The 134,783-nt window shown below is 48.2% G+C and overlaps 9 protein-coding genes across 26 annotated transcripts in view; 6 read left to right on the forward strand and 3 right to left on the reverse strand.

Annotated features, from left to right (window-relative positions):
- CYTH4 (cytohesin 4) overlaps positions 1 to 5,025 on the reverse strand; it is a 17,506-nt gene extending 12,481 nt beyond the window's left edge. Inside the window, exon 1 of the mRNA XM_009086472.4 lies at positions 4,889 to 5,025. Within this exon, the coding sequence (XP_009084720.1) occupies positions 4,889 to 4,907 (19 nt within the window). The 5' untranslated portion in view covers positions 4,908 to 5,025. The remainder of the gene's footprint in view (positions 1 to 4,888) is intronic.
- A 9,198-nt stretch (positions 5,026 to 14,223) lies between these two features.
- RAC2 (Rac family small GTPase 2) lies at positions 14,224 to 23,100 on the forward strand. 2 transcript variants are annotated; one of them, XM_009086471.4, is made up of 7 exons: positions 14,226 to 14,425; positions 17,390 to 17,461; positions 18,635 to 18,752; positions 20,202 to 20,264; positions 20,931 to 21,090; positions 21,976 to 22,110; positions 22,847 to 23,100. In XM_009086471.4, exons 1-6 carry the CDS (start codon positions 14,391 to 14,393, stop codon positions 22,104 to 22,106), a joined length of 579 nt encoding a protein of 192 aa, XP_009084719.1. In that variant the 5' UTR covers positions 14,226 to 14,390; the 3' UTR covers positions 22,107 to 22,110; positions 22,847 to 23,100. The 2 variants fall into 2 exon arrangements, with proteins under 2 accessions (XP_030093814.1, XP_009084719.1); XM_030237954.2 differs by lacking the exon at positions 22,847 to 23,100 and having other exon boundaries at positions 14,224 to 14,425; positions 20,931 to 21,092; positions 21,974 to 22,036.
- Positions 23,101 to 23,242: 142 nt separating this feature from the next.
- On the forward strand, positions 23,243 to 31,008 carry SSTR3 (somatostatin receptor 3). Of its 2 annotated transcripts, none has more exons than XM_018909870.3 (2): positions 23,243 to 26,100; positions 29,136 to 31,008. In XM_018909870.3, the coding sequence occupies exons 1-2, from the start codon at positions 25,490 to 25,492 to the stop codon at positions 30,400 to 30,402; spliced, it is 1,878 nt and encodes a 625-aa protein (XP_018765415.3). In that variant the 5' UTR covers positions 23,243 to 25,489; the 3' UTR covers positions 30,403 to 31,008. The 2 variants fall into 2 exon arrangements, with proteins under 2 accessions (XP_018765415.3, XP_018765414.1); XM_018909869.3 differs by having other exon boundaries at positions 25,962 to 28,430.
- A 7,778-nt stretch (positions 31,009 to 38,786) lies between these two features.
- Positions 38,787 to 47,164, forward strand: C1QTNF6 (C1q and TNF related 6). Of its 4 annotated transcripts, none has more exons than XM_018909868.3 (3): positions 38,787 to 38,970; positions 42,787 to 43,024; positions 44,625 to 47,164. In XM_018909868.3, exons 2-3 carry the CDS (start codon positions 42,793 to 42,795, stop codon positions 45,170 to 45,172), a joined length of 780 nt encoding a protein of 259 aa, XP_018765413.1. In that variant the 5' UTR covers positions 38,787 to 38,970; positions 42,787 to 42,792; the 3' UTR covers positions 45,173 to 47,164. The 4 variants fall into 4 exon arrangements, with proteins under 4 accessions (XP_018765413.1, XP_009084716.1, XP_050839212.1 ...); XM_009086468.4 differs by lacking the exon at positions 38,787 to 38,970 and adding an exon at positions 41,771 to 41,926; XM_050983255.1 differs by lacking the exon at positions 38,787 to 38,970 and adding an exon at positions 41,935 to 42,023.
- A 12,532-nt stretch (positions 47,165 to 59,696) lies between these two features.
- IL2RB (interleukin 2 receptor subunit beta) lies at positions 59,697 to 75,631 on the forward strand. 2 transcript variants are annotated; one of them, XM_009086467.4, is made up of 10 exons: positions 59,697 to 60,030; positions 61,298 to 61,395; positions 61,720 to 61,846; positions 63,309 to 63,423; positions 64,601 to 64,712; positions 65,249 to 65,397; positions 65,828 to 66,005; positions 67,795 to 67,891; positions 69,696 to 69,780; positions 71,124 to 75,631. In XM_009086467.4, exons 2-10 carry the CDS (start codon positions 61,314 to 61,316, stop codon positions 71,949 to 71,951), a joined length of 1,773 nt encoding a protein of 590 aa, XP_009084715.1. In that variant the 5' UTR covers positions 59,697 to 60,030; positions 61,298 to 61,313; the 3' UTR covers positions 71,952 to 75,631. The 2 variants fall into 2 exon arrangements, with proteins under 2 accessions (XP_009084715.1, XP_030093805.1); XM_030237945.2 differs by lacking the exons at positions 59,697 to 60,030; positions 61,298 to 61,395; positions 61,720 to 61,846 and adding an exon at positions 61,853 to 63,012.
- KCTD17 (potassium channel tetramerization domain containing 17) lies at positions 69,092 to 109,249 on the reverse strand. 7 transcript variants are annotated; one of them, XM_050983118.1, is made up of 8 exons: positions 103,290 to 109,249; positions 103,071 to 103,143; positions 102,341 to 102,449; positions 100,551 to 100,642; positions 99,537 to 99,632; positions 99,030 to 99,155; positions 98,234 to 98,312; positions 96,076 to 97,996 (listed from the first exon to the last, which is right to left on the reverse strand). In XM_050983118.1, the coding sequence occupies exons 1-8, from the start codon at positions 103,748 to 103,750 to the stop codon at positions 97,740 to 97,742; spliced, it is 1,293 nt and encodes a 430-aa protein (XP_050839075.1). In that variant the 5' UTR covers positions 103,751 to 109,249; the 3' UTR covers positions 96,076 to 97,739. The 7 variants fall into 7 exon arrangements, with proteins under 7 accessions (XP_050839092.1, XP_050839105.1, XP_050839075.1 ...); XM_050983128.1 differs by having other exon boundaries at positions 97,850 to 97,996; positions 98,168 to 98,312; positions 103,290 to 104,491; XM_050983135.1 differs by lacking the exons at positions 96,076 to 97,996; positions 98,234 to 98,312 and adding an exon at positions 69,092 to 69,323.
- On the forward strand, positions 77,174 to 95,684 carry TMPRSS6 (transmembrane serine protease 6). 5 transcript variants are annotated; one of them, XM_018909861.3, is made up of 19 exons: positions 77,174 to 77,687; positions 77,774 to 77,893; positions 79,396 to 79,668; positions 79,840 to 79,982; positions 80,162 to 80,229; positions 81,455 to 81,639; positions 84,342 to 84,383; positions 85,224 to 85,428; positions 85,754 to 85,890; positions 86,101 to 86,213; positions 86,697 to 86,806; positions 87,868 to 88,013; positions 88,933 to 89,031; positions 90,972 to 91,085; positions 91,371 to 91,487; positions 92,218 to 92,386; positions 92,787 to 93,058; positions 93,741 to 93,877; positions 94,584 to 95,684. In XM_018909861.3, exons 3-19 carry the CDS (start codon positions 79,497 to 79,499, stop codon positions 94,740 to 94,742), a joined length of 2,388 nt encoding a protein of 795 aa, XP_018765406.1. In that variant the 5' UTR covers positions 77,174 to 77,687; positions 77,774 to 77,893; positions 79,396 to 79,496; the 3' UTR covers positions 94,743 to 95,684. The 5 variants fall into 5 exon arrangements, with proteins under 5 accessions (XP_018765406.1, XP_030093802.1, XP_009084714.1 ...); XM_030237942.2 differs by having other exon boundaries at positions 77,174 to 77,417; positions 77,509 to 77,893; XM_009086466.4 differs by having other exon boundaries at positions 77,174 to 77,893; positions 79,512 to 79,668.
- A 137-nt stretch (positions 109,250 to 109,386) lies between the features above and the next one.
- MPST (mercaptopyruvate sulfurtransferase) lies at positions 109,387 to 113,929 on the reverse strand. 2 transcript variants are annotated; one of them, XM_009086461.4, is made up of 5 exons: positions 113,812 to 113,929; positions 113,463 to 113,541; positions 112,984 to 113,057; positions 110,980 to 111,632; positions 109,387 to 110,376 (listed from the first exon to the last, which is right to left on the reverse strand). In XM_009086461.4, exons 3-5 carry the CDS (start codon positions 113,022 to 113,024, stop codon positions 110,078 to 110,080), a joined length of 993 nt encoding a protein of 330 aa, XP_009084709.1. In that variant the 5' UTR covers positions 113,025 to 113,057; positions 113,463 to 113,541; positions 113,812 to 113,929; the 3' UTR covers positions 109,387 to 110,077. The 2 variants fall into 2 exon arrangements, with proteins under 2 accessions (XP_009084709.1, XP_009084711.1); XM_009086463.4 differs by lacking the exons at positions 112,984 to 113,057; positions 113,463 to 113,541; positions 113,812 to 113,929 and adding an exon at positions 112,061 to 112,203.
- On the forward strand, positions 112,209 to 120,977 carry LOC103813227 (thiosulfate sulfurtransferase). Its single transcript, XM_009086464.4, has 2 exons — positions 112,209 to 112,850; positions 120,491 to 120,977. The coding sequence occupies exons 1-2, from the start codon at positions 112,265 to 112,267 to the stop codon at positions 120,787 to 120,789; spliced, it is 885 nt and encodes a 294-aa protein (XP_009084712.3). The 5' UTR covers positions 112,209 to 112,264; the 3' UTR covers positions 120,790 to 120,977.
- The last annotated feature ends 13,806 nt before the right edge of the window (positions 120,978 to 134,783 follow it).

Raw genomic sequence — 134,783 nt, forward strand, 5'->3', positions numbered from 1 at the left:
TGAACAGCAGAAAATGCAGAAATATGAGTAGGGTTCCTTGTAATGTACAGGAACTTAAACAAATAGCAGCAGAACCAAGGCAACCACAATATTATTCATAAAAGACCTAAAAAATGGGGTGACAGTGATGCTGCTAAATATAATCCAGGTGAACCACTGGTGAACCACTGCAGAGCCTCTTCTGCAAGGAGAATGAGAAGGCTGCAGCTCTAGAGAGGAGACAAAGCAGAAGATGAGGCCCCAGGAAAAAAGCAGAGCTTGCAGAAAGCTGAGAGCACTGGAGATCACTGGTGAACTTGCAGACAGGGTCCTTGCTGCACATAAACACAGCAAGAAAAAGCTTCCCCAGAAGGCCAGGTCAAGTCCCGGGATGCCCTGCTCCACTGTTTCATAAAACAAAATCCCCTGAGCCTCCTGTCTTCCCAGAAAAAAGGGGAAGTAGCACCAGTTGCATTGGAAATTCTCTTAGTGTGGATCTCACATGCAAAACAACTGCTATAAATGTGAGTGGAAGAAAAAAAGGGAAGGAAGCAGCCACAACAGACAGAAGGAAAAGCGACAAGGGCAATCATCTTAGTATGCTTCTTTCCTGTCATGGCCTCAACAGCTCAGAAAGACTTATCTTCCCCAATCCAAATCTCTCCCCCATCCTCCTGGCTAGTTGGGTTTCCATGTGCTAAGTATGTTCCTGCTACTTTTCTCAGGCATCAGCCTCTTTCCTGCCACTCTTCCTGATGGTTTCAAGCATCGCATTCCCTGGGGAGGGGTTGCTGAGTCTGCAGGGGTAAAGCACTGGACAAGGAGCCAGCATGAAGCCAGGCTGGGAAGGATCCATGTGCCCTGCAAGCAGCCCTTGTGAAGAACAACAAGAAGCTGTCTGATTGATGAAGCCAGACAAGAGGGAAGGAAAAAGGCATCCAAAAGCTTGCAACTGCCAAATCTGTAGGTGAGGGGAAAACCGAAGCAGGAAGGAAGGTTAGCAAACAAAAAACAAACAAATGAAAAGAAACCACAAAGAAAACCAACCAAAAACAAGCAGTGGCTCTGGTACTTTTCTGGTGGGTTGCTGACTTCCCTTTAAATGTCAGCCCTGGGCCTCTGAGCAGTGCCCAGGCCCTTCAGCTTAATTTCTGTATCCTGCAGTTGTGGTGTCTGCAGGAGATCAGGCTGGCGTCTCCATCTCTCCAGCTGTATCTCTTTCACTCCTGTCAGGGCTTGTAATTGTGGAATCACTGGGGTGACTCCTTGACAAATTACAACAAAGACCTTTTGCCCTGTATTTCTTTCCACAAAAGCACCATAGGAGCACAGCCCTGAGGAACCCTGCCTTCCCTGCCCCGTCAGCAAATTCTGGTGTGGCTGGTTGCTTTGCTTTAGTTGTTCTATGTCTACTAAAGCATCTCAAAGAGTCATGAGGCTCCCAAGGGACGCCATCTCACCCACAGGACCCCCAACAAGGCTATAATTAACACAGGTCCCCTTCCTCCTGAACATTTGAAAACCCCAACTCCCACCTACTGAGTCTGTCAGAATGAGAAAAGTGTGGGAAGGACTCTGTGTCTGGGGAGGGCAGGGGAGAAAAAGAAGGAGTCATAGACAAGGGGAAGGAATCAAGGGCTAAAAAGGTAGGAAAGGGTGACAGAGTTTGGAAAAAATGGGTGGATCAAACTTTTAGGGCAATTTAGACTGAGCTACAGAGAGGGTCTTCGTCAGGTTTCCTACACAGCTTAAGTTCTTGGTTGCTTTAGAAAATGGTCCATGCCTTGTCAAAGTCCTCAGAACCACCTCAGTTCTACTTCCCTCTAGGACTAGGTCAGCACACAGATGAAGCATAGCCCTGGTCAAGGTTCTCTGCACAGGGGGAAATTTCACCCTGATGAAGAACACAGCACAAAAACACCCGCAGGTTTCAGAAGGATGCTGTCAGCCCAACCAACCCTGAAGTTTTCCAGTTCAGACGCACAAAAATTGGCTACTATCCTCTCCAGAGAGAGCATTAGGTTGCTGTTTGGAATTTATTTTCAGAGAGCAAATGCTCAAAGGAAAGTGCATCAGCATCACATTTGTTGGTCTTACACCTGCTCCTGAAGTTGTTTCTCCACTCCCAGGGCAGACCCACATAGAAAGACTTCCAGTTCTTCACGAACTCACCAAGATTGTATTTTCAGTGCTGTCACTCAGGACACAGACTTCAATTCCAATTGTATGGCTTACACCTTCAGCCTCCCTGCCCAGAGGGCAGGTCAGAGTTGCCCAAACATCTGGGTACTTGTGTGGCCAGCAGAGAGTTCTGTGTTTGCTGGTTTAATTTCCCATTGCAAAGGGCTGTGCTGAACCACCCAGGTGTAAGGCTTTCAGTCCCATGGAAAATTATAGGAATAGGGAGATGGCTTTTGAAGCACAGAGGTAAGTGGGAAATTATCACCCAGGAGGGCTGGAAGAATGAACTGCAGAAGCAGTAGGGAAAGGTTAAGAAGAATGATTCTATCTGTGCCACTGCTGCAGACCTGTGTGTTACACACTGGTGGTATGACAGCAAAGCTTCATCAGGCTCATTTGCAAGGTAGTGGAGGGCTTTGAGTATCACTGCAAAAGGGTTTGGGCACCTCTGCCCATGGCTGCACAAAAGCAGAACAGCCTGACAGGCAGCTTCTCCCTGAAGGAATATCCCTGGTAGAAAAATTTCACCTGAAATTCCTTGTCTTTTTTGATATGGCTGCTGGGTCATCTCCAGTACAGACCACCACCTCCACAGACAGGTACCAGTCTAGTAGCAGAGAGATGACAAAGCCTTCCACTCCTCAATTCCTTCCAGCCGTGTGCATCTCCCTCCTGCAGCACTCCACAGTTCTCTGCCAGCTCGTGTGAGAAGAAATTCAACATAAATCCCAGCAGGTTTAATTTGCACATTTCAGCTATGGGGGGAAAGCTGGGAAGAAGAATTTATGTTGTCTACTGGTCCCCTTAGCTCACTTGACAACTTACACCCATCCTTCAGGATAGCTTTCCATGACTTTTGCCCACACATCCCAGCACAGGACACCACAGAACCAGTCTGCTCTACCGTGTGTCACACATCCAGCTCAAGGGCTTGGCACAGCAGCTCTGTGGCCTCACTCAGACAGTCCTGAGAGGGTTCTGAAGGAAGCTGGAAGAGGACACACACTGCAGGGAGAGCAGCCTCCCCAAGGCATCAAGCCTTTCTTGCAAACAGATGGGCACCTAACAGGACCATCACGTCTCCAGGCAGGAGGGGCCCCAGAGAAAGGTGTACACGCACCTCTGACCTTCAGGACAATCATGCCACAACTGAGTGATTCCAAATGCATTCAGTACTCTAAAGCTCACTGGAAAACTGTTTCTGGTGGCAGCCTTGGCTACCAAGGGAGTTCAGCATCAAACAAACCCACTTTCTCACCCAGCTTTGGAATGACAGGATGGGATTGAGCAAAAACATCAGTCAGAGCCAGCACATCTCTCCAGGCATTGCCTGTCTCCAGGCTCTGCCTCTACCCAGAGCTGAGCAAACCCCCACAGTGCCTGAATAGGATGTCATTGTGTTATTGCAGTGTCTATACTTTCTTGAAAGTACACTTGCTTGAATGTGTAACTTTCAAGACATAATTAATGCAATAACACAACTTAAGTGAATGACTGTGTCAGACCTTCACTTAGGAGACCCCCAGTTTCTGTCAAAGGCACACCCCAAAATAAATAGCAAAATATCAGCTATCCCTTCTCCTGCCCAGTTTGTCCTGCAGACCCTTCGTCCACAGCTGCTTTCAGGTAGCGAGGACTGGGTGATCAGAAGAGACCCATTTTCACCAACATTCAATACCAGTCAGATGCTGGCAAGAACTCAGCTCCTACAGGTACCACCAATTTCCCTGGCAAGCAAGGCTGGTATGTGGCTTGAGCATGCTCTTTCCTTGGCTACACACATCAGAGCTAAAAAGTGCACAACAGTTGTTGAAACTGGGCACTGCTTTTTGCTTTCACTCTCCATATCCTATACACAAAAGCCTGAGGGGACAGAGTCAGACCGAGAAGAAATATTACAAGGTGATGCTTGTTCTTCCTTTGTTCAGCCTGTTCCCACTCAGCTCTCCCTCTCTGACACACTCAGAGCTTCCTCAGCCAGAAGCTGGAAATGTTCAGCCTGGTGCAATGCCTTTCCTTACTGAATCCCAACCACTTTATCCACCACCTGCCAAAGCAGGAAATAAAACCCAAGATCTCTCTCAGTTCCTCAGATGCGGTTCATTTCCCCTCACCCACATCTGCCCACTGAGATTATTTCAGGGCCAGGCAGGCCCACCTGTAGATCCCTTGGAGCTTCTAGAACCCCAATACAGTTGTCTACCTCTAACATGGCCAAAAGCAAGGGAGGCCCCAGTACCAAAAGACTTGCACGGGCATTACACTGGGTTACCCAACTGCATGAGAGGCTCTACAAAGGCAAGCCAGCTCCTGGCATCTGTAGGGAGGAGCACACCACAGAGGAGCTTGCCAGAGTTGAATGAGAGCAGCCAAAGCCAGCAATGCTCACCCCAGGTGTCACATACGCCATTGACACCGAGGAGTCAGTTCCCAGCTTGCCCAGCATTGCTGGCCCAAGGAATCAGAGCAGTAACACTCTGAGGACAAAGGTCATTCAAACCAGTGGGGAAATTTCTCCCGATGGGAAAGGAGAGCAAGTAAAAAGAAACCCATGTCTGATGCTGAAGACTGACAAGCAATTAACTGTACCACCAGGGATATTCCAACATGTCATTCACTACAGCATCAGCATCCACTCTGGCTGTTGGGATTTCATGGTGTGCTCTTCTCCATCAAACCGACTACAGAGCCCTCACCCCAAAAAAGACACCCAATGATTGAGGCTTACCAGCAGGACAAAGGTCCATCCTGAAGAGCACGATATACTTTCAGCACAGCTGGTGTTCCTCCTTGTATTTGGTTTGTTCAGATGCTTCACAGAACTGAAACAACTTGGAGCCAGCGACCAAGACCGCAGCAGCATTGGGGGGGGCGGGTTTCCCTGTGACTCCTCCTTCCCCTCCTTGTCTCCCCACTGTCATATGTCACAAGCTTGTGGCAGTGCAGGAAACTCCGTGCATGTTTCGATGAGCCCACAGGGACTCATTGCCTACTTTTAAATGCAATTGCACAAATGCATTTCCATCCCAGCAGCTTTTTGGGAATCTTTGTTTGAGGAGATTAAAATGAGCAGTGAGAGGCTTTGGCCTGAGATACTCAGAGGAGAGAGGGGAAAAGGAAGTTCTTGATTCAGAAAACCCATCTGGTTGGGGAAGTGGTTTCATTTTAAAGGGAAGATTCTTTCTATGTTAATTCAGCAGCAGAGTGGGGTGGGGGCAGGGATGGGAATGAAGGTTCCAGAACTGGAGGATGGTTGATGGAGGGCAGGATAAAGTTGTCAGACTCTTCTGCCTCGCCCAATGCTCAGTGTAACTTAGAGTCTTGCTCCTTTCCCCCCACAACAAAGTGTTTTTCATGTGAAACCTTGTAAGTGAACTAAGAAGAAATGCAGTCGTCTCTCAGGTTTAGCAATATTCCTGATGGCGAGAGAGCTGGAATTAGCAGCCATTCACGAACGAAAGGAAATCATGAAATTGGAGGACAGAGCTGAACAAACAGGTCTGAAAGGAGATACTGTCAATCAAAAATGAAATTGAAAATTCCAAAAAAATTTGAAATGCAGTGACTACAACCAAAGGTACTGAGATGAAATTGGGTGTAGGGAAATAGACTAAATGTGCCAAATTATGGCACATTTGAAATCCCTAAAATCAGACAAGAAAGGTAAACAGACAGGGGAGAAAAAGGGACAGAAGAAAAACAGAAGACTTGAAATAGAAAAAAAACCAAAACCAAACCAAACCAAAAAAACCACCCCCTAATAGGATGTGAAAACCAGAAAAGCTAATGGGATGACCTGAAGTGTAGGACTACAGACCGAAGCCTACCCAGTTGATCCTCATTTAAATTGCAAGATTTCATTCCCTTTCCTGAATGAAAATTCTTCCTTTCAGGAAAGGGAAGGAAATCTTGAAATCAGAGGTCAGACTTGAACAAACACTCCCAAAAAGAGATATGGTCAATCAAAAATGAAATTGAAAATACCAGAAAATTCGCCCAAATGAAATTGAAAAACCCAGAAAATTTGAAATGGAATGACTAGAACCAATGGTGCTGAGACGAAACTGGGTGTAAGAAAATAGTCCAAAACATGCCAAAATTATTCCATATGAAATCCCCAAACTGAGGAAAGAAAGGTAAACAGAGAGACAGAATTGAATCAAACAAATTGAAATTTCAAAAACTAAGGAAAAAACAACAACAAAAAACCCCTGATAGGATGTGAAAACAAGAAGAGCCAATGGGATCACCAGAAGTGCAGGAACATGGACCAAAGCTTGCCCAATTGATCCTCTTTGAACTTGCAAGATTTCATTCCTGGTCCTGAAAGGAAATCCCATTCAGGAAAGGGAATGAAATCAGAGGACAGACTTGAACAAACACACCCTAAAGGAAATATGGTCAATCAAAAATGAAATTGAAAAATCCAGAAAATTTGAAATGGAGCAACTACAACCAATGGTACTGAGATGAAATTTGTTGTAGGGAAATGGACCAAAACATGCCAAAATTATTCCACATGAAATCCCTAAATTGAGGAAAGAAAGGTAAACAAAGAGACAGAATTGAACCAGAAAAATTGAAATAAAAAAAAAAATAACCCAAAAAACCCCCCCAACAGGATGTGAAAACAAGAAAATCCAATGGGATGACATGAAGTACAGGAATACAGACCAAAACTTGCCCAATTGATCCTCATTGAAATTGCAAGATTTCATTCCCTTTCCTGAAGGGGAAAGGAATGAAATGAGAAATTTTGAAAAATTTAAAACAAAGAGACAGAAGAGAAACATAAAAATTTAGAATTAAAAAACCCCCACAACAACCAAAAGAACCCCTCCCAAAAAAAACCCAAACAAACCTGATAGCATGTGAAAATAAGAAAAGCCAGTGGGATGACCTGAAGCATAGGAATACAGATCAAAGCTTGCCCAGCTTATCCTCTTTGAAATTGCAAGATTTCATTCCCTTTCCTGAAATGAAGGATTTCAACTTTGTCCTTTGATTTCCAGATTTGATTCCCTTTCCTGAAAGGAAGAATTTTCTTTCAGGAAAGAGAATGAACAGAGTTGAACAAACACTCCCAAAAAGAGATATTGTCAATCAAAAATTAAATTGAAAAATCCAGAAAATTTGAAATTGAATGGTTACTACAGATCATACTGAGATGAAATTGGGTGTAGAGAAATAGACCAAAGCTTTTCAAAATTATTCCCTGATTTGGCCCCTTGCTCTGGGGCCGTTCACCCTCAGAAAGAAAGACACAGATTGCCCTCCCTTCCTCCCAGTGTCTTGTAGTTGCTCTAAGCTGTGGTTATGCTGAAAGTTCAGTGCTGTTTTTGGATGAATCTCCAGTGAAGAATGGGAGATATCCCCAGCTTATACATGTCAAGCAGTGGCAGAAATCCAGAATTAATTTCCACAGGCAGCTGTAGGTAGGGTCATAACCTGTGATCCTTGGGAAGAGCTGGTGGTGTGCATTTAGGACTCACTTCCTATAGCCAGTTTAAATATTTACTAAGAAGCAGTTAGAAACTTGGGAGTGAAAAAAGAGGAAGGGAGTGAGCGACATGAATGCAAATTCATTTTCAGCTGTTACACCCATGTCGTCACCCAGATCTTCATTACACAAAATGTCCACACCTAAAAGCTATTAGAGGCTTTGTGACCTGGGTCACAAATTGTCAATACCCTACTCTTGGCAAACTAAATTTCTGTCTTGAGATTCTGGGTGCCTAAGAGGAGAATTCACTGCTCCACAATGTGGCCCAGAGCCCCCAGTTTCTTCACTGAAGCTGGTTCTGGTGTTTAACCTCCAGTCCTTCCTTCCATCACCCTTTTCTACAAAAAAAGTAGTTTCAGCAGTAATGCAGCTGACATCAAGCAGACATGTCAGCCTGAAGTACTCACTAGAATGATGTAATATTGTCACAGCCTACATCACAGTCTACATGGACATGATATACAGAGCAACACCCTACAATTTCAGACTGCTTCAGCCCGCACAGAGTAACACCAGCTCACTCCACAAGGCTGCAAGCATCTACCCTTCTTGTTCTTCAGCCCAACCTTTTATACCCTCATGTCCATGCATTGCACTGTGCACCCTGTGTTCCCTTTGGTGGTTGGTCAGTGCACCTGGGCACTCCATGGCTCATTGCTGTCAATGTTCCTCATGCGCTTTTCACAGCTGGAACCCACTGGGGATGAGGCTCAGCCACAGCCCCACTCCCAATCACCACAAGCTGTGTGCCTACATCATCTTGCCTGCCACAAAGGCAGGAGCCATATACAGCACCTTGATCAGGCTCTTACACACATCTGTGAGCAGGACAAACCACAAAGACCTTCAAACACCAGAATGGATCCCTCTGTGCACTGCAGAAGTACTTTCAGCCACTCCAGCAGAATACAAAACCTGGCCCTGTGTCACTCCTCCATACTTCCTTCACCTTTTAGCTCCTTGATGTATCTTTCTCAAAGCTTTTCCCACCTGTCTGCTGGAATGTCTGAATGCCCTGTTTGGAGACCTTGCTCCTATTTCAGTTCAGTGATCACCTCCACTACTTGCATTCCTCTGGGTCTGGTAGCCTTGCTTGTAACATTTGATGGACCTTAAATGCTTTCAGTTATTTCAGCCAGAGGTCTCTGAATGGGGAATGCACTGATAAAAAACTGCATGAGTCTATGTCATGTGAAAACAAAGCACCTGTGAGATGCTTTCTCATGAGGGTACACAACAGACAAGATCATGTAAATAAACTAACCCTAGAGCATCTCCCATTCTTTCCAAAGTTTGGGGAAAGTACATCTCCCTGTTGTGGTCCCTAGTCCTCCACTAATTCTCATGGTGAACAAACTACTTCAGTTCTAGGCTTACCCTGGAGCAATACAACCAGTTCCTCTCTTGAGGAAACCTAGAACCAGTTGAGAAGTCAGTCTACTTGAGCGTCCCAGACAGGCAATGCAGATCTGTAGTCAACTTAGATAGATACCAACACTACCCCAGCCAGCAATATGCCAGAAAATGCCCTTAAGGTGTCACATGTTTTGTGGTCGTGGCACAAAAAGACCTTGAATGGACTACAAAACAGAACTTTCATTATTTCAAGTAAAAAAGGTAGGGGGACAACACAGGAAGGAAGGAAGGAAGGAAGGAAGGAAGGAAGGAAGGAAGGAAGGAAGGAAGGAAGGAAGGAAGGAAGGAAGGAAGGAAGGAAGGAAGGAAGGAAGGAAGGAAGGAAGGAAGGAGGAAGGACAGGAAGGAAGGAAGGAAGGAAGGAAGGAAGGAAGGAAGGAAGGAAGGAAGGAAGGAAGGAAGGAAAAGAACAAATGAAAACTAACTATGCCCTTGGGATACAGGGTCAAATGTATCCTAGGGAACATGAGGTTTAAATGCTGTATGGTGTGGTCAGAGTTGCCCACAGCCAGTGGCTCAGAGCATGTGGGGTGTTGTCAGCAAGACCAGTGTGTGCAAAGGGGCCATCCAGGCTGGTCCACTGCTCTCACCTCATCAAGCATGGGCAGATCAGGCAGACTGCTGCAGATCAGTACTCCAGGCATTACTCCCTGTGCCTCCTGTGCCAGGGACCAGTTTTTCTCTCCAGATGCTCACTGACTGCACACAAAAACTTAAATTTGAGCTGGAAATATCTGTTGTTCTGGTGGTCATGATGGAAAATATCAAGTTAACAATATGTGTGCACTTTTCTGCTGCTTGGTACAGGCTTAAAATAATTGTGTAAATAAAAAGGACATATAAGTACTTCCTACTGCTTTCAAGGGCATAAAGGCAGGGACAAAGTGCCGTGTATTTCTCTGTGCCAAACATATCAGCTGCATTCCCACAAGTCTCCACAGAGCAACAATGTACAGGTCTGTTCAAATTCAATAGCCCCTTCAGGAGGCTTAGGCCTCCATTCAGTTTGGGCTTAGGGACTGGAGTCTATTTTAAAGGTAGAAAGATGGTGATTATAAAAGTCAATAGGCAAGAAGTAACCCTCTTATAAAGATTACAGAAGGGTCACTTAGAATCTGATAAACTTAAATGAAGAGCCAGAGGGATTTTAATTTTTTTTGTTAGACTTGAAAGTGCAGCAAGATTGAAGCTTTCTGCCTTTGAAATAAAGTGGTGGAAGGGAAGCACAAGATTTTACTTTGGTGGTTCAGGAAATATGAGTCTTGTAAAACAGAGTAGCTATAGATTTTCTTAGTACTCTAAACAGGTCTTTTCACTTCCCTGGTGCAGTCTTCCTAGAAGACACCATCTCTTACAAGTAAAGATATGTATGAGATCTGTATTTATGAAACACAGTGTGTCTAATATCTGATAACATACAGAGAGTGCTAGCAGGGAGGGGAATCAAGTCATGCAGCTGACACTCAAGTTTGAATTTACACGTAAAATCTTTAGTCCCTGTTACCTTCCTTCTACAACAGGAAAGTGAAAAATGTCATTCAACTGTCTAAGCACCTTGTGGGAAAGAATACACAGTCAGATATTGATCTGTATTTATTGATATTAAAGTGGCACACTGGTATCATCAGTAAGATGGGGGTTGTCACTGGCTGATAGTAAAATGTCCCTGGGAATGAAAACCCACATCAGCATCACTGGGGACCTGCAGAAGTACAGAGAACCAGATAAGGTCAAGCCACAAAACCATGGTATGATTAAGTGTCTGTGAAAAATTTCTTGACTGAGGGGAGTACAAGTATGAAACAGCCATCACAAAGAACATGAAGCCCAAAGTTTTGTGCCATGCTCTTCTGCTTACCCAGATCTATAAGGGAAAAGATGAGGAGGAGGTGGAGGAGGTGTAGGAGGTGGAGGAGGTGAACCTCTTTCAGTGCTCCAGGTAGGAAGATGGCAGCAGAACTGCTGTTTTGGCCCAAAGTGGAAAGGCTGAGAGCAGTCACACTTAGAAAACAGAGAAACCTCCCCAACACAAGGTCAGGAATGCACCACCTGCCCCTGATTGCAGTAGGGCTGGGCTCCAGAACAGCCCATGAGTAAGACAGGCACAAGATTAAGTAAGCACCTTTTGCAAGTTGAGTTGCTTATGATGCATGTAAATGTTGGTAGCTTGTCTTCAGTGAGGCTAGATTGTAAACTTCAATCTTTTTCTAGGCTTTTGTTTTATCGAACAAATTTAGGCTGGAGAGGAGGGCCCTATCAGAAAAGGGACCCTGTATGAAACAACTCCACCTCTCCAAGAGGGACGGCAGAACATCATTGCCCACTTCAGTTATGATCTGAGCTCTTAAGTCAGGCCAGGCTTTTCAAGCAACTGTGGCAGTCTGAGAAACCACAGCAGTGACAGGGGGAGGGGAAGTAGCAATGGGGAGGAGTGGGAATTTTGGAAAAGAGAAGCAGCAAAGCAAGAACTAAAAGCAGGAGACAGATGATATGGAGCTGTGTCAAAGGGGAAGTGGGAAGGTGCAAAAGGGGAATATAGGAAGTGGGGACAGTTTGCAGCCCCTTCAGACTGAAGCAAATGAATGTTTACCCTGGTGAGCACCCAATGCACAGAGAAAAATTCTCATGGCCACTCAGGACTGCCTGAGAGAGAGGTCACATCAAAAAATATCCAGGGTGGTGAGAAGACATGCTGTGACCATGTCCTGTATATGCAAAGAAATGAGCATTGTGCTGCCTCCATGAAAGAATCCTCCCTGCTATTCTGTTTGTGCTGAAGGACAAGCCTCCTGCTCAGCCCCTGCCCTCCTGTACAGGGCTGTGATGTGCAAGCATCATTTCTGAAAGAGCCCCCTTACTTTTATTCCATCATCCTTGAGGGGGCAGAACACCGCAGAAAGGGAGACATAGGTGGTCCTCACTGCTTTGGATCCTTGTTGGGGAAAAGCAGTATCATGCATTTCATCCCTGCCCTGCAGTCTCACATGGGTGCCATGCAAACCCAGCACATCTGGGTCGCTCTGAGGTGACTCAGCTCAGGACCCTGAAAGCCTCCCAGAACCAAAGTGTCTCACTGAGCAATTAATTCCCATTAGCATCTCCCTCAAGCTCAGCAGAGGGAACAAGAAACCCCAGATGTGTGCCCTGCTGCATATGCAGAAGGAAACTCATGTCAAGAGCACCTCTTGGTGGTGAGAGAAGACCTCGGAGCAGCTGCAACACATCTGTATATGCTCAGTCCAGGGTTATCAGCCTGTCTCCTGCAGGTTCCTTCCTTTTCCTGCAGCATGTACAATTGAAAGGTATTAATGCAGCAGGTGCCAGTTGTTCTTAGAGTGTTACTGTATGTGTTATTTGAGTGTAATATCCTGTTATTAAATAATCTCGTTTTTAAATGTGATGGAAAGAACCATCCTGAAAGCTTTTCTGTAGATCCCTGCTGTCCCTCTGCAGAATCACTGGTGGAGGAAGAATGTTTATAGATTCACAGCACAGACTTCTGACTTGACAAGAACTGACTGTCCATTGCAGTTGCAGGGAATTATCTTGCAGAAGAAATTTGCCCAGAAATGGGCTCTTGACAGGACTTCATAGCTCATTGCTGGACATGCAGATTTACAGTGTCTTTGACATGGGGCCCACCTGTATGTGGGTTCTCCACAACAATCCCTCTTCCCTGACCAGTTAAACTGGTCTTCACCAGTCCCTTCCACACTGCCAGTCCCACAAGCCCATATGCCAGACTACCAGGACAAAAGCAAACAGAGGTGTTCAGGTGTTCAGCAGGTCAGTGGTCCTTGTTCATCCCTGCCACCAGGTGCTAGAATGGTTTTTGTCTTTCCACCAGTAGCATTCTGTAGAGCCTGATATAGCTGCCTTCTAACTGAGTTAATATATTCTGTGCTGCCTGTCTTTTCCAGCTCCCCTCTGTAAAAGCCTTTGTCCCTCTCTCTTATGTCCTTCTCTGACCTGGATGCTTGTGTCCCATTCCTGCTCTCACTTGCAGAGGTGTCAGTGGGTTTCCTTCCTCCCCTTTCCCTACCACCCACAGAGGGAGCACCTCATACAGCTGGTCACTTCGTGCTTCTGAAAGAGCAGCAAGGCTTGGAACCATTCCATGGCTGAAGATTTCTGGGCTTCAGCCAGCGCTGAGGGACAAATGGGAGGACTCTCCTCCAGAGCAGGTCAGTCACAACGGCCTCCTGTGGCTGCAGCAGCACAAAGGTCATCGGCCTTTGGAGAAACACTTTACTCAGAGTTCCTTCCTTCAGGAACATCCCAGCTGCAAAACCACTGTTCTTGCTCTAATTGGCCTCCAAATTCTTGATTAATTCTGTGCCACCATATCCCATCTCTATAAAACCCATCCACTTGTGAGGTCAGGCTGGAGCACACAGATGTGCACACATACACTCTTTTCAAGGCTTAATGTTGCATGGGAGGAGAAGGAAGGAAGAGGAGGCAAACCCTCATTTCAATAAAGAAAGGAGTAGAGCTTCCTGGGATCATTCTGCTCTTGTCACTTCTTTCTTAGGGTGATTGCTGTCTTCTTCTTGATGCTTAGCTCTAAAAATCTTTTATTTTCTGAGGATGATGAGGACTGCCTGAGAGAGCTGGGGTTCAGCTTGAGGAAGAGAAGGATGTACTAGCAGTCTGGGCAGGTAAGTAAGTGCAGCAATAATACCTTATCCCCACAGCAGAGGAGGAACAGAGCAGCCATTGGGTCACAGCTACCCTCTAGAGGCTGCATGACTTCCTTGTTCAGCCTGCACACAGTATTATTCCCTGTGATGTTTCACCCTTGACACTTAGGGGCATTGGGAAGACCTGAAAAACCTTCATTACCCCTTATCACCCTAGTACTCCTCCTTCAGATTCCCTTCCCCGCTAACACCTCCTCCAAAGCTTGGATGATAACGGAGGCCGGAGAAATCCCACCCTTCCACATTCTCACCCTGCTTCTAACCCTTGTGCAGCTCCCCTGGAAAAGCAGTTTGGTGCCCCGCGCTGTTCACTGGGATGAGGTGGGCAGGGAGTGGATGAGACAGGCAGGGAGAAAGAGAAATAGTACAGAAGCCGTCATCCCGACCAAGGAGCCACAGCGGCTCCGCCTTCAGCCGGCGGCCTCTGCCACAGCGCTGCGCTGCGGTGGAGGGGCGGAGGGACCCGAGGGTGATCGCCCGGAGAAGTTCCCTCTTCCACTTCCTCCCTCCTTGCAACCTGCTGTTGATACCCACATTTGTCCATCCCTCCCTGCCTTGGCCTGACTTCCCTTTGCCTCGGGCACCGTCCTCGCCACGGGTCCGGAGCCATGCAAGCCATCAAGTGTGTGGTGGTGGGAGACGGGTACGTACCCTGCGGGTCTGCCGGGGTGCGGGGCGGGACAGCCTCTGGCCGGGGCACGGACAGTGGGGGATGCTTGGGAAAACTGCCCCGCTTGGCTTCTGACCTCCTTCAGGCTTGCTGCTACTGCCCACATGCTCTTCCTCCCTCCCCGGGACAAGGGATACTCCTCTGGGACAGCGTGGAATAGGGCATTTCACAGGGCATCTGCACGGAAATGCTGATCGTGCACCTGCATTTCCATCTCCATCCATAGGAAATACAGCAGATCTGTCCCACACACAGGAGGTGACGGTGTTCCTGCCAGATTCAACTTGTAGGCAGGAGTTAGATTTAAAACCCACTAGGTGCAAGTGCTCTCCTGCAGATGAATGGCTCCTTGAAAGCCATGTGCTCACTGGGAATGACTGGGAGAGGCCATGGCACTCTGGTCCTGGCAAGATGTCTCTCAGGATCTCCATATTCAGCCTTTCTCAGCAGGTTAGCCCTGTACTGGGGTCTGCTGGAGACTGCTGGCAAGGGCCCTTTGTGGGCACAAGGAGAAGAAGCTCTTTCCACTGAAATAGGCACAAGTATAGGCGACTTTGGGAGTGGGAGCTAACAAAACCTTGCTTTCACAACATGGTGGCTTCTCTGCCCATGTCCCCTGATGCCTGGAAATGGCCTGATCCATGCCGTCAATGAGTTAAGCAGTCATCACTGCCTGAGGCAGGAAGGATACAGAGGACAGAGCAGTCTTCTTGCCCTGTGGGATGAGTAAACGCAAGGGAGGGAAGGAGGAGAGTCTGTGCTTGGAATGGAATAGCTTAATTCCTTTCCACCTAGAAGCTGGCCAGACTTCTCTGGGGCAGCTCTAAGGTAGCAGATGAAGAGACATTTACAGCAGTGCTGCTCCCCACAGTCACTTCCTCCTTTAGACCTTGCCTGGGAAAGAAGATGTCTGCACACATACATGTCAGACATGTTCTCAGGGGCTGGGGCAAGGGGGTGGGGAGAAGAGATGAGGAAAGACAGAGCCCCAAATAAAAAACATAACCTCTAAGAAAGGTGCCCTGAAGGCTTTAAATTGGAGCTGGATAAACTACTCCACTGGGCATTTATCTGTTACCCAGCTCCCCAGCCCCCAGTTTGCCCCTCACGCACAGCACCAACTCTGTAGCCTTCCCTCGAGGCAGCATCTCCTCACATCATGGTTAACCCCAGCATATGTCCTGTGTTACCAATGGTAGACTGTTATTATCAGTAACAGTCCTGCTCTCAACCCCTAGGACCTCAATTCCTCTTAAATGTCTTCTGTCTCGTCATTTTGCTTCTCTGTACACTGCACCTCTATACACCTCTCACCATCTTGCAGCTCAGCCCCCACTGCTCTGAGCTCTTGGTTCACTACCCCTTAGCTCCCTCCCAGCATGCCAGCAATGTCACCCTCTTGGCTCAACCCTAACAGCCTCAGGACCTTCTCCTATCACTCAACTCCCATGTTGTCCCATAGCTGCTCTCCCCCCCTATCCCCTCCATCCACATCACTGACCTCTCAACACGCCCTGGCTTCAATCACAGGAGCCTGCAGATGCCACTACCCTCCCCCTGTGTTGTAACCTTCACCCCTTCCCTGACCCTTTGCACAGCTCTCTGTTCAACCACACCAATTCAGAACCTCCCCCTCGTCCATCACCGATCCTCTAGCAGAGGATCGTCATGGCCGAAATGCCCTGTAGGAAATGCCACAGATCTCCTGAGGCATTTCCTACAGAGCTTCACCTCCCTGGATAACTCCATGATAAGAAGGAAGCAAGGCACCTGGGGAAAGAGCAGGGACTGAGAGAGGAGGATCTAAGAAAGGGGGGTGGCAGGAGGAAGAAACAAATGTCAGAGCATGCTGAAAACTCAGCTTCTTCCTCAGCTGCCCCACAGTCCAGCGACAGAGGCAGGTGCCTTGTGACCAGGGTGCCTGTCAAGGACACACAAAAAGGCAGAACTGCAGCCCTGTGGCTTGGGACTTTGCAGGTACAGTGAGATGGTCTGAGAGTCCCCAGCAGCAGAATGCCAACCTTTGCCCAGGAAAGACGTCTCCCTCCCCCTGGGCTGTGCTAGTTGAGGCAGGCTGCTGTCACCACCTCCATTTCCTGTGTTCGTAACTGAAACAAGGCCGAGCTTTCCTAGGCCACACAAACCTGAGAAACAGCATCCCAGCAAGAGGATTTTCTTTCCAACACCTGTATTGGCTGCTTTATTTTCTTACAGTTCTTTCCCTGACCGCAGGCCTCAGCTTGCCCACAACACCTTCCCCCACAGGATGGCCTTATTGCTCCTTATCCCACCAGTGCTCTCACCCAGTCTGGACTGTGCTGTACCTTGCACTCCACCCTGCTGCAGCAGGCTGTGGGGGAGGCTGAGGGGAGAGGAAGCTTCTAGAGACACCCCCAGCAGCCTCCATCAGCCATGAGGGCAGGCACCTTTCTGGCTCCTCACAGCTCTCTGTGCAGGTGTTGCTGCAGCTTACTGCACGTGGGGAAGACTGGGTAAGTCAGTAAAAGTTGCTGCCAGTCCCTGGCCACAGCAGCGGCAAAGCAGGAGTGCCTGTAGTCGAGTGCTGAAGCTGGCATGGCAGCTTTGTCATGGCACACCAAGCCAGCGCACCTGTCCTGGCTGTGAGCATGCACTGCAAAATGGGCTCCCACCTCCATCTCAGAGTGGATGTTTCTTACCTGAGCCATCTCTGTACTAGACTGTAAAAACAAGCCTTCATGCTCAAAGACAACAAACATTTCTGGGCGACACCCTGTCTTTCTTCCTGCCAGGTTTCTAACCTGTGGTTGTGCACTGTCTGGCCCTGTGAATGTGTTTCTGCTTCCAGGGGTCTCTGGACAGGGCTAGGTAAGAGGTGTGGAAGGATTGCCCCATCTTACCCTAGCAAGACTGCCTGCACTGCCATGAATTCCTGCCATAGTTTTCTTTCTCTTCCAGGGCTGTGGGAAAAACCTGTCTCCTTATCAGCTATACCACCAATGCCTTCCCAGGAGAATACATCCCCACTGTGTGAGTAATTCATAAACAGGAGTGGGTGGGAAGCATGAAAAGCAGAATGTGAAGGGGCTCAGTGACCCCTTGTTGTGCACTCCATGGGCCACAATCTCCATGCCAAAGAGAGGAAATCTGGTGAAGGTCTCTTTAACGTTGGATCTGTTACCTTTCACAAGAAGCAACCTTATAAAACCCTGGTATAAATGGGATGTTTGGGAGACTCCAGCCAACTCAAGGTCTATCTGCTTGCTAAGTTTACAAGTTCCTGCTGGCCAAAACAAACAGGCACTAGGCTACAACTGGGCCAGACCCAAGAGAAGGCAGGTGGATGGACATGGGGCCCCACTTCCTTCCCTGTCCAAAGCATTTGCTGTCATTGGAGCAGTCATAGATTCCACATGGAGCAGAATCACAGAATTGGTTGGAAAAGACCTCTGAGATCATTAGGTCCAACCACTAGCCAAGCCCTGCCAAGCCCTCTACTAAATCATGTCCCTTCTAACATGCAGATGCCATGAACACATTCAAAAGACCTTTGTGTTGGTTCCTCCCTATCACTGGTTTCCCTTAATCTGGGGAAAAAAACAGTACCAAAAGGACCAGGAAGTAAAATTTTCTAGGATGAGGGCAGGAACTTCTCTATTGCTTTATTATCCTTTTTTTTCCCTACCACAACTTTACTCCTAAGCATGCAGTCCTGACAGTTGTTCTAAAATATTTCAAGCTCGGTTGTCAAAGAGTGATGGGATGCATTGTTCTCAGTTCCAGCAAGGCTGTTGAGGTGTTCAGCAAACTACAGAGACATGGATTCTTCTTCACTTCTAAGAATAAAACTAGGTTTTAGAACACAGAAGAAAGACAGGGGCTTGGCTCTAGAGCAGGCATGGTTGTGGGAAGGATACTGGGGAAAAAAGTGGGAAAAGAAAATTATTTGTGAACTTGCATGCAAGGTGTCAAAAGTGCAGCTGCAACCAGGCACTTGTCCAGGACAGCTGAATGATGGGGAGGAGGTTGATGAGTGGGAATTCCATAAAGTGGAGGTTAACAGGAAATCAGCGTCACCCAGGTGAGCTGAGAAGAGGAATCACCAGCCTTTGCTCCTGGGTGCACACAGCGAACCCCACCTACACTACTTGAAAGGCTCCCTCTTCCCTTGTTTGAGCCATGGCCTATGTCTCTGAATTTCAGATTTGATAACTATTCCGCCAATGTGATGGTTGACAGCAAGCCTGTAAATCTGGGACTGTGGGATACTGCTGGACAAGAGGATTATGACAGGCTGAGGCCGCTCTCTTACCCGCAGACGGTGGGTCACACTCCATTCCCCTCCTCCCTTCCTCCCTCAGCTACATCTCCATCCCTCACTGCAAAACTCAACATGCACCACAGAACAGTGACAGGGTTGTTACTGCCTCTCTCTGGCCTTGTATGAGAATATCCCTGTTGATATACAACTGCCTTGAAACCAAAAGTTGAGAGATACCTTAAGGACATTTTGGAGCCTTTATCTAAACTCCCATAACTGAGCAAGAAAAGGAAACATTCAAAGACACTCTTGAGCCCAGCTGACACTGACTTTGTGTGAGGCAGATGCCTTACACAGCTCTGGAAAAAACCTTCCCTTTGTAAAGTTAAGGTGGTTCATGGAATTTAAGAGCTGAGGCAGGAGCTTGTCACATTTCTGTGAACCCCACTCTCATGACTTCTGCCTTTTAAAAGAGATATCATTTGTGGGCATGTGTTTGATCTGCTGGTGCCTCTAGCAGAACAAATGGGTGCCTCAGATACTGTGTTCACCAGTCTTTCACCACACTGACAGAGTGAGTTCAGGGTTTGAGGATCACCTTCCCTGGAGGATGTTGTTTCAAGCAGTGTTTTGGCAAGCTCAGAAAGACCTTGCTGCATCAGACATTAGTCTGAAGGTTGCCACTGCAGTCAAAAAGGTTAGGAATTGATTAGAAATTTTTTGTTTGAGCTAGGTTCAGCCACCTAAAAATCAGACACCTGGTATAAGATGGTTTTGCCCGCAGTCAATGCAAGCAGGTCTATTTCTCAACAGCATGCTTGTATTCACCCTGGGACATATCTCAAGGATAGGTGGAGGAATGTTTCTCCAAGGTTTTTTGTCTCTGATGGCTGTAGAAATATGGAAGTGGATAGGCTGGGTCTGGCACCACTGCTCCAACTTGGTGAAGCTGGATGAAATAGATATAACCTTGATGAGCTGGTATGGTTTTGGTTCTGTTTGGCTTGTTCTGGTTTTAAAGGAAGTCTGAATTCTACCATGCCCAAGAGAATCGCTTACCTGGAGAGGTAAAACTGCCTCCTCTGAGTCCTGTGTGTATACTTTTTAGGCTGAAACTAGGTCTGTCTCAACTGTAGGTAAAATTACTTTGGCCTGAAAGCCCTCTGGTGTTCTGTGAGAAATGAGCAGGAAGCTGTCAGGCTGTTTCCCATGAGGATGAGTGTGCCAGCCGCAAAAACCCCGTCCTCAGAGTTGACCATTTGGCTCTTCTGATAATGGTGGCTATGGTTACCATGACTCAGGGGGGGCAGAGATCTTTCTCTCTACTGGAGGCAAGAAGCCGCAGTCAGGACTTTTATATTATAGAAAGAGCTTTCCCAAGCACAACCCTCTGCTGCAGAGGGAGGGTGCTGCCCACACAGACCTTCCCTCCCCTCCCCCCTCCTTCCTGCTTCATCATGCCATCCCATGCTCCCATCCTAACTCTGCACCATGGTTGTATGCCTGCAGGATGTCTTCCTGATCTGCTTCTCCCTTGTCAGCCCGGCATCTTATGAAAACGTCCGTGCTAAGGTGAGACCTCTCCTGGTCCACCGGGGGCTGAGGGAGGTGATGTTGGTGGTGGTCTTGCAAGAACGGTGATTATGGGGGGAGACTGCCAGTAAGACATCTAGGTTCAAGAGGTCATACCTCTTTTCTGTTAGTCAGAAACCTCCTTCAGATGCATTTTCTGGTTCATTTAAAGAAGTCAGCCAACGCTACTAATGGGCTAGTATTCATCCTGCTGGGCTATTGTGCTGTCAGATCACAGACTTATATTCTGGTGGCATCTTTCAGCCAGGACTGTCAAAGCACAGACACCCAGGACTGGTCCATAGGGTATAGAACAGGTACCTACAGGTTTTAGATGGGAAGTGAGGAAAGAAGGGAGAGATTGGTGAATAGGGAACAAGAGTATGTTCCTACCATGTTAATGTTCTTCCCTGGGTGGGAGGGTCAAGGGCTGAGAACAGCAGGTGCTTTTGCATAACAAAATTTGAGCTCCCTGTCAGGGATTTTGCCTGAGGACCCAAAAACAGGAGTTGGCCTGGGCCACACTACTGTGCCCAACAATGGATGTGAGAAAGGACAGGCTGTTAGCTACCTTGCTGACATTTTTTTCAGGAGTGCCTCTTTGTTTTCCCATGTGCATGCCCATGTGTGTGACCTCACACCTTTGGCATTTTGCTCCCTTGCCAGTGGTTCCCTGAGGTGCGGCACCACTGCCCAAGCACTCCAATCATCCTCGTGGGCACAAAGCTGGATCTCCGTGATGACAAGGACACCATTGAGAAGCTGAAGGAGAAGAAGCTATCCCCTATAACGTATCCTCAGGGTCTTGCTCTGGCCAAGGAAATAGGTATATGTTTGGGAATCATCTTGGAACTCGTGAAAGGAGAGAGGCAGAAGAAAATGGCTCCACCTCAATTTAACGAGGCTTTTGTAGTGGTATCACTCACTGGTATCTCTGAGAGACACAAGGAGACACATCCAGGGTCATGGGACAAAATGCACTTCAGGAGACTCAGGAAGGAGATCTGCTTCTTGAGGAAGGCTCAACCCCTCAGCCCTCTGTTTTCTGCCTCTCTCTAGCCACCATCCTCCACATAAACACATAACCACACTTTCACATTCTCCCCCCCTTTTACTCTGCTTAATTCTATCTGGGACAGTATTTTTTCTGTGCAAGCCTCTGCTGCACAGTGGGCAGAGGCCACTCCTCCATATCCGGAGAGGCAGAAGAGAGGCTTTTAACCTCTCTCAGGAAGAGCTGCAACTGCAGTTTCCTGTCTCTGCTTCTGTCTGCTGGGGCTTATATGTGCAATCCCAGGTATGGGTGTCTCACCCCACCATCCAGCTCTTCTCAGATGTGGCACACAGAAATGGGAGAGAGGGTGAGAAACACAGCTTGAGGGAGTTTTCAAGAAGGAGCTCAGCAGAGGGAATGTCTGGTCAGGATGACACAGTCAGACACACACAATAGCTCTGCTCTGGCTACATGGGTAGCCAGTAGGCACACCTAGGTCTAGTGCTGCCAAGCTTTGCCCAGAAGTCAAGACTGTCTGAGTGAGTGAAATGTGTCCTTACAATGTGTAATGTCTTTGATCACCTGAGATGTGTTTATTCAGCTTGGGCAGGAGCCAGGTGCCATGCTTTCTAGCATAAGAAGCAGAAACCTGGGTATCCCTCCTGCCTACCCCAGCTGCCTTCCTCCCCAGTGCAACACCTGCTTTCCTCCCGACAGACTCTGTGAAATACCTCGAGTGCTCAGCCTTGACGCAGCGAGGCCTCAAGACGGTGTTTGACGAGGCCATCCGAGCAGTCTTGTGCCCGCAGCCCACCCGGACAAAGAAACGGGCATGCAGCCTCCTCTGAGCAAGTAAGTGTGACAGGGATCCCTGTGAGTGACACCAGTGGTGCTTTCATGCTCCTCAGCCCAGAGTCAGAGAGATGCCACCAGAATATAACTGGTGAGGATGTTGGGATGGGTCACCTTCAAGGAGAGAGAGGGAGAAGCTGAGCCTGCTTGGGGAAAGGACAGGATGTTGTATGATGCACCCAGGACCAGCTTCCCTCTCCTTTCTGCTAGACTGTGGGCAAGTTTGTTCCCATCTCTTGAAGTGGGGCAGCCTAGGATTTTCCACATGTGCTCTTACAGAGAAGAGCTATTTGTCAGCTTCTGCTGCAGAGGGAGCTACTCCAGGCTGCACTGGGGATGACCTGCCCTGAGACCTATGAGGCCATAGCCTTTGCCTGTAGAAAAAAAAAAAAAAAGAAAAAGAAAAAGTTGTTCATTATTCAGGGCAGTTGCCAGTGGCCCTTCCTCTTACCAAGCCCTGCTCACCTCAAGGGGCTTTTTGTGCTGTTCATTGGCAAGTGGCAGCTTCTTCTACAGGAGTCCCTACCTGCCTCCACTTCAGTACAGGGCAGCAGAGGGAGGAGAGAGGCTTCAGGACAAGAGTCAAAGCTGGTCAGAGCCTGATGAGAGAGAAGAGTGAGAGCCTGCTAGTTTGGACCCTGTCCCTTCATACTCCCACCATCATCAGAACAGTGGGGAGGAGAGCAGGAAAATAGTTGAGCTGGTATTATGAGGTCTGTCGTGTTTTTGGCTATAGATCCCGGTCTCATCCTGATGCCAGGCGCTGCCCAGCACGCAGGAGAGTGATGTCTCCAGCAGCCCAGAGCTCAGCACCTTGGGGTTTTTCCTTCTTTTTCCTTCTGCCGCCTTGACAGACTGCTGTGGGTCTGTAGCACTGGTCACACAAGGTCCCCGCTCTCGCCTCACCTGCCCAGCTGCCCCTTCCCTTCCCTCTGGGCCCCTGAGGTTACAATGTAGTGAATAAGACGTAATAAACAGACTGTACATTGCTGTCATGTCCGTGATGTGTTGCACCTCGGGGGACACAGCCCCGGGGCCGTGAGCAGTGGGGCGGCTGGGCTGGAGGCACCACTGTGCCCCTCCTTCGGCAGCAACAGGCAGCCTACAGGGAGCCTGGGGGCTGCAGGATGATTGCCAAGTTGCTGAGTTCTCAGCTGAGCACCCCGCATTCCTTTTGCCTTTCCTCTTCCCAGTCTCCATATGTTGAAAGGAAAAGTTGTGTCCCCACTGTGCCCCACAGAGGATGGGAGGCAGGCTTTGGGAGGGGACACCTGGAGGCAGACTCCTCTCCGTGGGGACGGCCCCCCGCAGGTTGCTGGGGACATCTTTTCACCAAGACATTGCTGCATTAATCCTTCTAAGCTCTGACACTCTCTCACACTGCCAGACACAGGCAGAGTGAGAATAGGAAGGGGGAGGGCAGGGAAAAAATTAAAGAGGGAGGAATGAGTCACCAGTCCAGACAAATTGCCTCCAAGACACTAAAATTAAGCTGAAGAGAGGGATCCCAGCGGTACCATGGATCTGGCAGCTGTGAGCACCTGCTTTTCTGATGCATTGCAGGGACTTCAGAGGAAGTGTTACAGGGTGGCTGCTACTGCCACTTCTTGCAGGAGAGGGGACAGCTCAGGGTGTGATGATTGGCATTGCAAAATCCTGCAGTCCTAGGAGGGCACAGAGAAGCTATGGAGTTGAGCCAGATTACTGCTCCTGTATGTAGTAACACTTCTGAGCTTCAAAGGCTGCTTCCTGCACTGAGGTGGTGCATTGGTAATGCCAGGTGCAACCAGACACAGTGAAGCTCCTGAGGTACCCTGCTGCCAGAGAGACTCCTGCAGTTCCAAGTCACGGTTAGATCTGATTGAGGCAGTTAATTCAATGATGTGACACATTTCCTACTGATAAAGTTCAGAGCAACCCCTGGCAGGCACCCCGTGGCAGGGAGTTCCACAAATATCTGCACTGCCCATGGGCTGCTGGATGAATTGCCCAGGCCCCACCCAAAGGTAACACAAATTATGTCAGTGTAAGTCCAGAAGAGTAAACATGAAGCCTCTGGTATGGGCATATACCTGTGAAAGGGCAAGGGACACAAAGTACTTGAAAATGGTATCTAACCTCCTTTAAGCATCCTAAGCATGACTTAAGGCAATACATTCCAGTGGTTTATTACTTCTCTCCAGTTTTCAAGCCTTGGCTCTTGCATTTTCAGTCTGCCCCATCCCCTATAACATACAGCAATGCATGTGATGTGTGTGAAACAAAATTCATGGCTCTGCCTACCTGTGGAGGGGCACAGGCTGAGCTCTCTTCCCAACACAATTTAAGCAGTTTGCACAGCCCCCCACTGCAGCTGAGGCAGAGAATGGGACACGACTCAGAGGATTGAGGGAGTGATCTGAAGACCTGGAATTTGTGATGCTATGACTGTGCTTATGCAAGGTTAGCAGGACTGTAGAACTCTGCTGTTTCATGGATATTTCTTCTAACAAAGGAGCTTGGGGGCTTCTGCATGGTGCTACAGACACCTTCCGAGCCATGGTAAAGAAAACCTCTGGGTGTTACCCATGCCATTCCTTTCCCAGAAGTGAGGATTCCTCTCTCTTCTGTGTCTCCAGACAGCATTGTGACCAAGTTCTGGCCTAAAGAGGCCTGGCAGCTTTGAAGTCCTGTACTGCCTTCATCAGCTCACCTTTGAGCTGCATATAAAATTGCCGAAGTAGGTTTGGATGCCAGACCCTGGCTATGTTGTGCTTGGAGAGATACTGCTTTCTTTTGTTAAAGCTGGAATTTACCCTAGGGGCTCAAATGCTCAGAGCAGCAGTGCCAAATATCAAGAACTGGGTGATGCACAGCACAAGGAGTCACTGATGTTGGCTGCAGGGCAGGAAAGGGGGTGAGAATGACAGGGAAGCCCTTTGTGGAAGGGAATGGGATGGGAAATCCTTCATGGAACAGCTGCTCTCACAAAGATTATTTTCTTTCTTAGATCCATTTCTTCTGGGTCTATGCCTTCCAGCAGAGATTAAATTTGGTAGGAAAGTTTGGGGCTGTTAAACTGGAACATTTTCCAATGAAGGTGGAAAAGACAAGAGGTCATGTATGGAGCCAGGAAAAGGGAAAGAGTTGAAAGAAACAGTCCCCTATCTGCCCATCTGCCCTCATCTCCATCCATCTGGAGGTGCTGACAGGGCAGAAGAGAAGGGAGAAGGGTTTGTGTGCTCATCATCCTCCCCGATTTCTGAGCACCCTGCCAGACAGAAGGTTTTGCTGTGTGCCTGCAGCTCCGAACAGCGCCAGTCCTGCCTGCGAGACCTTGGGAGCAGGGGCCCGTCTCCTGGGTGCCCCTAGGAGAGCCGAGCCGAGTCGCCCCTCCTGCATGCCACTCTCCCACCACATAGCTGCCCTCTGCATCCCTCTTTCCTTCCTCTCCCTCTTCCCCCCACTGTCCTCAGCTTCTTTTACCGCACTCCTCATTCCTTCATCCTCCCCTCTTCTGCGCTCCCCTCATCCCTCTGCCTATCTCCTTACGTCTCCCTCTCCCGCTTTTATTCTCCATCCCGGTATCTCCCCCGCTCATCTTTGTTCTCCTGCCCTGCCGTCCATCCCCTGCTTCTCCTCCTTCTCCTGCCGGTGTTTCCGTGCGTGGCGCCCATTGGCTACCGGCTCCCGTCCCCCGGTACCGGCGCTGCGCTCCCCCTGCCCGAGCCCCGCGGATGGAGGGCGCTGCGCGGGGCACAGACGCGGGTACGTGGGGCTGAGAGGCCGCGCTTCCCGCATCCACCGCCCGCCCCCGCGCCCCTTCCCGCGCCAGGCACGGCGGGGACGATGGGCAAGTCCGGCCAGAAGGATTCGCGCCTCCGGCTGCGCCCGGCGGGGCTCACCCCCTCAGGGAGTTCTTTGCTCTGTCTCGTTTAAGAAAGGGGAAGGGAAAAAGCATGACACGGATTCTCCCGGTGAAGCGGAGGAAAATGTACATCCCGACGACATGTAAGTACCCGGCGGCTCTGGCCGTTCTTCCCAGATGTCTCCCGCGGGCATGAGTCCATGCAGAAGTTAAGTCTGCAGTTCCAGAGAAGAAAACCTGCCGACCACCCCCCCCTCCCGCCCCTCCAACTCTGCCAGTCCAGCCTGGTCCTTACGAGAGAGCTCAACCCCGAGGTGAGACGGGAGAGTCCTGAGCTGGAGCAGGGCCGTGGGAAACTGGGTGGACAGGAGGGGAGGGGGTCAAGAGAGGGTGGTGCGGGTTATTTGGCAGTGCTGTGCCTCCCAGCTGCTATTCATGGTTTGTTACCAGGACTAGGCTCAGCTTTCAGTATCCACCTCCTTCTCTCATTCAATGCAGAAATATATATATATATATATATATATATATATATACACACACACACTTATGTTTTTCAACCTAAGGAAAGAAGTAGTGCCAATTTCCCCTCTCCTCCTACCTCTCTGCCTTCTTCCTGCTCTCCAGCTGCATGAACCAGGCATATTCCAGTAGAACCTGTTAGAGGATCCCAAGCCTCTTGCAACAGGTGCTGTCCACATCAGGAAGAGATCCAAGTGGATGCCAGCACACTGTCAGTCTGAGGCCAGTGTTCCTCACCAACTCCTACCTATGCATGTGCTGCCAAAGCAACCAGCAGAGTGGACCCAAACTAGACAGAGCACTGGTGCCCAGTGTTTTTTCTGCCAAACTAGCCAAAATGTGGGACATGGGATTTGAGCTGGTCCATGGTACTTGACAAAGTTTGAATGGCAGCAACAGAATGCGCCTCTTAAAGATCAGGTTTCTCCCCTGCAGCTGCCTCAGCAGGAAAATGAGTTTATAGGAAATCCATGCTTCTTGTTGCATGCCTTAGCATTTTTGATAGGGCTTCTGAAGCTACCCTGAAGCTGGATTTACTGTGTTGTTAAACACAGTAAATCTGAACAGCTGGCTTTGAGGTCTGGATCCCAGACACTTCTCCAAATGCTTTACAGCTCCCCAGGAGTATTTCCACCCATATTTGGTGATTGTGAGACTCTAAATGTTTGGTCTTTTTCTTCTTTAAATTCCTTTGCATGCAGGAGGAACATGCAAAGGGATTCCTGTCTATGTGATCATCTTTTAGAGGATCATCCTTTTATGAATATACTGTTCTGGCTTCTGCCACCTTTTGTGGGGATCTTTGTCCCTAGAGCAGCCATTGACCTCCTCTTTTCTCCAACAAGTGATTGGTGTCACTAGAACAGAATTGGAAAATATATCAGAGGAAACATCCTTGAACTTAAGAGTTTCAAATCTCTTCCTATTTGGCTTATTCATTGCAGCCACTCATGATGTGTGCGACTGCAAGACCCCATGAGAGGGGCTTCTGTCAGGACAGTGTGTCACAGCCCAAGGCACCTGAAAATTAAAAAAAATGTAAACAATCCCAGTCCTTCAAAGCTCAAATATTCTAAAGCAGGAAACATTTATACAGTCTGTAGAAATGGCCTTAAGACATAGTTGCTCAACTGTGCTTTTATGGGGCCTCTCAGATGAGGTTCCTTCATTGTAAAATTTAATACATCTGTGGGGTCTATTGGGTTTGCCTGTCTGGTGTCCAAAGAATCCATCTAAAGCTCAGGTCTCCCTTAGGGTTTCCAGAATTAGAATGGCACCCACAAAACAAACAAACAAACAAACATATACCAAAACCCCAATCAAACAAAAAACCCTAAACACTGTAATATTAGACATTTGTGAAGAAAGTTGTGATGCTACAGAAAATCACATCTGCAAGAAAAGTCTCTGGAACATCTCTGGCCTCCTGAAAGTAGTTAAGGTTGGGAGTCCTTTCCTTTGACATCCCCAGTTTTAATTTCAATAGATAAAGAACCTTCAGAGCCCTAAGAGATGTGTTGAGATGTGAAAAGGTGAGCCTCAAGGTCCCCATTCACTTCCACCAAGCATCTTCCCTTCCAAGGACCTAATACAGGGGGATGACACTGTCAGTCCATACTTCCAGAAAATTTTTCCAGAGCTGAAGAGATCCTGAAAGAAACACAAATCTCCCTCACATTAGGTTTCCAAGGTGTCTCTGGTCCACAGTATGTTCTGGGCTCAGTATTTCACATATGAAGCCCTGACAAAAGGCACGTCCATCCCTTAACTGTCCCTTCTCTCCCTGCAGCTCCTCTCCAGTGTCATCAGCGAGCTGGTGGTGGATGGAGAGCTTGTTTGCTCAAGGCTGTCTCTGAGTGAGCTGAGTGCTGTTTCCATGCCAAACACTTGCGTGACAAGCAACAGGGCTCCTCAGCTTAGGAAGGCTGGGACACTGCTTTGGTGTTGCAAACAGGTGGGGCAGGCAAAGCCTGCAGGAGAGGGAGAAAATGGCAGGGAGAACAGGAGAAAAAGAGACAAGAGGGATCTGGACTGATCCCTCTTGGTGTACCCAAAATTATCTTTCCTTTACTTTTAAACTGGCATAACACAAACCAGCTGCCCTTTAGCTCAGGTGCTGAGCTAAGCCTCTCTGCTTGGATTGAAAGTGCTTTTCCTTCTCCTGTGGGGCTAACAATAACCTGGCCAGTCCAAAAAGAGCTTCAGCAAGCAGGAGAATAAATACTCAGAGAATAGGAAAGTCAGAGTTGGAAAGGCACTTTGTCAATGGATGCTTTTCCCTTTTTTTCTTGTAAAGCACCTGCCACTCATAAATGAGAACCAGGCCCCTGGTGACTGTGTCCTCAGTATTGGATCCATTAGCAGAAAACGAAAACTTTCCCTGTCCTTATGCTAGTCTGTTGTTCTTTCCCCAGAGGATCTTTTGCTAGAGGAGAGGCCACATTGAACCATGTCCCTGTTTTTCCCTCCATGTGCACTGTGCCTTGCAGGACTAGATGGGTTTGATTTTGTCCTAGATTTTCCAGCATCTGCTAGCATCCACAAAGTCCCCTTGATTTCCCATGCCTATACCTAACACACAGTTATTGTGATGATTTTACCTGTGGCTTGTTCAGCTGTCATATCCCCAGTATCAATGGTTTTTTTCTCTTCCCTTCAGCTCCAGATTGCTAACTGATCCTGCAAGGACACTTCCCCCTGCCCTCTTCCCTGCCTCTGCTATGGACACTTCTGCTTTTAGCCTCCCCACACCGGCAGTGTTGGAGGAGGGGAATGCCTCCAGTAGCTGGGCAGTCTTCACTATCCCCAACAGCTCCTCCACTGTCAGCCCTGGTGTTGTTGTCAGCGGTGTCCTCATCCCCGTGGTCTACCTCATTGTCTGTGTGGTGGGGTTGGCTGGGAATTCTCTGGTCATTTATGTGGTCCTACGGCACTCAGTGAGCGAGTCGGTGACCAACGTGTACATCTTGAACCTGGCCCTGGCTGATGAGCTCTTCATGCTGGGCCTGCCCTTCCTGGCTGCACAAAATGCCTTGTCCTACTGGCCATTTGGGTCTTTCATGTGCCGCCTGGTGATGGCCGTGGATGCCATCAACCAGTTCACCAGCATCTTCTGCCTGACGGTGATGAGCGTTGACCGCTACCTGGCTGTGGTCCACCCCGGCAAGTCCTCCAAATGGAGGACAGCACGGGTGGCCAAGGCTGTGAGTGTAACCGTGTGGGTGCTGTCTTCCATAGTGGTGCTGCCTGTGGTTGTCTTCTCAGATGTCCCTCTAGGGATGAGTACATGCCACATCCAGTGGCCAGAGCCTGCCTCGGTGTGGAGAGCTGGCTTCATCGTCTACACTGCCACCCTGGGCTTCTTTGGACCGCTGCTGGTGATTTGTCTCTGTTATCTCCTGATTGTTGTGAAGGTTCGCTCCTCTGGCAGGCGGGTGAGGGCTCTGTCCTCCAAGCACAAGCTTTCAGAGCGCAGAGTGACCCGCATGGTGGTGACTGTGGTGGCTGTCTTCATCCTTTGCTGGCTTCCCTTCTACGTCCTCAACATAATCAATGTTGTCTGCCCGCTGCCAGAGGAGCCATCCCTCTTTGGAGTCTATTTCCTTGTGGTGGTGCTGCCGTATGCCAACAGCTGCGCCAATCCCATCATCTATGGCTTCCTCTCCTACCGCTTCAAGCAGGGTTTCCGCAGGGCCATCTTCAGGCCATCCCGCCGAGTCCAGAGCCAGGAGGTGCCAGCATGCTCCCCAGAGAAGATTGATGACGAAAGGGAAGAGGGTGAGATCAGCAAGATCACCAGGAATGGAAACGACAGGCAGGAGCACCCTTTAAGCAGTGGAGAAGGAAAAAGCAATGAGCAAAAACCGCTCCCTGAGGAGCCTGCGGGATGTGAAAAGAGCAGCAAGTTGCGTGTCAGTTATTTATGATGAAAGGGGTGGTGCAGGGGAAAGAGACATCGGGACAGGGGACCCCCTTCACCTTCTCTGCTTTCAAAGGCAATGGGAGATGACACGAGGGAATAATGAAGTCAAAGAGTAGGCTTAAAGACGAATAGGGCTCCATGATCTCGTGGAAGAAGCAAGGCATTGTTCTTGGCCTTGGAAGAGGCGCCTGAGGTTTGTGCGGTACCAGTGTTACCAGAAATTGGTAAAAAGTAAAACCTCCTTAACACTAATGTAGCCTTAAGAAGCAGGCATTCTTTATTTGGCTGGATGCATGAGGGGATATCTCCTTCAAAATATCATGCATGCTGAGTACAGAAAAAGCTTCCATTTAAGTACTATATTTTACATACATGCTCATTGATTTTCCCAGTATAAACATACATATGATATTAATTTCCCCAAAACCATTAATGTATTTTCCCTCTCCTTTACACATGTGTTCTTCTGTCCTGGGAGTCTCTTGGTGGTCCCTTGTGGTTGGTGACCCCAAAGTCATACCTGACTGCCTGGTGACATGGTAAAAGTTGGCACAAGTGGGCTGGTTGCTTTTAAGTTCTTCCTACAGAATAAAAATTGTGCAGTTCCATAGGCCAGTGGCTTTTGAAGAATAAACATCGTATTCACCACCGGGAGCAAACAATTTTTCATCTGACAACACCAGGTAAAGAGCGGACTGCATTCAGGGAGAGCTGAAGAGGTGCTGGGCACTGAGAGTACAGAGAGGCAAGGTCAGCCCTAGAGCAATGATCTGCTCTTAGATGATCCAGCTTTGGAGGGCAGAGGCTGCCATCTCATGGTGGCACCTTGAGGAAGTCCCCAGATGGCATATACCACATGTAGGCAACCCAGTGCCTTGACTTATAAACATGAGAAGCGGTCTAGCTTAAAAGATGAACAGGAAGGAGAAATGTCTGCAGCAAAGACATGCCAGCCAGTTGCATGCATGGCTGGCCCTCTCTGGTTCTTCAAAAAGTTTTGGGGACAGATTTCCTGTCTGTGGTGCTGTGGCTCGAGACCAGTGACTGCTCAAAACCTCCTCTTTCTTTTCAGAGCTCTTATGGACTCTGGGCAGGATGACAAGACTTACCTGGGAGAAAAAGTTTGAACATTTCTTTCCTGGACCTTGCATTCCTCAGGGTTCTCCTGGTGCCTCTGCACTCTGGTGGGAGGTGTAACAAGGGTAGAGAAGAAGACAATGAGACATGAGCTGGAGGCAGCATTTCTTTTCTTCTCCTTAAGCTTTACATAAATAAAGAAAAAGCCTTTGGACTTAAAAGGCCAGGTGGGCAAAACCATTCTATGTGTTTAGGGGAGGGGGTGCTATAGATTTGGCTCTCCTGAGAATGCACAATGTCTTTGAGTTGAGTCAATCTCTGTACAGAGTCATGTTTGGCTGATACAGGAGGTGAAGGCAGCTCTCAGTACAGGATGGGGGCAGGAAGCAGACAGAGGTCAGGGGATCTCCAGAGTGTGAGAGCTGTGGTTGTAAAGAGTCTGGGCAATACTAGGAACCAATTTATCCTGTAGGAAGTGGTAGAGTGTTTGGCCCAGAAAGATGAACAAATGATGTGTCTGCATGTGCACAAAGGTAGTTGTAGGCAAAACTTTGTTCCCTGGACTGTACATGTATGGGCATGGCTGAAGAGGATCAGAGACCAAGGAGTCAGGGCTGGTGGGAGGCTGGTGCCAGTCTTGGGCACTGATGCTCATCTGCTGGGGGTGTGCCCATGTGTGCAGGGGTACCTAAGGGGGAATGCATGTGTGTAAGTGTACACAAACACAGATGAGGGAGTGTGTTCATGTAATTGCAGGATGTTTAGTGCAGATGTGAGTGCTTGGATAAGAGCTGGAGAGCAAGTGTGATGCTGTGGAGTTGGATGAATGCTTGTTCCTGCACACGGCTTGTTGGAGGGAAGTTGTGGGTGGCCCCATCTGAATGTGCAGGCTAGAGGAGCAGCACTGTATAAGGGTGGGTGGGATGAAGGTCTGCCTCTCCACTTTGTCTTCATTCCTGCAGGTCGGCTTAAGTGTCTATTAAATGTAAAAAGCCTGTAAAAATGACTTTTAACTTCTCCGTGAATGCTGTTGCTAAGTTACAGCCACTGAAATGACCCTCATACCACAGCCCTTTGGGCAGTTTTCTCTAAAAACAATTTTGAGAAATGGGAAGGAGGGACCCACCAGAAGGACACAGGCTTCTCTCAGGAGATGTTGCAGGAGGTGACTTGTGGAGGGTCAGTTATGGGAGCTGGCTGGGTAAGGGAAAGATGTCTCACGGGTCACTTGAGAAAAGGTAAGAGAAGGGAAGGGATGGCATGGGGTTGGGTGTGCTGGGACAGAAGCCAAAAGTCCTGGACTGGGAAGTAGAACAAGCTGCAGCAGCTGAGGATTGTGGGAACAGAACCACTTTATGAGGCAATGTGAGAAGACCTGAAGGCCTGGCAGTGCAGGACACCCGACTTTGGAAAAGGACTGTCACAGGGTGTTGGGTGAACAGACATCTCCTAGCCAGGTGAGAGAGCAGAGGAAGGGTTGGCAGGGACTGCAGACACAACCAACCAAAACACATTCAGCTGTGCTCTCAGCCACTGGTACTGCCACCACCTCCATGACAATGATTGTCCCCCTGAAATCCTACATCCTCATGTTTCCTCTCTAAGCCTGGGATGCTGGTGCCAAGCTGTCCATGCCTGCAGGCTCAGCCTTGGGAGCTGAGCTGCCTGGAACTGAACACAGGAACTGCTCAGCTGCCCTTACAGCGCTCCCCTAAGCATGGGCAGTCATAAACCCAGGCGTGCAGGCTCAGATCATAGGGAAAAGCAAGAGCTTGGTACCAGTTTCTATCTTCTGCTAAGTCTTTACATCTTTTTCTCCTTCAATCCATGCATCAGCTTCCCACACCATGGGCCCCAGTCAGAAAAGCAGCCAAACTATTCATGGGCGTGGGATAAAGTTTGTTGGACTGAAAAAAGCCTCTGTTTTAGCTTCTTGGGGACCTCCCACAACATCCACTGGATGAAACACAACCAAGAAATCCTGGCAGAACAAGGATGGACTGCCAAAGCTTCTGCCTCTATAAGGGGCAGCAAGTGGTGGAAAGATTAAAAGGGCTGACTACCAAATGGTCAGATAGATGGACAACACAGCACTTCAAACTCCGGTGTGTATTGCTCCTCCTGCAGAGAAGAGCAGAGCCAGGTGAATGCTGGACTCCCCTGGCAGAGCAATCCCTGTAGGACAGAGCAGAGATTGTAATGTCTGAGGAGCTTGTAACAGTGCTCATGGTTGATGACCAGGCACTGAACAGGGCATGTGACTGTGATCAAGGACCTTGCAGGAGGCAGTTCAGAAGGATGGCGGGCACATATAGGATGGGCAGATATAGGATGGATTTCCTTATCCATGGAGTGGCAGCCCAGCTGCCATGGGGAGATGGGGGGAGTTCCCCAGCTGCCAACACACTTAACAGAGATAGTCTCCTTCACCACCAAGCTGAGCTGAGGCTTCATTTCACACGCCTTTGCAGCTCCATCTGCTGCAAATCACCATTCAAGAAACTCTGTCGACTGGTTGGCTTCTTAAAATACCAACATCCTTTAAGAGCCCAAGCACTGCGATGCCAGCACCAAGCAAGTGTGCCAAGGAGACATCATTTTGACACACAGAATCTGAGCTCCCACCAAGGCAGCTCTGCAGGGCAGCCTGGTGGGGCAAACAAAATGTGTTCCAGAGATCTGCAAAAAAAAAAAAAAAAAATCAACTGGAGATATTTAGATTAAATAGTGATTTAAAAGAAAAGAGACACAAGCATCACATTTTTCTGTTTTGTGTTTTGTTCACCTCCCTAGGCTGTATCCTGTTTTGCAGTGACAAATTAGGGAAATAAAAAATGAAGATAAACAGAAAATAAGACTGGGGGAGGGGAAGGAAAAGGTTTCTTGTTCAAAATTCAAGAGGAGAAAATGAATGCCACGAAATTTTTCAAACTATCACCACTGATTTAAAGGCTCATTTTCATAGAAACAGACATTTGGAACGATGATCAGGAGGTCACTGCCTCCTGACCCCTGCTCTTTCCTCAGCACTGTCTCCCTGCTGGTGAATCCCCAGAGCTGTCTGTGGTAAAGGCATTAATCTGACTGCCCTTGTGATCCCTCTCCTTAACGATGCTGTGGTTGACTCTGGGCAACCCAGAGGCCATGGGGACCATGTGCAGTGGCTAAATGAAAGTCTGGATGTGTTCAGTGGGGATTTGCTCCAGTCAGCTACGGAAGAGAGCTTTTCTATTCTGAGTGCAGAGACACAGAGATAAGGGCTCCATCAAGCCCTGTGCTGCACAAAAGGTTTCATTCTTGTCACGTAGTGATCAGAGCTGCAAGACTAGAAAGGGCTGCAATGATTTCGGCAGCATTGTGCAATCCTCTTCCCAGCAAACGTGTGATTACAGATGGGGTGATAGAGACACGGGGAACCCAGTCTGTCAGAGAGTTTGTGCACACACGTCAGAGCCCACAAGAGCAGATAGAGAGAGGCATTTGTGTGTGCTGTGCATGCATACTTGCAGGCAAATGAGTGTTTATTGCACGATTACATGCATGCATGTGTGTGTGTTTACATGGATGTGTATATACACACAGACATATTCATGCCATGCATGGATTCAAGCACATATATGTGTTCACGAGACCATATGGGGCCACCCACACAGGTGCCCACGTACCCAGACCTGTGTGTACTGCTCAGCCTAAGCACCAACGCCAAGAATGTGGCACATTCACCTTGATGCACACAGGCTCAGGCTGGGAGGGGGCAGCTGCACCTTGCCAGGGGCCCTCCACACACCCACACACACACACACACCCCAAACCCAACCACACAACAGCGGTCTGGAGCAGCTGCTGACCCATTCAGTGTGACCTTTCTGCCCTGCAGTGGATCTTCAGGAGGAAAACTGGAAGGGTGGTGAATTGTGATGGCAGAGGGGCTCCAGCATGGAGAACCGAGGGAGTGTTTCCAGGCTGTTACCAACACAGCCCACACATAATGCCGTTTGAAGCTGTTGTTAGGGAGCTGCTGTATTTGCCATCAGCAGGGAATCACAGCTGCTCAGATCAGGCAACAGCAAAACTGTCCAGGCCATGTTCTGCTTTCTGCTCTTGTTCAGGGCTGTGGAACAAGGAGGTGTGTGGTGGAGGCAGGAAGCATTGTTGTAATGGAGTAGCCTCTAGAGAAAAGAGACGGGAATACAAAAAGGGGAAACACCTTTAAAAAGAAGATGCTCCTAGCTCTCCTGAGGATCCAACAGAGAATTGAAATGCTTTCTCTGCTCGAACGAGTGGAAAATATGCAAATATTTGCTCATGAAAAATTGCTGTTCTTTGCCTTCCCAAGCATAAACTGTGCAAACGCCACACACCACGCAGCCGGCTCACGCAGATCTCGCACTCGGCACGTCATGCACAAACAGACACACGCGCATCGCCAGTGCGTCAATGCAGTCGGGCAAGGACACGTGCCTGGGCTGCAGCACAGCAGCCTTCCCTCCCTCCGTGACAAACAGCTCCGCGGGGCACGGCAGTACGGATGGCAAACAGCGCCTGGGGGAGCGGTGCCCCGCCGCGGCTCCCCACCGTGCTCTGGAGCCGGAGCGGCTGCGGAGCTGCGGGCGGAAGGGATGCGAGAGACCATCCCGGTGCTGCCTTGCTCTCGGGCACCAGGGACACCGCCGGGGGACACGCAGCGGGGCGGGAGGGCCGGGCGGGGGTGGCGCCGAGCGCCGCGGGGGACGCGGGGCGGGGGACGCGGGGATGCGGGGCGGAGACGCCGGGATGCGGAGCTGCGCGGCGCGTCCTGCAGAGGGGGATCGGACACCGGCCGGCAGCGGCGAGCCGGCATCTCGGCCGGGCTCCTGCCCTTCTCACCGGGGCTAGGACTGTGCTGCCAAGCGGCAATGGAGCCGCTAACCCCCCCCGCGTGTCAGACATCCAGAGGGACCTGTGCACTCGCAGCGCTGAGAGACACTTGTGTCCTGGGCTGCATCAGAAGAAACGTGGCCAGCAGGTCGAGGGAGGTGATCCTGCCCCTCTACTCCTCTCTGGTGATTCTCCATCTGGGTGCTGCATCTAGGTCTGGGACCCCCAATATCTGAAGGACATGGACCTGTTGGAGCAGGTCCAAGATGACAGTAGTGAAGATAATCAGAGGGCTGGAGCATCTGTCCTATGAAGACAAGTTGAGAGAATTGGGGGTTTTAGCCCGGGGAAGAGAAGGGTCCATGGAGATCTTATAGTCCCTTCCAGCACCTAACAGGAGACTACAGGAAAGCTGGAGAGGGACTTTTCACTATGGCATGTAGTGATAGGACAAAGGGCAATGGCTTTAAAATGAAGAGATCAGGGTTAGATTAGATATGAGGAAGAAATTGTTCACTGTGAGGGTGGTGAGGCACTGGCACACTTTGCCCAAAGACACTGTGGGTGCCCCATCCCTGGCAGCATTCAAGGCCAGGCTTTGAGCAACCTGATCTACTGGAACGTGTCCCTGCCCATGTCAGGGGGCTTGGAATTAGGTGATCTTGAAGGTCTTTTCCAACCCAAACCACCCTGTGATTCTGTTATGTCACTGTGGTTCCCTTAGCAGATCCAACAGTTTGTGAGCTCTTAAACACCAGCTTCATTGCCCATCCACCTGTGCACTCATGCCCCACCACCACCTCCTCCCTGCACAAAGATTTTGTTTCTTTGGTGAGAAAGCTCATGGCTACCTCTGAAGAAAGTTTTCTCACCCAAACCGCTGTGCAACTTTCTCAGCACTCCTTGTGAGAGCTGATATGCCCTGAGTAGTGATCAACTGTTGATAAGTGATGCGGGCAGGTCTAGGAGGAGAGGATGACAAAAGGGTAACATTTTCTGGGTCTGCACAGGTGTGGATGGGAGGAAGGGGCCTTCAGGTGCATGCAGATTCAGAGAAGCAGAAGCAGGCTTGCCTGAAGGTTATTCTCAAGAACTGGTTCAAACAGGCTACAATGTCACCTGGTATCTCCCACCCAGCCAAGCTGCTGGATCTAGATGTTCAAAAGGCAGCAAACTCTTCCTGGTTGCAGCAGGGATAGTCCTTGTAGTCATAAGCCAGAATTTGAGGTGGATACCAGCACAGTTCCTTGGTCTCACAGGCAGGGTCACAAGGCCAGGGTAAGAGATGGAACACTCAAGTTGGAAAAGCTGCTGATGGGGAGAGGGGCAGCCTGGGTGATGCTGTGAGGTATCTCCAGCGGATGCAGATTGTGAGCCAGTGTCTGATTCCCTCCCTGCTCAGCTGTCACACAAGAACTGGCTGTGGGAAGTAGAAGACAAGCTCACACTTTCATGCTCAGTATTGGAGACTGCCAGGTCTAGCAATGAGGGCAGGTGAACAGCTCTTCCATCTGCTCCTCAGCCACGTGGCATTTCAGCAATGCAAAACAAAAAAAAAAAAAAAAAAAAAAACCAGAGTTTCTGCCAGGCCTTGATCTCTGTGTGAGACAGACCAGGCCGCCAAGCAGCACACAGCAGAAATCCCTGCTGGCAGAAGTGCCTTCAAACTCAGCAGCAGCCTGCATAAAGCCAGGGAACGTGTCATTTCTGCTTGGTCCAGGCCCCACATGGGCAGAAGTCTAAAGAGAAATGGAGCCATGCAGCTGACATCTAATAGGTCTGCCCATCCTTAGAGACATAGAAAGTATTCTAAGCCAGTAATTTTGAACCATGCTGGTGCTCTTGAGTAACAAGGGCTGGCTGTTGCACAAGCCCTGTGCACAGACGTGGAGTCCACAGGCTGGAAAAGATTCATCTAATCATAGAATCACAGAATAGTTTGGGCTTGAAAGGACCTTTAAAGGTCATCTATTCTTCCCAGCCTCTTCTGCTGCCTGGCCAGAGATGATCAGCAATCCTGGTACAGCAGAGTGACAGCTGCTGTTAGAGGATAACCTGAGGGCACCACAAATTACTGAAGCAAAAAAAAATATTGCCACCTTTTAATGTCTCAGGTGTACCCCTCCCCATTTACAGGCACTATGGAAGGGCGAGGCAAAGGCACCCAGGAGCAGCCAGGCTGTGATGGAGAGGAGGCAAGTGCAGAGCAGTGCTGCTGATCCCTTCCCATCTCTTGAAACACATCTGAGTTCTCTCTCCAAGGGTAGTAACAGCAGTAGCCAAAAGCCTGAACTTTGCTTCCAGAAGGAATCAGCTGTTGAGCTGAGCAAATTGTGATGCTGTGCAGGGTGGGTGGAAGAAAGGAGGGAGGAAGGGAGGGAAGAAGGGAGAGAGGGAGGGAGAGCCAAGCCTGACACGGGCCAGAGCAGGAGGGGAGGCACTCACAAAGCCTTGGAGGCAGGATGGAAAAGACAGTAATTACATAAGAGCACTTGGCGAGCATCTGGCTGGAGTCAGCTGGGCCCCGGCGGCCCTCCCTCCCTCCCTCCCGCGCTGCTAACCAGGAGCAGCTGAGGATACGGGATACGGGATACGGGATAGCGATAAGCCAGCGCGGGACCCGCCGAGGGGAGCGGAGGTAAGGGTTGCTTCGCTGCCTCTCCCGGCTTGTGGCCCTCTTGAACATAAGGGGCAGACGAGTGGGGAGCACGGGGAAGGAAAGGCAGCTGTGGTGGAGGAGAAGCAGTCAGGAAGGGGAAGAGAAGTGGCTCTTGCTCTGGCTCTCGGTGCAATGATACCCCTTCACTCTGGAGGTTTGGTGAGGGAGGAGCTGCCAAGGGTGAGTGTCTGTGCGTTGGTGTGTGTGTGTATGTGCAACAGGGCAGATGGTCCACGTCTGCTACAGGGAGCTGAGCTGTACACAAGGGCTAGAGAGGAGAAAAGACACCAATTTCCTTCTCCATACCTGTGCTAGAGGGGGGGTAATAGGATGGATGCAGCCACTGAAGTAGAGACAGTCTTTGTCCCCCTACTTTGCCAGTGTTGTGGTGGGTACAGGAAAAGGGAGGAAATGGAGGAGGAGGAAACAGCTGCTTTTGAGCAAGGATTGTTGCAGTATAATCTGGACAGTGCTTGCCTGGGCTGCCTCGAAGGCAAAGTGTGTGATGAGGGAGAGCGAAGATCATTGGGCACACAAGGTGCCCTCAGGCTTGGACTGCACTTTAAAGCATGGATGGCACAGGTTTACTGGATAGAATTCTCAAAGTCTCCTGTAAATGTATCTGCCCTGGCAAAATATTGCTGGTACACACTGTTCCCTTTGGAAAGCAGGGCAATATTACTCTAGCAAAAGTGTCTACTGGCATAAACCTCTGCCCAGCTGGGCAATGCCACCAGAGCAGGTCTTTGTTTGCTGGCTTCTGGCAGGTTCCTATTCAGCCCAGATGAGACATTAAATGCAAAGTTCTGCTCGCTCCCCACTGTGAGTTGTTCTTGCAATCAGATGATACACAGGCAAAGGCCCCAGCTGATGAGGTCCCCCATGAAGAACATCTGCTTGGCTGTGAGCAACGCAGAAGTGCAGATGGAAATGTGGGACGGAAATGAGGACAATGGCCTCCCTGCTACCTGTTTCCCTTGGAAAGGTGAAAGAGGCCAGGCATAAGGCCAAGAACCTCAAGTGGGTAATGTCATGTTTGGAAATAAGCCAGGCAGGAAAACCTGAGAGAGGCACTGCAGAAGCTTTGTCTTCCGTATCAGTCCCCAAGTTTTCATGCACCCCAGAAAATTTTCTTGCCGTTAATAGTACTGTCAGCTGCCAAAATCCCCACCAGCAGCAGCCAGGAGAAGACAACACAACTCATCACAAAACCTCTCTTCTGTCAGCTGGTAAGGCTCCATTAACAAGAAGTTTTGCCCTAACCTTTCCCCCCCACCTCATTTTCCAAAAGGGGAAACTGAGGCGTGGGCAGACGTGGGCAACTTGCAGTGGATTTCATTGCACGTCAGTGCTGGAGCCTGATGAGGAGCTCACACGCTCAGCAGTGCATTTCTCCGTCCTCTTCCTGCCCCAGCTGGAAGGCATGTTCACTCCATGTTCATTGAGCTCCAGGCTGACAGGCAGCCTGAGAATATCTCCAGGCCTCCCAGCCCCCATTCCTCCCTTCCCCCTCAGCTCACAGTGCATATTTTCCCAGAGTTTTCCGCTTGCTTCTCCAGTGGTTCTGGGGTCCTGCCAAACGCCAGCCACTCTCTGGGAAGCGGGGCCTCCCATTCCCAAACCAAACAAATGGGAGAAGGGAAACAGGGAAAAAAAATCCCAGCACACGTAGACATGCTCAAAACCTGATTCCCCTCAGAAACCTTGGAGCCTTCTGCAGCTCCTCTTGGAAATTGCAGGAGGCACAGTGCTGACTTGGCATTTCTGACCCCTGCAGAACATAGATACTGTCCATCCTTCCTTGTGCCTCCCAAAGATCCGTGTGAGCACACACCCCCCCCACCCCACACATACCCAGGGTATAAATACCCATGTCAGTTTTGGTGCAGGATAGAATCCTCCAATCCTTTTCCCAGCAGACTCTGCAGTGTGAGAAAAATCTCCCATCTCTCCCACTCTGCATTCTTCTCCCCTCCAAAATGCCCTTCATGCCAATGTTCTGGTGCATCCACATTGTGCTTACCCAAAGGCACAAGCTTGTCAACTTGGTGCCAAGCTGGGGACAATGGTCACAGCCAGGGTTTGTTTCCAGGTCCCCAGGCAGCTCCTAGCAGCCAGGCTCTGCTTCGGACCAGGCACACCCCTCCCATCCAAAAAGCTCAGCCTGGGACCTAAACAGGGGACATGACCGGGGATGACACGTGCTGGAGCACAAGGCTTGGGGCTCTGCCCAGACAGGGGATGACCAGAGAGGGGAAAAAACTGATGCCTCTCCCACTTGGCAGCTGCTCCTGCTAGAAATATCATGCCTGGGGCAAGAAGCCACAGTGATGTGCAGAAAAAACAATGCAGGAGAGAATGAAAGATCAAGTTTGGGGACTATGAGTGGGTCAGGCACAGCTGGGGAGAGAGCATGGCCAAGCATGGCCCTGGGACAAGGGACTACCACAAAGGACTGAGGGCAGAACTCTGTAGCACCCTGCCTGAAGGAAAGTCTGTCTCTTGCACCACGGCACCTTACCTTGACATCCTGAGACGCCAAGGGTGGAACACTGCCCTGCTACTGTCCACCCCTTGCACTGGGCACGTGGCCTGTGCTGCCTGCATTTTTTGCTGGCTGGACGTGAAAAGGCACAGAATAAAACCAAACCAACATCGTGTACAAGGAAAAGGCACTTCCTAGGAAAGAGTTAAAAAGACGCTGAAACCCAAGCCGGTTTAGGATGGAGAGCACCCAAAGCCAGGGAGGGAGAAGGCGGGAGAGGAGAGGGAGGGAGCCGGTCCAAGCCTAGCTTGCGCACCCGGCCAGCGCTGAGCAGTGCCTGTGCCAAGAGCCGGCTTCCTTAAAGCCATGGTTGCGGGGGCCTGCCCTGCAGGCAGAGGGGAGCCGGCAGCCGGGGCTGGGACGCGGAGAGGGAAACCTTCGGTCCCCGGGGTGAGCAGCTGAGCCGTGCCCGGAGCAGGCAGCACCATGGGGGCACAGCACAGGCTGCCAGAGGGGCTTTCTCAGCGGCTTGGCGTGTCTGTCTTTCGTAAGCGTACTTCTCTGCAAGCGGCGGAGCTTTACGTCCTTCACCCTCGGCAGCGAGGCAGCTCCCCTCTGGTCCGCCCAAAGGCTGCGCTGGCGGCCGGCCGTCCCCTCGGGAAGGTGCTGGGCTTTGCCTGGGAACCCACTGGGCACGGGTGGGAGGGCACCGAGCCGCCGGGACGGGTGGGATTTGGTGGAGGAAAGAAGGGGGCTGGAGTTAGGTTCCCAGCCCACGGGAGAAGAGGCATCTCTGCCGGGACATGGGGATTTTGGAGTTAGATTCCTATAAAGAGTTGGTATGCAGTGATAGGAGGGCTGGAGAACTTTTTTACAGCACTTCCCACAGACTGAGCAGCCTACCAGAGCATGCTTTTGCTAAAGAGCTGTTGAGGTTGGACTCAATGACCCTAGAGGTCTTTTTCAATCTTAACAATTTTATGATTTTGTCTCCTTCCTCTGTCCCAGCCTGGGGATTGCATGTTCTAGTGGCATTAATGGTTTGCCTAGTCAGCATCAGGCCTTCTCCCAGGGTGAGCACCGAGTCTCCACTGGCCTGGGCAGAGGGCGTGGGGCATCCTCTTGGGCCGTGTGGCTGCTGCTCAGATTGCAGCCTTGAACAAGTCTGTATGCTCCCTCCACAGGACAATGCCTTTCCATCCCACCCCGGCTCCAACCACAGAAAGGTGTTTTATCACGATCTCTGTTCCAACCCCTATGTCCTCCCCCTTCTTATACCTCACTCTTGGCACTTCCTCATATCTTCCCAGGTCACCATGGACATAACCTACCTGCGTACATCCCTGACCTTCCTTTTTCTCCCTCTTGTTGTGTTTGGGGCACCCGCTGATGAACCCAACCTCACAGAACCAGGCCCTGGTGCTTGCAAGCGCTGCTGTGACTCACTGGACTCTTCCACGGATACCCCACCAGTCCCTCCCAGCCACCACCACTTTCCCTACCCAGTGCCAGAGGTCCGTCCCTACATCAACATCACCATTCTGAAGGGTAAGTTTGCCCTGGGATGCCAAGGCCAGCTCAGGGACTGATGGCATTGCAGTGGAGGTGACAGCTGGATTGCTCGCCTGCTGGTTGTGCTAACAAACCACCAGGAGCCATCCTGGAGGACAAGTGACCACACACTCTGTGCCCAGGGTTTAGGTGTTTTGTGCTGTGATGAGGAGTAGCCTGAGGAGATAGAAGTCAGTGCTATCTCTGCTGGGATCCCCGTGTCTCAGGATAATCCTGCTTCTAACTCTTCCTCCTTGCTAACACAGGACAGCCTCTTGCCAAGGTGGGAGCACACATTCCTTGACTCAGACTTACAGAGTCCTGTAATGCCTGAGGGAAGGAACACTTCTTATTAACTGCAAAACAAACATGATTGGAGGGCATTGGCACCCAGGGTGATTGTGGGGAAACCTTCTCCAGCTCCATGGGTCATGAGCACTTGGGAGTGGGAGGAGGCCAAAGGAAGCAGCAGTTATTTGTAAGCCCTTCCAGGTTAAGCTTGCAGTGACCCTCAGCTCATTCCAACCTGCAGTGGCTGGCTTGGCTAACGGGGAGGGGTTCCCTATTTTAGATCAGCTCCTCCCTTCAGGGCTCCCCTTTTAGCCTTTGCTGTGGGCAAAAGCCTGTTCCCAGCTGGGTGCTGCGACATGCTTCTTGTAGCTGTGTGGTTTGTCTGGGTTAACTGGGTGGATGCTCTCCCTTCCCTGCCCTGCCTGGAAGTAGCTGCAATCCATCAAAACTCAGAAGGGCAGATAGAGGCCTAGACTAGAGTGAGGTGTCGTAGGGGGACCTTCAATACCATGCAGGGGATGGAGAGGAGGAAAAGAGCTAGATACAGATTTTGAATGCTGTCACTTAGAGCTGGAGGCTGCTCTGAGTCCCATTTCTTCTCTGTATACACAAAGTACATTCTGGTGCTGGTCTCTCTATGTATTATTGATGCTTGCCCAAGTGTGTGATGAGCAGTGCACACACCCCACGTTAGAACTGCAGTATTAATTATACAAGATGCTCAAAGCATGCCAGTATTGTGAAAGCACCATCGCTCTAAGCTGCAGTGCTCCATCTACCCAGTCAAGCTTGGATCTTTTCCCTCTGACCCACCCTAATGTCCCTCCCTAATCACATTCTGCCACAGGTGTTAGCAATTCTTCTCCTCCTCCTCCATCCTACAGCCAGACCAGTGTGCATCCTCTGTGGATAATTGGGTCATAGGAGAGGTGTGTGGGAGGGCAAGGCTGTGCTGGAGGTAAAGGAGTGTGTGGGAGGAAGAAGAGGTCAAGAGCCCCAGTGGTACTTTGGGCTGCTGGGCTCCCCCTGAGGCTGAAGTCTCCGAGGGAGACATCCTGGTGCCTCCAGCAGAGCCAAATCATTTGGTGAGCTGGGGATTCATTGGGGAAGAGACTCCAGTCTCTCCCAGAGTTCTGCTAGCTACTTTCCCATGAAGAGCAGTGGTATTGTGGCCCTCAGAAGTGCTCCATCTTATGGCATTGCCCCATTCTTGTGCAATCCTCTGCCTCCTCATTAGGCTTTCTCACCGCCGCTTCCACATCTTCTGGTATCACACAGGAGCTGTGTCCTCTGCTTCCTCCTGCAGGAGAGAAAGGAGACCGGGGAGAGCCTGGGATGCCAGGGAAATGGGGCAAAGAAGGACCACGAGGAGAGCGGGGTGCCCAGGGCCAGAAAGGCAGTAAAGGACAGATGGGCACAGCGGGAGACCCCTGCAAGCATCAGTACGCTGCGTTCTCCGTTGGTCGCAAGAAAGCGCTGCACAGCAGCGAGGGCTTCCAGGTCCTGATCTTTGACACCGTCTTCGTCAACCTCTACAGCCACTTCGACATGTTCAATGGCAAGTTCTACTGCTCCGTGGGTGGACTTTACTATTTCAGCCTCAATGTCCACACCTGGAACTTCAAGGAGACCTACATGCACATCATGCACAACGAAGAGGAGGCGGTCATCCTGTACGCCCAACCCAGCGACCGCAGCATCATGCAGAGCCAGAGCCTCATGCTGGAGCTCCAGGAAAATGATGAGATCTGGGTGAGGCTCTACAAGCGGGAGCGGGAGAATGCCATTTACAGTGATGATGTTGATGTGTACATCACCTTCAGCGGGTATTTGGTCAAGCCCAGCATTGAATAACTCCTCTTCCTTAGGGCCTCTTTTCCTTATTCCTCTCCCTCTGTCTCTCTCTCATTCTCTCTCTCTCATTCTCTCTCTCTCTTTCTCTCTCACTCTCTCTCTTTACTGCCCGTAACCACTGCAAATCACTTGGAAATGGGCCTGTCAAATCTCAGGCACCGAGTGTGAAACTTGCCACACTGGCTCCCACCTCACGCTCTCTTGTAGCCAGACCTGTATCTGTGCACTTTACATCATGGCACTACCACTTCTTGCTCCTCACCTCATAACCCCAACTTAGGTTATTGGCTTCTTCTCAATCTGCCAGTAAGCTGCCTCTGGCGTTTAGGGTTCTAGAGCAAGAGGAAAGCCAAAATGCTGCTCCTGGGCCTGTGTCCCTCCTTGGGGCTTCATACACAAAGAACTCCTGTGGAAAGGGCTAGAAAGTCCCCACTGCTGAGGTACATCCTGGCTCCTCTCCATCTCAACTAGGCATACCAGTTTTGTAGCCTGAAACAAGGTTTTGATGTCACCTCTGATATCTGTAGTCTGGAGAGCAGACTGGGGTCTGATGGTCTCCTGTAGCACAAGGAAGATGTAGGAGCACTGGGAGAGGATATTGTCTTTTCAAAAGGGGAGCACTTGGCCTTCTAAATTTGCTTTCCATAGACACTCTTCTGTTCACAAAGTCTGGGCTGGCTGTCAAACCCAGACCTGGTGGGGTTGTCCTCCTCTGTGCCAACTCTAGCTCTTCAAAGGGATGAAGGGCCAGACACCTGGCCAGACCCTTCATGGGCATCTGCCCATGATTCAGTAGAGGCAACCATTCTGTTCCCACTGGGGATCATCAGTACAGAACAAGAGACGGAGAGAGAAAACCTTGAAAACCCCCTCCCACACCTCCCCTGGGGTGCTACTCAGTCATGGCTCATCAGCTATGGGAAACTAGTCCAGAGAGGGAACCCAAATCTGCTCTCCTTTGGCAGAGGTGCCATTTCATTGTCCTCCTGAAGGTGGTTCTCCCACGCTGGTATTGAAGGACCACTGTTTCATGGCCTGAGCCTGAGGCTGTAGGGGCAATTGCAGTTCAATCTATTCCAAACGTGGACAGGCCGCCACGTCTTTGCCTCTGTGATGGAACAGAGAGAGAGGTGAGACAACAGCACCTTGCCCAAGGGTTAAAAGCTTCCCTGCCATATGCTCTGTGCCCTTTTCTGGCAATCTCATCAGAGTAAGTGAGGAAAGCACGTGGGTAAAACAAACCCTCGCTCTTTTTGTCAGGTTGGAGATGTCGCAGTGAGAAAGGAATGCCCGTGGTAGGGTTTTCTAGTACTATTTATATTGGTCTCACACCGTTCCCACTGGCATCCCTCTGGTGGGGATGCTGCAGTCCTGGGGGAGCAGGTGAGGCTGGTTCAGCACTTTAGGAAGCCTACTTCCACATGTGATGCTCCCATAAACAGCAGTGCCAGGACATGTCTCCTTTTTGAGTCTCAGGGCAGGACAAACAGGAGAGACACAGGTACTTCTCCTCTGCTCATCACTGGTCATGAAATCTTCGGACTTACCCGGGTTCTGCTGCCTCATTGATGAGCCACGGTCCCTGCCTGTAGCACCTGGCAGTTCCAGGGCTCTCCCAGAAGAAATGTGCATCATTATACAAGATTATGTCTGGTACACACAGCCTGGGATAGCAAAGGAACAGGGACAAGGCTAAATGTTAAAACTGACCTTGAAAAATTGCAGGGCATTTTCTCTCTTATCCTGTTTACTTACTCTCCATGCATTTCTAAGGAAGCTGAACAGACTGCAGTGAGTTTCAGGAACTTTGCTCTGGATCCTCCCTGCCCCCGTCAATGAGGCAATGGGTATAAAAACAAAGTTTCACTAAAGCAAGGCTGACTTTTTCACAGGGAAACGTGTGATGAAGGGATCATGGAAACTAAAGGAGACTGTGGGTTTCGTCCTCTCCTTTAGCAGGTCAAGTGTGTTGAATTGCTCAGAGACAGGATTTCAGACAGCAGAGGAAGCAGAAAGCTGGAAGTGACGCTCAGGACCCAATCCCTTTCTCTCTTCCTCAGGCTGCAAACCCAAATATAGTCAGTTTACAGTGTATTGTGCCCCATGCCTCCCTGAGGAGAAGCAAGCCTCTCCAACACTGAGTATCTCCATAAACAAGCTTCCTTCTTTCTCCTTTCCTATTTGGTGACTGAATGCTGGTGACAGGTCTCCTGTGCTATCCATGAGCAGCCAGAGGGTGCCTAAAGCACATGAGAGAGGAGGGCAGGGGGACCAAAGGATGTGTTTAACAGGCTTCTGGTGCTAAAAAAGATGGCATTCCCTTGGTGCTAAATCAGATTTCAGGAGTATTGGGTGCTTTCTGGAAAGTGTAGTAGGCTGAGTTATGATGTACTCTGGAATTAATGGTGCTTTATGTAACAAAATCAAACAAACTCTAAGAACTTTTGTATATATATTTTTTTTTCAGTGGTATTAAACTTTTTTCCTTGGTTGTTTTCCACTTAAATCTGTTCTTCTCTCCCAACCCATTCCTTCTAGCTCTGGTTATTGCTGAATAATGGGATGAAAAAGACACTGGCCTGAAATTGACAGGTACAAAGTTTAACTCAGCTTTGAAACTTCCCTGGGTAATCCTTGGCAAACTTGTGTCTGTTTACTTTGCAAAGAACCATTACCTTAAAATATTAACTTCTTGAACACTTCTAATTATGACAACCCTCTCCCTTTTGCTGGAAAAGCTTTCAGCAAAATCATAAAAGGATTCTTTGGAGATTACCAAAACACTCCCAGGATAATACAATGGATTATAGAAGTAGGCTTCAAGTACTTATTTAAATGGAGCAAGGCTGGGTTAATGTTGGAGATCTCTTAAGGGAGATCAGATCCCTTTATCTTATGAATTTTTTTAGCACATTCTTCTCTCAAGTACTTGGAAAGCACTCTTTTCCCTATGACATTTCTCTTTTCTCTGCCAAGAGCTGAAGGCCAGGAAGTAGAGTGTAGGAGGGATAGTAAGCTGTTGATTGGACACTTATGCTTCCTAATATTGGAATGAGTGGGAGTTCCAGAGTTAAGCTGGACATGCATATTTGGAAGACCTGTGCGTGATGAGAAAGGCCTGAGATTCAGGTCTGAGGGGGAAGGACAGGAGGCAATTGCTCATAAAGTTGAGGGAGAAGGGAAGACATGAGCAGGGACTGGAGATTTGTAAGCTTGAGTGAAAGATCTGGAAGGATAGATTCCTAAGGAGATGCCTTTTAGGGTCTCAGTCCAAGTCAAAGAGGTACATGGGGTTTTGTTTATCATCTTTGGACTGAGGGAGATGCCTTTTGGGGAGATGCCTTTTAGGGTCTCAGTCCAAGTCAAAGAGGTACATGAGGTTTTGTTTATCATCTTTGGACTGAGGGCACTCCTGCTGAGGTAGAAGGACAGACAAAAGAACAAGACGAGGTGGCCATATAGGACCTTCTGTTTTGAGTTTAATTTGCCTTCACATAGTTTCTCCTGTGGTTTGATGTGTACCAGACACTTCATTTGGCAAAGGGTAGAATACATAATCATACACATCCCTACAGGCCTCTTTGGTCCTGTGACAGGCCCAGAGCAAGGGCTATATATATCCTAGTAAATGCAATGCTCTGTCAGGTCAGAGCCCAGGATTTTTCCCATTTTTTATTTACTTCTGAGGAAGCAGATAAAAAATGTGTCCTCAGGAAGTGTAGTGGTTGTGTTTGTGCATGTTCCTGTTCCTTGAGGTGAGATGCTGGCAGATTGGAAGTGACTTTGTCACACTTACAAAAAGGTGAGGAAAGGAGAGAGGGAGGGAGAGGGGACAGGAAATGTGTAGCCAGATCTTCAAGAAAAGTTTTCTATGATTCAGCCTTTCAGCCTGCCACCTGAAGAGTCTCCTCAGCCAAATCCCTTGGGGCCAAGATGCACGTTGACAGGCAGGGTCTGTAGCTGGTGCCACCCATCACAACATTAATGCCTGACCAGGGAGTTGCTGCAGGTGGGGCTCAGCTCAGGCAAGGTGAACCCTGCAATGCTTTGGAGGAACAAGGTCTAGAATGGGTCACATCAGCCCTGCTGGTCTGCCAGTGAGTGCACCCATGCCCAGAAGGCCATGAGACTGTTCATTCATTCATTCATTCATTCATTCATTCATTCATTCATTCATTCATTCAACCCAGGTCTGTGCTTTTTTCCATGCAATGGAGCTGCCCTGTGGAATGTGATTCAGGGGTTGGTGACAGCCAGAATCTCTCTCCTGGACAAAGCAACTGCCCTGGGGTGCACAGCCACAGCCCTACCCCTGGAGCTGTGCCTATATTTGCCCATGAGTGATCCAAACTCTGCTGCAAAAGGCTCTGTGGACATGTCTGAAGTTTGTTCAAGGCATCTGTCACAGGGCTGTCCCTGAAAACTGCCTTCCTGCAGGTCCCTGGTCTTGCAGGTATGAAAGGAAGGGAGTGGGAGAAAGGAGGTAAAGTGCAGGACATGGTGCTGTCCCTGGGAAAGAAAGCACATGCCAGGGACAAGTCAGGAGAAGCTGATGGCCTTGCAATAGCTCCTTGCCCTGTGAGAGCTGTGGGAAAGGGGAACAGAGAGGCAGGACAAGAAAAGTATGAAGGAGCCTTTGGTCCTGCAGGTGGGCACAGGCAGATGTGCCTGCACCCAAAGCACCAGGGGGAGCAGGGACACAAGAAAGCAGGACCTGGCTCCACATCCCTTCAGAGCCTTTGCCACAGGAGGGGCAGTCACAGGAAGAGTCTCTGGCCTTGCCTCAGCTGCCAGCAATGGTGCAAGATCAGTGCCCCACATCAGTGCACTGTTCAGGGTCTGCCACGCTGTACTGGAGCAAGTTTCCCCTCTGCTGCAGCCTGCTGTCCTTCCTCCTCTCCCAAACCTCCCAGACAGCCTGCTTCACTCACACCTCAGCCTTGTTTATCTCCCAGGGTCCAGAGAGGGAGAGGGGGTGATGCAACACCCCAGCCAGCATCGCCCAGTGCCACAAGCAGAGCTGTCACCAGAGCTCCCTCCATCCAGCCCATTGCAGCCAGACACCAGCACTGGATTCAGCCTGCCCAGACCTCCTTTCTCTCAACTCCCCTTTCCCACTGCTGGCTGGGAGCTCCGACAGGATTTGAAGGGCTGGATGTGGACCCTGCTCAAGGCTTTGTGGATGGTGGGGCACAGCTGCATTTGAGGGCAGTTGTCAATGCACACTGCCTCGTGTGCTGTGGCTCTTCTCTGACCACAGTGGCAAAGCAGGACTTGCACAGTCACGCCAGGCTCCGGAGGCCAGCTCGGTGCACGCTCTGCTGGGACACCCACACATGCCAACACACACACCAACCTCGTATGGACACCTCTCACCTTCCTGACAACGGAAACTGTTGCCCTTTGCAAGCCTGGCTCGCTCTGAAGATGCTATCAGGAGGTGGGCAGAGGGTGCTGAGGCTTCAGGCCTCTTTGGTACAAGCACAGCTCCCTCATCTAATGAAATACCTTCTCCTTCACCCACGAGCTCTCTGTGATCTCTTGCCTTGCAGATACACCACAGTGAGGGCCAGGGCAGAAGGTTTAAATCAAAGGCTTCCGACAGTTTCTCATTCCACAGACCATCCAGTCTCTCAAGTTTGTGTCACTTAACTCACAAATGACCTGTGAATTATTGCAAGACTTCTCACTTTTCCCAGTCTCTCTTTGCAACACTTAAGATGGGAACGAGCAGGATGTAGAGCTCTTAGCTTGGACAAGCTAAGGATCAGAGAACCCCCCCTCTCTACCTGGGCAGGTTGTAAATGGAGCCCTGGGTGAGCAGGAGGCAGGAGTCTGTGACTTTCTTGATCCATTTTAACACATCTGCGCCATTGCCAGTGTGGGTGAGGATGGAGAAGTGCAGAGGTGCCTCCCCTGCCATGTGAGCTGCAGTGCACCCCTGAGGGGGCAGATGTGCCCAAGCCTCACAGGTGCTACTGAGGGCAGATGCAACACTTCAAAGTAGCCAGAGGAAGAAATGGTCCACGGAGAAGAATGAAGACAATAGGTGTCATGACTAACTGACCCACATCCTGCAGGCATAATTTTCACTCTTTTGATCCCCTGCACTGGAGCCCTGATCCCTTCCAGGTGTTTGACACAACAATGCCCTAGAGCAAGCATATTCTATGGGATGCCTGATGGTCACAGCATTCTGTTTGCCCCACACATGCTTTTCTGGGTTTGTGGCATTCTCACATTCACCCCTACAGACACTATTTTTCTCCCTACATGTTCTCAGTTCTTTCCCTGAAATAGTGGAATGGGGCAGATCACTAGAAAGCACATTCCAGGCAACAAAGCCCTGTCACCTGCAGCCACAGCCAGCAATTCAGCAGATCTTTAGGGACAAGAGTCCACAGGATTACTATTCCACACACAATTCAAAACACCTCTCAAGCCCTTGCTTTGCCCCAACTCCCACTTTTCTTTGTGTGGTGTGCTGGTGGAATTGTTTTACTCTAAGAGAATTTTACAGGCTTTGACAGCTGTACCACATGATTTTAATTTTTTTTTAACTCTATTTGTTCATTATATAGCAGATACTGAAGCACTCCCCTGACCCTCGGACAGGATTCCTTCTCCTCCATGATTCCCAATCCTGCCAGCTGTGGAGGCAGAGTATCTGAGCCTTCAGCTCAATGGGTAGAGCAGGCAGGGACAGTGGTGAGCTGGCTGAGCCCACGACTCTCTTGTCCTGCAGGATGGCAACCTGAGCCCGAAGGAAATGGAGAGAGAATGAATGCATAGCCTTCTCTTTGCTGCAGGTCTTTTTTTTTCACTCCCCCTCCTCCTTTACGTTGCTATGCCAGTCTTCCTCACCATTTCAAAGCACTGTGCAGAGACCTCTCAGAGTGCAAAGTGCAGGGGCAGCAGCGGGAGGGCAGGTGAGGACGGAGAAGGCGAGAGGAAAAGGTCAGTGACGACAGCCCAGAGCGATGGCTCTCAGCTGAGCTGCGGTCTGTCCGTGGTGCACGACTGCTACTAGGCAGCACTTCACACGTCTGGGGACCACAACTCCTTCCACCGCCCACGCTCGTCCCTCCCCCACCACGGGGGCTGAGGCAGGGGAGGGGGAAGGAGGGAGAGGTGCTGCACCAGCCTGCCTGCATCATTTCCAAGACCAAAAGGATAAAAACCCTGAGGAGTCCTTTTCCATCAGGCACCTTCCCTCTGAACACTGAGCATCTCTGCTGCCTGCAAAGAGGGTGGGGAAAGTAGCAAGAAAGGGGGGGAATCTTTTGTGGTGTACAGAAGGTCAGCATTGGAGAAATGCAGTGACACTCTTGTCCTTGAAAGACAAAAGCAACAGTGCATTTTTCCTGTTAGAATGAAAGCCTCACCTATGTGGACTGTGGCTAAGAGAGGGGACTCTGGTGCCTGTGGACACGTGCTGTCCTTGTCCTGTTTCCAGGGTAAGCATTCAAGTGGAGCCAAGTGCTTGATGACCCCATGCTTCCCCACTGGGCCTGAACTGTGCTCTGTGTGTGCTTGTGTGCACAAATGTGTGCTCAGGTGCAAGCACAGGGCAGTGCCCCCACGGACCTTCCCCGCAGGCTGCTCCAAATGCAGGGCACAGCACCTGCCTAAAATAGCCTTCCCAGCCCTGTGCAATTGCTCTTTGCAACTGCAGGGAGAGGGAGGGTGAAATTCTGAACTGCTTCATGCTCTGTGCCCTTTCCTGCCTCTCATGTGGGAGCTACCAGAGCAACAGGGAACTGTGATGCACAAAATGACATTTCCCCCCCGCCCATGTGTGTCAGTCAGGAAGAGAAGATGAGGAAAGTGTAACCCTGTGTCTTTCTCTCAGTGAAAACTAAGTCCCATTTTCCCTGAGACATAAACATCCCGTTTCCCAAATAGGGGCACAGCCTGTGGAGCAGATGAGGTGAGCGGCATCTTGGGCTTTGTGTTATGGCAATGAACTTGACAGGTACCACACGAACATGGCACTGGGTTGGATCTCTCAAGGACCATCTACAGGTTCCTCAGAGACCACAGTGAGGAAAACAGCCGTGTTTTTCTGCTGTTTTTCCTCCAAGTGGTGGTCTTGCAATGTTCTCCAGGATCTTGTGAGTAGTCTCCATCCACATGCAGCCTTGCCTACCCACAGCCACAAAAGAGTCGTTTCAGTTGTGTGCAGCCTCATGGAGCCACAGAGCCACTCTGCTGCAGGCAGCACACCTCAGAGGAGGGCTCCGTAGGAGGAAAATCCTCAGAGGAGCAATCCCAGAGGTTAAGCCCTGGCAGAAGTGTGCTCTCAGGAGGGCTGGGGGGCTCTGTTTGGAGCTGTTTCACAAGGCAGTGATACATCCCTTGAGGGACTGAAGTGCCCTCAAGTCCTTGGGTCAGGTGGTCCATCTGAACACCACTCTTCCCTTCCACTCCTTACACCCCAGTACACTGGCTGTGGCCTTTCTCATCAGACCTTCTGCCTCCCAAGGTGGGGAGCAGCAATGTTAGAGGGCAAATGGGGGGAGAGCTGAACCCAGGAAACCACAGAGCAGAGGGAAAGTAGCTCTTCAGGCTGAGCCCAGGGGAGAATGAGGAAAGCAGTTCTGAGCAGTGAGCTGTAAGGAGACAGGAAGCTGCCTCCAAACAAGTAATTTCTGTTCAGGCATTTTAATGACATGAAAGTTAATAATTACTGCAGTCACAAATCAGTAACCCCCAGAAGGGCTTAAGGGGGAGTAGGAGGCTGGCCCTTGGATAAGCATGACATCACCAACCATATTTTAAAACAAATTCAACAATCTAATTAACTCCCTTTCTAGAAGCTGCTCAGGCAAAGAGATGAAGAAAACGGAGGAGCAAGGAGAGCTCTGAGCAGAATGGGGGTGGTGGCTGTAATGATTTTTTTCCTCCAGAGAAGGAAGGGAAATGTGATTAAACTGGAAGCAAGCCTTGATAATCAAAATACCTGAGGGCTTATTCTCAAAAATCTCCTTACAGTATTGCATCTTGTCTTCAAGAAATTTTGAATGTACAATAAATCCCTAAATTCTTCTCAATTTATTAGGTCTGGAAGCTGTCATTGCTTCATATTAGGCTTGTCAAGTATTTGTACCCTCTAACTTTAAACAGAGAGAGATGTAACACATTGACAGGCTGAAAAACAGAGCAGGGCTTTATCTCTCCAAGACTGCCCAGGTAATAAGGTAATGATTTTCCTCAAGGACAAGAGCAACCACTGATGCTGAATAGCAAATCAGCCAGCGTTCAGCTCATTACCTTGCTTGGGCATGGACTTGGTGTAAGGCTGTTCTCTGAGTCCAGTGCTGCCTTCCTGTGGAACATGTCACTTGTCCAGGTAATCCACCTTCAGTACAGGTCTGTGGGCAAGTCCTGTAGGCAGTCTAGCCATGCAACTTCAGTATTCAATGCCAGGAGAACCCTCAGGGATTTGCAGAGGCATGTTTAAGTGCTGTAAGTCAATAATGGCCCTACAGACCTGGGCAGTGGACACCTGGGTGTGATGCAAGAGCCTGGTCTAAGAGTCTGTTTTTGAAGAGGATGGGAAGGTGTCCTTTAGGTCCCTTTCTCTGCTGTGGAAATTGAGACTCAGAGAGGATGTGAGAGCTGTGCACGCACAATGATAGTCCCGTGGGTACGCACCTTCCTTCCAGTTCCCACTGCTGAACTTTCCATCACAGTGCACCAGAATTAGACCATCTACATACACAGGCACCATAATTAAGCTGACAAAGATCACTTTCCACACTGCTGTGGCTCAAATGCCTGCTGGGCTTCAGACACCATGTCCCCACGCTCAGACAAGCATGTAGGCAGTGGTCTTCCTTCATGTGGCTGAGCCAGGCCCAGGGTGACAGCCCAGGTCTTCCTTGAGAGTCTCTAGGGAGGTACTCTGGGTCTGAACAGTCCTTGTGCCACCACGAGCACTCACCAGGGAGACAGACATCCGCTCCTAGGAGCTCTCTTAAAGCTTGACTCTGCTGCTGGGCTCCAGCCCCTCCAGCCAAAGCCCTGACACTGTCTAGTTCAACCAAAATATAATGAGGAGCCAGGGCTCAGGTCCCAAGAAGGAGCATCTCGTGACTCTCCCATGCTCCTCCTCATGAGATCACAGCAGTGTGTTCACAGCCAGGCAGGCTAAGAGTGAAACTGCTTGAGAGTAGCATGCTCTCCCTCCCACCCTTTTTCCCCCCACTTCTCTAGGGCTGTGACCATCACTGTCAAGGAGTGAAAGTGAACACCTCCTCCATCACCTCCCACCTCTGGCCTCTGACTTGCTTCGAGTGAAGGTGCCTGTGACTGCCTCAGCCTTCTACCACTTTTGTCCATGTTCTTCTATAGCCTACAAGGCTAGGGAATCCCTACTTTTGAACATTTTGCATATTCATGTGTATATTTGATGGCTACTGCCTTTATCAGGCATGTCTGCCACGAAACTCTGTAGGGCAGAATTTGGAAGGAAAGAAATGCAGGAATATTATCTGCTCTATAGGTAGGCTTAGCACCTGCTGCCCAGCATTGTTACTCCATTGTGGCACTGATTCCAGACCTTAAACTCTATTGCTTAAATGCCTCTCCATTTAAACACAGTGATGGAGATTAACCTGTAGCAGCGATATCTCTAGGAATCATGGAGCAGGAGGGAAAAAATCTCACATCAGCCCAAGTTTGCTGTTTTGATACAAAGTAAAACCTCTTACAGGCTTGTAATGTGAACAAATTCAATAAAGACCTCGCTTTTACACTGAGCAGTGGTTTCCCACAAGGCCATTTTTACAGACATTTTTCGGAGTAGAACCACAGTTTAAGGGGAAAATAACTGCAGATGTAGAACAACAGCATAGTTTTGAGAAGCACACGCATACGATTGGCAGGAAATTCAATGCAAAGGTTATAGTTGAAACAACATTATTTGGAAAGTACCAGAAATAACTTGCAGAGCTTCTAGAGACCTTCACTGTGTATCCTGTCAGGAAGCGAACTTTAGTGGCCATCAGGGCATCTCTGCCCTCATGCCTTCACCTCCTGCTGGTTCTGTGCCCTTTCCACTGCTCCACTCCAGAGGGCCATGGGGACAGGACACTGAGATGGATCTGCTGAGCCCTCCACCAAGCTCACCCCAGTGAGCCGGGCAGTTTGTAAGGCATCCCGGTTAGCCTGGCACTCTGGTCCCACTGAGAATCAACAAAGGGAAGGGGTGTCCCCAGCCTAAACAACATGATGAGCTGATGAATTGCGGGGTCATTTGACACCACACAATGTTTTTGCCCTTCACGCTTCTTCTGTGTCTGTTCCCCCATTTACCTTTGCCATTTTACAGAGACTCTCGGTGGACACACAACTGAAAATGAGCAGTTTCAGCAGCACTCCTCTAATGAAAGCATTGTGAGAGCAAAAAGTCTTGTGCATAAGTACATGCCTCATTCTTGAGTATTTTTAAAATTTATGCTGCCCCTGAAACGAATCTGGACGAAACAACACCTTTAATCAAACCTCCATCATCACACTTTTACCTGCCACTTTAACACTGAACAACAACACCGACTACAGAGTTTACCTATCTCAGCCACCGTTGTGGGGACAGGAAGGTAAAGCCAAGAACACCTCGTATGTGTTGCTGACAATGTGGTTTTGTTTGGCTTCTCACGTTACGAATGGCGCAATTCCTAACAATATCAGTGTGAAGGAGATAAAAAGTGCCACGTTCTCAGTAGCACAACATCTTGGGCAATCAAGTTCAAAAACAAGTATAATTTACATGTGCCAGGTGGGGTCTGGCCATAATACCATTATCATGTCTCTGGAGGAAACCCTCTCATTTATGCCACACGGTCGTTGCTTCAATACATTTTAAACTGTGTTTCCAAGGAAAATATGCTGAGGAAGTTTGTGTCTCCACACAGGTTGAGGTTTGGCTGTCAGTAGCTGATCCATGGGATCATTCCCCCTCCCCTCACAGTTTTGGAAAAGTCAGTCAATTCCAGTTGCCCTTGACAAAGAGGTATATCCCTTATTGAACAAGGGTATCCCAATAGAGGAGTGCTGGTTTTCCATTGGGACCCTCCATGGGAAAGTCTTCAATGCGACATCAGTCCTTACTAGATGGCAGAAAATCTGCACAAGAATCTATCGTAGAGAAACAGATCTAGAAAAAAACAGCCTCCAGAGAGGCAGCTGATCACACAGATCCTTGTTTCCAACTGCATCATCCACCCATCCCCTATAGGGGCTGACTACATGTAAAGTTTTCGTCTTCCACTATTTCAGGTGCCATACTGCACAATCAACTTCATATGATTTTTTATGCATGTATTTAAAAAAAACAAAAAAGGAAAAAAAGGGAATCAGTGGAGTTATTTTCCTTGATATGCTGAATAATAAAAAACCTGTGCTATGTGCATTTGCTTTCCCAAAGTGATATCTGCTCTTAAGGAAGGTGTAGGTTTCTCTAGCATGAAGGACAAACAGAAAAAATTATGCTTAATATAAATGTTCCATTTCAGCTGCAATGGTGGTGATTCCAATAACTTACTCACAGAGAATTTCATTGCTTCAGCTGAGGATTTCTTTGCCAGAGCAAGCTACATTCATTTTCAGAGTTCCTGGGAAAGAAGGTCTGTGGCCTGATGATCCATGCCATTACATTTCCATCCCAATGGGAGTCTCCAAGGTGCAGCATACACAGCCAGCAGTTTCCAGAGCAGGAGAGCACACAGCAGCCCACCCTCTCCCCTGCTCCTCTTCAGCAGAGGCTGGCTGGTTTTAATTCCCTAGTTGTCCTCCCCAAGCTGGGCCCAACAAGAGTTTTCAGATGCATTCAAATGACAGCTCTCAAGACTCCTGGTCCTTGTTGTATGTGGTGAAGAAAGAGGTCCTGCACTCCACTACTGCTGGCTAAGTGAGTGCTTGGTTCTGGATCGACTGCGATGCTTTCCCAGAAATGGCCGTGAGAATTAACTATTGCAGTCTTCTGCAAAATGGCTCTGCCTTCAAACTACTCTGGTTTTCTCCAACACTATTTCTTTTTGAGATCTAGTATCTTCTGAGATCCAGTCTCTGGGCTGGGCTTCCTGTGACTAAGAACTCATCTTCCTCCTACACCCTTTTTCCACTACCTGAATCCAAGATCACTTTGTTGTTATACTAGGTCCCATCCTCCAGGTTTATAGAGTCCACAAACAAGAACTGCCTGGAGACTTGAGATGAGCCTCTGGCAACTTTTGGTCAGTAAAACCTTCTTTCCAAACCTGAGTTTGGGCCTTGAGCTGCTCTGAGAGGGAAAGATGAGAAGCACCAAGTGTGGTGATTGTAGAAGTGATGTTGTGATTGTAGAATATTTATACATCCTAAGAAAAATAGACAAGCACTGCAGCTAGTACTGTAGTTGCATGTGTTTCATTTTATACTGTTCTAACACTTGTACTCTATATAGGTTGTTTTTTATAACCAACATACTAGCATTTAGCAAAAGTTATCTGAGCAAATCCAGGGGCTTCATCAGCTTCTGTGTTAAAGAAAAGGTAGTCCTTGCATATGCTGTTTGAGGACATCAGACTGCAGTGTGATGACCACTGTACATGCGACAGGAGACTCTCATCGTGCGGCCTCACACGAGTGGCCATCATTGTGCAGCCCAGAGCAGACAGGAAACGTGATGTGCTGCACTTCAGAGAATTCTATTTCTGTATGGAAAAGAGAAAGGGGCGTGAGGACACATTTGCAGGTCTGTGTCTATCTGTGAGCTGGGCAACCACCACGCTGTGGACTTGCATTTGTACATCTGCTTTGGCTTGGGATGTGAAGGCAAAGAAAAGGGCTATCTGTCTGCAAAGGTGAGGGCAGAGGAAGCTTTGGAAGAAGGCAAAAATATTTTTTGTATCTTTTTCTGGCCTGTTGAATGGACAAGCCATGCCAAACAGGCACAGCAGCTACTGCAGGGCAGTATTGCCTGGCTGGACTAGCTGCAAGGCTGAAGTCAGAAAGGGGTGGTTCTTCCTTCTTTGGAGTGAATGGGCTGTTTGGCTGGGTAGGGAGGCAGTGGGATGGTGTTCTTGTGGTGTCACACCATCTGCAAGTGTGAGGGTGTGCCTCAAACTTGTTCACACTCAGCATTGACCTGGTTCTACTCCCACTGTGACCCAGCATGGATCCTCTGAAACTGGGGCACCCATGTCTGGTTTCATTCAGGTGTTGCTCAGGTCAGCAACTCCAGCTATTTTTCACAAAGTAGTCCATGGTATTTCTACTGTAGACAGACTCCTGCCCCCAGTTTCAAAGTGATCTGTAAACTTGTGTAGACCTTGAGAGCAATATGAGTGATCCATTTGGGTCTCTAAAAGAGGAAGCTATGGGTGTTGCCAGTATCCCAAGAGGTCCTTTTTGCTCTCTTTTGCCTCCCAGCAATGGTTTGAAACTGGTCCTAAAATGTCTGAGCACTGCTAAGACCTGACCCCTCTAAACCCATTTCTGCACTTACTGCTTTATCAGCAGGAAATAGAATGTGGTTTTGTTTTTTTTATTCTTGGCCTTACTAGCCTTTTCGATACTTTGGGGCCTTGTCTCAGTCTGACAAGGCAGGCAAGCAGCAGCTTCCTGTGCACAGGTGAGAGGGAGAAGACAGAGACCATGCAGAGACATATGAGAGGAACAGCTATGGAGCAGAACTGCCGGGCTGTAGGCACCTCTTCTCCCGTGGACATGCACTGAGCCAGGATATCTGCCTTCATCACTCTCCCTTTTCCCCCTCACCCTTCCCCTCACTGTTTGACATTCAGCACCTGCTGCCGTCCAGCCTCACGACCCCAGGGACTCCATCTGGACTGCTCAGTGCCCGGAGCTGGAAGGTAAAGGGGGTAATGCCAGCTCTCTCTCACGTGGGGGTGGCTGATCTGAAAGCATCTTAGAAGGAGTTTCAATCTGACAAACTGCACCTCGCCGTTGGGAAGGGCTGAGAACATATCTATCTCTCTGTCTCTCCACAATCCTCTCAAATCATACCTCGCATCTCGCAACCATGCCGCCCGCTTTCTCTCTTTTTCGCCCCTGTCTGCTGATGTGTTGTCACCAAGTTTTCTTCCTCTGAACCTAATCTTTTATCTCAAGGGGAATTGGTATTAAGCTCATGCTGGCCCTTTATAAACCCTCTCTTCACACCCCTCTGGCAGTCCCGGCAAGGTCCAGTGGGGCTTCTGTCTTGTTTTCCTCAGGTCTGCCTGAGCTCCAGGGTTGGTGAGAGGTGAGGGCAGCTCCTTCTCCTGTGGGCAAAGGCTGATCTCAAGGTCCGGTAGTCCGGGTGGATGAGGAGAGAGAGAGGTTTGGATGAGAAGACTGTAAGGCCAGACTGTCTAATATGGAACATGACTGTACCGGCTTTGTAAGACAAGGAGGCTCCCTGGATGCCTGGGCTGGACAAGGGCTGCTGCTGAGTTTCCTAATTACAAAGCCCAAATTTTCTGATACGCCTAAAATCATCAACTTCCAAGGCAGAGCAAGGGTCTGCTTGGAGGGGATGATGCGTAGTTTGTGCACTACTATGTAATATTTTTTTATATGGTAAAGCCTTGACTTTCTGGAACGTGGTAAACATATTCTTCTCCCTGATTCCCCCACCAGTCCCAAACATGCTATTCAAAACCTGCCTCCTAAGCCATGAACTCTGCAACTAACTTCTGTCATTGCATCCAGGGACCCTCTAACTCAGCAAGCACCTAGTTATTTCAGCCCTAGGGTTTACCAAAAAAAGAAGCTCTTCAAAGCACAAGCTGTGCACAGCCGAGGCAGCACTCTCTACCTGAGTCAGCAGGCAGCCTGAGACAGCGCACACGGACTGCTGTGCGCTCACTCACGCGCTTTCAGAAGACATGATTCTTGCAAACAGCCTCTGTGCTGCCCTGTGAACAGCCTCACCGCTGAGCAGAGCACCCAAGGCAGGAGAACAGTGAGGTGCTGAGGGAAAAGTGCAGACTCCAGAGTGGAAGGGATATGAGTTTCTGAACCTAGAACACTGGCACTGCATCCTAGGACAGTGGATGCCTCTTCTGAGATGACATCTCGACATCTCCCTAAGCTCCACTGCTGAGCTGTGTTGTGGGGGTGTCTTCTTTCTTTCAGTGTGTCACCAGTACTGATGAAGCCTTCATTGCTGCTTCTGTCTCACCTCTGCCTGTTCAGCCTCATGCCTCCCTCGTGGTCATCAGACTCAGCACAAGGTAAGAAGTGATTCCTTTCACCTGTGCCAGCTGGGTGAACCGGGAGGGCAGTCAGCCAGGGCAGTGTGTGCGCCACGTATGCTGCTGTGCAATGTTTGTGTTGTAACAAGCAGCCAGAGGAGGTTGCAATATTACAGGTCTCTGATGAGCACATCAGCCTAGAAAGATATAGAGAAATGAGTGGCACTGCCTTTCTTACTTGGGCTTGTCCAGCAGAGGATTCAGTCAGTAGTTTGGGATGGGGCAGCATTGTCCGGGGTGATGATTAACACCAAGCATCGTTGCTAATTGAGCCACATTGCTGTCTGTCTTCTCTGCTGGCAGGTGCCTCCAGCCTCACTTGTTGGTATGACTCACGGGCAGCTCTCTTCTGCGACTGGGATCCGGGCAGGGACCTGGCTGAAGCACCATGCCAACTGGAGATTTTATCAAAGAAAGGCTTTTGTGACAGGTGGGTGACTGGAGAGACTGAGGGAAAACAATGTCACTTTACAAAAATGTAGGCTTCCCCTTCCCAGGCCAGGTGTAGTGGAGAGAGCTGAGGTGTTTTGTCTTGAACTCTGTCTCTATCTCCATGTGGGCTGAGATGCTGGCAGCCACTGCTCACTGTTTGCCATCTGACAGTCCCAAACTGTCTAGCACAACCCATCTTCCAGCTCCATGGCTCTATCTGAACTTCAGTTTTCAAAAAATCCCTCTTCCTTGGCAGACACCCTTGGGACTGAAAGGCATTTTCAATGGAAAATGAGGATGTATAGAGATGGGGCTGGAGAAGGGAGGAACTGAAGTTATACGGAGGCCATTTGGTGATTGCCAGGATGAGCTGAGATGTTGCACCTCGAGTAATAATGAATGAAGAAAAATACTGTCCTACTTTCTCTCCCCTGGCTCTTTCATCTCTTCCAGTTCATGCTGTTTTCTTCTCCCATATGCCTCCCAGCAGAGGGGAGGTGTTTAGCCAGTACTGCAGTGGGGGCTAGCTGAGTCTCTGTCATCTCCAAATAGGACATCTGCAGCCAAGAGGCTCACCAGCCAAGCCCAGGACTGCCCTGAGTGCCTGCCATAAGGACAGGCTCAGTGTGATTCCGTCATTGGCTGGGTTTCTTGTCCCTTTCATAGAGACACCTCCAATTGGGTTAGATTGACAAATATATCTTGGGGCTGGTGCATGGCCCAAGAAAGCTAAAACACTGATGTAGCTCCATGGGTGTGAATCAGAGACTGGGGCTGGATGTGGAACTGAGCCATTCCTTGGCTGGGGCTCTAGGAGGAAAACCCTCCCCACTGTCAGCAAGTCCCAGGCCTGATCTGACCTTAGAGCTGAAGAGGCACCTCCTTCAGACCCTGCCCCAGCTACAGACCCAGAGGTGTTCTCCACCCTGCCACGCCCCATGCCAGAGCTCAGCTGGGGCTCTCTTGTCAGGGCAGAGGAGAGGTTTCGATGTAGTGCTGCCTCTTGTGATCTACTGTCCTGGCTGACTGAGATGTGACCTGGCTCAGAAGGTACATGTCACTGAGTATCTGAGATCCTACAGGACTGTCAGTGTCTGGAAGGGGACCTGCAAATCCTAGAGGGGCTGAATCAGGCACCTGTCTCCCAGGGCTGTGTTGCTGTAGGTGAGTTTGGGCTCTGCATGCCCTTTGATATCAACAGGAAGCAGAGAAGATAGGAAGAGGATTTTGTGAAATCTTTGAAACTGGAAATCTGCTGTTATCTCTGCCCTGGAATAACTGAAGTGCATTGGCTTCCATGTGCCAGCACATAAAATTTGTCTGAGTGATACAATGGGGAGAGAAAGTAGGATTAAATCTTTGCTGTAATCTGTTCAGCAAATACAGTAGGATGTAAAATGCTTTGAAAGCCCTTTAGTGTTACATAATATTTGAGTTACTACAAAGCTAAAACTTTCCAGCTCACTGGAGTCATACCCCTCACCTGAAAAACGCAAGAAACGCTGCAAATTACCCAAGGCAGAGAATATGACAGGACTGAGGAGATGCATCAAAATCTTCAACCAAAATGTTAATGTGAGTAATTCATCTGGGACATCCTGGCTAACAAAGGAGAAAGGATTTATATATGCATTTTGGGTGTATAAACAGTGCAACATCCAGGGATAGTATAAAAAGCCCAGACCTGATCCCTGAGTCTGGATCTGAGATGGGGCTTGGTGCTGTGTGTTGTTGATATATGTGTCTCCCGTGGGTTTCCCTGCAGGAGGGATTGGCTTCATTGTGAGCTGTGCTGACACATGCAGAAGAGCTGCAGGACAGACAGACCATATGCAGTGTCCATGTCTCAGTCGCCTGTGTTTGGCCCTAATCCCTTCCTCTGAGGAGGGATGGGCATCACCACCAGCTCTGAGGTCACCTTGTGATCTCTTTATCCTAGAAATTATCAATACCACTTTCCAGATCATTAGCTATTGTGAAGTGTGTGTAGATGTCTCTAATGCAAGATGTAACAGCAACACATCATTGGAGCTAATGGTGATGCAAATCTTCTAACTATTATTCTTTTTTTTAAATCAGTCTTATTTTGGATCCATTATGTGCTTCCTTCAGTCACATCCAGTGTCACTGCAGTTCCCATGTTTTCAGAAAACACCCACCCAAATTTGAGCTTGTATTTTTATTGGTAAAATCACAACCAGTTCTAATGACAGACAAGCTTTCATACATTTGCATATCATGTGCAAAGACAAATTGCAGGGTTGGTATACAGCTCCAAAATCGTTTCTTTCTAATCAAGCTAGTTTTTCTGTTGCTTATTCAGTACTGTATGATGTATGTGGTCCTTCAGTATCACTGCATTTCAAGTGTCAAGTTTAATACTAATGTGGTTTCAGTCTTACCAGGGAACATAAAATGTTCTGGTAAAAATTAAATTTCTCAATAAATGTCACCCATAGAGAGTAACTTTTTCTCCTGCTTAGTCAGCACATACACACAGAAATCCCAAGAAACTGGTATATCACAATATTTTGTGCCTTTCTTGTCAGTAGACAAACAAAAAGAAATCCAACCACATGAAATATAAGGTTTTGGTTCCTCACTCACCACAGAGATTTATGCCCTTCTGCCACAAATACCTTCCATATTTATTGTCAAGTATGCCTAATTAACCTATGCATAGGCAATGCTTAGAAATTTGAGTGTTTATTCACGAGGTTTCCTTGTCACTGATGGTTAATTCTCCTTGCAGAATCAGTGCTTCACCATTTCAGACAGACTTAACTTGTCTGTCCATTGCCACACTGGAGAGAATAAAACCAAAATACCTGAGCAAATAAAAAACTTCAATCCATTTGCAAATAGTGAGTACTCATCTGCCTTCTGGCCTCTGAAGCTTCCCTATGAGAGGATGGCTAATTAGCTAATTTTTCTTCCTCGTCTATTCCTATGCAACACCCACAGCTGACTTTAGGCCTTTGTCTGTTGCTTGTCCCCTGCTACAATGAACACAATGTTGACTCCTGCCACTTGCTCCTCTGTCATGCAGTGCCATGCCAGCCACATCCTGTCCTGTCCCATATCTGGCTTCAAACAGGCAATGATAGTTCAGCTGCCCTCGTGAAAAATGTGTGCTGATGGAAAGTCTTGCTGCTCTTCCTCTGCCCTCCTCTAGTTATGTGCTTCCACCCTTCTTTAAGACAGCTTTGGCATGTTTCAGTCTTTGCTGAAAGGATTCAGCTCACTAATCCAGAAGAAAAACATCTGCTTGGGACATTGTTTTGCTGGCTGTGTGAGGTTACCCGTCTCAAGGAGGTGTCCTGCTGCTGAGGGGCTTGGTGTTCAGTCCTGTTATGGACAGAGTATGGGGACATCAGCCCGGCTTCTTCTCTCTTTCCAGTAAAGCTGAGGCCTCCAGGAGACCTTCAGGTGGTTAACATAACTGAAAACACCTCCAACCTAACATGGAGCTTGAATATTTCCTCTCACTATTTGGATGGGATGCGGGAGTACCAAGTGCGGTACCGACACGTGAGCCAGTCCTGGGAGGTGAGTGCAGGGGGGGAAGCTGGGACGTGTTATCATGTGAGTCCTGAATGAATCCTGGTCTTGTTTATGTACCCCAGGACTTGCTCCTGGGCCTCCTCTCAGGATGTAAGCAGTTTTGGTGAAGCTGGAGGGAGGATGACAGCCCCTGCCCTTTTATCTGTGTCACCTACTGCCAGTGTTTGGTGATGACAAGGAGGCAGATGGGGATCCTATTTTATTTAGCGTTGTCACAAAAAATTCAGACAGTTCCAGGACAGACCTGAAAGGTAGGGGAAAAGCAAAGCAAAGAAAAGTTTTCCTTCAGGGTGAACAAGACGTGCACAAGGTGTAAGGACTTGAGACAAATCTTCTCTGAGGGTTTTGGAGAAGACAGGTATGTGAGGCTGTAAACCAGGGTGTTGACAATGTTCTAAATTTGCCCTACTCCCAGGAGGCTACAAACTTGCCCATTGAACAGGATCAGATGTGGACAAATTTTGAGAGACTCTCATCCAACTCTAAATATGAGGCAGCTGTCCGTGCAAGGCCAAGTGCCAGGAGCACATACAAAGGCACGTGGAGTGACTGGAGCAAGCCGGTCCTGTGGAGGACACACGCTGACCATAAGGGTAAGACAGGTAGTTTGACCTTGAAGGGAAAATGGGGACTCAGGGCAAACAAGGTAGAATGGCCAAAACCAAGGTGAGAAGCTGAAGGAAGATGTGTAGGGAGAGCTGTGTTGACCAAAGAGTAACAGAAAGGTTGAAAACTGTCCTTCCTGATCAGTTAGGTGAGATCATCTCAGCACCACAGCTTAGGGCCAAAGACCTCCTGACCCCGGCAAAGCCCCTCTGACTTCCAGAAGCCAGGCAAAATACACAAGGTATAAATCAGGGACTGCTTCCCCAGAGCAGTAAGGCCAGATGTCTAACCAGCAGAAGCAGTGGCCAAGACTGGCATTTTCCCAGATGCTAATGTTACCTGGGAACATTCTCTCGGCTTCCTAAAATGGCCCAGTTTAGTGGAGATACTGATCAGTGAAATGCAGTGAAACAGCTCTCAGCTCCTGAGCTGAGGAACACCTGAGCTTGGGAAGCAAAGTCTCATGGAAACTGGGAGAGACTTACTGGCTTACATGCACGGTAAGACTCTTTCAAAAAAGGTGTGCTGTGGTTTGTATCAGTCACTGTATGAACTTCCAGCCTTGGAAGATAGTGCCCTTCGGTGAGTCGGTGGCTGTGGCCTCTGTCATTTTTTTTCCAAAAAATAAGCAGGTAGAGGTTATTCCTTCTCACATTGCCCCCATCCTGCCTCTGCTCAACCCCTCCCTGATGTTCCTGGTGTGGGTATAAACAGAGGAGCTATGTTTAGAAAGGGCGCTGTGTTGCTGTGGCGATCAAATTTTGACAGTGTGTGATGTCAGTGAATAGGATACAGCCGCAACCAGTTGTCATAGCAACCAAGACCCAAAGATAACCAGGGTACCAGTGGCAGTGGAGACAAAGTGATCTGAGTAGCATCTCAAGGACAGGGAAAGAAAGAATGTGCTAAAAATGTCCCCTCAGTCTTTTATTTTCCTCTGTTCTCTCCTAAGTGCTCCAGAGATTCTCTGCATGACTAGGCCAAGGGACACGAGGGGTGGGAGAAGATGAGGGGCAGGCAGAGGAAACAGGCACAGAATACCAAGACCAAGCAAAGGTGCACTGGGGAGATATGTGTGAAAGAGACAGATTAAGGAATGTTTGAGATGATGCCAAACAAGCCTGAGGAGTGCTGGCAGCCCTGGCAACGTGGGAGGCCAGTCTCTTTGTCCTAAACCTACAATCCAAGTACTAAAACATGGTGTAAAGTTGTAAGCTTCCTAGCCTCCTAACGCTTCCCTGCACCTCTCCAAAGAAAGAAGCCAGTCCCTTGATCCCTAACCTTCTCTATCCTTATCCTTTTGCCTTCTCAGAGAGCTGTGAACCCCAGGACTCCCTCTCCCCCACTGACCATTAGGCTGTTTCAAGCCTCCAACCCCACTTTAGCTGGTTTTAGGAGTCCCTGCTTTCCCTGGCAATGAAACAGGTTGGTGGACACCTCAGCTAGCAGATTGTGCCACCTCATCTGTGGCCACCCCTAGCTGTGGTGCTGTTATGACCAGGGAGTTCAAGCTTTGTTTGTTCAGCACAAATTATCTGTTAAGCAATGCTTAGACTCTGAAACCCATATCAGCTCAAAGGCATCCTACACAACACAGCAGAACTCACATATACTGACCTGTATATTAAAATTCTGGATAATATTATAATATTACATAAAATTATAACAAAGGCTCACTTTGATCACCTTGAACAGCCATGAAAGGGCTGCAGCTTCTACCTACAGAATCCTGGTTAGATTTTAACAGCCATTTCCTCATTCTTTCTCATCTTACAGGAACATCCCAGCCAGTCCTGCCAGTCCTGATAGTGAGCACTTTCATCTTTGTGATCATTGGGACTGCCTTCCTCATTAACTTACGGGCCCTGAAATGGTAATTGAGAATTAAGTTTATGTCTCTGTTTCACTCCTGTATCTTGTGGGTATTCTCAAAACTCAGATTATTTTTCACCTGGTGTTGCTCAGGATAGAGATGGCTTTAAGCCAACCAATTCATGGTTTATTGCCCAACCTCCTGAGACTGATATTTGCCTGTGGAAAAATAACACCACCCAAGATGATGTGGTTTCACCAGTACTGTCGTATTGTGCCATTCTCCTGTGGCCTGGTGCCATGCCCTGCCTAAATTTAAAACAGCTGCCTCAGCACATCTGTTGCCCAGGGGTTAGAGTGGTGTTTCCTGGCAGGGATGCATCAAAATTGCCTCTTCAAAAGCAGGTCACTGGGTTGGGAACTCTCCCTGTAGCAAGGACCAGGCAAACCTGGTTACCACTTCCTTCTCATTTAAACATTCCAGCCAGAGCTCAGGCAGGATGAGATGGCATTGGGCCTGCAGGCAAAACTCCTGAGTGAGGAGCACAATTCTTGCTCTCCCCGGTCTGTGCAGTCCTCACACACTGATAAAACCTATATGATGCTTCAAGACCTCTTTGCCAGTGTTTCTACCCAGACACTGCTTTTATTAAGGATTAAAAATGTCTCACAAGGTTACTCAACACAGTAATAGGAACAATGACCTCTCAGCTTGGCACAAGGCTAGAAACAGTCACAGGTTTTCTCATCTGGGGTCAGGGGAAGAGGGTGAAGAAGCAGGGTGCTGATATTCATGGCAGGGAGCAGGGAGAAACATTCTCAGGGATGAGGTTGCAGAGGCTGGATGGTTTCTCTGTAAGGAAAGACAGAGAACCATGCTGAAGGAAGATGGATACTGAAAAAGTCACTGGTCACTATTTTACCCTGACTCACTACACAAAGCTGGGGAAGTGCTAGATGTACAGCACAGAGGGAGTTAAAAAGGCCTCCTTTCTCCACAAAGTATAATTAACCTAGGGGGATTGAGTGCATAATAATGCTGAGGTAAGATGCAAGGAAGGATTAGACATGCATGAATAAAAATAGCATCTGCAATGATGTAAGGTAGTTTATATGCAAGAGCTAGCAAGCTCTGATACTTCAGAGAGTACACTGATTGCCTCCAGAGGTCAGGAGGGTTTTTCCTTACAACATCCTACAGCAAAGCTTCAGCAAAAGGATGACAAGATGATCCAGCCACTTGGAGACGCAGATTAGATCATTCCATGTTGCTTCAGGATCACAACTCACTGGTTCCAGGGCAGGAGAGGCTTCTGGACAATGCAAGGCATACTCACACAGATGGCTTGCACAGCAATGCCATGCAGCATCCAGCTAGGAGGAAAGAGAGGTGTGGCAGAGCTTTCCCAGTGATGGCCCAGCTCAGGACCCATGGTCCTGAGTCACTGTGGTGACAGCAAAACAGCGAACAAACAGCTCACAGCAGCGGGAACCTGGAAACAAGGAAGGCCTGCTCAGCTTCTCATCAGGACGGGGGCTGAAGGGGGCAAGTGGAGACATTAAGGTGACCAGGCAAGGCAGGGAAGAAACCAGTTAAACCAGGGGTTGTCCTTCCCCGGGGAAAAGGCTGGGGGAAATGTATTTTTCAGTGCCAGGTTTATCTGTCTCACCCCTATACATCTCATGGCTCAGTGGTGCCTCTCAGATCACTCAAGAGGAAGGACAGACCTCAGGCCCGACTTTACCTCTTCCCCCATGCCAGGGCAGTACCTGTGAATTGCAGGGCACTCCTTTGCCCCCACCACAGTGACAGTGATCAGAACCAGGCCCTGCTTCATTTGTCCTTCTCATTGTCTCTCCTCAAGGTTTAAGAAGATCCTGAAGATTCACATCCCAGACCCTGAGAAGTTTTTTCCCCCACTTGTTTCAGTTCATGGAGGTGACATTCAGGTATGGGGCTGGGGATGGAACCACGGGGGAGAAATGCGGGAAAGGAGCACCCAGCTGCACATGCCCAGGACAGATGGACCTACCCAAGCACACGTGATACATGCACCAGTAGCACCAGCTGCTGGGTTCTCTGCTCAAGTTCTATTTTCTGACCTTCTAAAACCTGACACTCAGCTGAGGCATCTCTAACTACAGAACAAAGAAATGGCAAACCATACAAAGCACAGCATCCTGCTCTCACAATCAGCAGCCTGAGAGACAGCAAGGGACCTGCAGGAGGGAGCTTGGCCTCTCAAGATCCCCCTCCCTTCCAGTTCAGTGCCCCCCTACTTGCCCTAGGCTGCCCAGCTCTTCCCCAGATTTCCTGCTGTGAGCTTCTCCTCTGCTCCTGTTGTGAATCGCCATCACACTGGATAGCACTTAGCTATTCCTCGCATTCTTGTCTGTTTCCCTTCTTTTCCCACTCCACTATTCCCCTCCCCTAGGCTCTCTGTGAGTATGGGCAGCTGCAAGGAGACAATTTCCATTCTGTGCAGCATGAAAGGGAGCGTCAGATGCAAGACGTGGGAGGTGATCCCAAGGGGCATCTTGCTTTAAGAAGGACGGAGACAAACTGCAGAGGGTTCAGAAACAGCAAAGCTTTGGAAAAGCCAAGGTGTAAAAAGACTTAAAAAGCTTAAACTACAGGGAAAGAGTACAGAGTAGGGGGACAGGGTTGTGCAGAAGGCACTCAAGACATGATCAGTGCAGAAAGAACTTGAAAATTTTGCTTTACAAGCCATGAAAAGCAATAGATTTGGGTGTTATTGAAACCAGTTTATTTTTAAGGATAATGATGCACTGAAGGATGTTGCTGATGATGACTATGAAAATTAGGCACAAGGGGCCTGGTAGAGCACTTTAGACAAGAAATCTGCATATGGCCATGTGGATATATCAGAAGCTGTTCAGCACCTAGGAATAGATTACATGAGATGCACCTCAATACTGTTTTTCATGCTTCACTTCATCTTATAGTCATGTAAGGGGTTTTCCTACCTTTTTATTCCCTTTGTTTCATTTTAATGCTCCGTCTTAAATTCCCTGCTTCAGAAGTCTCAAAACATAGGCTGACAAGATTCACTCCTAATTTTAATGTGACAGAATGACATACTCTCTGAAAATCCTGCAGATGAGACATCATGAAGGGGAATTTCCCTCCCCACCATCTCTGGTAACCCTTCCTTGGACAGAAAAGAAGTCACTTGACTGCTGTGGCCGCTCAGTAGATGAAATCTTTGTTTCCTCTCTGAGTGCTATACTTTGGTAGTCACAGTCTCTCTCTTGTGTTTCTTCCCCACCAGAAATGGCTTTCCTCCCCATTCTCCACATCTTCCTACTGCATGAACAGCACAATCCCAGAGATCTCCATGCTCGAGGTGATGCAGAAGAATGACCAGGAATCCCCGTTTCTACTTTCCAAGGGAGCCCTGACTCCTGATCCTCCCATAGAAATCAGTGTGCACTCTGGATCCAGCTGCTTCACCAACCAAGGCTACTTCTTCTTCCACCTTTCCAACTCCTTTGAGATCGAGCCCTGTCAGGTCTACTTCACCTACGAGCCTTTCAGCCAGGAGGGCAGTGGCAGCAAGGATGGCAACTGTTACCAGGCTCTCCCCTCTCCAGACCTCTGCACACTGGCAGAGGACATGAATGTGTTGCCCAACAACTTCTTTCACTGTATCGAGGCAGCCCAGGGCTCCCAAAAGAGCTCCTTCATGGAAGAGACAGCAGGTGAAGCCCACCAGGCCATGGCTGTTCCTGGGGCTCTCCAGTCGAGGGAAGGCACTTCACCAACACCGCTTCTGGAACAGGATGAGAAGGTGCTGGACAAAGCAGTTTCACAACCAGCTGAGGCCGTGTTCCAGCTGGACACTGACTTTCCTGGCCCACTGGAGCTGCAGGACAGCAACACTGTCAGTGTAATGGAGGGCAGTGGGAAGGGGGAGCCTCCAGCTGACCCCTGCACACCAGCAGCAAATGCTGCCTCTTCCTTCTCCCAGCGTCCACCTCCAATGCAAAGACAGGATGAGGAGCCGTGCAAAACAGCCTTCTCCAGCCAGGTCCCAAACACTGGTGCCTATCTTTCTCTGAGGGACCTTCAAAGCCAATACAGCCATTGTTCTGTCTAGGATCTGCCTGGAGGAGACCCACAGGTGGGAAAGGCCACCTCTGCAGGGAAGGCTGGATGGACAGTTTCTATCCTTAGGACACGAGTGTAACTTCAGCATCAATCCCATTGGGACTGCTCACTAACGAGGCTGGAGAACACAGCCCAACGAGGACTTACCTTCAAGCAAATCTGTTTTTCTTTTACTGCTGGCTCCGATGGCATAGAAACTCCTCACACTTCTCAAGTGACACTCCAAACTTCACCAATTCTTTTTTCCCTTCCCAGCTCCTGGTAGGAGTCTGTGTCACCATTTCCATGCTCTGCATTTTGATGTAAAGTATCACTCAGCTTTGAGGCTGAGCAGGCATATGATCAGTTTGCCTCATACTGGCCTAAAAACCTCTAGTGGGACAGAGAAATGCCTGAAGATGTGGATGTTAGATTTTATACAGGGGCCAATAGCACTGCCAGTCAGTGCTGGGGTTGATGATGAAATGCATGAAGACATCTCCTCCTGACTGACCAAGGGTGTGATTTTTTTCTATGATGTCCTCCTTTAAGTTTTAATCAGAGATCACATTCTAAGCTACTTGGTCCAGCTTTACACTTTAGAGTCTAGACCTTGGAGTCTCTAAGGCTGGCTCAGAGCCACAAATGCATCAGCTGTCTAAGCAGTGCAGTGTAAAAAAGAAATCCCCATTATTGAGTTAAAAATACTGGGGAAATCCCCTCCCTCTCTTTCTTTCCTCCAGCTCTGATGGTGGCAGTAAAAAGAACTCACAAAGTTTCCCATTCTTGCTACAATATTTTTCATGAAATCAAAAGCCTTTCTGCCCTGCTGGCAAACTACAGTTATTTGACTATGATAAGCTGATTGCAGAATAGTTCATCCCACATCCTGTATAAGTGGAAAACATCACAGCAGTGCTGCCCATTCCTTCCACTGCTGAAGGGAAACCATTGCCTAATTAGCAGCAAAGATGTGGTGAATAAGCCCAGAAAACTAACCCACGAATCAGCACCTTTACTCAAAAGAAAACCTCAATCCATTTGCAAAGAACGGGGATAGCACAGACTTTGTTTTTCTTCTTCCTCTACATGCCCTGATCTGGCTTAGAAAAAGCCACAGAAGAAAATGGGTATGGCAAAGGAAGATCCCTGCATTCACCATTTGTACCATCTGTCCATTTTCTTACTGCATTTCTGGATTTTTCAGCAGTGGGAAAATACCAGCCGTGTGCGAAGATTTCTTCTTATCTCTTAAAGACTCTTCAAAGAGAATTCATACCAAAAAGTTCAAGGATATTGAACATGTTAACACTTCTGTCACAGCTGTGAGTGTCAGCTAGAGCTAATTCTCTCCTATCTCTGTTTGGCCAAGCATTGAGATTCCTGCTCCTAAACTGTTACCTGACATTCAGTATGCATCTGAAAGTCATTATGAGTCCCAGGTGCAGGCTCACCCACTGGCTTGGATTTCACCTAAAAAGGGCTGTACAGAGGGGTTGAGCCTACTTGTTGCTGGGAGGTCTTGGGGAACTCTTCCTCTCCTCACATCAGCTCCTTCACCATCTGTCTCAGGACACAGACTGCTCCATTGTGTCCAGGAGAAAACAGGAGACACAACTTCCCAGATAGGGAAGTACGAGTCTTTCCCAGCTGTTTCCTGTACTTTGAGAATCTTCCCAGATGGACTTTGAAAATCTTCCCAGAGACACTGACTCCCTTGCCTCTGATGGGCAGTTTGCTATCTTACATGGGTCAAGGATCCAAGCTGCACTGTCCCCATGTAGACTTTCTTAAGCTCTTCTATTTTCCTTCATAGAATCATTAAGGTTGGAAAAGACCTTCAAGATTAGTCCAAATTTTGACTGAATACTACCATGCCCACTAAACTATATTGCAAAGTACCACATCTACTTGTTTACCAAACACTTCCAAAGATGGTGACTCCACCACTTTCCTTGAGAGCCTATTCCAATGTTTAATCACTCTTTCAGTAAAGAATTTTTTCCTGATATCCAACTTGAACTTCCCCTGATGCAATCTGAAGTATTTTCCTCTTGATCTATCACTTGTTATCTGGAAGAAGAGACTGACCTCTACTTTGCCACAACTTCCTCTTAGAGCGTTGTAGAGAGCAATAAAGTTACCCTTGAGCCTTCTTTTCTGCAGGCTAAACAGCCCCAACAATCCCTCAGCTTGTGCTCCATACCCTTCACCTTCTCTATTGCCCTTCTCTGGACATGCTCCAGCACCTCAACGTCCTTCCTGTGCTGAGCATCCCAAAACTGAATACAGGATCTGAGGTGTGGCCTCTGTACAGGGGGGATGATCCCTTTTCTGGCCCTGCTGGCCACATCATTCCTGGCACTAGCCAGGATGTCATCAGCCTTCTTGGCCCCCTGGGCACACATGGCTCGTGTTCAACCACCACTGCATGTCGTCTCCCCCTGGGCAGCTTTTCAGCCACTCTTCCCCCAGTCTGCAGCACTGCATGGTGCTGTTGCCACCCTGTTGCTAACAGGACCTGATACCTTGTTGAACCTCATACCATTGGCCTTGGCTCATCAATCCAGCCTGTCCAGACCCCTCTGCAGAGCCTTCCTACCCTGCAGCAGATCAACACTTCTCCCCAACTTGGTGTCATCTGTAAACTGAACAAAGGGGAGCTCTTGATCCCCTCATCTAGGTTTTCAACAGATATTAAACATCTGGCCCCTATACTAAGCCTTGTAGAACACCACTGGCTGCCAAGTGGATTTAACCCCAATCACCACAACTCTGGGTTTGGCCATGCAGCCAGTGTTACCCAGCAAAGAGTACACACATCTATGCCATGGGCTGCCAGTTTTTCCAGGACAATGCTGTGGTAAGATAGTGTAAAAGGTTTCACTAAAATTATGTAGACACCATCCACAGCCTTTCCCTCTTCCTCTAAGCAAAGTTCACCCTGTCATAGAAGGAGAACAGGCTGGTCAAGCAGGACAAGCTTTTCCTAAACCCATGCTGGCTAGGCTTGATCCCTTTGTTGTTCTGCACCTGCCATGTGATGGCACTCAAGGTGACCTGTGCCATGATCTTCTGTGGCATGAAGATCAGATTGATGGGCCTGTAGTTCTCAGCTCCTCCTTCCAGCCCTTTTTGTAGATGGGTATCATGCTGGCTAACCTCCAGTCACCTGGGACCTCTCTGGCTAGCCAGGACTGCTGATAGATGATGGAAAGTGGCTTGGTGAGCTCTTCTGCCAGTTTTCTCAGTGCCCTTGGGTGGACCCCATCCAGCCCAGAAAATTTGGGAGTGTCTAAGTGGCACAGCTGGTCACTAACTACTTCCTCCTGGATTATAGGGGGTTTATTCTGCTCCCTGTCTTTGCCCTCTAGCTCAGGGGGGTGGGTACCTCGGAGACATCTGGTCTTTCTGTTAGAGACTGAGGCAAAGAAGGCATTAAGTAGCTCAGCCTCATCCTTAATGACAATATTCCCCTGCCAAGTCAAATAAAGGATGCAGCTTCTCCTTGACCCTCTTTTTGTTATTAATGTATTTGTTATTTTTGATAACAGTAGCTAGATTGAGTTCTAGCTGGACTTTCTCCTTTCTAATTTTCTCTCTGCAGGACCAAACTATATATCCGTACTCTTACTGAGTACATCTTGCTGCTAAGATGAGTACAAAAAAACAGATTAGCTTCTTTGTAAATAAACAAAATATTAAGTAATCTACCGTGTTTTTCTGTCCTTTGGGTGAGGGGAAATGATTAACAACTTTTCTAAACAAGCAACAAGGTAAAGTTTTGCTCGGACAAATATACCTTTAGCTCTCCTTCCTACTCGCTGCCCCGAGGGACTCAGACACCTAAAAAAGACAGCAGAGTTAGAGGTGATCCTGTGGCAAGCTCCTGAGGACTGTCCTGCTGGCTCAGTATTTTTTCACACCGCCCCGCCTCATTTTTAGTGAAAATGTTGACAGCTTTGGAGCTGGCAAGCTGTCGACGCAGCTCTCGCAGCCATGCTGGGTGTGATGTGTGACACACCGCGGCAGGAAGCGCTCAGCGCCAGATCTGGCGATAACCGGACCTTTCTTCCAGGAAGACGAGATCATGTGGCCCTGTGTGTGAGCAACGCGGGTTGTGAGTGCCAGAGTCATTACACTCTCAGTGACTTGGGAACCTTTTGCTGCTGGGTTCCCAAGAGCCCTTTGGAAATGTCGCACGGGGAGCAGTCACGCGCCGTGTTCTCCCCTCCGAGGCGTGTGGTTCGCAAACCCACGGAAACACACCACGACCGTGTCCGTCAGTACCAGGGGCAAACCAAAGCTGAGCAATGACACTGGGTGGAAAATATTGGAGTGGAAAATATCAAGCTAACAGCCACAGGCATGAGTCCTCTCTTTATCTTAAGCCTAGAGACAGCAAAGATAGCTGTCAGATCTCTCATCTCCTTTCCAAGATACCTTGTTCATAAATAGATACCACACTCAGCCTCCTCCCACATCTCTTCCTTTTTTTTTTTTTTTTTTTTTTTTTTTTTTTTTTTTTTTTTTTTTTTTTGCTGTGGAGAAACAGAAAGCAAGGGGTACTTGCAGTAAAAAAATTCCTCTGAAGTCAGATCTGATCAAGGGTTTGGGTCCTTGGTTGATTCAAAAGCCTGTGGTGATAGATGTGGTATGCTTGCTTAGATAAATCAGATTGAGATTCTACATTTTTTGTTCTGCTGAAAACACCAGAAAATGAAGATTCTTCTTTCCAGGAAAATTTAATTCTAAAAAGTAAAGTCTTTGGCATTGAGAAAAATCCTCAGATGGGTTCTGACCCACTGTGGCAAGCCCCTCATAGTGTAAACTCATAAAAGCTATATACGAATACATTTGTGCCTAAAGATGCTGCTTTTCCCACATTATCTGTGGAAATTCTGGTTCAAAGTAACTTCTTAAAATGAAATTAGGTCTAAAATCTCTTGAGTAGTTCTGAAAGCATTCCAAGTCAAACACTACAGCTTTCTACCTACATTGAGTGTTTATATTCTAGAATCCACCATGAGGCAACTACAATTAGCAATGGCTTTTGCTCTTCATGCAGTCCCAGACTAAACCTGGTCCAGTGACAGAACTGAAAAATATCTATCCCTGCACAGCTGCCAAAATGAGCCCAAGCAAGCCCTGGCCCAAATAAGCTCAGCCCCAGGTCGATGTCACTGGCTAGAGATCAGTCCTGGGTCAGGAGCCACCCATTTATTGATAGAGTAACTCTGTTTTCTCTGCTCCAGCTGCAGTGCCTCTGCTTTCTGTGACAAACAACGGGGAACATACAGACCTGCAGGACCGTAAGCAGAAGGTCATGTAGGAAAAGTAGCTGAGGAGGACCTGGGGCTGGAAGAAAAGCAGATGCTGCAGGGAGGCATGAGTGGCTGTGCAGCTGAGTGCGGGGAGCCCAGTGTCCGGAGACTGGGTAGCAAGAAGTGCAAGAAGACAAGAGGGAGTCTCTGAGGTTGGCACTGCGAGGCACTGTGCTTTGCTTTCATCTGATGAACATTGTGGTAACCAGACCTGCTCTCTACTGCTGTCTTCCCTCCTTCCAGCCATCTACCCCTGCCAGCCAGCATCTGCTCCATCCCTGTGCTGGGGTGCACACACCAGTGGGACCAAGGAGGGTGGCTAAGAAATGCAGCAGTTGCTCAGCAACTCCCCGTCCCCTGAGGAGGACAATGTAATCGATCTGCACCAATCTCCTGGGCTGCTCTTCTCTGCACAGCTAAAGGTGCTCCTACCTTGACTTTTTCTGGATTTCCCCTGCTCAGCCTGCAGATTTTCTCCTGCTTTAAGCCTCCAAACCCTCCATTTCAGAAAAGAAAACAGCCACTGTGCAGGGTGTGCTGACCCGCTGCAGCAGCATGGTGCAGGACAAAGGCCGAGCTGAAGGGACATGGCACCACGTTATTGATCACTGAGGAGACCTTGAGCTGGGTAAATAGATGTCCTGCTTCCTCCCCCACTCCCTGCAGGTGTGAGTTGGGGTGTGGGCCAGGTCTCATGGGCAGCAGCAGGTTTTAGAGGTAGGTCTGCAGCTCTGGGGGAAACCTCAGTGCCTGCCATCAAATCTACTAACAAAGAGGCTCTTCTGCTGCTTCCTGCCCTCTCTCCCCTGCCCCTCCACCTGCGGTCGTGTGCTTATGCCTGCTGTTTCTGAAGGGATGCTGTGGGAGTGGAGAAGTGCCCTTGCTCTCCTGGACTATCCAGTTTGGATCCTTGGGGAGGAGACCCTTCCCAAGGGTTGCACAGAAGGGTGCCCCACAAGGAGCAAGGGAGGGCAGTCTGTGCTGGGCCTGTTTGTACCACCTGCCCCTCTGGAAGGGTGTGTTAGAGCGAGTGGATGGATGTGTGACTGCTTGTCTGAGGGTGGATGTTCACCAGGCTGGGTTTGATGTTCTGGAGTGAGTTACCTGGTGCTTACATTCTGCAAATGTGTTTCCATGTTGCAAGGCAGCCTGGAGTGCCTGGGGCTCTCTAGATGGGGGGAGGAGGCTGGAAAGCCCACTCATCCTTATCAAGTGATGCTCAGTGGCATCCACATGCGCTAAAATGTGCATGAGGCCAGCCACCTATTCCCTCAGCTGTAGCAAGTCCCTCCCATGCACTCCTCTCCCCATGTTCACATGCGCCACTGGGAACAAAGACGACTCACAGAGAGGACACAAGCATTCCACAAGACCTCTGTGTTCTCCCATGCAGATGCATCCACATCCCTTTCCTCTCCAATGACAGAAACACAGAAAACCTTAGAAGGCAGACATGGTGGCAGAGGAAAGGAGGAGGAAAGCGGGTGACAAAGCCAGTATTAATGTGGCTCTCTTGGGCAATGGTATTTCTCACCCTCAGAATGCAGGGCTGACAGAAGAGAAGCAGCCAGGAAGAAGTAAAGAAGGAATGTGGGGGAGATGAGGGGCAAAGGAATACAGGAGGTGTCCCCTGGCACAAGCAGGTGGTGGTGAAGGGCTGAACATTATTCAGGTGCTCTCTTCTCATTAGCTCAGCTATTGAGCCAGTGCCAGCATTGGCTTTGCCTGGGAACACACAGCCTGGTGGAAATGGCAATGTTTGCTTACTTTTAGGGATCAAGATAAAAATGGCACAGCAGGCAAAGTGTAACTTCAGGTTCCCAGGCAGTGGCTGCTTTGTGAAGGTTTTGGTCACATTTCAGGTCACCGATTTTCTTCTGCATTGACTTCTAGATCAAAAAAATACCAGTTTTAAAACAGCTCCCAGCCTGGGAGAACACTTTTGTATTCAGAGAAACTCATTATTGTACTAATTTGCACTTTTGACAGAAGCAAAACCCAGGGAATGCTTTTGAATGCCAATGGATTACCAGGAGATGTGGACAAGACAGTGTCCTGGAAGCCTGTCTCCCACTGATTTAGCAGTTTCACTCACATTTGCTCTGAGCAAAGTCTTTGATATTTGCACAGTGATCTCTCGGGGCCGTACATCCTGGGAGAGGAGGACAGATTTGGCATAACACCTTCAGAGAAGGTGTAAGGGGAAACAGAAAAACCAGCCTGACCCTGGCATGCTGTGTCACCAGACGCGCCTGATGGAGGCCGAGGAACAGGAGGAAGACTCCAGCTCCCTCTCAAACGACAAATCAGAAACTAACTCACGTCACTGCCTCCGCTATGTGCCCCTTGGGATAGCCTTTCTTGTGCTGGCTGGAGCTGCTGCAGCAACCTGGTATTTCCTAGGTAAAAATTCACGTTTTTTCGCCCCAGCAGGAGGTGGAGGGGGGTAGTCAAAGCAATGACCAGCCCAGAGCACATTAGTGACTTTGGGTGGCCTTTAGACAGTCACACGCAGGGGTAACCCCCTCTCTCCTGTGTATCACTAAGGTAACCCAGTAGTGCTTCTCTCGGCAGACTACAGACCATGGCATCTGGAGCCATCCATCCTGCAGTTCTACTGCGGCAGCCTCCAGGTCCTCAACCGTCGGTACTCCCCAGACCTGGGGCACGTGGAGTCCAGAGCCTTCTGGGTGGAGTCAGCTAAGCTCCAGAACATGGTGAGGGCACTTTCATGAACAGAGCCAGCCCTGAGGCTGCTCACAGAGTAGAATGAGGAAGGGCTCAGGCACCCCCATCCAAGGGCAGGCTTGGGAAGGCTGTACAGCAAGAGGGATGAGAGGTGGGATCAGCCACTGTAACATTGCCCTGTAGTTACGGGACAACGTTCTTGTTGCAGATGAAGGAACTGATTCATGCCACAGAGCTGGGTCGGTACTACAACTCCAGCACAGTGTATGCCTTTGGGTGAGTAGCACCCGCAGCGTATTTGCTTGTTCCTGTGTGAAAGCTTCCAGTAAATTGTACTCTGGTTTCACTGAAATCTGCCCATGACAAAATTCTGCTGTCCCTGCCATGACCTCTAAGCTGGTCTGGACAGTCCAGATTCAGAATGGTTCCAGCACGATAGAGCTGGGGATACTTTGATGCTCCTCTTCATCCAGGTCATGATGAAAAGCCAAAACTGAGAAATTCTTCAGAAAGGCAAAAGTTCAGGAGAGTAAAAAAAAAAAATCATTGGGAAGAGATTAAAAAAAAAATTGTCTTGGCATTGTCAGTAGAAACCAAGCAGCTGGAAATTAATTTTTCTAATTCAAGAAAGCTATTTTATGGCCTGACTCTAGGCACCAGAAGGGAGAGGGCAGAATGCAGCATGGAAAAGTTATTCCCGCCAAGAAGCCTGGACCACCTGGGAACAGGATAACAGTGGAATGGGACAAATGTGGAACTACAGCTTTGCAGGTCATAACAGTAGAACAGGATAGCAGAAATGGTTTCCAGACTGACGGTCATTTGCTTCTGATTTTTTTCCTATGGAAAACCACACCCCTAAATTTGTCCTTTACCTAAGGAACATTCTGACTTTGATGTAATTCCATTTTCAACTGGGGAAAGAAAAGTTTCACTTGCACATCTTCCCCTAGCCTTTTACTGAACAAAGATGTGTTTCAACATCTCCTTGCCCTCCCCCAGCCAATTTTCTCTGCCAGTTGGTTGAACAGAACTTTCCCAGGCACAGTCTCCTGCAGCTTTAGCCTGCCCAGCATTACTGGTTTGAGGTAAGGTACCTGGTCATAAATCATCCACTTGTCACCATTGGGAGATGAGACAGTGAAGTCTTGAGCTTCTCTTTTCAACCCCTGGTCAGTAGTACCCAAAGGTCATTTCTACCTGAAATGAGACTACTCATTAGAATAGTCTTGATTAATTATCATAATAATTTGAGCTCATATGGTCATCATTAAAGCCAGATGGCATGGAACGGCTTCTTCCCAAAAAGCACTGACTCACACCATGGATATTGCAGCTCTCCTGCCCCACTCAGAGAGGTTCCTCTGGGTCACAGCAGCAGAGCTGGAAAATCTACACAGATATGTCTGATTTATTGAAAATAGTGGGGAGGGAGGGTTTGTCTCTCCAGTAATTCTGAAGATGGTGAGCAAGAATATTTTACATGCTATTTCTCTGTTAGGGAAGGAGCTCTGACCTTCTTCTTCTGGTTCACCCTCCAAATTCCTGAGAGTCAGCAGAAGGAGGCAACTGCTGAGAGGGTAAACACAGTGCTCCACCAAGAGCTCTCCACCAGCTTCAACAGCTCAGGCAGCCTGTCCTACCAGACGGAGTACAGGGTCAACCCAGACTCTCTGGTTCTCCTGGGTAAGTACCAGCTGCTCAGCTGTGGCCTGAGCAGTCAGAAATGTTCCATGATGCAGAAGGCTAGGAGAAAAGGCCAGGAGTCTATTGGAGGAGACAGAAGAAACCTGAAGAGGATGAGAGAATAGGAGACACAGGAGATACAATTTTATGCATTTTTTCCTTATAGAGAAGAACTGAAGTTTGATTTAAAAAAAAAAAAATCCTTCCTTTGAAGGATTGAAATTATTGGAGATACACCTGACCATGATCAGATAGGTGATTCTTTTTTCACCCATCAGCTTTGGCTTCTGTAGAGCAAGGTCTTAGACAGGTCATGACTTTGATCAGCTCAGCTTGAAAATATCAAGCACTTAGGTTTGCTACTTTCCTTTGGGAGATTATTCCAGACTGTTTGATAGAGAGAACAAAAGCAACATATCCGAGTCACCACTAAGTTTTCCTCTGAGACAAAGCATCACTGTCACTTCAGTTTCTGACATATGATTTTAAGGATTATTTATTGTTGCTCACAGTGAAGGTCACAGCCTGTTTAAAAAGCCACCCATGCAAAACTGCTCCAGAGCAGTTGTTAGGTAAGGGGCCAGGGATGTTTATGTAGTCAATGCATACAAGTCAAATGGAATTTATATCTGATCGTTGTAATGCGGCTTAACTTGTCAGCCTTGTCTGATCCCTCTTACAGAGTACCAAATCTCACAGGTTTTAAAATACACTGTTTCTTCTCCTCTTCCTGGGACTCCTATTTCCAAGTTTCTTCATCCCATGAGATGTTAAATCTCCAAGTTGTTTGTTTTGGGTTTTTTCCCCCCATGTATGAGATCTTAGATTATTCTAAGATTAAGCTTCTTTTATTGTATCCTACCCATACTTTCTTTAACTTTAACCCCCCATCCCAGTTGTTTTGTGGGTCATTTTTCGGTGCCTGCAAAGAATATTCTATTTCCTCTAAATGATTTTCACTCCCTCATCCAGACCATCATTTTAAGGTCTTAGTCAGAAGATGCATTAGCATCTCATCAAGACATCTCCTCCCACAGTTACCATTAGATCCTTACTTCCACTTATGATTTGTTTCCAGCATACCAGACCCTATGCTCAGCCAATTTAAATGAACTTTCTTTACAAAGATATCACAAGGAAATATGCTAAACCCTTCCAAATCAGCCCATCTAGCATTTTCCTTTTATTTGCTCACTTCATAATGCAACTCATAAACAAATAAAAATGATGGTGCCATAATTTTAGCTGTTCCCAGTTCCCCCTTATTTGCTTTGCATCTGTTTCACTGTTTTATTCATTTCAGCAGACCACACTTCTTTCTATTTTGGACTTAACACACCAGTTGTTTATCCACCTCCTTCTGCTTTCCCTAGTCCTTTCCCCCTCCAGTCAGATGTACAGTCTGATAACTGAGACAAAAGCCAGAAATTTCTTACACTGTTGAGCCAGAGTGACCTCCAGCCAGTGACTTCACCTCTGGTTTCATTTGTCCTGTACAGTCTGAGTGAAGAAACAGCCAGCTAATAGCAGTCATTAGCACTTCATTGCATTCTGGCAGACTCCTGCTGGCCTGCTCAGCTCTAAACTCTGCCTTGAGACGAAGAGCTGCAAACCATCGACTACTACAGGAACCTCTCCACCATCTCCAGTGCTTTATTTTTACCAACACGCAATGGCTACCTTCCAGTACACTACCTTCCCCCTTCCCCAAAAATCGTTCAGGACTTGCTGTTCTCCACAGGAGCTCAGGTTTATTACCTTCAGATAAAGGAGTACTTACTACCAGCTCTGCACAGACTATTCTCTACAGCACATGAGCTTGCCTAGGAGCCTGCCTTATGCCTACAGGATCCTATTTTCCACAACAACTGCTTTTGCTATGACAAAACCACTCATCTCTCCCACAGATTTGCTTGGAAACTACAAATGACCAAAGCCCTGAGCCAGGCAAACCCACAACAACAATCCTCACACCCAGCTGCCCTCACAGTGCCTTTTATTTTGGCAATTATTCCCAGTAGCACCTGATCTCTGGCTGATTCCAGTTCAGCTGGAAGGCTGGAGAAAAGCCCATCTCTCTTAAAGTGTTATCCACCCTGTGGCTGTTTTGCAGAGATTTGTAGCCCCTGAGGATCACTTTCTGTGCAACTCCCTTCTCCAAAGGTGGACTCTACAAGGATGTTGAGTAGCTCATTGCACATTGGTCATCAAAAGAGAACTCCTTCTCCACCCTCAGTGACTTCCATATTTTTGATTGGGCATTCTTTCAAGTGGGACAGCAGATGCTGAAGGCTCTGGGAAGTGGGTTGTGCCTGTGATGTGGCTGGCAGAGGAGGGGAATGGCTGCCTGAAGCAATGTCCAGCCCTCCTGGGAAGGGGAAGAGGTCCTGGAACACCAAAATGGGCAAGGAAAAAGGCAGAGAAGTCCCTGGTGGGCTGGAAAACAAGAATAAGGGCTGTTGGATTTGGGTCAGGGGCAGAAAAACTTCCCAGAGAGATGGGCTGGGGAAGGCATGACTGAAACAGGTCCCTGAGAGCAGACAAAGAGGTACCTGGAGCATGCCCCTTGCTGAAGCTGTAATGAGCTAGTTACAGAAGGAAGGAAGGGAGTCCTCACCTACCATGCTAGGTGATCAGATTATCTTTTTTTAATCCAGTTTATATTTTTGTTTATCTTCCTTTATATATTTTCTTTCTAACAGAATCCAGTGTGAAAGACATAGTAGTGCTGCAATCCACTCTGGGTAGGCTACCTTCTCCTTTCCTTTTGAGTTCCTGACTTTATGGGAGGGATTTTCACTGGGGACAGAAAGTCGGCCTCCTGGAGTTGCAAATCCTGGGAAGGGCAGAGTAGCAGCAAGGGAGCAGCAGTGCTGCTGCTTGACCAGATCCAAACTACATGACTGCTATGTACTGGATGGCTCTGGGCAGAGATGCCAGCTGCCAGGGGCAATGCAGCCACCTCAGACTTGTCCTGGTCCTAATGAGAACTGTGAAATAGCTGGGTACACTGGTACCACAGTGCTGATTCCAGGCCCCATGCAATGCTGCTGCTGGGGTGGGGGTTTCCTGCATGGCTCTGCACTGGATGTGCCTCATTTAGGAGTCTGTTGTCTTGGCAATGTTTGAAGATGCTTTTAGTAATTTCAGGCAGTCTTGTAAGTTCTCTGTCTGGCAGCTTGCATTAGATATGCTATTAGAAACTCACCTTTAAGCTGATATTTACTCAAAAATCCTGGTGTGAAAGTCTTCTGAAACCTGGAATTCGGATGAGGGAGATCTAAAGCCAGGAAGAATATGGGGCTGAGAGGAGAAAGAGGTGAAAAAGTAAATAAAGCCAGTGGAAGATAACTGTGCTGGGCTGACATTTAAAGCCTGAGGTATTGTTAGGTTAACCAAGGAAGAGGGGGCAGTTCTTAGAGAAACTGGGGCAATGGTACAAAAGGATCAGTGCCACCACAACATACGTAAAAGTAAACCGAGATCACTGGGATGAGTCAGCCTTACCCCAGAAAAGGGCTTACACTGATATACCAAGTGACAATCCCATATCTTAACTTCTCTTACAACCACGTCTATTTCAGGTTGCTACAGGTACAGCTATGTCCAGGAGGATGATGTCTTAAGGCTGGAGGGCCCTGACTACCTGGCCTCCAGTTGTCTTTGGCACCTCCATGGCCTCAAGGGCTACATGATCAAGCTACGCCTGGAGTGGACCCTGCCTGACTGCAGGGACCGCCTGGCAATGTACGACACAGCTGGGCCCCTGGAGAAACACCTCATCACCTCGTAGGTAGCTCCTGAGCAGGAAGAACGGGGTGGGGAAGACAGGCAGGATAGCACGACACACCACAGCAGGGGAAGGTGTCAGACGGCATCAAAGGAGGTTCTCCTTGATGTACAACCTGTCTGTTGCTGATAAGTCACTGATGTGGGATATGTCTTAAAACCATGCTGCAGGAGCTGTTGCTGTTGGCCCTTTGTTTGGTTCAGTTAGTGCCTTACAACTGCTGTGTGTGGATCACACAGATATCCACTGCCTCTCTTTCTCATTCTTCTCTTCCATTTGTTTGTTGCTTGCTTCACTCCCATCCTCTGATCTCTTTTTCCTGAGGATCTACGGCTGCAGCCGGCAGGAGCCCATTGTCGAAGTCCTTTCATCTGGCCCTGTCATGTCCATTGTGTGGAAGAAAGCCATGTATAGCTACTATGACCCCTTCATCCTCTCAGCACAGGCGGTGCCCCTCAAAGGTGAGGAAGGCTGGAGGAGAGTGACTATAGTTACCGGAGAAGATTGGTTTTCTCCTGCAGTATCACAGCTCCTAGAGGTCCTGCATCCCTGTTAGGGGCAGAATTCATTCTGGATTGCAGGGGTAGTCAGTAAAAGGCAGGTTACATGGACTCCCAGGGCTGAGGCTGAGCTGACAGAGAGCAGGGCTTTGAATGTCTCTGTATTTACAGCTTGTGAAGTGAACATAACTCTGCGGGAGAGCCTGGAGCTGCAGGGGAAGATTGGCACCCCCCACTACCCCAGCTACTACTCACCCAACACGCAGTGCACCTGGCACATGACGGTAAGAGTCAGCTCCCACAAGAGCATCCACCCTGTCCCCAAAACCAGGGCAGTACTCTGCACATTGGGGGGGGGGGCACAGCCAGGGCTCTCAGTCAGGTCATCATGAGAAACAAGAAAAGGGTGACAGCCTGCCCAGCCTCCACATAAGGTGGGTTTTTGAAGGGGCAGAAGTCTAATACTGCATATCAGCACAGAGATGCCGTAGCTGAGGAGGAATCTGAAATCTGATCTCCAGAGGGGTTCTTCAAAACAGAACCAGATTGATAGGAATTGATAAGAATTGCCAGTCTTTGATGCCAGCAGCAGAGCCACCCTGGGCTGTGGCCTGGCTCCAGTTTAGAGGGTACTTCTTTCTGACTGCAATGTCAGAGACATCTGGCCTTCACATTTGCTCTGCTCGTTTCTGCCTTACGGAGTGTGCTGTAACACTCCTAGGAGCCATCTGCCCTCCTCCCTCTGCTCTGCACCCCCCTGTCTGCAGGTCCCATCCCTCGACTATGGGGTCACCCTCTGGTTCGACGCCTACGCACTCAGCAGACAGAAGCACGACCTGCCCTGTACCCAAGGCCAGTGGATCATTCAGAACAGAAGGTGTGTGGTGGGATCCTGGTTTCTGTCTCTCACTTCCCACCTGGGATTAAACCTCTGCAGCTTCCCTGCTCACTTCAGCCACCGTGTGTGAGGAAGAGGGGCCATACACTGAGCTGCACTCAGTGACCACTCTTTGTGCTGGTGCCTCCTGCTTTTCTGCTAATCTTGTTTGCTCTCTCCCCAGTGAACACATTTCTCACAGATTTGCTTCAAGCTACCAACCTGCTTTCTCTGTCTTGCTGTTCGCATCAGGCTTCTTAGTTTTCTCCTGTGTGTGTAACCTTGGTGTCCTCCCACGTCTCCTGTGTTTGCAAATCTGCCTGTCACCACCTCTGCAATACTATCTGTGTGCCATTGCCTTGCAGCCACCTCCGTACAGATCTTCCCCTTAGCTCCATATCCTCCTGCTTTGACTGCAGCCATTTCCCCTTCAGGACTTCCCACAAATAGCATCCATATGTAGCTGAAGCTACTGCTCACCACTGCCCAGGTGCAAAGGATGGAGACCTGTTGTGCTCCCATCTCCTCAAAGCAGGCTCTGAGACAGATGGACCTATAGCTTTTGGCTTTCCTCCCATTTATTACAAAATTGCCTGTTTCCCTCCAAAACCTCCCCTAACCCACCTCATTAGTGCCTTCTCCATAGATCCTGTAGGGGTAATTTGTCTTCCTAGGAAGGATCTGATCCAAAAGTTATGTTACCTTGGCTTAAGATTTCCACTTTTTCTCTCCCTGCCTTCCTCTCTTAAACTGTCAGTGCCACAGTTTCTACAACATGGCTTCTTGGAAGATGACGAAAGAGAATCTTCTTACACTATGAGAACTGCACTGCTTTGCATGGCCTGATCTCAGTGCTTTCCAGAAAGCAGGAAATGTCCAAAGACAGGAGGGTCCCTGTGCACTCTGTACCTCATGCATACTAAAGGCATTTTGTAATTCCTGGTTTGCCCGCAGCATCCAGTCTGTGTTACCCCTTCCCACCGCAGCCCCACCGAGCCCCCTTGCCCTGCTTTGTCTCCTGCCTCCCTGTCCATCCCACCTCGCCTGTGTTTGCTCCTCAGGTTGTGTGGACTGAGGACCCTGCAAGCCTACGCTGAGCGGATCCCGGTCACATCTTCTGCTGACATCACCATCACCTTCACCTCGCAGATCTCCTTAACCGGCCCTGGCGTACAGGCAGCTTACAGCCTGTACAAGCAATCTGACCGTAAGCTTAGGTTCTTCCCTGCTCCTTTGGGGGGGCCCAGCAGCCCCTCTGCACTTGGCCTGTGCTGGGAGAAACACAAGGCACAGCCCAGGAGCCCTAGGTGCCATCCACCCTTCAGGAAGATGCTCACAAATGAGTGATGCACCAGTGATCCCCCCAAAAGAAGAGACAATTATGTGCAAAGTTGTTTCTGCCCATGTGGCCCTGCCTCTTGTGGCCAGAGCACCCATGCAACAAAATCCAAGGTCACAAAATTGCCTAAGATCTTACTCTTGTGTCAACATCACAGATTGGCCTTGGGAATTCAATGAGAAAGCACTTCTGCTTGAAGCAACATTTGTTTTGATTACAAGATCTCTTAGAGAGAGCTGTTTCCTGCTCACCTTGGAATCCGTACAAACAAGAGATAAATAAAACTGCACACAAACACACACATATGCAAATGCCACCCACAGTCTGTCTTTCCAAGGTTTCACCATCTCCCTCCTAAAGGGTGCCAGTAATGCACACCAGTCCCTGAATATGTGCACCTGTCAATGTGTCTAACAACAACCCCTTCAAGGTCCTCCATAAGTTTTGATAGCAGCTCAAAAGAGCCTGTTTCAGCTTTCCCATGGCATTCAGGAGACATGAAACAGCAGTGATCCTGACAAATGCCATGCCAGACAGATGGTTGATCTGGATATTGCCCATTGGTACCATGCAAAACAGTGAAAGCCGTCTTTCCCCTGGTGCATGTCCTGGCTCCATATGTCCCTGTTAAGAGCAGGTGACATGGCAGATTTTGGGGCATGCAGTACACTGCAGCAGCACTCCTGTGGTCATGAGGGTGTGCAGTTCCACCGTTTCAAGCCATGCTGCTCTGCTGCCAGGAGGTTTCCAGTCATTGGGGACTAATTACTCTCTCTTGGTTTCACAGCCTGCCCTGGGGAGTTCCTGTGTTTGGTGAATGGTTTGTGTGTCCCAGCCTGTGACGGGATCAAAGATTGCCCCAATGGGCTGGATGAGAGAAACTGTGGTGAGTGATTTCTTCTCCCTGCTAGTCCCTGGTCTCAGCAAGACACAGCCCCTTGCTCCTCCAAAGGCAGGGAGAGATGAAGAGATTTGGGTGGCCAAGGCACAGCCTTGTACCTCAGCTTTAGGAACTTAAACCTCTGTGCCCTTAGAAGTCTCACCCCGCTGGTGTATGGCTTTAGCCTGCACTGGAAAGAGCACTAATGCTTCTGGCTCCTGTCACAGTACAGCCTTCCCGGGAGAGTCCCCTAGTAGCAAGAGCACCAAGAGCTCCAGGCAGCCTGAAAGAAACCCCCTAGCCAAGCTGTCCCCCACCTTGTCCTGCTTTCATCCTGCCCAAGGTCTACAACCAACCTCAGCCCTGGCCTGCAGCCCCCTCTGCTGTCACACCCTTTGGCATCCCCCTCCTCCCTGCTCTCACTTCCCCAGGCCCACCTGCTGCCCTTCTTTCTCCTCTTTCCCCCCAGGCCATTTGTGACACTTCATCTGTACAGATCCTCACTCACATATTTTGCCCCATTTTGGGAGCATCAAAGTCCTTGATCAGCCTCAATCAGTTCTTCATGCCAAAAGCAGTTACTGCTGATTCAGGCTCCACTCTTAGCATCTCAGAACTCCTGCAGAGCCCCATTCTCATAGGAACAGCAATTCAGGCTTAGACATGGCACCTAATTCTCTCACCTCTGGTGTGATGGGGTGCTCATCATATTGCTGCCACCACTAACTTTTCACTAGTTGTTTCCTACAGATGTTTTTTTCACAGATGAAGAGCCCTGAACCACTGGAGGGAGTAGCCAGTTTTGAAAGATTCAGAGGAAGCTGTAGGAAAAGTCTAAAGTCAAAGGAAAGAAAAATCTTTCTAAAGAAGTTTTAATTCAGTGCTAGAAATGTGAGAGCTCACATAAGATTGCCAAAGTTGGGTTTTGCATTGTCTGCAGTGTTGCTGACAATGTGCTCTGTCCCATTATCCAGCTGTCTGACATCAGGGTTTGCATGCTTCCCTCCTGTAGACATGGATACATTTGGATCCTTATGAATATCTAATCTTTTCTTGAATCCCAGTATCTCCTTGGCCCCAGGGATATCGCGTCATTCAGTTCCACTGGTTGGCACAGACCAAGACTGACAGAAACTCCACACTCTCAGCGTTTTCCAACATTACTTCATATTTGAAAAAGAAAACAGAAACATAATTATTTCCTTCCTTTCTTATACTCTTGCCACTAGAGCATCTCTGATTATTCACTCTGTGTTGGTATGGAACAATCCCTGTCTTTAAAATCAAAGTTCAGGTTGCCTCAGACCTTTATGTGCCTTTAGTCATCTAGAAGCTTCATGCTATTAATGAAAAAATTATAGTCATTGCAGTAAGAAAATGGTACACACAAGCAGAACAAGTTCCTGCTATGAAAATCTGTAAACAGAAGTCAAACTCTGTGGTGGGCAGGCAGCTTAGACCCATCTCCATCCTCCAGTGTCCACCAGATCTCATGGACATTGCAGAATCCTTTGTTGTTCAGGACTCACTGCAAGGGGAACTGCTGGTCTGTATGAAACAGTGACCCATGAGCTGGGGTTGACAGCAAGGCAGGAGGAACAGTGACCTCACCAGACAGAATGCAGTCCAACAAAGCCCTAACAGGGCAAGCAGACCAGGACTGGCGGTGGTAACTGAAGAGTCCATGGACCTCAAGACAAGTGCATAGTGCTGAGGTGGGTCTGAGGCCAAGACAAGAAAAGTTAAGTCAGCATCAGCAAAGTGTAAGACAGGGTGCAGACATGCCTACACTGCAGATCAGGCAAAAGCTACACAGCTGCACTATACCAGAACTGGTCTTTAGCACAACTTATGAGGTGGGGGTAGAGGCTGCAGAGACTGCAGGACTTATGACCCTGACCTCACACCTTGTCTGCCTGATTCCCACATGCTTCCCTCCTTTGCAGTGTGCCCTGCAAAGTTCCAGTGCTATGAGGACAGCACTTGCATCGAGTTCAGCAGGGTCTGCAACCAGCAGGTGGACTGTGTCAACGGGAGTGATGAGGAGCACTGCAGTGGAGGTAGGGAGGGGACAGTGCTGGGATGACAAATGCCCATCCTTGTGTTCAAACCAAGGCTTTCTGTAGAGTATTTCTGGCATATGACATGAGGGCACCATCGGGGAGTTAGCTCGCCCAGCCTCCTCACAATGTTTGTGAGCTGTTTGTTTGTTCAGGAAATTCCCTGTCATCATTTATGGAGTTCCCCCACACTCTCTGCTGCCCTTTCTCTTCATTTGAAGGACTTCAGGCTGTATCTACAACCAGCTGCTCTCTCTCAGTCTTGGCTTCCCTTCCTTTATGCAGGGGTCCCCTGCGGTCCTTTCACCTACCGCTGTGAAGATGGGACCTGTGTGAAGAAACCCAACCCCCTGTGTGACACCACTGCAGACTGCAAGGACCTGTCTGATGAGAATCACTGTGGTGAGGAAATGATCAGCCACACATCAGCCAGGCAGGTTCAGGATGACACGTAGCTGCAAGCTGCCCCATTTTCTCCCACCACCCAGAAGAAGCAGCCACCCTCCCTTGTTCCACCATCTTCTCCCCACCTCAGTCCCACAGTACCAGTGCCCCTGCTCCACCCTGCAGTGGCAGGGACAGCAGCAATGAGCCAACTCTGTGCTGAGTGTGAGCAAGCTCTTGCTCTTTGGACAGCTGCTCCCTGCCTCCTTCAGGCAGAGGCATCAGGCCAGACAGACAGGTCTCACAGGCCAGGTTCAACCCACAGGCTGCCTGTTTGACCACTCTGTCAGCTTATTGTACAAGGCTGCAGCCAGGAAAATCACCCATGACTGCATGGCCACTGGCAGGGAGAGAGTTAATGTTTTGATTTCCCTACTTGTTTTTTTTCTGGAGCCTCAGTAGGCAGTGAAGGGGAATGACCAGCAGGGTTTCCTGGCAGCACAGCAGTTAGCACAGTCGGCATGCTGCCCCAAAGGCATCCCCAGGCTGCAGCTGGAGGTGGGGAATGCTGGGAGGGAGTGCTCACTAGACCTGTCCTGGGCAGTACATAAAGCATGTGCATGTGCTGGCTGGGAAAGACAAGCAGTTAGAGGTCAAACTCTTCAGGCAGCTAAGTAGAAAAGGAAGGGCAGGCACAGTATTTCATGTTCCCTTCCTTCCCTGAAGTACCTGCTGTGTCTCCTCTCAGACTGTGGGATGCAAGCCCCTCTCAGCAGGATTGTGGGTGGTATGAATTCTGTGGAAGGGGAATGGCCGTGGCAGGCCAGCCTGCAAGTTCGGGGCCAGCACATTTGTGGAGGAACACTCATTGCTGACCGCTGGGTGGTCTCAGCCGCGCACTGCTTCCAGGATGAGAGGTAAACAGAGAGGGGAGGTGCTGGATAGAAAGATTTGCATTGCTTTCCATGTCATGCATGATGGGAGGCTCTTCTGACTGATGAAAATGTCACAGGGCAGCTGCACTACTCTGGAACCTCAGCCATGCTTCTCCATGGCTTGGAACTGAAGAAAGGGGTATGGATATATGCAGTATTATCTGGTGGCATGTGCAGGGGAAAAGGGGCAATGCTGGGATTCGCAGAGCAGCTTCCAGGGGGCAATGATAGTGGAAAATGCTGCACAAATCCACCTTGGTTTTGGCTCTGTGTTGTCCCCACGCTGTCACAACGTTGGAGATGTCAGCATGCGCGAGGATGGGATAGCATTACCTGCAAAGTGTGCCCTTTGGGTCCCATGCTCCTCTGCTGCATCCTACAGGCTGGCCTCCCCCTCCATCTGGACCGTTTACTTGGGTAAATACTTGCAAAATGCCACCGGCCATACAGAGGTGTCCTTCAAGGTTATCCATCTCTTTCTCCACCCTTATTACGAGGAGGACAGCCATGATTATGATGTGGCCCTGCTCCAGCTGGATCATCCTGTGATCATCTCACCCTTAATCCAGCCCATCTGCCTGCCTGCTCCATCTCACATCTTTGAGCCTGGCCTTCTTTGCTGGATCACTGGCTGGGGAGCCCTCAAGGAAGGAGGTAGGTTCAAGGACTCTTGGTGGCCTACTGCAGCAGTGCTGAGGCAGAAACATAGGTTCAGATGTGTCATAGGTAGATCAGGCTTCTGTTCATCCCAAAACATTGTGCCTCCTTTACTCCTTCTGATTTTGGGTAATAGGTTGACCAAAGTTACCTGTTCAGTGCCCTGAAACCTCATGTGGAGAGGCAGGCATGGCAGTCTGGTAATCTGTATGGGGACAGCATGTGTTTCTTCATTCAAAGACTAGAATAGCCCTTCAGGTCAGCTTAGTGCCTTCACCCGCTTACAGACTTGTTCCAGTTGCTTCCTAATTGGAAACACTCAGGAAACTATACAGAACTGGACACTCCTGGTTTGTACTCTTAGACAGAAGAGCTTAACATCCATTTCAGTGAGAAACAAACCCAAGACTCTGACAACCCAGAGGTTTCCTCAAAGCAGAATACGCCTTGTCCCAAAAGCTGAAGTGCCCACAACATATGCCTGTAGGGAAAGGAATGAAGGGGAATTTTCTGCCTTCCACACAGAAAAAGTGCTCTGCTGAAAGTCAGAGACTGTGATGCCAGTGGAGAGCAGAACAGAAATTCCAATGGCAGGTTTCAGCATGCAGTAAGGTAGGCATGGGCTAGGGGAAGTTCCACCATAGCTCACCTGTGCTAATTCTGGTTCTCTACTTTTCAGGGTATATCAGCAATGTTCTGCAGAAGGTGGATGTGCAGCTCATCCGGCAGAACATCTGCAGTGAAGCTTATCACTACATGATTACCCCCAGGATGCTGTGTGCTGGGTACCACCAGGGCAAGAAGGATGCTTGCCAGGTGACAGAGGAGTTGTGGGATCAGGGTTGACTACCAGAGGTGGGATGTGTCCCAAGTCTCACAAATGCAATGCACAGCCTGAAATGAGGGGGAAAAGACCATATAAGGTCATTTTCCCAACACTTCCTCTGATCTAAGCGGCCAACAACAGCTCTCATGACCACTTCTTCCCAGCATCCTTGCCTTAGACAGGATCCAAATACAGTTAAATTACCATTTTCTCATTTCAGCCCATTTTCTTCTCTGCCTCCCACTTTCAAGTCAGGTGACTACATCAGTCTCTTACACCCTCAGCCTCTTTAGCACCTGTCACACACAATAATCTGTGTGCTCCTTCATTACTATTAATCTCAAGGAATTAATCTATGCCACCCCTCATGGAATCCAGTTAAATTCCAACAATCATCCTTGCCTGCTACATATTTGGAAATCCCATGCGGACCAGGAGGAATCAGTAGAGCAATCAGCTTTTTGGGGCCTGGCTGAGGGGGAGGAATTTGCATGATGAAGGAATAATTGAGTCAGATGTTTGCACTGGAGACTGTTTTTGACATCTGCCTTAAGTACAAGGAATGTTGCAGATGTCCCAGGCATGAGCTGAGGGGATACAGGGATCTGTATACAGAGGGGCTCAAAGACAACATAATCAGGCAGCAGCAGAAGCTGGTGAATCACTGCCACTTGATTTTACTTTTCTTTTTTCTAGGGTGATTCTGGAGGTCCACTGGCCTGCAAAGAACCCAGCGGCAGATGGTTTCTGGCTGGTTTGGTCAGCTGGGGAATGGGATGTGCACGTGCAAATCACTATGGAGTATACACCAGGATCACTCAAGTGCTGGGCTGGATGAACCAAACCATGAGCTGAGAAAAGCGCATCTCGGACTTCTCCCCATCACACCTACACTCACATGGCACTCATTCCTGATCTTGCTCACTTGCCTCCCAAAGAAAGAGAGTGTGGGATTTTGTCAGACCCAGGATGCTCTTCTGAACTAGGTAAAAAAAGGCTGCTGCAGGGATTGTGGAGAAAAGAAGGCAGACCCTCTTCCCCATTAGTGCTTCCCAGGGAGCATCCCAAGGGGTTTTTAGGCCATCCATGCAAAAGTGGGGAGAAGGGATGCAGGTGGGGGAGTTGGGGGCAATGACATGACACACAGCAATAGGCCCAAGCTGATGGTTTCTGAGAAGAGTAATGAGGGGAGTTGAACTTTCCATGAACCATGTGATTCAGCCACAGTCTTATGCTGGAACATTTGCTGAAAGAAAATGTGACTGATGTAGTTAGAGATTCCAGTAACTGTGAAATCAATCTGCCTCCCTCTTCCTTCCTGCTGCTTATCCTTCATCCCCCTTCCCCTCCCATCACTCCTCCTCTTCCATCTCCCTAATTGCTTCTTTTCTTAGCTGGCGTGTGCTGTTCAGTGTGCTGTTCAGCTCAGCCAGCCAACTCTTCACGTCTCACTGACTCCCAGGCATGAGCCCAGCATTGCACCCCCAAGCACGTGTCCTGCCTCCCTGCTGGAGCAGCACCCAGCCTCCACTGCTGCACTTCCCCCAGTAAAAATGCTGGAGCAGACTCCCATCCCCTTCCCTCAGCCCTTCTAAATACCTTTAATATCAGGGCACCTCAACCTCTCCCATCTCCTATCTCAGTTAATGCAGGAGATGAAGGAGGAGGCTTCAGGACACAGGGCTTAAACTGCAACTGCTGCGGGTTTGGTTTTCTAACTAAAGAATACGTGTGTGTATGAGTGTGTGTGTGTACATAATTGGCCACTGGAATTATAAATAAAATTAATTGAGGATTTTTTTGGCTCTAGTTTGCCTCACTCTGCTAAAAATTATCTTATTTTTGACCAAACTCCAATCCTGGCACTGGCAACTGGCAAAGGTTCCGCACCCCTGCCCACCTCTCCCCATCAGATGTTTCTGGGATCAATAAGTTCACTAGATAGGTGGTCCTCACTTACTGTCATGATTCAGGGCTGCAGATAAGCAAACCTGCTCTGTAGCCCAGCTGCCTGCACTGGGGATGCAGCAGCACAGACACAGTGGGAAGCACCTCCAGCCCCCAGAAGGCAGGCACAGCAGAAGCAGCTTCTGGTGGCTCCAGGTGACGAATCCAAACTCCTTTTCTCCATCTCCCACCCCCTTACAGCAGGAATGAATTCTTGCCACTTAAAATGAGAGGCAGCAAGGAGGAACAGACTGTGAATTTTATTCAGGAGTCTTCAGACACAGCAGTGAAGCAAACACCCTGCTTCCCAAAACTGGGATCTGCTTGCTGCTGGCTGAAACATCACCAGGTACCAGCATGTTCATGGTACCCAGGCAGCACACCAGTCTCCTTCTCACACTGCTGGCACAGAGCTGCTTTGGGGGACAGGGAGGGAGGCACCAAGGAACGTGATACCCAGCACAGGGACACCTCCGAGCGATACGGGTGGCTTAGAAAAGGACGGTGGCTCTGCATTTGTCCCCAGGCCACAAGCCCACACCAGTTGCCTGCAACAGTGAAAGGGCAAGGGCTGGTCCTTTCCACAGCTGCCACCACCTCGGTCCGCATTTGCACCCAGGGTGCTCAGGAAGGGACCGCAGGCTGCAGTGGCTGATCGCTGATGTCCCCACCAGGGGCCACTGTGACATTAAGGAAAGCCAGACTGCCAGGCATAGGAGGGGGCTGTGGGCTCCCGCTCCTACAGCAGCTCAGGGGCTCCATGCAACATCTGCCCTCCTCCAGGGCTGGAAGCTCAGGCCTCCGAGGTGAGTTTGTAAAAAAAAAAAAATGGCTGCACGTGAAGAGTGAAGGGGGCTGGGGCGTCACTGTGGGAGAAAGGGCTGCCATACACTGCAGTACAAAAATAAAGATATAAACAAGAAATGAAAAGGCTGGAGTGGAGTGTTCAGATCACATCCTCAGATCTCTGGCTTGTAACAGCTAGAGAAGGAGAGAGAGAGAGAAACACAATCAGTGGTAGGAAAAAAAGCAACTGAGCATGGGAGAGTGAGAAACAGAAAAGGGGAAACGACAGAGGAAACACAAACAGAAGAAAAAGAAAATAAATGAGGGTGGGAAAACAGAACAGAAGGAAGAAAAAGTCCATGTGATTAACATACACTGAGTCTTAATACAACTCAGGTCCCACAGCCACAGACAAGTAGGCTTTCAAACAGAGGGAGAGAGAAATGTCAGCCAGCTAACAACTGCCCTCCATCAGGACCGGGTGGAGACTGACACTGAGCATCTCCAATTTAACAAGAGCCTCACAGTTCTGCAGTATGGAGAGGAATCCTCCTTCTAACACTTTCCATACCCAGCCCTCTGTGTGTCGCCCAGCCAGCCTTCCTAAGCAGGAGGCAGAGCAGAGAGGCTCATTTTGCACACAGCTGTGAGAGCATCTGCAGCAGGGACCAGCTGCTTCTGCTTTGCTTTTGCCACTTTTCCCACTGCATTCTCACCCTGGCAGAACCTGTGGGGGAAAAGCCCAGGGAAGGAAAAATAACAGGCTGCCTTCTGCAAACTGCCCGGGCTGGCAGGCAAAGGAGCTGTGGACGGAGTCTGGAGAAGCGATCTGGCATGCATGTCACGCAGACACGTGGCAAAATTCCACCCCTTCCCCAAACCACCCCGGCCTGCTTTGCATTCATTTCCACCCCTCTCCCAGCTGCACTCTCCTTTCTGCTGCCAGAGCCTCTGGTCCACAGCCATAGGATCTGCTTGGCAGGTAAAGGCACGCATAGGATCAGAATATGTAAAGCCACCTTAGGGATGAGTCAACCTCACACCTCCCTCCTTCCCCTCCCCAAGCTCTACAAACCAGGGCCATACCCACAAGAGGGAAGTGAGTCACTCATGCAGAGCTCAGGCTGGCAGGAGCTGGGAGTGCAGACAGGTAACATACCTGCAGAGGAGGAAAAGTGAGGAGCAGAGAGAGACAGGGCCCTGGGCAGAGACCACTCTGAGCCCTGAGGGACAAGGAGAGCAGAGGGAAGGATGCTGGAGGCTGGCGAGTGGGGCAATGTGGGAGGTAGATGGCAGTGCTGGGATGGACGCGGAAGGGAGCAGGAGGGAGGGTCCGCAGGAAGAGAGTTTAGCACAATCCCGAATAGATGGACGGTCTGCAAATAAAAATAAAACCGTAGATAAACCAAACAGTTTAAAATACAAAGCATGGTAACAGCTCTCCCCTATCAGCTTTATCTCCGGAGAGACTCCAACTCCTGGAGAGGACAGCCCCCACACCCCACACCTGTTCTAGTCCTTCCCTGCTGCTAGCTGTGAGCTCTCACCAGAAAGGTGGACGAGTCTATGCCTGGGGGGTTATTTTTATCATTTTCCTCAGGGATTTGCTGCACCTTTCTCCTCTGCTTCTGCTTCTGCCTCTGCCTCCTCCTCCACCTCCTGCTCTTCCTCCTCCAGGTCCTCCTCTGTGTTCTGTGGCCCAGCATGTGGGACAAAAGGAAGAAAGAGTGGAAATGCTTGCAAGATGAGCCATGGCAGTTCTTTCTGACACACAACGGAACAAAGCAATTGTCATAACACTGGAACAAAAAGGGACCTTTGCCCATGGCCAAGACAATTCCAGGTCAGGGAACAAGGAGGGTTGTTTTCCTCTGGAGTATCACATCAGGGTATCTAACCCACTTACAAGTGCTGTGACCCCACCGTCCAACAACTGCCATCAATTGCTAGTGTTCCTTCCTGAGTCCTGGGTGTCTACAGAACGTCATGCACTGCCACATGTTTCTGTCCTTCCCTCAAAAGGGGAGCAGGAGATATCTGCCCCTCAGGCTGAGACTCAAAAAGGAAAGAGAATGCTGCAAAACCTTCAGGGAAATAATACCCTTTAGGCAGTGATACACACAGAATGGGCATGAGGAGGCATGAGAGGGATGTTAGAGTAGCATGACAGGTGCCAGGGTGACTTGCTAAAGCCATTTGCCACACACAACCACGCACCTCCCCTCCAAAACACACACTCCTCCTTTTGGGCAACGGGTGTAATGCCACAGTGCTGAACACCAGGACAGGCCCCTGTATTTCGCCACTGAGGTGCCCCAATGTTGCAAGGGAGAGAGAAAAGAGAGAAGAAGCAAAGAGCAAAGGATCTCATAGGCAATGGGAGCAGGGTCATAGCAAAGTTAATCTCACCTTGGCTTTGTGGCTGGGCTCAGAGCCCAGGCCATTGGGGGAGTTGTACAACTCCTTGGAGACCACGCACAGGAATTCTGTCTGATCCTCATTCCCATAATTATAGGATGAGCCAATGTTCACAAGCTAGAAAAGATAAGAGCAAGAATCACAAGCACATATTCCTGGAAACACCCACTCCACCTGGGGAGCAAGGCAGAAAGCCCACCATGCAGCACTGAGTCCAATGCAGAATCCTGTTGGAAAGGCCTCATAAGTAAGCTGAGGAGACAACACAGAGAAACAGGAGAGAAGTCAGCCAGGATAAAAAACAGCCTGGCCTCACAAAGTATCCTCTGCACCTCTAGAAAGGGACAAGAAAGAGTCATTGATTGAGCATGATAAGTCAATCAATGACTTACCCAGTATTCTCAGAGAGGAAAGGAACCTTGCCTGGCAACTGTATGGTATCCACGATCTTTTCCCCAGAAGACAACCCCTTCTCCCCCTGCTCTGCCTTACCCATACCTGCTCAAAGCGCCATCCATCTGACATAGTGGAAACCATCTGAGTGAGCTCCTCTTCCTGGCACTGCAGCACACGGTAGACATGCTTAGGAGGCACCTGAGAGAAAAATTGCAGAGCACACTGACAACAGTCACATGCTAAAAGCTGTTCCCCTGCTGCAGAATGAAGTGGTAATACCCCTCCTTGACAGACCTGTCCTCTTCCCCATGTCCCAGGTGAAAGGGGAGTGGAAACCACAATCCAGCTCTCTCCTGTGCTGTCATTGGAGGCAAGAACAGTATCTCTTCTGAAGAGTAGGGACTGAGTTGAGTGCTGCCTGCATTGCCCCAGAAGATACTGCCCTCATTCCATGGGGAGTATGCACTTGTAAGTACAAAATAATTTTTGCAAATGCAGCAAATGCTGATGGGGTTTTGTAGCACAAAGTGGCTGTGCTGCTGGAGGCTTACAATCTGAGGCAGACAAGATGAAAAGTGAGATAGCAGACAATCCTCCCTCTAAGAACGATTTTCAAAGGTTGCTGGTCAAGACTGGGTGTGATTGTGCCACAGGATTGATTCCTTGTCTGCAGTTAACTCTTTCACAGCCATCTCTTCACCTATTTCCTCCAGGTTTCTCTACAGGTATTTCCATGCTGTTCATTGTGATTACACTCCCAGGACTCCCCACACCAGTCCTCCTCTCCATGACACCTTTGCTCCCCTCACAAACATTCCTCTATATTCACAAAGCAACTAGCTGCCTTCTTCCAAAAGCTAGAGGACCTCACTTAGGGGGGGCTACATCCAGCATTACCTTCTGGGATGCAAAGCAAGACTGCAACTTATTTATTGTAATTAAATTGGTGGTAGCTTGTCCCCTGCAAGATTTTGCTGCGTTGGGATTAGCACATAATCTCTAATTAGTTGCTTCCTTCCATTCCTTGCTGCTTCTCTCAAATCTTCTCTCCCTCTGAACTCATCTCTCTCCTTTTTTACAGCCCTGCTTTCCCCACTCTACTCTATCATGCCATACCTGTGTTACTGTGTAGTCCTTCTCCTCCATTCGATCCTTGATTATTCGGATCAAAGGACCAATGTTATAGAACTCAGCTTCTTCAAGGATCCCTGAGAAAGACAGACAGAAGGACCACAAAGACAGAAAGTTAGCAGCCCATCTTTCTTTTTCGACTTGAAAAAGATCAATTCTGAGCTTCACAAGGTCCATAGGGAGAAATTATATTACTGCCTTACTTTTTAACAGGCTTGAAACTCTTTCTGCAGAGAATTGAAACTTGTCTCTCTGCATCTTATTTCTAATGCTCACCCCAACTTCCTTACGGTGTCTGCTACTACAGAAACAGGCACTGCCAGTGAAGGCTTGTGCTGAGGACTGCCAATACCTGGCCAAGGAGAACAACTGTAGGCTCCAGTCTCTCTCAATGACCATTTGTTTGACCTTGCTCAGACTCTCTTAATAAGGCAGAAAACCAAAACATGCAGTTCTGACAAGTAGCCAAAAGACCCTAGAAAAGCCTAACTTACCTCCTAGGCCACTTGGAGTTGCAGCCCCATAAGACTTTATATGATCTTTGGCTCTCTTCCCTGTGCTTCAAATTAAAACAGGTAAACAGAAATGGTTTTGGTTTTTTTCTCTATGGTGCATCCATCACCTCTCCTGAGACTCACCTGTTTGCTAACAGGCCTTCAGGAAAAGGGAGGTGGTTCCCAGAGAGTCAGTGAGGGAAAGGTGGCTGGAGACCAACACTCACATGTTCCCAGGACAGTAAAAAGAAAATAGATGGGGAGACTGATCCTTCGTACCTGACACACTCAGACCTCTTCTGTGTCTCTCATTCAGCAGTGAATTGTCTAATGGGTTAGACTTATGCCAGCCCAAATGTTTGCAGGATAAAAAAAGGCAATGTAAATGAACTGGGCTCCTGTTTATGTTTCAGATTTGATATTAAAACCTGCAGATGAACTCTCTCTGACCCGAGGATTACAAAAAATGTAAAGTAGGAAACACCTCAAAATTGTGCCTATTACAATCCTGTACCATTAGTTGCGTATATTTTTGGAATTATAACTGGTAAGACTATTCTGAAGAAAAGTTTCCTTGCTTTAGGTAAAAATGTGTAAGAAAGGCAAGAAGACAAATGACCATGCAGAAACTGTGCTTGGCAAGGGCTGGAAGCACAACCTGTATTTGGAATCAGCTCCTTATTACACCCTAGCATCCAAAAAATAACAAGGCACTGTGAACTGCTGACTGGTAACACTGTGATGTCACCAAGTCATCCTATTAGACCCACTGTCAACCTCAGATGAGGGATTGGTTTGTCTGACTTGCTCCACTGGAATTTCTGCAGTCCACAACCATGAGAGCACAAGCAGCATACAGTGTATATCACTGATTAATGATGGTCTTTATTGCAGTCAGTAGAAGAGATGAACTTGGTTTTGTTTGGTCTACTGGGCTTTCATTCCTAATTAGAAACAGACATTAATAGAAAACTCAGTCATAGAGCCTGGTTAAAAGTAGATCAGGAACCAGTAAAAAGTGGTTTATTAAGGCTCTGAGATCTTACCTACTTCTGTCTTGGTGACATCTCTGCTAGACAGCTGTGCTGCCACAACACCTGCAATGATGCCTTCCTCACCACTCCAAACCCCTTTAGCAAAGGAGACATTGTCATGCTTTGCAGGGATAGCTCTCTGAAATTCCCCCACATCAATATCCAAAACAAGAGACAACTAGGCTGACCACAAGTCTTATTTTTCCTGAATATGGTAAGTGGGATTTTTCTGAGTTCCACAACTCACCCTCTTCAGCCATATCTTTATCCAGGACCAGCTTTCCATGACGGAGGAAATTCAGAATCGGTCCAAAGTAAGTGGGGTCCCGATCTATTAGGTATGCACCAGTTTCATCCTAGCAACAGATATAGATCACAAGGAGAAAAAACCCAAGGAAAACTGTAGCCAACTGTAAAATACCGTAGAATAAAAGAAAATACAAACCTAAGCAAAAATTTCCACTATTTCTAAGATTCTTTGGAAACCATGGGTCCCTGAGAGTCCCTAGCCAAGTCAATCCAGCTTGGATTTTAACTCCTGTATTGATCTGCTCAGCGTGCCCACCTCAGCATGAATCAATCCAGCTGAAAAAGCCAAAAAAATAGGCCTCAGTCTCTTTGTGTAACTGTGAATTCCGGCCTGGTGCAAGAGAGCAAAAACTGCCTTACAGGAACAAGGCTGAGTCAGGCAGACACAGCTGGGAAGGAGACCCAGGATGTGGTGTGACAAAGAGGAAGGAGAGCAGGAGCAGAGGGGAGATGGCCTCTCTTTTCCCCAGCTCGGGTAGGCAGGTGACAGGCTACAACAAGGTGGAATCTGGCATGGGGAAATCCTTCCCGGGAGAGGAGGGACAAAGAGCAGGCATTTCTCACTCAGTTGCTCCTGCAGCTGCCGGGATCTGGCTCCATCCCGGCACCCCTCCAGCCCTCCCCATGCTCGGTGGGGCACGGTGCAGGAGGCAACCCAGCTGCCTTACCCGGTCCGACTGCAGCTCCTCGCCCTGGCACAAGCGACACAGGAAAGATTTCTGCTCCCGACACAGAGTCTGCCTGGTGGTGAGGAAGACGGTGCCCCCTACATTGAGCCTCACCCACTTGGCCTGGGTGCCAGCGGGTGGCGGAATGTCCCAGGTGCAGCGTAGCCCCACGGCGCCCTGCATCTCCTCCCTGCCCTCCATCCTCATCCTCACCCCCACCTCCCCCACGGCGTGCAGGGACTGCCGCAGGTGCTGCCTGTCGGAGAATGCCGGGATCTGTAGTTTATCTGCCTCTCCCTTCGCAGCAGCCGTGTTTCCTGGGGACCAGGATCTTCCCTGTGACTACCAAGGGAGTCCTGAGAGGAGGAAGTTTGCTCGGCGCTGGAGAATATCACTGCGGCTATTGCGGTGGGCAAAGCCACAGCTCCACAGCGCTGACACTCGCTTGGCTTTTCCCCTGTTCCCGTTTTCACAGACCATGGGCCGGTCAGCACTCCGGTGGTGCAGGGTGTTATGCAAAAATCGTCGGCATTTATTTCCTTGGACATCCTCTCTGGCTCATTAAAAGGTTCTGGGAACTGTAGTTTCGCAGGGACATGCACAAAAGGGTGATGGGAACTGTAGTTTTCCCAGCTCGCTGTTCCTGCAACGAGGATGCTGTAACGAAGGGCACTGCACATGACGCCAGCCCTGCGGCCGGTACTCTGCCTGCTTCCAGTCCTTGGTCTTGTCAGCAAGCTTCCTCGGAGACAGGAAGCGCAACCTGCTTCCTGGCAGTCGGCAGATTAAGCCCCTCAGGGTTATACTTCACAGCATTCCCTTCAGGACATCCATTACCCCAGGCTCACCGCTCAGTGCCGCATCACTTGCCATACTTTCTTGCAGAAAAATATGCAGACAGTTGCCTTCTTGCTAATATATATAGGGACAGTTCTGGGAACTGTATTTTGGATCTGCATGAAGTACTGGCAGAGGGTAGGAAAAATTTTTCTTCCAGCTCTGAGGAGTTGCTGATTCAGCAAACTCCCCCCCTGTGCTGCTCTACCAGCGCAAACCCCCCACGTCCTTCCCCTGGGCTCCTGCCATCCCTGTTTGTGTCTAGGCAAGAGAAAGCTCAGACTCTAACTCAGCTCTGTGTGGAGTTTTACCTCTGCCCCAGGCATGTATCACCCGCTGAGACTGATGTGCCAATCCCGTGTTATGGAATCTAGCCCTGCCTCTGCCACCCGCTCCTGCCAGGCCGAGCCTGGTGCTCAGCAGTTCATGCCCCAGGGGACTCTGTTCAAACACACTCCTTGGCACAGAAACAATCTGAACAAGCTCTCTCCAAGAGCTCTGTTTTTCCCACTCCCACCTAAGCACAGCTGTGCATGCCAGCAGCTCAAGCACATTAAGAATGGAAAGGAAAGGCTGGTGTTTCACCCCATTGTGGCTTAAAACCTTCCTCCCCCTAAGCAACTTCCTGGCTCTTCCTTGACAGGGCAATGCAGCACTGCAGAGACACACAACACTTTCTTTTTCTTGCATTTAGATCTCAGTGCCTTTGGACATGGGGGATTATTGAGTGAAGAGGCTGGGTAAAGATAAACATTATGTTTTACTCTTACATTCCTTTTCTTCTTGTCCTTCCTTCTTTTACTTGCAAATCACTCCCTTTTTATCACTACAGAAGAAGGTAGCATCGCCCTTCCCCCAAATCACCCAGGATTTCCTTCACAAAGATGGCATGTGTACTTTGCTCCTTCTGTGGAGGAGTGCCAAGGGGAGGAGAGGAAGAGAGGGTAACAAGGAAGAGGTTTCAAGATCACTGACCTTCAACTAATTTAAGTACAGGAACAATTCAGCTGCTCCAGGGTGTAAATTCAAATAATATTGAACCAGCACTAGAGTGATGATTAACAGAGCATGAAAAATTATTTTTGTCTACCTATATGGAGCAAGCTCTGGCCAAAATTACTGCCCAACCCTGGGACCAGTCTCCACTGAGCAGTAACATGCATCAAAGATGCTCAGACTAACACTGACCCGGGCTGAAGCGTCACAGTGCAACGCAGCTTGGGGCTGTCAGACTGCTGTCCTCCTTATTCTGGCTCTGAGTCAAACCACAGCAAATTGGAGACCTCTGCCCTGCACTCTGCTGTGTGAGAACTACAGGACCCTGTCTATGCTGGTTGCAGCTCCAGCACAGAACTGGGGTGAGGATTATGGCTCCCCAATATGAATGCAGCAGTTGGATGGCAGCCTATAGCCCCTTATCTCCCCCTCCAAGAAATCTGCACTGCCTTCAATTTTTTCCCTTCTTTTACCAAGGGTTCACCCTCTTTCTCCTTTTTAAGGTCCATCTTTTGTTCTCAGCACCTTCTTTTCCAACCTCCCCCATGACAATGCTGCTCATAAGTCCAGGATGATCTATATTCAAGGCATACTTCCTTCCATCAATACCAGTCTCCACTAGTGGCTGGAACCTCAAGTCTTGCTCACCCCAGGGCCATGGGGTGAAAAGTTAATTGCTAAATCTAAAGAGGTATATTGTGAGTAAGGAAAGATGTCAAGGAACACCACTTCTAACATCAGAACCTTTTTTTCTGCAATATACAGAAAAAAAAATAATTGAAAATGCACCAGGCCAGAGATTTCTCCACAGTATGTGAAAATCCTCTTTAGGAAGAAGCCAGTGTGGGGTGAGTTACCAACTGAAATGTTCTGATGAGTTGGTGGCATGGGCTAAATACAGACTTGATTGCACACTATCACTAGATGTAGTTCTGAGATGCAATTAAGTCACCCTTGTTCAGGTTCCCTAAAATCAAGAAATAGGACACAGGAAAGGTAAGTTTAAACAATCTGTGGTGTTTGGTCAAAAGTTGGACTTAATGATATCAGTTCTTTCCCAACCTTAAGGTTTTATGATTCTATGACTTGTTCCTGCTGCCTTTATGACAACTGAATATAAAACACAGGCACAGAAACAGAGGGAGAGCAAGCAAGAACTTACACAGGGCTGTGTGATCTGTAAGACTGTAGAACCTTGCAGAGTCCCCAGAGAAATCATGGGGACCATTGCTCAGACAGACTGGGAGCAGGAAAAATGTGACAGCCACTGGATACTGAACAAGAGCTGAGGAGAACAGAGCAGGAGGTAAACTGAGAGTCTTGGTTCAGCAGTCAGGCCTGCAATGCAATCCTGCAGAAGGCTACACATACTGCAGTGGCCTACAGCTTGGTACATGGCATATGATGCATCGCTGGCATTGTAGAGCTGCTCTTATGAAACTGCTGTGCTGTGGAACAGCAGTGGGAGCAGGGATCACCATGTGTTGGCACAGAGTGTCACCACTCTGACAGGCTGTGAACACATTTTGGGGATTACATGGCCGGAGGCACTGGAGAAGAAACCAGGGAAAACTAGTTGGGATGTCCATGTAGGATCAGTGCCACTCTCTTTTCTGCAGGAAGTGGAGAGGAGAAGACAAGTGATGCTCTGACATTTTGCCGGTAAGCCAACAGGGAATCGGGCAAATAAAATTCTCTACACTGAACTTGGGGGTGGACGCAGTTGAATAATAGAGTCCAGCCTGACTGCCAGCTGAGCCAGGCATACTGAAGCATGAAGAGAAGGGCTCCATGGCATACAGGCAAGCTAATCTTCCTCCAGCTCCTTGTGCTGCATGAGGTCTGTGAGCAACATACCTGCATTCAAAGCAGTGTGCAAAGCCTGTGTGTGGATGTGCATCACACAGCACCTTTGCTGAAGACTGCTGGGAGAGGGAGACAGAATGGTTGTGTAGCACCTGGCTGTAAGCTGGGACCAGGAGAGATGGGAGAAATATGAAATGTCCCTGCAGGCAACACCAATTACCATGGCTCATGCAGTGCTCAGGCCAGTGGTGCTGGTAGAAGGGCTGCTTTAGAATTTGGAAAAATTTGCAGAGGGACAAAGTTTGCTGGGAAATGAAGCATGAAATAGTGCAGCCTGACTGCTAGGGAGCAGGATGGAAGGAAGAGGAAGAGAGATGACAAAGAAGACAAGTGAAGAACAGGGGACCATGGGATTACTTTTGACTAGACCAGACTGCACAGAATCCAAACCTCCTTCAGGACAAAAGTATTCCAGATAGTAAAATATACCAATAAACCAATAAAGAGTTTACATGCTGGCCTGGGAGTCTCAAATTTATATAGAGAGGTGTAAAAACTTTAGTCTCAAGTTAGCCACAGGTCAGTGAGACCTTCCTCCTACATCAGGGCTGTTGTTTAGGCTACCTTTTTGGCTACCATGAGCCCTATTTCACCAAATATATGCTATTACCAATTCCCTGTGGCAAATTTTCCACAGGAAAGTCATGAACATTAGTGATTTGCATTATATCTACTTCTCCCCAGCTTTTGGTTCCTATAGGAAACCCACCCACTGAGTCAGGGACATAAAGATCTGCAGAACATTTATAGTCCTACTGTAAGTCCCCTCAGCTGTTCCATATGTCCAGTAGCATCTGTTATAGCTCAAAATAGGTTTTTCAAGTCTCCAGGATTTGAAAACATTGTCTCAGTCTTCACAACCTTCTCAGTGCTTTGCCTGCATCACCAGAAGGGAACTCAACTAAAAGGAGGAGGAACATCAGAAGACACTCTTGGATAGATTTTTGATACATGATATAAGAGGGAATACCTCAGAAAAACAAAGTATCTTGCTGTGGGAAACAAGATCTCAGTTTCTCCTCTGTGGAGAAATCAAGGCAAAGTTAAGCATCTGGGAAAAGATGTGCCAAAAGCTGGGAAGAATCACTGAGATTTTGTAGCAGAAAATTCAGCCCAAGAACGGCAGTTGAGTACTGCCAAGCTTGGCATAAATACCAGAGAGGGGGAAAGGCCCTGCTAGATGTCATCAAGCCACAGGGGTGAAATGTAGAGCAAGGGCAGAGGGAAGTTTTCCGTGGAATTTGCAATCTCCAGGTGGATGGCTGGGCTGTGCCACATGCCTCCCTGCAACACACAGGACAGAGAAAAGCATCTCAGTCTCAAGAGGAAGCAGAGAGACTCCCCACTGGCCCCCAGGATTCATGGGCCAGTAGCAAAAAAGGAACAGTGCTTAAGATGCATCAAAAAATATTCTGTAAGGACACACAAGATCCAGCTCCCTGCATCTATTGCAAATAAGTCTGAAACAATATGTCAATTTTCCTAATAACTAAATTTTCTCGGAGAAACAGAGCAGGCACTCATCTGGCCACATAATCACAAAATCCACCTCTCTGTGTTGTTGTTGTGACAAGGGTCACTTGTTTCAGACCCCTGTGCACTCAGTATACTCAGCACTTGCTGCAATGCCAGCCCTAAGTCCTCCAAGAGCTGGGTTGTCAGTCTGGATGCAAACAGGGAAATTGCAGGCTGTCAGTCACTGGGTGGTCTGACCCTCTGTGTGAGGGGGGAGGACAGAGGAAGAAATAAACTGGACAGTGAAACTCCAGGTGCCCAGAAAGTGAGCAGTAACAGAAGTTCCATGCATGCAAGCCAAGGCCAAGAAGAAGCAGCCAAAAGAGGTAAGAGGAAATGCAAAGAATAAACACTCAGCAATAGGGAAGAATCCAGTCCTTACAGTCAAAACTATGACAATAAGCATCCACTGCATTCCCTAGAAAGTCCAACTCCATTATCCATAGATGTTTACGGGTACCTGTTGTTGCAAGCCCAAGAGAAGAAACAGTCACATTAACTTTTAAGTTACCAGTAGGCCAAAAGAGATGCAGGCTTTTTTTTTTTTTTTTTTTTTTTTTTTTTTGTGGGATGTGTCTGTGGGGTTTTTTGTTTAGTTTAGGGCATTTTTTGTAGAGGAGAAAATCCCAGAGAGAACAAATTCTTGAACATCATCAGGGATACCTGGTGTACTTTCAGCTTTCAGACATAAAAGAAAAAGGTCTTGGGGAAAAATAGGCATCAGTGTGGGCTACTCCTCTGAAGGTCTCAGTTCTGCTAAGTTTGTAGGGGAAGGTTACATGGCAAGAATGAAAATACCCATGCAGTCCATTTTCCCCTATGTAAGCCGACATCCAGTGTCTCAAGAACAGAACTGTAGCCTACAACTTTAAGGCAAAAAAGCAAACAGACTAGGACTGAAAGTAGGAAAATGGTGCAGAGACCCAAGAGAGAGGCACGCCATTGTCCTTCCTGGGACAAATGGAGCTTGTTGAGGTTAAGAGGTGGTTCTACTCACAGAGAGAAGGAAATATCTCATTTGAATCTCACTGTGGACAAAGTGATTCCCTAAAAACAGAACTCCTGAAAAGTATTCACCTAAGCAACACTCAGGTAAGTTCCATTCAGCAGAAAGACCTTGAAACATGTTTATTTACATTGTTTAAATCTCATCATCTTTTCTTTTTCTCAAGGGGGATTTTGGACAATGGGGCTAAAAGGCTGGCTAAGTACACATTAGAGTCCAAGTACAAGAAGAAATACAAATCAAGTCTCTAGTCTAAGTGCCAACCTGAATGCTGTATTTGCTCCTTTAACAGCCATCTCTTTCCACCAAGTTTTGCACTCAAAGTGGCCATACCATGCATGGATGGGACAGAAGCAGAGAGCAGGATTATGAGGCACAGTTATATAAGTATGACTATCTCGTGAATGAGCATGACTGAATGTTTTGAGTCAGGAGCTTGGCTCAACTCAATTAATTCCCCATGTTGGCAGCAGCACTTTCTGCCATCCATCTGATACAGTGAAATGGTCACACAATCACAGAATGGCTGAGGTGGGAAGTGACCTTGGGAGGACATCTGTTCCACCCTATCTTCTCAAGCAGGGTCACCTAGAGCAGGCTGCCCAGAACTGCTGTCATCTTCATCCTCCTAAGCAGCAGGGTAAGGAGAAAGTGCTGAAGCACGTGTGCGCATGATTGTTATCCAATGTCTTCATCTCAAGACACTTAATCAGGAAAGCTAAACCCATCTTTTCCAAATCCTGTTTCAAGGCTAGCTACATGCACAGCTGGGAAACAACACAGCTTATTACACTGTTTTCCCCTTTCCCTCAGAAATAATATTTTCAGGCTGTGCCCGCATATACCATTCCACCCAGGCCCCGTCGTACACTGCGACATCTGGCTTGCCGCAGAGGTAGGCCCCCAGAGCCACGTGGCAGGCAGTGACCCCAGAGCCACATGTGGCTACCAATGGCTTCAAGAGGTCCACCTTCTTCTCCTGGAACAGAGCGCGGATCTGCTCAGGGGTCTTCTCTAAGCCAGACTCTGTGAGGAAATCGGTGAAGGGGATGCTCGTTGACCCAGGGACATGACCAGGCTCAATTCCTAAAGAAAAAACAATACAGTCAGCAATTAACCTCTATTGTCTGGGACAAGTCTATTGCAAAGCCTCTTCTGTTTCACTGAGAGGAATATTTATTGCTTAGAGTATTTTGTTATAACGAGAACATTTATTTTTGTTATACTTTGCTTTACTAGATAACTGATTACTCAGGAAGGATGGCTCTATGTGTAACCTTCATGGGCACAACCCTGTCAAGTTCCATTCTTTCCCCTAGTTCCCTCCACATCTTTCTCCCCATCAGAGCAACGCACACTGATGAAACAGCTCCTCAGGCCATTCTGAGGGGAAGAGTAGCATCAGTACTTGAAGAGACCAATGAGAATCTTTGGGGTGTATCGAAAGCTATGTTCCTCACCCTAGCCCCTCATGATGACAAAAAAAATACATGGCTTCCCTTCTGCTGAATTTTCAAAGAGTAGCACTTGTGAGTCAAAAGGGAAGGAGGACAGGTGGACACACTGCCTGAAGTCCCACCCCATAAAAGACAGCCACTATTCCTAGCATTTCCTCTACAGGAGTCAAAGTGATGGGCACCTTAAATGAAACCCCTCTTTATAATGCCACTGTCTCAGAAGGCACATTACCATCTCGGGGCTCTGGCTCTACCCCCCGGAACCGTCCTGCAGCACGGGCATCCACTAGTTGGAACTGATGGGAATCCAAGTTATCTAAGACGTCCTCATACGTTTTCACCAGGGACTTGTCCAAGGAAGCATGGAACTCAGATGGAGCTACCTGGGTTTTCCCAGAGGTAAGTGCATTCCCCTCTCGCTGCCAGTTCTTCAGGCCACCATCCAGAAGGGAGACAGCTTCATGTCCAAAGACCCGGAACATCCACCATACCCGAGGTGCTGAGAAGAGACCTTGGTCGCTGCCATCATACACCACAACATGGGAATCATTCCCCACACCCAGCTTCCCCACATACTCGGCAAAGTCATTAGCCTTGGGCAGCATGTGATCGTAAGGCGAGGTTCGGTCACTGCACTGGTCAATGTCAAAGAAAACCGCACCAGGGATGTGGCGCTCCTCAAACTCCCGCTTCGGATCACGCTTCATCTTCGGTAAATACCAGGATGCATCCACGATTCTCAAGGCCAGGCCAGCTTGCTGGGACTTGATGGCATCTGAAAGCCATTTTGCAGATACCAGAGCTCGGTAAAGGAGTTGTTGCGACATCGCTCCCGAGTCCTGGCTGAGATTAGTCAATTTCTGGATTCTGCCTGACTCCACCTGACTGCAGAAGGTAGAGAGTCACAAATTAGAGACTAGTTTTTCAAAAAGCAACTGGACAAAGATGCATTTTGGGACCCGTGTCTGCATTGAGGTGCTGGCTCAGCCTACAATGAGGGGCTTGAAATGCTCCAGCCCTGAAAGTATTTTCCCAGAGCTCATCCCGAACAATGCCCCGAGCGGGACAGCCATGGCAGTCGTGCCCTGAGCCCGGCCCCACGCAGCTCCTCTGACCCCATCCAGGGACCCCAGCCAGCACCGACAGCAGCCAGAGCGGAGCGGGGCAGCCCCAAGGAACAAGTGCTCGGCGTCAGGCACGGCCCCGCGCCTCTGCCCGCCCCGGAGCACACCTGCAGCCGGGGCCTTACCGGGGCCCCGCCGCGAGCCCCCCCGGCTCGGCGGGGCCGCGATTGCCGCCGCTTCGCCCCGTACCTCTGTTCCGGGCCTCACTGCCCGCCAGCCACGGCCGCCGCCGGAGGGCGGGAGCGCTCCCAGCGGGCCGGTCCCGGCAGTGCGGCCGCCTCCGTGCCGCCCCTCGGGCCGCGCCTCTCGCCGCCATTTCGTGTGTCGGGCCGTGTCGGGCTCTGTGTGTGAGGGGAGCGCGGCCCGGCGCGGCGCCCCCGGCGGTGCCCCGAGATGGCGCGGCAGAGCCTCAGCCGGGCGCTGGTCACGGCCTCCTGGCTGGCGGAGGCGGTGCGGGCCGGGCGGGTGGGCGCCGGCCTGCGGGTCCTGGACGCCTCCTGGTACCCCCCCAAGGAGCGAAACGCCCGGCAGGAGTTCAAGGAGAGGCACATCCCCGGGGCGTCCTTCTTCGACATCGAGGAGTGCCGGGACAAGTCCTCCCCCTACGACTTCATGCTGCCCAGCGAGTCCCACTTCGCCGACTACGTAGGGGGGCTGGGGGTCAGCAATGACACCCACGTGGTGGTGTACGACGGGGACGAGGTGGGCACCTTCTACGCGCCCCGCGCCTGGTGGATGTTCCGGGCCTTTGGGCACAAGGAGGTCTCTGTGCTGAACGGTGGCTTCAAGAATTGGGTGAAGGAGGGGCACCCCGTTACGGCAGAGGTCACCCAGCCCACCCCGGCTGTCTTTAAGGCCAGGCTGAACAGGGCCCTGGTGAAGACTTTTGAGGAGATGGTACAGAATGTGTCGTCCCTAAACTTCCAGGTGGTGGATTCCCGCCCGGAGGGCCGGTTTCGGGGAACAGAGCTGGATCAAGGTAATGGAGGTGGGACTGGCACCTGCCCCAGAATGGGAGAATGTCAATACTAGACTGAGAGTAACAGCCCCTGACAGCCATCAAACAGGTTTTCCTAATGCACAGGCATGCCTCAGCCCAACTCATTGATTACCTTAAGGGATCCACAGTTGCACGTTCAGACCCCAGTGCCATCACAGAATGCTTTTGTTGCAGTTGGCTATAAAGCTGCAGGAGGAAATACCAGAAAAGGGCTGCAGTCATTTAGTTCCAGCATCTCCCATCCCACACCCTGCAGAAGTTTATCAAAATGCAAACATGGGAGGTGCGAGCTCCCAGGGGTTTGTTCAGGGTCCTATCTAAAACCAGCAGACACATAAAAACTATCACTATTCATACAGGCACCTCTCACCATAATGAGTGCACAAGCAAAAGCCAAGGTTTTAGGTAATACAGTAACCCAAGGGACATTCTCCTTATCAGTCTGAGTTCCAGCAAATAGAGAATTTGCTTGAGCTGATCTTTGTTCTTTGCTTATGTAAGAAAAGTCTGAAGCCTTTAGCGAATGTATGGGGTGTCAGCCTCTCTCTTTTAGGTGCTCCAAGTTACAGGAACAAAAACTGATTTTGTTACCTTGGTGAAACGCTGGACACCCAAGCAGCAGGGCTGGGAGAAGTCCTGTGCAGTGGGGACAGCAGGTACAGCAGTGTGCCTGGAATGAAATTGAAGTTGGTTAAAGGAACCCCTTGCTGTGTAATTTAAGCCTTGGTGTATCCCAGAATAACCTCCCTTCTGAAAAGGTATAAAGGAAACTTTCCTGACTGACCATTCAGGAGGCACTCTGGCAATCACACTCCCAGCACCAGAGATTTTAACTGCTGGGACCAAAGCCCCCTCTCAGCAGGCAGTTCCACTGAACTGATGGGTGCCCCACTTGACTACCTACACCCCCTGCACTCACACTCCGACCAGGTTTTCTTACCGTCTCGAATCTGGGTTTTCCTTAGCAGAGCCTCAAAAGTCTGGTTCCTTAAAGCAATTTATTAACAGTACAATAACACAGAAACAGCTTGAGCTCGTGCCTCCAAGCAGGGACCTAAACAAAGGAAGCACTGAACTTTTATACCCTCCCAATCTCTGTGTGACAAAGTCCTGGCTCTTTCTGCTGAGTCCTTGGCTCCTGCTGTGTGTCTCTGTCTGGTCACCTGGCTGTGCCACAGGTCCTGTGCCCTCTGTTATGCCAAGGTCAGCACCAGCTCCTGGCCTCCTGCCTGGGGCTCTCATGGCCCAGAGCCCAACCTGCAGCTGACAGTGGAGCTGCACACTTGAGCTACCAGCACTGAATGTGTTCTTCAACAAGGGAATCACAGAAATGGTTGGAAAAGAAAGAGTTTTTAGAAGAAAGCACAGCTGTTGGGTCTAAGCAGAGCCCACCCTGCTGGTATGTGCAGAGGGTTTCTGTGGTCCCCAGGCTGTGCTGTCCTGCTGCCCCACAGGTTGTCATTCTGTCCTGGCTGTTCACATGTGTGTGTGTTGCTGTACAGCCAGCTAGTGTGACATGTCCTGAAGTACATTCCTGCATCCAGACTTCAGGAGCATTTGGCTGTAAATGACTGTACATGTGGGTGGCCTAGGTGTCTACAGGGAGCCCTTCAACACATTTGACCTGCAGAAAGACAATGTGGAACATGGGAGAGGTAATGGGAGTGATGGAGGAGACTGTGGCTGGGGAAAGTTAGGCTTATCACTCATTCTATTTCTTCTCCTACAACAGCCCATCAAAGTGAAGGTTGAATTTTAACCTCAAGATGTGACTAAAATGCTCCTTGCTTCTTGCTGGGAGCTGGTAGATTTTGCATTCTTTCCCAAGGTGAGAGTTGTCACCAGATGACAAATACCGCAGACCCAACAACATCTTCAAAACAGATTTTTCCTTTGAAATGAGTCAGCATGGAACAGCTTATTTGTGGTGGTCCAGTTTTGCCTCCCACAGCAGATCCAGCAGGATAAGCACTCCAGCTGCAGCTGCTCATTCCACAGGAGCTTGACAGCTCTCTGAACCAGGCTAGCCAGTAGCAGCACATCAGCCAGCAGTGGGTAAAAGACAGTGCTTACACCTAAAAGAGCAATTTGAAATCAATGCTGATTAATTGGAGGGGTCATCCAATTAGGGAGGACACAATTTAGAGAAGACTAATGGTCTTCAGGTTAAGGAACTTGCTGCCTTCTCAGGTGATTTCAGTTTAATTATTGCTTCAGTTCTTGACTTCCTAATTAAGTCAATTAATCTCTCCTGTTCTGTGAACTTCATCTCTAGAAGAGGCTAATTGCAGCTGACTCTTTTGCCTCTTTAGTTTTTCAGTTCTTTGTGGTAAGAATTAGTTGAACCTGTTTTACTTTTATCCTTGCTGGGATTTAGACATCTGTACTGGTTAAGATAAGCCATAACATAGTATTAATTTTTATTTGGTGGGAGAGGTTCACCAAAGTTGCCAGAGTGGAAAAAAGTGGACATCGGACATCTCGGCCATGTCTCATAGGTCTTAAATGCAGGTATTGCTTTGGATGAAAAGCTTGGATGTTCATGCAGAGTGTGCAGCAGAAGCCTGGCAGATGTGCAGCCCTGACCTATCCACTGAGTAGTTGGAGGTGTCCCTGCACAGTGCTCTGTTTCTGCAGGAACTAGCTGTCCAGGGCTGATGATAAAAATAATTACATGATGGTTGCCAGTGCTGATCCTCTCTGGCTGTTGGGCGCTGAAAACTGATGAACAAGAATTATAGTTAACCAAATGCATACAGAAAAGTCGTGAATTTTTGAATTCTTTTGCAGACATCTGAGAAAAGAGGCCAAAGTTTCCAGGCTCTATCATCTAAAAAAAGAGAGCAATAATGAGTTTACAGGTATTTTTCTTCTCATTCTCAGCCCTGAAGTAGATCTTGTCTCCCTTCTGCATATAGAACTCTTCAGATTTTGCCTATTTTCCCAGCTCTCCATCCTGCCCCAAACATAAAGCTTTTTCTAATCTTGAATGTTTAGTGGGAATGAGAATGAAATGTACATTTTTCTTTCCTCTCTCCTCCAAGATGATTCTGCAGCTGGGAGTGGACTGGCTTTGCTTTGATCATGTAATAATACTTGGGGCACAGGAATGGAGAGTGAGAGACTTTATCAAAGTCTGTTTCAACCCACAGGAACCTACGAGGACTTTCAGGGAGCTGGCCAGGACCAAGCTTAAAGTGTTTCTTACGATGTGTTCACGGTAGGTTAGACAAGATCAGTAATTGTCTCTTCTAAGACATACCATTTGAATGGAAGAGAGAGATAAACAAGGAGACAACAGAGGAGGAGGCATTTGGAAAGGAACTATCTGCAGCCAGCACACTCCAAAGCCACAGGGAGTTAAATATGGGCTGAGCGAATCTTTTGTCTTTTTGACATTAAGAAATTCCATCTGGAGCTTTCATCGCAAAGGGAAGGCTAGAGAGGAGGGGCTATGGTCTTAGATAAATAGCCAACAATAAAAACAATATGTAAGCAGAGAATCTAACAGATGTGGAAAAGGGGATTAAGTGGTGAAGAAGATAACATATTACAAGTTATAAATTGTGAGGAGGGATTGCCAGACACCAAGCTGAGTGAGACTTGGCAAAAGGAATTAAATAACAAAATCTTCTGGAACAGAGTGAACAAAAGAGAACAAGGAGAGAAAGAATAAATAAGGTTGCCGTGCAGTTAGCAGGGGTTCCAGGTGGAAGATTATTTGTGTGTGGTCTCATCGTTATACTAAGCCCTGAGTCTGTGCTACCATGTTTTCTTCTCTTCTAAAGATAATTCTGCAGAGCAGGGAGAGGGCTAACTGAAAGGTATTCCCATGCTCAGATCAGTAAGGCAGATGACCTCGATCTTAAATATGTTTCAAAAATCAGTCATGTGACATTGGAACTTCATGAGGAGAGAATTTGATACATTTATTCAAAGCATGGTTCTATGGGACAGAAACAATTGCAAACTTCATATTTAGAATAGTTATACAGCACAACCTAGGCAGCTGCTGGTCTTCTAACATGGACAGACTGGGAAGCTTTCAAGAAACTCGTCAAGAAAAAATATTTTAAACAAAGGCAAAATTGAGTAAAATATGTTGGTAGACTTGCACTTCACCCAAGGGCTTTATTTCCTTGCTAACAGAATTGGTTGGCCAGATAAGAGGAACGGAAACATTCATCTCTGGAAGTAATGTCTGATCTTTTCTTCCAGCCATTGGAAGCACCTACGAGGTAGAGTTGTGCCACTTTATTAATGCTTTGGGCATAACATTAGAGGGGCATTTATTAGGTCAACATGAGGAGAGGGCAAATAGCACAAGTATTGTTAGATTTTAAAGACTGACTGAAAAGGAGATAAGTGTACTGAAAGAAGATCTGTGGCTGGAAGTTGCCAGCATGGTCCCATCATTAAGCTTATGTGTTTTGTTTTGTATTTTCCGAATCACTGAGGCTTTGAAAATAGGGAGTTGTTACTGAAATGTGCTGTGGCACAGCCATAGGAAGGTCTAAATGATCACATGGGGGAGTATTATGTGAAGTGCCTCCTGCAGATGTATGAGTGACAGGAAGTATAACACTACAGAAAGCAACTTTAAATGCTTAGTAGCCCAAAACACTGAACTGCTTGTGTTTTTCCTACAAGCCAATAACCCACATTTGGAAGCAATAGAAGAGGGTAAGACTCAGATGAATTAGTTGGGTGCAGGAACATCACATGTGATTTAACCTTGGCAACTCCTGTCTGCCAACTGTGACAGTAGGAAATGCCACTTCTTTGTCCAGAAGCCTGCTGGACACCTAGAGCTGTTTCTAGGGTGGCCAAGACAGAGCAAAGTATATCTAATTGGCTCTTACTGGGTTTAGGCTAAGGATATGAGGTTGTTGGGAGTGCTGAGGGCTTGTCATGAGTCTGTTGGAGCAATAGCAGAAGGGCAGAAAAACTATTTTGGCCATAGGGCAATGCTAGCTCAAGGATAAATGATGTATGGACTGACTGTGATGATCTGGACACTAGCAAATAATGTTCCTCCTCACATGAGCCAGGAGGTGCTTTAGTGGGAAGTTTCATGACAAGAATCCAAACTGTTTCTGAGATGGATGCTTTTTTGAAAGGCAGCTTATAAAATGATTGCTGAGGTAGCTGGGGCTCGGGCTCTGTAGTCCTAGGGTTCCTTCCTGGAGTTTCTGATGGTGACTGCGTGAATCTGGTGTGGAGTGTCCTCTGTTTCATATGGGACAGGAGCAAATGTATCCTCTGCCCTGTTCAGATTCCAGGTGCATCCAGTCTTGCCTTCCAGTCCTATGTTTCTCTGCTCTTGACCTAGCAGAGAGAGATTATAAAGCTTCCTCAGCCACTTGAGAGCACTTCTTAGGCAGTCCAAGTGATTGTGGTTGTGCAGTTTCAGCTCTTTTTCTCAGCTGAACACCCACATATGTGCATAAATGCAGTTTCTACAGAATTCCCCATCTTTCACCCACAGAGTGAAACACTGATCTCTGACTCCAGCAGACTGTTGAATCCCTGGAGCAATAAAGTCTCCCTATAGATCAAAATCGAAACTGCTCTAAAATGAGCGGTTTTTTTCAGATCTGCTCAGCTCCTACCTGAAGAGTTGTGTAAGGGGGGTGAATTCTCAGTCTCCAGTAAGAGAGGGGTACAAACCTATTTTAAGGTATGTGAACAGTCTAGAGAAGTGATAATGATCATGGTGCCTGGGACACCTAGAAAGTGAATCGATGGCCCAGCAAGCCTCTTTGAGCAAGAGTTCCCTTTTAGTTCATCCTCTGGGACTTCCTTATCTCAGTACCTTTCCCAGTGCCCTAGGATGGCTCACAGATTTTTCTGTATTGTGATCACCAGTACTGCAGCAGAGCCTTGCAGAAATCCTTTGCTGAAAGCATCCTTTTCCATTTACTCTGTGGGAAAGTGGTAGCCTAACCCAGGCATGTAAGAGGCTTCAATAAGCAGCTTTGCAGTTTGAGAACTATATACAAGGTTTGCTCAGTTTTTGCTTCATTTTTTATTTCCTCTCTGTCATACAGATACTGTGTTGATGAGTGAGTTTTGCAGTTCTGTGTACTGAAGTGATAAGCTGTTGTCTTCTGGAACTGGAAAAAATGTGGTGAAACCATCAGTCCAAAACACTGCCTCTTTCATTTTTTCTTTTCCTTTTTAAATGTTAGTCCCTGCAGAAGTCAGCAGTTTTTCTCCCAACTTCTCTCAGTAATGCTAAACATTTCTGAAGGATGCATGAGGTGACTCCTAGACAACTGTGCTGTATTTTTAATGCCCCCGGGGAGGATTAATCAAGAGACAAAGAGGGTCCATCTGGAACAGGAAGAGAACTTGTGAAGCTGACTCAGGGCAGCTTTGATTGTCTTTAGGCTCTGTCTTTGTTCAGCAGATCAAGAATTCATTTCAATTCCGTGCCAAAGCCATTTTCCCCTTATATCTCACTATGTCATGTTACCACTCTGCATAGTGATGAAACTGCAGTGTCATTATGTATGATGTCAGCCTCTGTCTAGGTATACTTTAATCATTTGACTGTAACAAAGTCAAATGATTAAACTGCCCCAATCACTCCCATCTCCCAAGACCAGTTATCCCAATGGTTTGGGCAAGCAGAAAGCTGCCAGTGAAACAGGTAACTATTCATGTGATTTTTTTTTTGGATCTGTCTCATTAGAAGTTCAAACCTAGCAAGGAAACATTCCCTGAAACACATTTTCAGTGTAATATATAATGGTTTTGGCTCCAGTGAAGCTTGATCCAAAGCCTCTCAAAATGATTGGAAAAGCTTCCATTATTAAGCCTTAAGAGTCTGAATTTCAAGGGTGTGATGCCAACCTTGTCCATCGTATTATTATATCTGCAACTCTCTAAAGACCTTCTTTTGACGTGCAGTTTTGAACTTGCCTGAAGTGGTCAGATACACCAGCAGAAAAACAGAACCTGTGCTGATTTCATCCATGGAGTAGATAAGAAGTGATACAAAATTTAAATTTTGACTTCTCTGACCTCATTGTTCCAGGATGGCTGCCTCAGAAGTGATGTGGCTTTACTTTAAGGTTGCTTTATGATTTCTTATTTATTTTTCTGAAATATGACTTTAAGGTGATGCAGAAATAAAGTGAACAGATAACCACTTTCACAAATTCCACATACTGTCGACATTTCCTGCTTCTGAAAACTACAGTGTGTCACTATACACTGATGACATATCTGGGGAAGGCTGGAAATGCATTGCTTTATTCCTCTTATCACAGGTGCCCTAATGCCTTTGTTAAGGCATTTTCTGTGGAAGTTCTTTGATTCCTGTCGTGTCTAGGGCTTCTTCAGATTTCTGCATCTCATTGCTTTCAGTGAGGAAATAGTTTGCTTAATATTGAAGTTTTGACTTCAACGAAGTTGAATAATATTTGTCCTCTTCTTTTTAGCCTAATACCACTTTGCATCTTCACAATCAAGGACAAATGATGGAACCAAATTAGTCTTTTGGAGGGAGGAGACTGTCTGCAGTGCTGTCTCTAATGTCTCTTGTGGGTGTCTTTCATCACCTATGTTAATGTGTCCTTGCTCACGTTTCATTTTCTGATTCACTCTTGCAGGGTTGGAATCTGGCCACATCCCTGGTGCTGTGAACATACCCTTCCACTCATTCCTATCAGAAACTGGGCATGAGAAAAGTATTGAGGAGATCCAGGAAATATTCCGTGAGAAGAAAGTGGATCTCTCGAAGCCGCTGACGGCCACCTGCCGCAAGGGCGTCACGGCGTGCCAGATTGCCCTGGCAGCCTTCCTGTGTGGCAAGCGCGACGTGGCCGTGTACGACGGCTCCTGGTCCGAGTGGTTCCATCGAGCCCCTCCGCACTACAAAGTCTCCGAGTTGAAGCGCCGCAAGGCCTAGAGGGAGGGCTGGGTCTGGGCTAACACGGTCTAGCAGCTGTCTCCAGCCCAGAGTGAAGCAAAAGGGAGGAGGTAGAAATAAAGAAAAAAAACAGTTTATTTAGATTTTTCCAATTTTTTTTAAGAATTATCGTTAGGTTTCTATTGAACTTTTGATTTTTGACAATTAATAAAATCTTAGATGATGCATCTGTGAGTATTTCTAATTCTCTACTGTTACCTATGACCTGCTTGTGTTCGGTGGGAAAAGCAGCTCTGCAGCATGAAAGAGAATTACACTCTGTGCCTGAAGACCTGCAGAAATTCCAGTGGCCTGGTGAAAGATCAGGAGCAGAATGAATGCAAAGTGCTAAAATACAGCACTGGGTATTGAACAAGGGAGGGCCAAACTGTGGTTCTGTCATTGACTCTATGGAAGACTTCTTGCCAGCTCACCATCTTCCCATTTGGAATGTGGAAAATGGGGGTACCTCCCATATGGCAACTGGACTCAACCCGCAGGCGGGTGTGCTGCTTCCCTGGGGTTAGGGACATAAAAAAGAAATGTATGGTATCAACTGATATGGCCCGCTGATTAGTACCCTCTACTGCTGTTCCAGGTAGGCAGCAGCAAGGTCCCAGTAAGAAGGCTGAGGTCAGAGAGCTCATGTTCAGCTTTAGCATTTGGAGATGCTAAAAGATCCATTTCTACTGAAATACAGTCTTGTTGATTATCATGACTATGTTAGGAAAGTCTCCATGAAATCCTTTATGTGTGATGAGAACTTTTGGGCACAGGTACTTCATAAAACATGAGCCTTTTACTCTGCTCCTTGTGTGTTTTTCTATCAGCAAGGATGACCCTTCTCTACACTCTGTGAAACTCCATGTTTCCCATGGAGCTGGAGCCCACAGCTCATAGAGGGAGGGAGCATTGTTCCCTAGCAACCATCTCTATTCCTCAGTCTTCATCCCACCTCCATACCTGGACTTGAGCAGGACCTGCCTGCTTCTACAAACCACCAGTCACCACACCAGGATCATGGACCAGGTGAGAGAGGTGGTTATGGAAGAGGCTTTGCCTCTTAGTTAATCATAGATACTTGGGATTTTTTTATTCAGTTAAAAAAAAGAAGAGAGAGAAATGTTCTGTTCACATCCATGGGGCTCCTCAGGTTTGGAAAGTCACTGAAACCTCCTCACACTTTGGAGACCCAGTCAAACGTGGAAGGCCTGTGAGACCACTCTTGGCCATGTCTGCTGGCTGAGAGTGGCCAGTTCCCACACCTGTCTAAGGAGGTTTTCTGCCTGGGAAGAACAGCTCCCTCTTTCCTCAAAGGCTGCATGTCAGGAAAGTCAGTGTTAGGCTATGCAAAACATTTCATTCAGAAAGAAAGATCACGTTTAACCCTTTTTAGCTCTTTGATCAAGATACATCTTTTCTGATTGGTTGCCTGTTGTCCCTCACAGAATTGGTTTAGCAAAGCAATAAGTAGACATACTTCTGTGGTTTCTGTTATCCAGGAGGTTGGTGAAATGGCCTTGAAGTCCTTCTTGGCCTCAAGATGGATTCTCTGAGTGCTTGGATTTTGGACCTTCAGGGTCAGAAATAAAATGAAAAATAACAATCACATGTAGTTGCAGTGTTTTTATAATAACAGTGACAACAACGTCATATACAATTACAAACTAGAAAGTAGGAACTGTTGCAGGCTTTGGTGTCATTTTGTCTGAGAGGAACTGGGGGAATTATTGATGAAAGGGATTTGGGAAAGGAACACATTGCCTCATTACACAGAAATTCTGCTTTGTTGGAAGAAATGGGAGAGGAGGAATTTCTACATCAGCAGACTGGAAAGTTCTTCCTACTGAATATAGTAATAATAACAAACAGACATGTTTTTGTTTTAAGTAGGAGGTGGGAGTTAGCACAGCAGTTTATTTAGCAGCAGCTTCCTGCACTTTGATCATGTGTAAGTGTATGGCTCTTCTTTAAAAAGAAAGAAGAGTGATAGAGAAAAGAAGCAGATCATTCCCTGTGAGTCAGGACTGGCTTCCTCTCCTCATGTCTTGTGGCTCTGTTCTTTTTGTGGGAGAGGTTCTGCAGAGCATGCAGCACTGACTCCTGGAGTTTGGCTGATAGGGTAACTTCAGCTTTGGGATTCCAATACTGTGTTAGACTCGGTGCTGCAAAGACCTGTCTCAGTGTAAAACCCAAGCTGCTGCTGATCCAGGGCAGCCCTGGGGGAGCACTAGGTTTCCTATCCCATGGGCTGGCACCTTCATTCCCACAACTGCCTCAAGAGCAGAAGGGAAGCCCCGAGTCATGTCCTGAGCTAATCTGACGAATCCAAACATACATTCCTACCTGATCCAGATCCCATTTGTCCTGCTAGCGCCAGCAGGCTCACAATGACTGTATTCCACTGCTGTGGTGGTACCAGTTGTTGGTTTCTCGGGGTCTGGATTGAAGGCACATGAGACAGTAGTTCATGTTCGGGCTCAGGTGTTTATTATTTCTTATCAGTAAAACAGTCTCACGACTGTGAGTTCAGCAGCTTTTCACTAGAAAGCACAAAATGGCTAACAATCTCTTGTTACAAGGTCTTTTAAGACTAAGCTATCCAATTAAGAACTGACACCTGGATTATTTTCCTTTTTAACCCAATAACTCATCCCACAGAGCCCACAATGTGGACTTCTCTGCCCAATTACAAGATGCTACCCAACCCATGGAGATGGAAGAAGCAGCATGAAGAAGAAACCCAGAATGACACTCTGTCATTCTCCATCTTGCTTCCATCCACAACACACTAAAAATCCCAAAACCTAAATTTCTCACCAAGTGATACACCTACACTACTCTCTTTAATCTATTTCACACTTTTGTGGATTCTAGTCCATCTTGAAGTCTAGGAAACTTTCTCCATGAATGAGGGTCAAAGTCAGTGCTCCCCTGGGGGTCAGGGCACCCCAGAGCTGACAGAGAAATATTCCCGATGCCCTGGGTTTCCACACACCTCTATGGGCCAGGGCTTTGGTTTTAACTTGTCCCAGCGTTTGCATGGGCTAAACCTACCAAGTCCTCCTGGGATGAGGAACATGCCCAACAAGCAGGACATGACAGGCTTACACAGATGCTCCCTCCGCCCAAAAGGCTCTTCCCGTCCTAGTTGTCCCTTGCAAAAGCAAGGCCTACAGAAGTTGCTAAGGGATACTCAAGGACAGACCCAGGTCCCAGGGATTAGTCATAGCTGAAAGAGCTGTGCAGGGGTGGAAATGCCAAGAGTTTGCTGCACTTTGGGAAAGTGGATTGACAGTTTCCCTGTTGTTTGTATTTCCAGAAACATCAAGCTCAGGACAATGCAGCATTAGAAACAGGATGCAAAGGACCCAACGGCTGTACTGAAATGACAAAAAACTCCTTGATCTGGGCATGTCTTTCAGATTACCAGCAGCTGGATTACAATTTGAGAGTAAATCTCTTCCAAGGTGAGGGGACACACTGCCTACCCCTGACCTTCAAAGCTGGTTCTATCTATGCTTTGCCAGGGCTCAGGCAGCCACATTGCTGTGGGTAGAGATCTGACCATAGGTAATACTTACTTTCCCTTCGTATTCCTTCTATCCACAGTCACTGATTTTCCAGGCTGTTGTACCTGAGGAACTGAAATCTTGACACTCCTATTTTATATATTCTACCCATTTCCTTTCTTTCACTTTTTTTCCCCCCACAGCGTGAAAAGTGAACACGAATCACAACCCCTGTCATCCTGTCCAGAGTTGTCCAAATGGACACCATTTGCATTTGTCCAAATGGACACCAATGTTCCCTGCCATCTCTAGTTACTAGTTACTTCCTGTTCAGTGTCAACGTAATTTCTCTTCCAGACCTTTAGAAATGTGGAGCTCTGAAATATCTTTCCTTAACCTCTGTTTCCAAGGTTCCCCAGGATCCCTGCATCTAAGCAAATATTGGAAACTGAGCATTCATCCAAGAAATTCTGAAATAATTGTCACTGGTCCTAGTTTCCCAAGTACCAGCATAAGGCAGATTCCTTTTCCTTACACAGTATGTTCCATGACAAGACCTTGCTGGGTATTGAGGTCTGCATCGTCCTGGGTTTGTGTGGTCACACAGAAAAGAAGGACATAATTCAAAATCTATATTGTCAAGACAAAGGTGTGATTAAAAGGAAGGTGAAGAGGAAAGGGTTAGAGATTAAAATAAAGCCCCCTTGTGGCTAGAAGTAAAGAGGGGACAAAAAGAGAAGTCACAGTTGGCAACTCTTTGTTAAGTAATGTGGCAGAAAATGAGATCAAAAGGCCTGGAGCAGTAAGATGGTAGGGGTTTTTTGGAGTTGTGCTGCTGGTTGCTGCTAGGAAGCTAGTCACATGGATGAGGAGAATCGACAGGCACTTGAATGAAGACAGGGCACTGGGATACAAAAAAGATGATACCTTGCAGCATCCTCTTTGTGCATCTCATACTTGAGGATGAAAAGCAGATAAATTGGCAAATACAAGCAACCTCCTGGGTGATGATGCTGAAGCTATTTTCCAGCACCCAGCCTCGGACCTGATCGAAGGTACTGCAGTCAACACATTCCTTTTCTTCAGCCCTGGCAACTGCTGGCATTGCTCCCCTGCTCAAATCCAGGACTGCAGTGGGGTGATTTCTTCATACAATTCCTTATTTGCTGTTCCTTACAGGTGGCCCACTGAAGATCCAAAGCTTGATGAGAGATTCCTACACCCCTGACATATTTCAGAAGGCAGCCATAGATCCCAGACATTGGCATGGAAAGAGAATTAGTGAGCTAGGTATGACTTCTGCCAGGAAAAGTACATTGCTGAAATCCTGAGATGGGTGCTGCTTCTGCCAAGGACAAAGGATGAATTGGGCAGATGCGCAAGGGGAGTAGAAACTGGCATTTTAACAAGAAAGAAGCTCTACAGCTAGAATAATCCTTGGGATATGATAGCACTAGGAGGGAAGCTGTAACTGAACTACAATTTCCCTTCTTTACAGGGAGATGGTATGAGAAGTATTTCCTAGAACTTAACGTGCAGAAAGAAATGAAGAAGAAACATGGAAGCAATAAAAAAGACGATTCCTAGAAGATAAAGGTTGAAGACTGGAGTGCATTCAATGAGTCTTTTTCTTCTACCATCTAATAAACCTGCCTGTGAAACCAGAACCCATTGCCTGCTAGCTCGCAACAGCAGATTTGTTCCCAGTGCTTCCTTCCCTCTCTATTGAAGTGTTTCTGGGGAGAGCAGTGTGAGATAAATCTGAATATGCAAACAAGAAAAAAATCACTTTGTTGTTTCCACCACTGGTATGGTGGGAAGGATTAGTGTGTGAGGTCCATACCCTTGCAGAAGAATGTGGTGTTGAGAGGAGCCCACACAGAAATTCACCTGCTCAACATGTAAGCTGGAGCAGGACCTGTGAGTGGTGTTAAGAGGGCAGTGGTGGAAGGGGTGTGTGTTTGTGAGCAAACCCATCTTTGCAAGAAGGTTTATGACACTTTGACAGCTACCCCAGCAGTCCAGAGAGTACAGAGGATGCACTGGGATCCAACCAGGGTTGTCCCAGCAGCAGAAATGTGCTAAAGCAAATGGAAATTCACCTGAGAAGAGGCAGCATCAGGCTGTTTGTGAAAGCTCATGCTATTTACAGGCCAAGCCAGTGAAAATAAAACCAAAGAAACAACAGGTTATTCCACCTAAAGGGAACAGGAAAGCTGCAAGAAGCCTCAGGACTCACTCCTCCAATGCACAAATCACCCCACAACGTGCATGTTCCCTTACTGAAGCTCTCATAAGCCCCACTTGCCCCTGACAGACATTTACCTAGCTCAGAGGTAAGGGGCTCTCAGAGAGAAGCACATGCATCCAGGTCCATTCTGTTCAACCTGCAGTTCAGGAGTGTATCTGGGCTCTAAGTAAGGACCACCCAAGGGTTGAATGATGCAGGATATGCAGGGTCTTTAATGCTTCCTGATGTGTTTTTCTCACAAATGTAATGGTCTTTATTGCAGACTCTGCCTTCCAGCTCCAAAGTGTAGCAATTTGGTGCAGCAATCACAAAGTACATTTCTGGGAATAGCAATGCCCTGTTCTTCCCCATCTGGTCCTAAGCTCTCACCATTGTGGAAGATTGATGCTTTGCTCAATAACATGAACTGTTTCAGGACAGAATTAGGATTATTACTTCACCATTGGCTGGTGATTAGATAACAGTATGCTGACTTTGTTAAAGTAGTGAAGAAGGTTAAAATTTAACTAATATGATAATCAAGTGATAATCATTTTCCACCACCAATAATTAACCGAATATTTCCAGGCAGATGTCCAAGTCTTTCCAATTAAGGAGACTGACCAAATTGCAGCTTGTAGAAACCTCCCTGTGGGTTTGCTTTGTACATCAGTACTGAGTGGCTGCTGTCTGAGCACACACCACTCTGACCTCCCCTGAACAACACAGCTCTGTAGGAACAGCTGGTTCTCTGTGTTGCACCCAGCACTGATGGCCAATATAACTCCAGGTACATAATGAACACTCTCTTCTGAGACCACAGCAGGTCCTAGTCCGGAAAACATGGAGCTGAACAGAAATCTACTGATGTTTTTTGGCATATTGGAAGCAGGCAGTTCACGGCAGAGTCAGCTAATAGGGAACACATAATGTGGATGAATCCACGCATAGATGTAAAATTTGTTCCTACTAGACATTAAAAATGCCTACTAGCCATTAGAAATGGACACTAGGGCAAGCAGGCAGATTGCAGGATTATGGTTCAGCTGGAAGCAAATACCCTTTTACTATTCATGAAGGGCTCATTAAGAGAATAGCTCAGAAGAGAAATGGACTGAAAGGTACTGTTGGTGCACCACTGGGCACAAAATGGGGTATTTGCCTCTTGCAGTGGAATGAAGGCACTGTGTACACCTTTCACAAATGAAAATATTTTATAAGCACTTAAATAGTATAAAATACTTGGTGTTGTATAATGCACTCAAATGGGTGACAGCCATTTGATGACAAATGAACATACCTGTGTCAATCCCCCTTCATCTTCTTTGCTTTGCCAAATGGTACAGGTCAGCCAGGAAAAACCACTTTCAGAAAGGTAACACATGAAAGCTGCAGAGATAACTGAGATTATAGTTCTCAGTAAGGCAGCACAGCCACTGGGGACAATCAATACCTGAAGTCTTTGAGTGCTGCACAGACTAATTTAGCCACAAACTTGGCAAGGAGCATTTTCCTGTGTGGCACTTTGTGTTTTAGAGTATTTTGGATATCCAAACACATGTATGGAAAGCCAGCCTTAGAATTTCCAGGTACCATCTCATATGCAGTTAGACAAGAACAGAGTTAAAATAAATGCTCACGCTCACTGCAGCTGAAATCTCCCTTCTATCCATTCTTCAGCTCTCAACAGTTCATTCCTTCTTGCTTGTTGAGTGCTGGTGGTGGCACTTCCTTGCCCATGCTGTGAACTGAGTCAAATTGATAAGCCAGGAGAAAATCAATACAGAAGGAAAAACAAAACAAAACAGAAGTTAACAGGTTAACCAATTAAAATTTCTAAGCTAAGGACCTTGTTGCAGACAAGGCAATGAGTGATGGGATATGCAGATGTGGGGAAAGAGGAGTAGAAGGAGAATGGAGGTGGAAATGGCCTTTCACTGCCTTTTTTACGCAGCAAGAAATTAGTTTGCCTCCACTGTATTGTCTCACAGCATGCAGTGCTTTGCAACGCACGTAGCCCATATTGAAGTGACTTTACAGGGTCTGATCCATGGGTGGCAGCTCTGAGCCAGTGTTTTTATCTGACAACTCAGAAATTGGAAAAAAATGAGTTCTTCTCTGGTTTAGCTAAACCATTCACTGAAATTGCTATTAAAGAACTGTTTAGGTCACCTCTAAACAGTCAGTGCACTTGGAATATAATCAGACTACAAGGACTTGAAGTAGAAGAAACTGCTTTCACCCCAGCTTCTGCAGCATTCTCCTCTCAACTTTTTCTAGCTGTAATGGCTACTTCCCAGTTCAGGTTTATGCATGACTGCAGTTAAAGCACAGGTCATTTTTCAGGATATCATTTTCAATAAATATTTCCTATTATCCAAACAATATTTTATTTTTCTTTTCATTTAACCCTTTCACCTCTGCCTATCCCATGCTTTCCTGAATGATTCCAACATTTAGTATCTCCATTGTGAATAACTTTGTATGGTTCATATAGAGAGATGGTAACAACTGTAAGAACAGAAGACAGACACTGCAAAATCTTCAGCCAGCTATTCGATTCAATCCTTTGTGCTGTAAACTTGCACAGAAGTAAAACTCAAATTTAGAGCTCCATCTATCCTGAAGTAAGCCCAGTATTCCTAAAAGAATGGAGACTTACTGCTGATCCTGCCTATAATGGGATCAAAGAGAAATCCAGCACTGCTTCAAGTGACAAGAGATCACAACAAAAAGGGAGCAGGTGAATTGACTTCAGTGGATTTCACTCTCAGGCACTGAGTTTAAAATACAATCATGTCTTACATTTGAAGGTTTTAAAAACTCTTATTCATCAAGAGAGAGTGGTGATTTGAGGGTTAGGAATTACCTGTGGTGCTCCACTTGATAGTGGTACAGCAAATGAACCAAGGAGCAAGAAAGGTATAGAGCAAAACCAAAACTCAAATGGTGTGTTCCTCAGGGTTCACTTTGTGTTTTCCTTGTCACAGACTCCTCTGTGACAGAGCCAGGGCTTCATGGATTGAGGCTGGAAGAGCAGTGACCCGGTATCAGGGGTGGGATCACTGTGCTTGGAAAAGGTACAAGAGGTTTAAGAACAACAGCTCCTTTCAGATGGAGAATAGGCTCTCTCAGTTTTGGGCAAAACAGGGGTGAGGGCTACATTAAAAAAATAAATAAATAAAAAATTTTAAAATGCAAGAAAAATATGCAAGAAGGTTCTATTGCTGATTTCAGTGAACAGGCCTAGAATTTTTATGCTGAGTTGCCATTTTATCCCTCTTAATAACATTCCTTTTCTTTTAAACCCTTGGATTCATTGCTTCTGAGCAGGAAAACTGATTATCCAAGCTCATTATGTGCCCAATTGAAATCATTTTCTTTTCCTATAACCCAAGAGCCTTGAACTAAAATTGATTAACTATTTTTAGAAAGAAGCTCTAGCTAAATCTGACTTCTTCCCCTGCCAATCACACCTATCAAGGGAGTGCAAAACAAGCCTATCTGAGTGCAGGTGCCTAGGAATTATGGCCTGTCCCTTTTACCAAATACATTAATTTAACTAAGAAAGAGGTGGGGTTGTTTGAGATCTTCCACCTTCTTGGACTAGAAGGTGGAGGGGAGAGGTAGCATTTTTGGAAAGAAAATGGGATAATAGTGGTTTTTTATTGTGAATTTTTGGTTTGGTTATCTAACACTCCTGCAGCTCCAGCAGGCTTTTCTGAATCTCAAGGCTGGCTACTTTCCTTTTTCAACAGCTTTGTTTAGGGTCTGAAGACCCTTGTGGTGTCTTCTTTGCCCCTGCTGGATGAAAAGCAGCAAAGGACTTGGCTGCTACTGACAGCTCTCTAGCTGGCAGCTCTCTGAGGTGTCAACTGCATACAGAGAGGAGATTGCCTAATGGGGTACACTGTCTTCCAGGAAGCCAGAAGGAACCTCTGGCCACATCTTTTGTACCTTCCTCAGAAGTTGCAAGCCTCAGACTTTTCTGTGACCCAAGAAGAGGTCAAGTGTCTACTGCAAACTACAAGTGTCCCAGTTCCGAGATATGAAAGCACAATTCAGCTTTTGAGAAAAATCTATGTTTGTCCTGTAAATGAAACAGGGGCAGGGGCCATTCTCTGGCTCTCTGGTAAAATGGCACAGGCTGGCTGCATCTGCAGACTTGCTGGTCTCCTTGGTCTCCCACAGAGCCTCTGCAGTGTAAAACACAGATAAAGTTCTGTGTCTCTTTTATTCAGCTCAAAGTGCCCGACACACTGTGTTACAGCTGTACTCTGAGTGAAAAAGGATGTGCTTTCTCAGCCTGGGTGCAAAGCCTGCTGGAATGCTGCTGAAGGACACTGCCTACAGCCTCACCCAGTGCAGCTGTGTCCATGTTGCCCAGTGGGAATTGTTGCTACCCTGTGCTGTCTCCCAAATGGTGCCAGGTTGTTATCTTGGAGAGCACTGGCTGGTGCAGCCAAAACCATGGCAGGGAGAGTGCTGACAACAAAATGGTGCAAGCAATTGCAAGGCAGTGTGTGATACTACATCCTGGCCCTGATTTATTTGGCACTAATAACTCAGGCAATGTGACTGCTAGCATCAGCATTTATGAAGCTCACGAGCCTTCAGGGATATTTTGCAGTCAGTTTTTCAAAATAAAGAGCCCTTGTCTCTTACAAGCACTGAGTGTGAAACTAGACAAAGGGAGATGACAGCAATTTCCAAGAAGCTGCAAACAACCCCAACTTTTCTTCACATGACTTACAAAAGTACAAATTAAAAAGACCTGACCCTCACTCCTAAGAGCCAGATAATTATCATGAGACCCAGGAGTCAATTTAATTTGTATCAGCTTCCCCGACTGCTCTGCAACCTAGGATATTTTCCCAAAGAGAGTGCTCTGGTCACCTTCCCCCTCTGTCTTTGAAGACATGATATAAATTTGAGGCATTGTGGACCATTTGGAGCTATTTCTGACCAGCCACACACTGGCTGGGACCAATGCAGCTGTTCTTTGTTTACATTCCACTTTCAAAGTCAGATTTTGCTTCAAGGAGCAGAAAGTATGTCATTTCTAAAGGATGAGGGGGTAAGGGACTATCTGTGTTTTCATGAGAGGGAAGTTTTGTTCAGGCAAGCTGGGAGGAATTCAGCCAACAAGATTTCCACTGCCTTCTATTGAAACCTATTTCCAAAGGAAATGCAGAATAAGAAAGGAAGCAGTTTTCTGTCCTCAGACTTCCATCCAGGGAGGTCAAGGACTGCAGCTGCAGTAATTCCTTACAATTTCCACAGGCGTTTAGAAGGTGACACGGGAGATAAATGGGTGAAAATGCTTTGTCCTCCCCATTGCAATGGGTGATACCCATGTGCAGCCTGCTCTTAGCCTATGGCTAGTAAGGAATTTAAGGATTAGATATTCAATAATAGAATCTGAGAATGTTTTAAATACTCAAGACTAGAAACAAAACTTAGTGGTTCACCTTTATCATTCTGAAACAAGTAGATATTTACCTCTGCCTCCACTATCAAGTCAAATTAGAAGTTGTGGTTTTCTTGATCATATCCATGGATGTGACACACCCAGGATATTGTGGAGTTCTGGAAGTCAGGGAGGTTTAGACCTTTGTGGGACCTTCAGGTCCATTTCTTTGTTCAGGACCGTTTATTTGTTCCTAGTTAATCAGAAGGAAAAAAAGCATGACTATCTCAGTAGGAGGCTGCTGCTCTGCCCTATGTGTGGTTGCTGAATCCTTCCCCACAGATACATTATTCTGTTTCTAAATCAATATTACATTATGCTGGCATACTCCTGTAATTCTTTAAGTGTCATGAATAAATTCTCTAGTATCAAACACTTCTGCTTTACTCTCTCTTTCTTTCCTCAAAGGAAGAGGCACTAAAAATAACTATTTTGGGTTAGTGGGTGTCTGGGCCCCAAGCACAACTTTTTCATGCCTTCCCTCAAAAGGGGTTTGGCTGCCTATGCTCAAGGCTGCCTAAACTGGAATCATCCTGGCTAAGGGTCTGCCCACCTTCACTCAGAAGGTGCTTGTAAATTCAGGCCCTTGCCTGTGCTATGGCACTGCCATATTTGTGCCTGGTGATGCTCATTGCTATTGTGATCCATGGGATTGACTTCCTAGCTTGACCTTAGGTCTGGCTACTGGATAGGGACTTCCTATGGGATCTGGATTGATTCTGGTCACTCTCACTGCTCTGCATTTCCTCTTACTGTGGGATCACACCAGTGTCATCACTCAGGTCAATGCCTTGCTGTCACCTTCAGCTCTCAGCTCACCTTCCCTCAGCATGCAAAGCTTGTGACTTCCACAGCAGCAGGCTTGGCATTTTACATGTATACACACATCTGTTAGGCTTGCTCACACCAGAGAATACAAAGCAGGGACACCAGAGAAATGCAACCAGCAGTTAGGACAGAGGTTTTGTGAGGACTGTGGGACTGCACAGCCCTGCAAACAGAAAATTATTTCCATGCAGACTGTGAAGTCCTTTATGCCTCAGGAACACTTCTGTGTTTTGAGACTTCAACCCACTGCAAATTGCTAACTTTTAGAATGTAATTCAATACTCTAGGGATTGTAAGAGCCACTTTCTCCATTGGCTTCACAGCTGTCAAGTCAATTCATGAATGAAATCTACAACTCTTTCTCAAAATTAAAACCAAGGTAATTTCTTCCTATTCTTATTTCATGTGTTTTCTTTCCTGCCAATCTCTTTGCTGTTTATCCCTCCATCTCCTCATTCACTACTATACTTTTTCTCTTTCCCCTATCTCTTCTTGATTCTCTGTTCCCTCATCTCTCTTATACTCTCCAATCTGACTGTTCTGTTTTCTTCTTGAAAGGAAGCAGAAGTAGCAACAAGATAGTGCAAGAGATATCTAGTATATCTGGGAGGAAACATAAGTCAAGCAAACACATACAGCTTCTGTTTTTCTCACAGATTTTGTTCTGCAGAAATAATTTCAACATAGCTATGCTCTTTCTGACATAAGGAAGAACCAGCCTTCTTTGCCAGTCTGATTAGTTATTATCACCACTGTCTCTAGTGTAACACAATATTCTCCACTCAAGTGCAATTTTTAGCAAGTCCTGCTACAATGTGTCTGTGTGCTCTCACAGCAAAAGCAGGGGACAGTGATTGAAAAGCTAATGAAACCAGATGGATTAGCATGCTCTGCTTCCTCTTCTTCCTCATCCTGTAGAGAACCAGCTTCCTCCCTAGTCTGGACCTAACACTGGTGTCTGCAAGCTGGATACTGTGCTAGCTGCAAAACCAGCCCACGTCTTTTTGCCCAGCTCCATCTCTTAGGTTCATCAACAAAACCTCTTCAGGCCCTTTGCAGGACACCAGCCAGGAACTTTGTTTTTACAGCAGTTATTAAAGCTCAGAGTCACACTCATGATTTGATGAGCCTGAGAACACTCCACCCATGTGCCAGCTGTAAGAGATGTAGTCATTGTAGGGTCATATTGTAGTCCCTGTAGGGTCTTCACTGGGAAGCTTCCTGAATGGAAATGGATCAGGCTGAAGAACACAGTGGGAAATGGTGAAATGAACAAGGACTGGAGAAGGCAGAGACACAGAAGGTGCTGAGTGATGAGAACTGCTGGGAATATCCATGGTACTGATCTATGTCAAGACTGGCTCTTCATGGGAAAGTGGCAAGAAGTCTCCAACATCAGTTGCTGCTCTTAGAACAGGCTGGACTCTGCCTTTTATCAGAATTTCATCTGAGCCTTAGAACTGAAATGGTCTCAACTGTTTGACTCTGCTTGTTTGTAAATCAAAACGATCATGCAAGAAAAGTAAGACTGGCCTACAACCCGTGCAGGAAAGTTGGAATTGTTTTCTCATCGGTAAAATTAATTTTCAATAAATATACTAATTCAAAAGATAGGTCTAAAGGGTTACGCTTGATGTTTTTAAGCCTCATTAGGCTTCATGTCTTTGGATCAAAAGGGCCTCATAACACTTGCTAAAACTGCAAATACATCTTTCCCACTCTCTCCCCTCAAAAGGAATCACAGCCATTCTGACACAGTGAACTGTCATCTAAGACTTGTGATGGTACCTTTGTGTCTCTTCCTGAACTGCAGAGGCCTGATGCTCCATGAAACCCCAACACAGATGGAAGGCTGGTCAAGCAAGTGTGAGTATAACACAGAAAGCCTAAAAGAGCAGTTCTCCCCAGTGAGGAACCTGTTGTTAGAGGAAATGAGAGTACCAACACCAACTGG

Source organism: Serinus canaria, chromosome 1A (assembly GCF_022539315.1).
Source record: "Serinus canaria isolate serCan28SL12 chromosome 1A, serCan2020, whole genome shotgun sequence".
In the NCBI taxonomy this organism is placed as follows: Eukaryota; Metazoa; Chordata; class Aves; order Passeriformes; family Fringillidae; genus Serinus; species Serinus canaria.

Bases quoted from the DNA above. Each gene is read 5' to 3' on its own strand.
- RAC2 (XM_009086471.4), top strand. From the start codon at position 14,391: ATGCAAGCCATCAAGTGTGTGGTGGTGGGAGACGG. The intron at 20,265-20,930 runs GTGAGACCTCTC...CTCCCTTGCCAG, and splicing joins ATGAAAACGTCCGTGCTAAG to TGGTTCCCTGAGGTGCGGCA. The intron at 21,091-21,975 runs GTATATGTTTGG...TCCTCCCGACAG, and splicing joins TGCTCTGGCCAAGGAAATAG to ACTCTGTGAAATACCTCGAG.
- SSTR3 (XM_018909870.3), top strand. From the start codon at position 25,490: ATGCCACTCTCCCACCACATAGCTGCCCTCTGCATCCCTCTTTCCTTC. The intron at 26,101-29,135 runs GTAAGTACCCGG...TCTTCCCTTCAG, and splicing joins AATGTACATCCCGACGACAT to CTCCAGATTGCTAACTGATC.
- C1QTNF6 (XM_009086468.4), top strand. From the start codon at position 41,843: ATGGTTGCGGGGGCCTGCCCTGCAGGCAGAGGGGAGCCGGCAGCCGGG. The intron at 41,927-42,786 runs GTGAGCAGCTGA...ATATCTTCCCAG, and splicing joins GGAAACCTTCGGTCCCCGGG to GTCACCATGGACATAACCTA. The intron at 43,025-44,624 runs GTAAGTTTGCCC...TTCCTCCTGCAG, and splicing joins CAACATCACCATTCTGAAGG to GAGAGAAAGGAGACCGGGGA.
- IL2RB (XM_009086467.4), top strand. From the start codon at position 61,314: ATGAAGCCTTCATTGCTGCTTCTGTCTCACCTCTGCCTGTTCAGCCTC. The intron at 61,396-61,719 runs GTAAGAAGTGAT...CTCTGCTGGCAG, and splicing joins GTCATCAGACTCAGCACAAG to GTGCCTCCAGCCTCACTTGT. The intron at 67,892-69,695 runs GTAATTGAGAAT...TCTCTCCTCAAG, and splicing joins AACTTACGGGCCCTGAAATG to GTTTAAGAAGATCCTGAAGA.
- TMPRSS6 (XM_018909861.3), top strand. From the start codon at position 79,497: ATGCTGTGTCACCAGACGCGCCTGATGGAGGCCGAGGAACAGGAGGAA. The intron at 86,214-86,696 runs GTAAGAGTCAGC...CCCTGTCTGCAG, and splicing joins AGTGCACCTGGCACATGACG to GTCCCATCCCTCGACTATGG. The intron at 91,488-92,217 runs GTGAGGAAATGA...GTCTCCTCTCAG, and splicing joins GTCTGATGAGAATCACTGTG to ACTGTGGGATGCAAGCCCCT.
- KCTD17 (XM_050983118.1), bottom strand. From the start codon at position 103,750: ATGTGCAGTGCCCTTCGTTACAGCATCCTCGTTGCAGGAACAGCGAGC. The intron at 102,450-103,070 runs GTAAGGCAGCTG...ATCTGTTGCTAG, and splicing joins AGGAGCTGCAGTCGGACCGG to GATGAAACTGGTGCATACCT. The intron at 99,156-99,536 runs GTATGGGTAAGG...TATCTTTTCTAG, and splicing joins ATGGATGGCGCTTTGAGCAG to CTTGTGAACATTGGCTCATC.
- LOC103813227 (XM_009086464.4), top strand. From the start codon at position 112,265: ATGGCGCGGCAGAGCCTCAGCCGGGCGCTGGTCACGGCCTCCTGGCTG. The intron at 112,851-120,490 runs GTAATGGAGGTG...TCACTCTTGCAG, and splicing joins GGGAACAGAGCTGGATCAAG to GGTTGGAATCTGGCCACATC.
- MPST (XM_009086461.4), bottom strand. From the start codon at position 113,024: ATGGCACTGGGGTCTGAACGTGCAACTGTGGATCCCTTAAG. The intron at 111,633-112,983 runs GTAATCAATGAG...TACCTTCTGCAG, and splicing joins GCAACTGTGGATCCCTTAAG to TCAGGTGGAGTCAGGCAGAA. The intron at 110,377-110,979 runs GTAATGTGCCTT...TTTTTTCTTTAG, and splicing joins AGAGCCAGAGCCCCGAGATG to GAATTGAGCCTGGTCATGTC.